Genomic DNA, 138,330 nt, shown 5'->3' with positions numbered 1-138,330 from the left:
TGCTGCCAGCCTGTGCTCTGCCCTCCTTGCCGGGGCTGCAGGAGCCCAGCCCAGCCTGGTGGAGGATTCCCAGCGCACAAGGCAAGCAGCAGCCACCAGAGTGCACCAGCGGCCCAGCGAGCGCTCTCCGAGCAGACGCGGCAGTTCCGTCCTTGAGGCCACAAGGCGAAGGGGGCCCAGCGGCTGCCGGGACACGGCCCCGCACTGTCCCCCAGCACGGTCGCAGGGACAGGACGGGGCCGGGCGGCACCGTGCGCTTGGCGCAAGCTCTGCGGGCCGCAGCAGGAGAGCTTGGCCCCGGCGCCGCTCACCTGCACGGTCGCGTCAGCGATGCTCCCACGCCCGAGTCCCGCCGCTCCCGCATCTCCAGCTCCTCAGCCTCGTTCAGGGAGTTGCCCGTGCTGTCAAAATCGCTGGCCGACGTGCCCACGTCGGACATGGACTGCTCCTCCAGGTGCAGGCTCGAAGGGAAGGCGGGCTCCCCGCCTGAGTCCGTCTCCTCCTCCTCCTCGTCCTCCTCGCCCCCTTCCTCCCCGGCCAGCTCAGGGGAAATGGCTTTATACCAGAGCTCCACTTTCTGCTGCAGGCCCCACACGTGCTGCAGTATGTCGTCAAGGTTCTCGTACGTCACCTCTGCATCCCCCTTGCAGAAATCCTCACCGCTGCTGCCCTCGGGCACGTTGTCGTAGACGCTCAGGCGGCTGCCCAAGGAGCTACAGGAGCCCGTGCGCTGCCGGTAGCCGAAGCCACGCGGGGAGGACGCATCCTCCACACTGCTGCTGCTGCCGCCACCTCCCAGCAGTGCCCCCGCCGTGTTCCCGGGTTTCCAGGCGGTCAGGGAGCCGCCGCTCAGAGGACACAGGCTCTCAATGGAGAGGGACTTGGGGAAGGTGCCCGGCTTGTGGTCCCTGGGCACGTAGACGAGGCAGTCGCCCCGGCACGCCACCCGGCACGGGCGCTCGGCCCCGGCCCATGCGTCCCCCTTGTCCATGGCCGCTTCCAGGTCCTCCAGGTAAAGGCCCCCACGCCTCGTGTCCGTGCTCGCCCGGCTCCCTCGCGAGCCCAGCAGGCGGTTAGTCCTGTACGACACGGAAAAGAAGCGCTTTTTGCCATGGAAAGAAGCGGATATTCCTCTTTTAGGGCAGGCGTCCTTGGTGGCTGTAAGGTCCCCGTTGCGCTTCACCGTGTCCCATTCCGGTGTACTTGAGACACCGCAGTTTGGGGCATCCTTCTCTTCCGATCTGGTCTTCTCTTTGTCCTTCCTTCGGAGGGACTCTATCCTCTTCAGGAAGCTGCGAGACCTTCGTTTCCTGGGTTTCTCCTTGGAGCCCTCACTTCGGTGCGAGGGTTGGTCTGTCAGGGAATGGACACTTAAGCTTTGGCTGGATTTGGCACTGGGAGCAGCGTCCCGTGTAGGGGACGGCTCCGGCGGCGTGACCACGATGCCGAGCGTGCCGGCAGTGCTGCCCGTGCTGGCGCTGCTGTGCAGGGACACGGCCTCCAGGTTGGTGCTCAGGTCCGTGAGGAGGCTCTCGCGGCTCGACGTCTGCCTCAGGGAGCCGTTCAGGACATCGGAGCCCTGCGAGAGCACGTCCACCGAGCCCACTCTCGACCACCTCTTGCTCTCCCTCTGAAAAGCCCACCGGTCGCTGATGGCACACAGATCTTCCTCCTCGGAGTCTTCATTCTAAGGGTGTCCAAAAACAGGGGAGAATCAGAGCAATGGAGCAGTCCCCCTTCCTCCTCCCCGCTGCTCCGGGACGGAGCCTCACGCCGGGGGCGCAGGGCTCGGAGCTGCTTCGCACGGAGAGCACGAGCCGCAAGCGCGAGCGTTGCAGGACGCGGCCACCCCGCTCCATGCTGGGGCCAGGCACTCTGCCCAGCCGCGGGCTCTGCTGCCGGGGAAGGTGCTACTCCTGCCTCACAGAGCGCAGCAGCCACCTCGCCGGGGGTTCGTGACGGCCTGACGTGCCCTGGTGCTGCACCCGTCCCGAGGTGCCAGCCCCGCGAGCCATCCGGCCATGTCAGAGCAGGCCCTGAGGGACTGAGCCAGCTAGACACGCAGTGACACACCAGCACCTCTGCTTCCGAGAGATCTGTTCACGTCAGAAGTGTTCTTGAGTTAGGATTCAGGCCCACGGCCTCCAAGACCTGACAGAAAAGTCCCAGGTCCAGCCAAGCCACCCTCGAGACCAACTCCGTTACGTGTGGCCTGCTCTGTCCTAGCACTGATAAGGATGGAGCAAAGGGGGACGCAGAGCAGCCGGCTCCTTCCCGAGATGATGCTTTCCATGGAAAGAGAAGAAACAACCGATACGGGAAACATCCTGCGGAGAGCTGGGCCCTCCCTGCACTCACCCAGGAGGATCCTGCCCTGACTCCTAGCGCTGACCCGTTACACACAGGCTGCACTAGCTCATCCTCCGCTCCCTTCCTGCGGGCAAACGGAAGGAGAGGAAGGGATCTGGGCATTCAGTGCAGCGCGATTCCCCAACCCAAAATAAAGGTGGTTGGAACAAGTAGGAATACACCCACATAACGATTTCCACATGCATAATACTAAACTGCTGTACATTTTACATGTATTATTCATTAAAGGAAATATGAAAAGTTTGTTATTAATATGCCAATAGATTTTTTTATGCCAAAACACAGTCCATCAGCTTCCCATTAAGGGATCTCCATAGAACAGTTTGTTTCTTCAGTAAAGCAGTATGGTCATGGGAAGGTATCCAAAACACCGGGCTACTTGCTTCAGTCGGTCCAACTAACACGGCCGTTTATCTAATGCTTCCCTGGACTTTGGATGGCCAAAGTCACAATTTCCTGAAAACGGTGATGAATAAAAATGGAGCCAAGGAAGAGCAGTGCAGCTGCGGGCTCTGTGCTGAGCTGGAGCGCACAGCCTCGGCGCATCTGCCCCAGCCAGCCCTCCTAGCAACTATCTGCTCTATCTGCGGCATTTCTATTTTAAACCCACTGCCGGGGACCTGTTGCAACAGCCGCAGCACAAGCAGGGGGGAGGCAGGCAGGGCGTCGCGGGTCCCCTTCCCTTTGCTTGTTTGTGCTCTGAGAAAGGGATCCGGACACGGGAACAATATCCCCCCGGAGCCCTTCCTGTGATTTTGGACAGCTGGGAGCCCTTGGCGCGGGGGTCCCGCTGCGCACGTGGAGCAGGCCCAGCCCGCGCAAACAGCACCGCGCCGGGCGGCGCTTCCTGCCCCTGCCAAGGAAGGGGACAAGCGGGACCGCTGGCACTGGGCACTCCGCCAGGGATGCACGGACGAAGCCAAGGGACCAGGCATAGAGCAAGACACCTGGTGCTGCAGGAACTTCCCTCCGATGCTGGGAATGTGACGGAGAAAGAGGAGCGGGAAAGAACCACCCAGGTGTCCCTGCACAAAGGGTGGCTGGAGCAGGGAGCCCCACAGCCCCAGCGCGACCCAGATCCCGGCTCGGCCTCCCACCGGCTCCCAGTGCTTCCCGCCGCATCCCGGGAGGCGGCTCCATCCCGGCTCTATCCAGGCAGGGGCAGAGGGAAGGGCTGGTGCCACCTCCAGCGAGCGCCAGCGCTGCTGGCACAGCCATTACTAAGAGGAGAGCGCTGTTCCCGAGCGGCTCCGCGGGGCCCACGTACCTGTTTACGCTGAAAGCGGACTTCCAGCTTCATGGAGGCGCATGTGTTCAGGGTCATCAGCCTCCTGCAAGGAAACAAGAGCAGCTGGGCTGGGCTCCGGCTTCCTGCTCGAGCTGCATGGCTTTTTTTTTCCAATCTAAGAGCTCTTGTTGCATATTGTCACCTGCCACCAAACAGCTGGGGACCAGGGGATCAGAAGGACACACTGTGTCTGGGGCAGCTCCGAGGTTATTCCCAATGGAGCACATGGTCCCGGGGCGGGTCGGCACCCCCGGCTTGGGGACAGGGCTACCGGAGACCTCGCAGTTCCAAGCACGGGAGCGTCACCACGAGCCTCCGCCACCGCTGCCTCCGGGCAGAGGGCTCCAAGGGCTCCGGCGCGCCGGGACACACGTGCCTGGTCATGGGCCAGCTTTGCGAGCACCTCCGTCAGGGACACCAGCTCCTCGGGCGCAGGCAGCCGGGCGCCCCGCTGAGCCCGCGCGCTCGCAGCTCTGCCAGCCCTGTTTGCTCACTTGCAGCAGCAGCATCAAAGGTGGCACCGCGGGCTGGGCAGGCGCTTTCGAGCGCCTTGGCCGCGTGTCCCGAGGGCGCCGGCTCCACTCAGCTCCCACCCTTGCTGCAGACAGTGCCACGAGCAGCAGGACTGGGGCAGCTGTGAGCTCTGCAGCTGCCCCCGGAGCAGCCGCGCGGGCTCCCATTAACCCCACGCGGCGCCGATGGGGCCCGAGGGCCCCAGCACAGCGACCCCCTCTCCCCCGCGCGCCGGGGCAAGCTCGGCCTTTGATCCTCGAGGGCCTCGCTCCGGCGGCACCACCGAACACTGGGACCATTCTGGTTTCATGTTGTGAATGCCAAGCCCTGAGAGCACGACAAGCGTCCCAGGCAAGGAGATCAAAGGCAGCGCAACTTGGTGACCCAGTGGGTTTAATGCCAAGGCTGCTCTTGGCTGCAGAGGCCCCGATGCAGATGGTCTTCACTCCGCTTGTGAGTGCATGCATGCTCAGCCCGGCTCGCGACAGCCCTGCTCCGGCAGGACACAGAGCGCAGGCTCCAGCAGCACGGCCAGAGCAGGAGTAGGATTGAGAGCAGCCTCTCCCCAGCTCCAGTTGTAACTAAGCGCTCGAGTGGGACAGGGAGACACAATCCACCTCTCCGGCTGCTATCAGGGTCCTCCGGGCCGGCAGCTAAGCCGTGGGCTGAGGGCAGATTAAGCCCCGCTTGCTTTATCTGTTGCTCAACTTCCGATCCGTTTGGTAGCGGTTTCCACCAGGAAGCCGCCAACGGAACAGCTACGGAACAAGCAGGAAGAGCCCAGCAGGAAGGATGGCAAATCCGTGGCGCGAGCCCCCCCGGCGTGCTCAGAGAACCGCGTCTCCCCACACTCGCTCCGGGCTCGCTGCACAGCAGAGAGTTCCCTAAGGGCACGTGCGTGGGATGCATCCGCGCCGAGCGCGCTCCAGGCTGCCTGCCCGGCTCCGGGCTCCGCACGGGACAGCAACGCACAGGGGAAAAGAAAACACAATCAAAGAGTCCTGAATATGCGCTTTTATGAGCACATTCTGCAGGAATCCAAGCGAGACCGCCCCAAAAGGGTGACCACAGGAAGGGGAAGGCTGCTCGGCCGGAGCTGGAGGGATGTGAGTCACCGCGTCCGTGCGGAGCCCGAGGAGGCGCCGGGAGCGCGTGGCCGCTGGCCCTTCCCTGAACCTGCTGGGCTTGCCCCTTCAAGTTCTCCAGGACAGAGCTTAAGATCCTGTTTCATTTTGTTGTTATTTACTGAAGTGAATGAATCTCCAATTACCTCAGTTTAATTAGCAGCTTCATAAATGCTACTAGAAGCACAACAGAAGTTGTGTTCCAGCATGCGGATATCAAGCCTGCTCAGCTGAAGAAAACCAGGTTCATTCTACCAAGGTTTGTCTTTGCCCCTTTTGCAGCCCGTTAAGGAGCCCCGCGGCAGACGGTCATGGTTTGCAGGCCCATTCTGTGCACGGCGGGCATAGCTAGTCACGTCCCACAGTGTCACTGCTGCGGTGCCAGAGCCTTCCAGGGCGCTGCAGGTCAGCGTATCGGGGAAGAAAACACAACTCTGAAGTAAGAACAGGCGTGTGCCCAAAACTGAGGGCTGGCGGTCGTGCTGGTGCTCCGCTCGAGAGAGCAAAGTCCCTTGGGTTTACCCGCCGTCACCTAAGAACGGCCTGGCATTCCCTGGCATTCCCGCAAGCATCGTGGCTTTGGAGAGAAAATTCCCCTGACTGACAAGAGCAGAGAGGCAGAGCTGGAAGCAAACTGGCTTTACCTGAGCAGCGGCAGCGTCAAACGCGGGCCCTGCCTGTCACATCCACCGAGCAGCCTCCCGCACTGCCTTGAGACACCCAGCAGCAAAGGGACTGAATTCATGAAATTGCGGGAAAGGGAGTGACATGGAAACTTGTCTGTGCCAGTGGAGAACAACACATGTACAGGGGATTTCATTTTCTTGGAAGAGCTATAGGTTGAATTTCCCTTTTTGGACTTTTTGTTAGCCAAATGCTGCCCGTAGTCTCCTCAAGGACCCCAGAGGCTGTACAACAGCTTTGGAAAGCGGCTCCAGATGTTTCTGTTCCCAGAACCTTGGTCCTCCACATCTCATCCAGAGCACACGCAGCCCCGAGGCCTCAGCGATGAAGGGATCGTACGAGCGGGTAGAGATGACCCTGGTCCAAGTTTCTGAAGCAAAACAGTCTTGGAACCTTTGCCAGGCAGGCAAAGACTAGAGGACATCAAAGCTCGGGCAGGAACGGCTCCCTACCCAGCGCTTCAGAACCGACTCAGCTTCCCCACCCTGCTATGACTGCAGTAGGGAAAAAACAAGATCTTGCAATGCCCCCAGGGAAGCTAAAACAGGGGATCGCCTCCCTGCCCAGCAGAGCAGCCTCCGTGTTGCAGAAGTAGATAAAAAACAGCTGAAGTTCCTCTCTCATCCTCTCTTTCGCACAGAAGCGCCCGTGGGAAGGAAAGCCAGGCTGTGCTGAGTAGGCACCGCTCAGTTTCTTGTCGCGGAGTCGGTGTAGGGTCACAGACACCGTGATTGCTCCAAAAAAACAACAACAGGGACCTGAGTCACTCACAGGGCCAGAGCGGCGCACAGCCTGCGTGGGCCACCGGAGACGGTGGCGGGACCAAGTCTCCCCTCTTGGAGATATTTTTGCTTGGTGATGACAGTAGCATTTACAGAGCTCATCGTCAAAATACCATAATACATTCTCTCCCAAAAAAAACACACGGTGGCATCTCCTGGAGCTATTTTCAACGCTGATGCTGCAGAGTAGTGTGTCTTTGTGGAAAACATATCACGTCGCTGCTGTTGCCAGGCGCTTGGGATGACTAATGTTACTCACACAAACTAAGCGCAGGCCTCTAGCCACGCACTTCATTAAAAGAGAAATCCCTACTCAGAACAGCCAACGCAATGTTTATTCCAGGAAAAGAGAACGAACCTACCAAAACAGACCTCAGCCTCGCAAGCCGAACTCGACTGCGGAGACGCTCCTGGCCCCGTCACCAAAGTCCCAGCTCCTGAACCCACGCGAGGGCTGCCTGCCAGCTCGCAGGCCGCACGCTGTGCCCTCATTGCTCGAAAACTCAGAATCCCTCACTGCACATTTGCTTCTATTTGCAGGTGGAAGCGCCAGATGACAACGTGAAGCTCTGCCCACAGATAGAATTTCAGGCACCCTGACCTGAATTTGCCTTGCAAACAACTGAGCAAAATCCCTTTTCCAGAGATGCGATTTCCAAAAACTGTTTTATTCTCAGAGGCTTTATCAAGCACCCTTGCAAATAAAGCTATACAAAATACGTCTGGGGGAGAAAAAGTCTCATTGACCTCAGGATCCCACGCGTGGGCAGGAGGGACGATTTGGAGCAGCTAGCAGTGGAAGAGCAGAGCATGGGTGGCTGGTACAGGAAAAATGTCTGTGTACCTGTACTTCTGCTCAGAGTTTACCTCCGACTAATCCATTTCTGAGTAGAGCTCTACAGGCTGGAGCTACCCCTACATAAAACTGAAATACAGCCCGAGCGAAAAATTCCTGGTGAACGCCTGTTCCCAAGGGGCTCTGTGTTCCAGCCGCTGCAGTTTCCCTCCCATCACACTCCATCCAACAAGCTAGCAACTTTTCCAGACTCAGAAGAACGAAGCATCAACCACCATCAAGCAACCCGTACGCTGCCGCTCGCCGTGGACGCGGCCCTTCCAGGCGCTGTTTCTCCAGCCCGCAGCCCGTTTCTCCCAGCCACACGTGGGCATGTCCCCAGGGAAGGTACCTGCACAGCGACTTGAGCGAGTCCTGGTCCAGGAAACTGTGGTCCTTCTTCACAGCGGCGATGTCAAGCGGGAATAACGAGTCTGAGGAGAGCAGCAAGAGGGAAATTAGCGACCGCCTCGAGCTGGCCCTTCCAGCAGGCGCCCCAGGCAGGCGCGAGGGCAGGAGGAGGCAGACGGCAAAAGGAGGAAGAGGAGGAGGGACGCAGAGGAGGAAGGCAGGAAAGCAGCAGAGAGGCGTGTGGGAGGCTGCATGAGCGAAAAGGAGCCAGTCGGGCTCGGTATCGAGTTGCCCGGGGAGGAGGAACTGCCCGTCTCCCCAGGCTGCTCAAAGGCGAATAGGCCAAAGGAGAGAAAAACCGCCCCGGCTCCGCAGGGATCGCTTGGGAAGTGAGTGGCAGCCACCGCTCTTCTCTCGCCTACAAGGATCAGACCCCTCCAAGGTGGAGCCACCATCATTTGCTGCCCAAATCCCACCGCACATCGGGGGCACAAAATCTGGAGCGTCTGCCCAGCTGCCTAACACACAAGAGAAAATCCCAAAGGAAGATGCTGCTGATGGCAGGTGTGCAGGAGGGCTGTGACTTCGGCCCACGGCACTTTTTGGAGCGTGGCCACCTCCCAGTTCCTGCCCAAGAGGTATTTTAGCACCCATCCACTGTGGTTTATCCAGCTAGTGCAACGCATCCACCTCGAGCCTTTGGGCTACTGCTGCGGTGATGAAAGTGGAGGACTTTTCAGGTGAGTTAGAGCAGAGCAGGAAAGTTCCCCTAGAGCCCCGCTCACATCGTCAGCCCAGGGGGAGTGGCGTGGGGCAGCAACACAGGACTTGGCCCATAACCACAAGTGTCCGGCTGTTGGTGAAGCTACCAAGTACGATCACCCAGGGAAAGCTGAGCCCTGCCAGCTGCAGGGAAAAACAGAGTGAAACACTCATAGGATGCGGAAATTTCTGCTTTGTGCACCTGGAAAAGGGTCTGGTTTATTCATAGCCTCCAGCATTTAGCACCTGATTCTTGTTTCTAGCTGCAGGCATCGCCCAGGCCAACACCTGGGGCCGTGGCCTTCCCTGCAGCCCCGGCCAGGAGGCTGCTCCCAAAATAGAGCGGGAAGCAGGGACGGAGCGGGGGGCTGGAGCAAGCCTGGAGGCGGGGGCCGGCTCAACAATAGCCACGTCCGTCCCGGCTTCCGTCCATTGTCCGGCCTGGGCCGAGCCACGCGGTGGCCGCCGCACCTGGGCCGTCCCCGCCGCCGTCCCCGCCGCGAGGGCTGCCCTGAGCGCGCGCACGCGCTGCGGCCGCTGCCGCATCCCTGCCCCGCAGCACCCCGCGCGCTCCGGCGAGGCTGCGCTCCCCGTTCACGGAGTGCTCCCCTCCCTGTCGAGCAGCACACGGGGAGGGCGCCATGCCCGGCGCTCACGGCAGGGAGGGAAACGCTCCTGCTCCACGCCGCCCGCCCTGGCCCCTGCACTGACACCCCCTGCAAGCACTTGCTCAACTCCCCCAGGGCCGGGCGCTTCCCAAAGCCCCTCTGCCCTTGGCCCGACCAGGAGCTTCCAGCAGCCCTGCCTGAAGGGGGAAAGGTCAGGAAGGCACAGGAGGTAACAGCTCGGCTGGTTTTCCGGGCCACGAGCGATTCTGAAGGCTTAAAGTTTTAACATATAATCATCTGATTAGTAAACGATCCTCTCCATCCTCTCCCCTCCCCAGCGCTCCAGTCTCTCCCTGCAGTCACCCTTGATATTTAGTTAAGATTCACAATACAGGACCCTGTGTGGGCCAGGAACGCCTTGGTCACCACGCTGGGGTGACGGGGAAGCCTCGGAGTGAAGGGAGCACCAGAAGATCCCCCCGCACCACGGCCAGCCCCAGCGCCCACAGCCGGAGCGCACCGTGCTCGGACAGACCCGGCCCTGCGCGCGGGAGATGCGCTGCCGCCGAGAAAGCCCCTCCAACCCACTGCCCATAGTGGTTCTCACCTTCATAGAGCTGGGCATACTGCGGGAAGCCGGCCGCTCGCAGCCACGCGCACGCTCGCCTGGCCTCGCTTTCTGCAAGAGAGCAAACACGGCGTGAGCGCAGCCGCCGCACGGGCCCCACGGCGCAGCCCAAGCGGCGGCTTCACGTGCACGGAGCGGCGGAGGGGACTGGTGGGGACGAGGCGGCGCGGGAGGCAGAGACAGCCAGTGCTCCGAGCGGCTCCTGGCCAAGGAGCAGCTGCCACAGCAGAAACCCCTCGGCACAGAGAGGAGGCAAAGCACGAGCGCCAGGTCTGCAAGAAAACACTTGCAAAAAAACAATTGCATTTTTTTTCCAAACTCACCACTAGAAGAGTGTTTTAGCAAGCAAGAGAGGGACATTGCTATATTTAATAATTAAAGCTACAGGCCATGATGCTGCACCGTGTCGTCCTTATCCACAAGCAGCCGTGCAGATTGCAGGTGACCCTCACCGTGGTGCCACGCTCACTGCCAAGAGGGAATGGGACCCACGGGGCTGGCCCGGCGCTGCGAGCCCCGCACAGCCAGCGCTGCAGCACATCCCGGGAGCCCAGCTTCTCACCCACGGACCCGCCGCCCGCATGTGCCCCGCAGCTGGCAGCGTCTCCTGGAAAACCCATCAGATTTACAGGACTTGAGGAGAAACAGCCCAGAGCTACAGGCACCAAAGGGAGCTGCCGCCCAGTAGCAGCAGCTCATTGCCTGCTCACATTGATATCCCTAATTGTGACACGTCTTTGCCCTAAATCATAGAAAACGTCACCAAAGTTTCCGATCCTTCCTCCTCACTCCCAGCAGCTCCCCTTAATGAGGATGGGGATGCAGGCACCTTCCCTGGGAGCATCCAGGACACTCCTAGCTCATCCACCCTCACCAGCAGCCCCAGCTAAGTGCTCGGTTGCATTTGCAAACATGAACCTACAGCTGAAATAGAAAAGCACAAAATAAGAAGTTCAGCTAAGGACAGGAAAAAAAGCCCAAGCTGTGGAGCCAAATACTTTAGAATCTGGGGGGAGTAAGTTTGGAAGAAGAACGTGAGCCAGGGTCCCACCCTCGCAGCTGACCCAGCTCTGCCCGAGCCCCACCAAACTGGACCCCTGGATACCCGATCCCACCAGACTCAGGATACAGGAGCTCCTGGAGCGTGTGGCATCCAGGAGACCAATTCCAGCCGCTGCTCCTCACCGCCCAGCACTGCTTCGGCTCACAGGGCTGTGAGCAGAGCTCCCAGCGCAACGCGGAGCGGCTCCAAGGACATGGCCCACAAGCAAAGCACATCCCGCACCTTTGCTCCGCTCCTGCCACTCCTGGCGCCCAGGAGCACAGAAACACCCGTGCTCCGATGTAGGTACCGTGTCCCGACGGCCCTGGAGAGCAACTTGCTCCCTCATCCGCAGGACAGGTAGGGCTGAGCGAGCGCGAGCTCCCACATCCCTGCACCGCCGAGCGCGGGCCGTGCTCCCAGCTCGTCCCCTGCCACCCAACACAGGTGCTGCCCCGACCCCGACTGCCCGTGGGATGCCCCGAGGCCCTGACCCTGCTTACCCTGCGGGGCGGACGCATCGAGCGGCTCAAAGAGTGCGGCCAGGCCGGTGCCGCGCGGTGCCGAGTCGCCCTCCGCGCGAGCCCGGGGCCGCTGCCTCCCGCTGCGCTGAGCGTGCACGAGCGCCGCGGGGCGCAGGGCTCCAGCCGCGGCACGGCAGGAAGCGCTGCGGGATGGCGCGGAGCAGCACGGCATGGAGCCGCACGGCACGGAGCGCTGCGGGATGGAGCAGAGCGGGATGGCGCGGAGCAGCACAGCATGGAGCGGAGCAGCACGGCAGGAGCTGCGTGCCTGGGAGCGCAGGGAACTCGGCTTCACACGGCGGCGCCGATGGAAACGTGAAGTCAGCGAACGCCCCTTCCTTCCCCTCCGTGGCGGCCAGCGGTGGCGGGCGGCTGGGCACGTCCCCCGCTCCTGCCCGCTCACTGCCCAGCTCCCCGGGGCCAGCGCTCCCGCCGTCCCAGGCACAGGGACCGTGGGCAGACCCCCCAGAGCCCCCAAGCCCCCTGCACTCCCCCAGCCCCAGAGCTGGCACCGAGCAGGTCCCCGTGCGTCCCTGTGCAGGGCCGGGTCAAGAGCTGACTTCCTCCTTCCCACCGCCCTTCCCGCTGGAGCGCTTTCCCAAGGAAATCCAGGAAACGATCTTTCCGAGCCCCGATAAGAACAGGCAGAAAATATCCCACTAATGCCCCGGCCCTTCCCAGCTGAAGGCAGCATTCCCGGCACTGCCGCCGGGAAGGGTGGTGGGAGCAGGAGTCCACGCACGGCACTGCCACCGTCACCGCAGCCCTTGTCCCATGTCCCACTGGGACCCGCAAGCGCCGCAGCAGAGCGAGACCCACCTGTGTGCAGCCCTCCTGTGCGCGCGGCCACGCGGCCCCGCTGCCCCATTGCTCCGTGGGGCTCAGAGGAGACGCGCTGGCCGCAGGGCGCGAGGGGCGGCACGAGCCATGGGGATGGTCCCCGCGCCCGGCTTGGGCGCGCTCGTGGCCTCTCCGGTGTCTAGCAAGGGCTCGTCTCGCGCGGCACCGTCCAGGGCTCTCTCGCGCTCATCTCGCCAACGAGCTATTTTCACAGCTTGCAGCGACTTACTATCTTAGAGATCTCTATTTTAAACGTGACGGAAATGATCACATCCAGATTGCATCTGGGGAGGAGCCGCGCACAGATGCGGCAGCCGCGCACGAACGCTCGGGCTCTGCCGCCTTCCAGCGGGAGCCGACGCGGGGGATGCAGAGCTCCCTGCGGCGGAGCCAGCGCGTCCCACACCCGCGCGCGGGCACGATGGCCCGGGGCTGCGGCACCACGAGCTGCTCCAGCACCCGGAGTGCGCCGGGCTCGTCCCTGCCTTCCCCCGGCCGCCCGGGCGGGCATCGACCAGCAGATAGAGCGGGATGAAGAGGAGCTTGTCTCTTGTAGCTTGGCTCTCGCAGATGTTGGGGCAAGCGGGGCTGGCTGCTTTCGGTTATTTTTAGCCGGGTTTCCTAAGAAGCCCTCGGTAATTCCCCCGGCCCGTGTGTGTGCGATCCCAGCTGCCGATACCGGCGCGAGCTCTGCGGGCCAGACGGGACAGAGCCCTCAGCACAGGCAGAGCCGCTGGGACAGCAGGGACATTCAGAACCACCGGCACTGCTCCTCGCTGGAGAAAGTCCTCAGTGCAAGAAGACCCTGAGCAGACCCCAGGTGGTCCCCGAAGACGGGAACCCTCATCAGACTTGGTGGTTTCTACTCAGAAAGGTGCCTAAGCACATAGCCATTTTCTGCGACAGCAAGCACACTATCCAAGTAGACAGGGGACCTCCACCTGATCAAGGTTCCTGATGGTCCAACCATTTATTTATTAGCTATCTGATGTGTTAATTACAGCCATTTTTGCTGTTCAAGGCACTGTGACGGCCAAGTGCTTCAGTTTCTGAAAACCCAGACAAGGAACAATATGAGAACAGCGACTCCGATCAACAAAATTAGCACTCCTTGCCCATCCTGTATCCCACCCTTTCTAAAATCCTGTATCCCACCCTTTCTAAAGCTGCACTGTTGTTTTCCTGTTGATCATCCCGGAGACCCCACGAGCTCTGCGTTTGGGCCCGGGGATGCCCTCCCTCCACACGCGGGCACCGGACAGGTGGCTCTGGGAAGGTGCCACAGGGGCCACCGCCGTGTCCCGCTGAGGAGGAAGGCGCTCCTTGGCGAGCACCACGCTCCGTTTTCTCCCCGTTTGGAAAAGGATTAGGCCCAGCACCACCAAAAAGACAATTCCAGCTGATTCCTGTCTCCAACATGCTCCAAATCCAGGGAGCTGCATCACGGCGCACGGCGCACGCTGCTCCCACCACCGCACGCGCACTGTGTTCGGCACGAAACGGGACACAAACCATCAAACCAAGCTACCTGTAAGTGCAGAGGACAGCAGCCAGCTTTGCTAAAAAGGCAGAGGATGGGGCTGCTCGGCTCTTTGCAGAGCCATCAGCTCTCAGCTCAGTGCTCTGCAGAGCTCTCAACTCTGCAACAGGCGTCTCCAGCCAACACACATTGACACTCTAACCAATATCACCTGCTCCGATTCCTCTCCTGTTCTCATCTCCTCCCTCTTTTAAATCCATAAAAAAAAAATTAAAAAATTACAACAGGAAGGAATTTCACCCTAATTTTATATGCTCCTTTAGAAGAGACCCTGGTGCTGGTCACCAGAGAAACCCCATGGAGAAGTGCTACGTCCTCGTCCTGCTGCAGCTTTCGGAGCTGCAGAGCTCTAAGCAATGCAAAGGGTCCTCCTGACTCCAGCGAGAGCTTCACGGAGCCCTGGGGCAGGGCAGCAGGCCCGCACAGAGGTGCTCTCTTCACAGGGAAGGAACACGGCCAAGTGGTCGGCAGAGGCTCCTGCTGAGCAGCGGGATTGGCACAGCTGGGACGCTGCCCTGCTCCTCTCCTGCTGCTGGGCCTTGGAAGAGGCTCTAGGAGAGAGCTCAGCCCTGGGGACGGGGGCAGCAGAGCCAGGGTGAGCTCCTGTCCCATGGCCTGTGCGCCCCTCTGTGCCCCAGGCAACGTCCCACAAAGGGAGAGCTCTAGGGCCGCTGGGGAGAAAACTACAGATCGAGCCATAAAACAAAACAATAAAAGTGGAAAAAAAGCATTAATTCTAACAAACAGCCAAATATCATCTCTCGCACAGACGCGGGTCTGCGTGTGCCAGGGCAGGATGGCTGCCCGGAGGGTCTGTCCCGCCTCGAGCAGCGGGGAATGAATCCCATGCACAGGTGCCCCCCCGTGCATGCAGGGCACACGGCCTCCGGAGCTGCAATTCCTGCCGCCGAGCTCCCATCCACCACGAACGTGCCAGAGGGGCCGGCTGGCTCCTTCCCGCTCCTCCTTCCTGCAGCTGAAGGCTGCGTCCATGCAGGTAACAGCGCCTGGGCTGCGAGAGGGCACTCGGGCACAGGCAGCACCCGGGCACTTCTCCAGCTGCTCCCGGGCCAGAGCACGGGGGCATCTGGCACACGAGGGGACGGAGGGTGGTGCAAGCCGGCGCGCAGCGGCCAGGGCTGCGCTACCAGCTTGGCTGACTGCCCAAACCAGCCCCAAAGCCCCAAAAGGCAGCAGTGCTCCAGAGAAGGAGCAGCGGGTTTGGAGCGGAGCCTGCAGCCAAGCCTGGCCTGGGCTTCACCACATCCCTGTTCCCTTCCCATAGCCGCACACCAGGCACAACACGGAACAACAGAAAAGTCGGACATCGCCTCACCCTGCATGCAAGAGCCACAGCAAAGCAGCTAGGTGCAAGGAAACCCTGTTTTCAAGAAATCGCCAACAAAAAAGCCCATTTCCAAGCTTGCCTCCTCGCAAGCACGTTCATCGGCTGAAGCCTTGCACAGAGCAGGGACACGAGCAGGCTCGCTGGGACAGAAGCTGCTAATCCCGGCTTTGTTCAGCGGAAATCGCGGATTAAGCGCAGGCAAAACCTCAGCACGAGCCCTGGGCGCCCTCAGCCCAGCCCTGCTGGCCCCACGCAGGTCACCATGCCCGGACCATTAACCTGCTCGACCACAAGTGCCCGGTTCCTCCTGGATCACGCACACGAGCCGAGTGCTGCGCGGGCACTGGGCTGCGCTGCCCCATGCCGGCGGCAGCAGGACAGGAGGGAGCGCAGGGAGGCGAGTGCAACGGGCACGGCGCTCACCCGAGTCAGGCTCTTCTCAAGCAGATCCGCTGCCCTGGGCAGCAGCTCCTGCAGAGCCCAGGCCAACAGGAGCAGGGAGAGGCTGTGGTTCCCAATTGCTAGTGGAAAAAAACGTGCTTTGAATCCCTCTGAAACGCCCCAAAGTGAAGCCTCCCGCAAGGCGCTGAGCTGGTGCTCTGGTGTCACCAGCGCAAATTCTGCAGGCCCTCAAGAGCCTTGGAGAGGACCTGAAGCTGCAGAAAAGGTGGTTCTGGGGCAGGAACCGGAGCAGCTGCCATTGAGGATGCACAGACCCAGATCCCCAAGTTGGCGACAGGCTCCGGGGCGCGCTCGGCTGCTCTGGGCCCTTGGACCCGCGTCCCTTCCAAGCACAGCAGAGCTGAGGGAAACACGGTTGACAAGCTCGGTCTCACTAAAAGCCCATAATCCTCTATAGCTCCCCGACTTGGTGTTTTTTAGCGTAAATAATTTACGGAATGAGCTGTGAGATCCCCTGGTTTGAACAGGACCTGGCAGAGGAGATTTTAGATCCAAAGTGCAGAAAGAGGCAGGCTGGAGAGCAGCAGGCTGGTAAATACATCTGCGACGAAGCCTCGGGAGGGGACGGGCGAGCGGCTGCCCAAGTCACCAGCGACCACGTGCAAAGTTTCCACCAGGGCAGGAGGAGTCGAGAGCCGCTTCCAAACGTGATCTCATGCTGCAGCGATTTCAGCAAGCGGCAGCCTCCGCGACAGCCGCACTGCCGTGGGGCTGCACAAAAGCTGCCGTGGCTGCGCTCTGGCCCTGCTCCTCGGATGCTGCTTGAGGGTACCCCAAAACAAGGAACCTCAGGTCAACCAAGAGTGCCCCAAGCGCCTTGCAAAAGCACTGCTAAAAACGAGCCAACGCCACATGTGTGTTGCAGATGAAGAGGCCAAACCTGGCTGATGCTGCAGGAACAAGCGGGGGATGAAGAACGGCTTTGAGCGGAGTTTTAACCATGGCCCAGGGGGCTCAAGCCAGCGCCTCCACAGCACGTGCTCCCACTGCCCTCCCCGCGCAGCCCTCCTACGGAAAAGCCTTGCCCATCGGCAGCCCCGGCTGCACCGTCGCGTCCTCGATGCCACCGCAGGACACCAGGCCCGGGCGCCCGCAGGGTGGAGAACGGGAGCTGCCCCCAGCCGGTGTTTTAGGGGCAGGCAGCAAGAACAGGGCCTTTCTACGTCTCCTTCACAAGCGACAGATGGGGGACCCTGGCCCTACTCATGCTGGGAGAGGCGCGGGGAGCTCCCCGAACGCCGCAGGAAGCGGCTCCCTGCAGAAACAAGGGATCGGGGCCCCAGCATGGGGAAAGTAAACACTAAAAACCAAAGGGCTGAAGGTTTTACCTGATGAATCCTCATGTTGATAACAGGCAAATATTCAAGTCAAACTCTCTTGTCTTGAGCCCACTGGGTCCTACCGCGGGTTCTAACACCAAGTTATTTCTCACCTCAGTTCTGAAGCACACGCTGATTCCCACTGGGAAACGTAGCAAGTCACTGGGCCCCAAAGGACACAGCACTACAAACACATCCCAGCTCTCCTGGTTTGCTCCTCTTGCCCTGGGAGCAGAGGCGAGACCTGCGCTGGATGCGGGATACCGGCCCCAGGACCGCGCCAAGGCTTCTGCATTCCCAATCATCACTGTCCAGACAAAATAGAGCCATTCAGATCACGCTATGGAGACAGGCTGCGGCAGCAAAGCGAGCCCTGCGACAAACCTGTGAGGCGCCAAATCCATCACCATTGTGGAAACCTGGAAACGGGAATGAAACCGCAGAACAAGGGCAGAACCCAGAGGACAAGGACCTGAGTTTTATAGAGGTGACCTGGGGCCAGTATGAGCTCCCAGCCCTTTCTCTCTTTTCCCTCCTTTTTCCCCACTGGAAGGGGACAGCACGGTGGCAGTGGGCCAAGCTCAATATGTCCCTCTCGCTATGGAGCCAACAGAAGCTGCTGGAGGGAGCCAGCCGAAAGGCTTTTGGAGAAGTAGTTTTAAAGGATGTCACAGTTTTGCAAAGAGACAAAGGAACATTAGAAAAAAAAAAATACAGAAGTGTCCTTGCCAGGAATGTGGAGAATGTCAGGGAATATTACAAAACAGGATGCAAAAGCTGGCCTCAAGCAGTGCTAGAGACTCATATGCTGGCCTGACAGTCAAGATGTTAAATCCTGGTGCAAGGCTAGCGATGCAGCTACCCTGGGAATTGCAGACTTGGCTCGTCCTGCTTGGTCCCATCTGTGTGTGCGCCAGAGGAGTCAGCAAGTGACCTCTGCTTGGGTCTCCTCTGCCCCCCTTTCCGCAGACATGGAGGTTTCTGCATACGGCAGCACTTTCTGAGCAGCGAAGGCAAACAGAGCTTCGTGGGACACAGCTGCGGACAACAGCTTCACTGCAGATGGAGACCTGAGAATCCAACGGAGAGAACTGGGTTCATCCACAGTTGAAGAGTTAGTCCTGAATCCCAGCCATTTGCTTTAAGCGCTAGGAAATACTTCTCAGGGATGGTTTAAACATCTTCCTTCACCATTTTTACCAGTTAACCGTGTATATAACCAAGTTTCGCGCAGACTCCCAGCCCCTCCGCAGCCACTCAGGCTGGAGGGAAGTCGTGACGCTGCAAGCACCAGGGCTGCCACAGACAGCAAGGTCAGGAGCACAGGAAGACTCGTTAGGGTCAGGCCTAAGGAGAAGCCAACGAGGCAGAAGAGAGCAGGAAGCCCTAATTCAACACACCAACCGTTTGCAACAGCAGCACAGAAAACAGAGGCCAGTTCCTGGCAAAGTACGTGCCTTTTGGCGGGAATGAACATGTTTTTTCCAGCTTCCCTTCCATGTGAAAGTCCCTCTTTAAGTTAAAGATTTGTCACACCAAGATCTGCTTGGGGTTTTTTGCCTGGCTGAGTATTGACCCGGCCAAACACAAAGGTTTTACTTATGCTCGCAGCCGGAAGGGCAAGAGCCGCAGATGAGAGGGCACAGGCGTCCACAGCAAATGCCTCTCTGAACGAGGAACTTGCACATGGGGAACAGTGACAAAGACTCCAGCCCACGCTTGGTGCCTTCCAGGGGGTTTCTTAGGAAAATTTTGCTCCAAAGACAGACATCCTGGAATCTTCCCCTAAAACCACACACAGAAAAACTCTCCAACAAAATTCCTGCAACCAATGGCTAAGGATGCAATCAGCAGTGCAGCCACCTGCTTCCCACGGCATCCCGGGACATTCCCCCTTGCAGAGCGCTTGCGCACTGCGCTTGGTGCACGGGCACAGGTCAAAGGAGGCTTTCCAGAGGCTCGCGTGGCTCTCCCTGGTTAGGAAGTGCCTGCAGGCAGGCACCAAACCCCGCTCACACCCCAGCAAGCACCTACACGTGTCCCGCCTGTGCGTGTGCCGCCTGCACACGGTGTCTCATCTGCAAGCAGCATCCCACCCGCATGAGCATCCCACCCGTGATCCACATGCCCCTGCCGCGGGCCCTGCCTGCATCCTGTGCACGGCTCCTGCAAGCACCCGCACTACCCCCACGGGCAAATTTCTACTGCGTTCCCTTTTTTGTCCCTCAGAACAATGCCATTAAAAGCTCTCACCTTCTAAAGAAGGGCTCCTTTTTCAGACTCATTAGCATGCAGCAACTCTCTGGTGACATTTCTGAGGAAAACCGTCACCACAAAGCCACCACCTCAGAAGCGCACGGTAGCATCACTTGCAGTAAATCAGTCAGCTCATATCCTTCCAAAACTATCTGCGTCTATTTTTATGAGTTGCTTATTTTTGCCTCACACACTAATGATCTCTGAAGAGCCTCAAAACCTGCAATTAACACTCAGTTCTCAGGAGCGATTAGAGAACCAAGCGTGGAGCTGCTTGGAAAGGGCTGGTTATGGGAGGTGCCAAGGCCAGAGCTGTGCCCATTTCGGAGCCGCTGCAGCCACTCGCCCGGGCACGGGCCTCCCAGCTACCCCCTTCAAAGCAAAGCGACGACAGACAGAAGGGGAATGACTCACATTAGAAAACTGGAAAAGAAATGACAAAGCCACTATTGTAACATTCAATATCCCGCGCGGCTTAGAAGCCTGGCAAAGAAACAAGAGTGCCTCAATAATCTGCAAAACACAGAATTGCACAACATCAAGATACATTTATCTGCTGTCTTCACACCATTCACAGGCACGGCTCCTGCTCCAGGAGGGACAAAAGCGCCGGTAAAACAGGTAATTTCACAGAATCATAGAATGCTTAAGGTTGGAAGGGACCTCTGGAGGTCATCTAGTCCAACCCCCCTGCACACACAGGGTCACCTAGAGCACGTGGCACAGGGCTGCATCCAAGGGGGTTTGAAGATCTCCAGGGAAGGAGACTCCACAACCTCTCTGGGCAGCCTGCTCCAATGCTCTGTCACCCTCACTGTTAAGAATTTTTTCCTTAAGTTCCTGTGGAAGTTTTGATGCTTCAGTTTCTGGCTGTTTCTTCTAGTTCTGTTCGTGGCCACCAGTGAAAAGGGGCCAGCACCATCCTCCTCACTGCCTCCCTTGAGGTACTTATAGACACTGATTAGATCAAAGTCGTTGGGCAGGTGAGCGACTCTGCCAAGGCAGCCAGAGATCGCCAAAGCCACCACTGATCACTGCATTTACTCTTAATATGGAGAATCTGGATCACAGAGACTGCAGGTCCCACAGGACAGGACTCGTCCTGCCCCAGAGCGCGCAGTCGGCAAGGGCCGTCACCGCCAGCACAGACACTCTCCGTGCACCATCTTCCTCCCTCTTTGGGGACGAACGACTGAGTTGCAGTGAACCTTATCAAACACTCATCATTGAAACTACTGACCTTACTCGAAGGGTCCCGACCAAAGGCAGAGGTGAGGCAGGGGCGCCCAGGTGTCCCGGAGGGGCTGACGATGCCACCCCCCTCAAAGCGGAGCGGCCACCTCAAGGCACGAAGGAGCCGGAGGAGCCACGAGGGGATGAGGCGCCGGGCGCAGCGAGCGGGCAGGAAGGAAGAGCGTCAAACTGCGGAGCGTTGCCAAGGGCTTGGCGCCGCTTCCGCAGCGGCAGCTCTGCAGAACTCATGAATGAACGGCCGCTTGCAGCACGGCCCGGAGCGGGCGGTCACAGAAAAGCACCTTCTCGTGGAAAAAAAAAGAAAAAGAAAACACATCGCAGCACCACCGTTCTCCTTAGGCAGGTGAAGGAGCTCCAGGGAACACGGCGAGCAAGGCCCCGTGCCCCGGCCGCTGGCGAAGGGCCCATGTCCCAGCGCGGCTTCCTGCCCGCCGCCGGCTCCGCGGAAGGGCCCGCGGCACACCCAGCTCCGCGGGAAGCTCTCCCGCAGGCCGCTGAAAAGCCACCTCATCCCGAGCGCAACGAGCCCCGGCGCCGTGTCCCGCTGCCCCGAGCTGCCGCCTGCTCCGGCCTCGCCGAGGCGCCGCTCACGGGCACGGCGGGTGGCCCAGCTCCACCATGGAGCACGAGGTACAAACGCTTCAACTCTCCAGCACAATCTGATCAAAAATCTTCTTCCTTGACCTTGCCTTTAATTCCATGCTATGTGTCCTGCAGCCACAGCAGAGACCCTTGGCCTGCGTTGGCGATGGCCCAAGGAGGACAGCGCTAGGAACAGTGCTCAGCAGCACAACCATCTCTTCTCTGGGATTTACCCACGGAGGAACCATACCCTGGCCCTGCCCAGGAGTGCTCTGAGCACCCGTGGAGAGGAGGCACCCATGGGACCGCACGGAGCTGGGCCCTGCCCCATAGCAGCCAGGGGCAGCCAGGCGGCAGCGCAATCCGGGCTCAGGGCCTCTTCCCCATCATCTCCAGGCACTCCCAGGACCGTCCTCCCGCCTGACACCCTTGGGGAGCCGCGGGAAGAAGCTCCTCAGGCGTCCAGGTGGCACTCGCGATCCCTCTTCTCTGTCCCGAGAGAGCCAGGGCTCAAAGTCACCCTGCGGAAAAGGTCAAGGACCAACCTGGAGCCTCCCCAGCTGCTGCCTGTCCCCGGGCCAAGCAAAGGGCAATTTGCAGCTCTTTACTCTCAAAGCTGAGGCTTTGCCTGCCGCCCACTTTAACTGCGATAGGAGATAAGAGCAGCCTCCTGTTTCACTGATAACTGCCCCTGTCCTGCTGGTAGTTGTTGCTCAAGCAGACGGCTGTTTTCTTAAGTCACCTTTGCTATTTAACTATCCTACAGAAAATCAAATCAAACTTTTTTGCTTTCTGCATCTAACGCTTAAAGTTGGAGACAACAGACAAGTTCTATCAGATGATACTTTCCAACTACCTAACAGGGATAACTACGGTGTGAAAGGCTGCATGCTTCAAACTTTGAGCACTATTTTCAAAATTTTAGTCAGAAAAACTTAACAGCTGCAAACCAAAAAGAGGGAAAGAGCAAATGCAGACAAAGCCAAAGCATTTTGACATAGAAACATGGGATTTTCAGCATCACATGAAGCAGCTCTGTTGCGCTGATAGTATGTGCTGAGCAAACAAGGGGCACAGACACCACGAAAGTCTTTTCTTCCTCCACGCTTTTATGACAGGTAATTCTGATTTAGGGCTCAACAACTTTCCAGCAAACACATTCACAACTCTCCCATTCAGAGAGGGATAACAAACTGTAAAAAACTCTCAAAAATGTCATTCTTTCTTCAAAGACCCAGAAGGGCAACACAGGTCACTCGGCTTCTTGGAGCCCTGCACCTTTTCCCAACACCCTGAGAAAGATAAAATATATAAAATTAGTTCTGTTCTCTAAAAGGGAGGGAGCCACAAGACATCTTTAGACAAAATCAGAATTTGATGGTTTAAATATCACATTTGGCATAAATGCCTGGAATGAGCGAAAGCTCCAGGCTCTTGCCCTGCTCTCTGCTCGTCCCGGCAGCAGCTCCAGCGGGAGGCCCGGCCTCGCTAACAGCACCTGGCAGAGACCTCCAAGATGCTGCTGCAAGCGCTGCAGTCAGGACGTTGGCAATGATGCGGGGCCTTTCCTGATGGGAATAACCCCTTCCCACAGATCGACAGCACTTCGCTTGATCAACCCTCTGCCTTGGTTCCTTCCCCTTTTGCAATGCAAATGCTACCAGCAGAGCAGACACTTGTACTTGCTGCGTCCGAGAGGAGAGGCAGCCCTCAGCACCGTCTCAAGAGTGGACGAACTTAACAGAAAAGCAGGAGCCCAATCAGAGTTCGCATCCTCCAGCGCCAAATCTGGCACACTGCCTCCCTACCCTAGGGAAGGAGGCAGCCTCCAGCGAGCCTCTAAAGTGTTTTCCAAGGATATCGACCAAACCAGCGTCACCAGTGGCAGCGTGGCAGCTGGTGCATCGCCCAGCTGGGACGGCGCTGCTCAGGGTGCCGGTGCTCGGCCCCGCCACCGCTGGCCCCAACGGATCCGGGGCCAGGAGCCAGCGCGGAACAATGGAAACCATTTACAGGCAGGAAGCTGCATCTGCTGCATGAAACGCTATCTTCAAACAAGACGTGTTTGGATAACTCCAGTTTCATAACTCGCCTCTTCCGATGTTAGGAAATCACAGTAATAAAAAGAAAACAAAATAGAGGAGAACAAACTTGGCATGTGGAACAATGGGAGAATTGCTTGAAACTCCAAGTCTCACTCGGAGGCGAGGCCAGGCCACTACACCTTCCCGAAGGGCAGCAAGGGCTCCTGCATCCAGCTCCAAGGCCTTTGCACAGGAGTAGTCACCTGATCCAGTATCCATGGGGAAAGCCTTCAATCTGCAGTGCAAACACCAACAGCAAAGCAATTCTGATGGTCTTAATGTTTGCTGGCTTGTTTGTTTTAACAGAAACCAAAGTTATCTTGGGGAAAAAAAAGGAAAATTAGAGAGGTGGTCCATGATGAGTCTTACAATCTGGGGTCTGGCAGGACTCACTGTTGTCACCACAGAGGTGTCGGGTGGGAAGGGTTGACACCCTTGTGCGCTCACCTTGGCACTGACCGTGCTTGGGCAGGGGAACACTGCTAATTCCTGCTGTTAATTACGTGCCTTTTGGCAGAGATAGGTGCCAACCTAAAAACCGTTACAGAAGCTGTAGAGATTCTTGATGGTGACTCAGCAGGTGGCTGGTTGGCAGGTAGAAGGAAGGAGAAGGAAGACCCGGTGCACATGAAGGAGCAGGTGCCCGGCGCAGTGAATGAGCGTGGCCAGGGACGGGGGGGTTAAACCTGGGCAGCACCTCACGGGCTCCGCTTGGTAACGGGATTTGCTTCCTATTTTTAAACACTGAGGCTTTAATGTAAGTCAGGGCTTGCTGTTCCCCGGCCAGCTTCTCTCAGTTGTTTGCTCTGACCCATCTGTGCAAATGTGTATTTTGGACCGCTAACACCCCCGTGCGAACGGCTGCGCACCCAGCGCCGTAGCAGATCTCCCCTGGCCGGGACGGAGCTGCTGGGAGCGCGGGGAGCTCGCGGGGAGCGGGGAGCTCGCGGGGACACCGGGCGCCTCCCGCCACCCCGGGGTTCCTGCTGCTCCCAGGGCCGGTCCCCGAACGGCCCCTCCTGCTGCTGCCACGTGGGTCACTTGGAGCAGGAGCCGTGGGCTCAGGCCCCTCGTCCCCCTCCCCAGCACTGTCCTCTCCCCACCCCTCTCCCCAATCCAAATATAAACTTGCTTACAGGAAATGCCTTAAAGAAAAGGCACCTCCCTGAGGCCCGAAGAATGCCCAGAAAATAAACTGTCTCTGGACATGGAGGAAATGGCTTAAAAAAAAAAAAATCATGCTCCAGAGCCGCTTTAACCCCTTCAGGCCCTGCTCCAAACCCAGCACCCACTGGACCCGCTCCCTGGGGACCTGCAGATCTCGGCCAGCTGGATGAGGGGATCCCCTGCCCGAGGTCCCCGTCCCTTGTGCCACCACCGCGTCTCCAGCACAATGATCCCGAATGCACAGCCAGGCCCAAGCTCTCCTGGGGACAGGGAAGCACTGGCACCTTCCTCCTGCCCCAGCCCCGCTCCCACACGGGGAGCATCCACGTGGGGAGCAGAAGCGGGACCAGCCGGGCCCCTCCTGCCGCAGCCCCCAGCCGCATCCACGGTCCCCCATGGCCCCCACCACATCCCAGGGACAGGGACTTCCTAGCGCTACTTCCTGAAGGATACGATGAGCCTTAGCGAGCCCCGAAGTTACCCTGTGAGGCACCTCAGCCCATGTCACCCAAGTGGCTCCTGAGGAGGCGTTAGGCCATGTTACCACTGGACACTATTCCAGAGCCTCGTGCGGATGGCCAGGCAGGAGCAGAGCCAGCGGGAAGGCAGGAGCCGGGTGCCAGGCCAGGCTGCAGGTGTCCCTGCAGCAACGGCACCGTCCAGAGCCCGGAGCTCAGAGCACGGCCCTTCCCGGCCCACATGCACCCCAGAGCTCTGCGCTCCCTGCGCGCAAAGCAGCCCGCGAGGAAGCACAGAAACTGCTTTCCTACTAGTGCCCCTTCAAAAGAGAGGAGAAAAAAAAGAAAAAAAAAAAAAAAGCAAGAAAGGTAAAAGAAATCTAGGAAACGCAGCTCTGAGCTGTCTCAGAGCAGAAGCGGTTCAAGGGTTTGGGCATCTCTAATAAAGCAGCACAGGGAAAGCAAGAGCGAGCGCCACTTCCCGGCCTCCCGGGAGGCTGCCCGTGGGGGAGGCCGCGGCAGAGCTGCCCCCACGGCAGCGGGCGCCGGCGGCTCCCTGCGGGACCGGCCTGCAGGGCTCCCAGCTGCGCCCATCGCGCTGGGAGGACCCGGGGCACCTGCGCAGCCCCGCGCAGCCCTGCAGGGCCCACGTCGAGTTGGGCAATGCGGGATGCCAGCCCCGTGCCCCCTCGCCGCAGCGGGACGTTCAGCCTCCCCGAGGGTGCCCCTTGCAAACGCTCAAACGCTGTGCTCGGGCCGGGGACTCTCAGCTGCACAGAGCAGCTTGATGCGGTTCAGCTGCTGCTGCAGAACATCTGCACTTTCTCCCCTTCCAAGGCAGCACTGGAGGAGCAGCGCCCGGAGCGCAGGCAGGGAAGTGGGAACCGCCACTGGGATGCCTGGGAAGGGAGGACAAAGCAGAGCGCTGCAGGTCTGGGCCCGAGCAGAGCCCCTGTCCTGCGCCGCATCCCCTGCCGCTGCTGCACAGTTTGAAGGATGGACATGGAGCCAGGACACTGCTGCTGGCTAGAATACGAACACTAATGGCACAGAGCTTCATTTCCCAGGAAATAACAGTCTGATAGGTGCCACACAGACTGTGGGGACATGGCAGGGAGGAGGGACCGCAATGCAGACCACCTGGAGACCTGTGCTTGTAGAACTGCCATCGCCTGAAGCGCCAGCACACACTCTCTGCAGCAAATACTGCTACACTGTGCAAGGGACACGCTGCACTGGAGCACGAAAACCCTCAGGAGGGGCCATGACACAGGGCTTGGAGGGAGCAGGGCACGTTCCACCCTGGCACCTCTTCCATGGGGCAGCTACTCCTGCAGCACAGCAGGAACGTTGCAATGCCCAGTAGCGAGGCTTGTAAGTTATTTATTTGGCCTCCAGTTGGATTTCTGCAACTTGCTGGCACATTACCAGTTACGTTATCAGATTGCCACAACACAGAATTCAGTAATTCCTGTAGCAGGACAAGAGCCTGGGAGGATAAGGTGACAGACACACAGCTCCTGTCCCCACCTCTGCGAGACGATCCCCGCAAGGCAGCCTGCCAGCGAGGGGGACCTGGATGTTACAGAAAGGAGACTCTGCAAATGCCCAGCAGCAGCACCCTCTGCTCCTCACCAGCACCGAAAGGGCAGACCCAGACACACTATTCTGGGAGATACAAAGCAGAGGTGATCTTAAAGCCAAGGGACACCAAGTGACACATCTGAGAGATGGACACGTCAGGGCTGAATGAAATAAAAAAGGACAGAAAACACATTGTTAAGGACACACAGAATTTAACATAGCCCATAAGCAAAACGGGCTGCCATCTGCCAGGAAAATACCCTCTGGCCGGGGAAGAAATGGGGAGGTGAGGAGGGGAGCAGAGCAAGGCAGGGACGTTATGGACCTGTTTTCCTATACGGACCACCTCAGGCATGCTAAGACCTTAAAGCTTTTCCCTAGCCGCTGCTCCCTAAATTCTTCCTCCTCACCCCATGACCCTGATGCAGTGACCAAGTGAGCACTGAGTCACCAGCGAGTGCCCTGTCCCCGCAGTCTTGTGACACGTCCGCTGACTGCAGCCCAGTTTGGTGCAACAAGGGAACCCGCCGTCACTGCTGCTCTCCTCAGAGAGAGGCCCCAAATGGGACCTTTTTCCCTGACTTTTGCAGCAGGGCCTCCTCCTCTCCTGCTCTCCCTTTCTGTTACGGTTTCTGTTCTCTCTTTTCCAACACCGTGCCTGGTGCTCCCTGTCTTGGCCAGCACGCTGGCCTGGCAGGAGGGACACGGCAGGCAGGGCGGGATGCGGCTCCTGCAAACCCCATGCTCCGGCAGCCAGGGAGAACAGGAATCCGTCACCTGCCTTGTGGGGAGACCAGCTCACAGGTGAGGAGGATCCTCTCCCACATCTGCCCCACACGCGGCACCAGCAGCTCCTGCGCAACAAGCGTGGGGAAGCTGAACGCGTCGCCGAGCCCCAGCGCTCTGCGCAAGCCAAACGCTCTCATCCCACCAGCCTTTGAACATCGGCATCAAAGGCTGCTCCAAAAGGGTGATTAAATCCAAATGAGCCAGCTCCTTCCAGGCCCCGCGCGCACGTTGCAGTCAGATGCTCCCTCCGAGATAAGGGCAGGAAATCCCCGGCAAGGCGAGCACAGCGGTTCGGCCACCCTGGGAGGAGCTCCGGGTCCGGATCCTGCCACGCATGGCGAGCCCAAGCCTTCCCCATGGCGTAGGTGGAGCCCCAGATGGTCTCCACCAGATCCAGACCCCTGGGAACCAGGGAAAGAAGGCCCAGGTGCTCAAGGTGCCTGCCTGGGAGTTTGGTTTCGTGGAGGAGATATCCTGTCTTGGAAGGTCTGCACGGAAGGCTATGACCTCATGAAAATCCCTACTCATTCCCACAAGATAACTAAATTTGGGTGAACAGGAGGAAAGGCAATGGGAGGACATGAGAGGGCAACACACTGGCCACCACCCTCCAGCTGGAGCTGCAGGGAGGTTACGGACACTCCTCCCAGCTCCAGCTCCGCTGAACACCCACCCCGTCCTGCAGCCCCTGAACTCTGCAGCCGGGTGAGCACCCGGGCGCAGCCACACGCTGCTGCTCCCACGGCCACGCGCTCCTGCTGCTTTCTCTGCACTCCGTGCAGCCATCGTGGTTGCACCGGTGAATATTTTCCAGTCAGGTTAGCTCCCAAAACCCATGCACTTCCTAGATCCAGTGCAAAGCAGGGGGGACTGGCTCTCTCGGTCCCAGCCTGAAGTTCAGCAGCTGCGCGAGATGCGGCCTCAGCGCGCGCTGACCCAGCACGGCCAAGACGCTCTGCCGGTCCCAAGTATCCCCGTGTGGAACCAGGAGCCACCAGCCTGGGTTCCCGGCTGCATCTGCAGCATGGGCACCAGGAAAGCAGGAGAAAACAGCTGCTAATCTCACTGACTACAGAGCAGGAAAAGAACTTGGGATGGTAAGGAGCCTTATTGCAGTGAGATGGGAAGTAGCCAACACCCGGGGGCACTTTCTCATTACGGAAAGATCCCCCAGGCAGTTCTGGTTATTAAAGTGCCTTCCCAGCAGCCGTTAACACTTACTCAGGCCTGGGTGACAAGTGCCCTGCTCAGATAAGGAGCCCTGAACAAACAGCTCGGTGGCCATCCCTGCACGGCCACGTGGCGAGGGGACCGTGTCAATGATTAACCGGGACAGGCCTGCGATGCCTGGAAACGGGGAAGGAGACAGGGAAGGAGAGCGGGCTGGGAGACATCTGCCCAGAGACGTGAGAGTAGCTGGGATTAGCAATCCCGGTGAGCCCATGCGGGAATGACGCGGAGCTGCAAGGAGCCAGCGCGGGTGCCGGGCAGGAAGGGAGAAGGCGGCGCAGCCGGCGCGCGCCCGGACACTGCCGGGGCGGCAGATGAGAGCACCAAGGGTGCTCACGCCAGCCTGCAAAACTGCAAAAATGCACCAGATGGATCAACTGAAAAGAGAGGATTACATGAAAAATAAAAAATAAACAGGAAAAACAAAATAATTCCTGATGAAAACAGAGAAAAGGACTCTGTCTCTTTAAGCTCCTGCTGGCTGCCCTGTGGTCTGGCCAAGTTAATGTAATTACCTGGAGGTGACTTTGAGGAGGACGTGCACAAGGAGGGTTGTTGTGGCTCAATCATTAACCGCCCCGAGCCCCTGTCTTGGCTGGAATGTGGCTGCCCTGCCTGGCGCTCCGGTGGAGCCCTGACGGAGCCAACAGCTCCAGCGCATCCTTTATCCCACCCCTAAATCCATCCCCCAAGCTGCTCCTCTCCCCTTGCACACACATCCAAAATCCCTGAACCTCAGCCCAAGCCCCGACCCATCCCGGGAGCTCTCTGATGTTTAGGAGAAGCTGCCCGATCAGCCTCGCCATGCTGCCCTGCTCTCCAGCGGATCCAGGGCCAGGAGGATGGTTTCCAGCACCCTGGATGCTCTCTCCATCTTTCCAGATCTCTTCTTCTATCACTTCCCATTGCTGCATGGTCAGCGATGTGCACGGTGCAGTTATCCTGGAGCTGCTGGGAGCGGTGGAGCAGGAGATTCCGAAACCTCCAACTTTGCAGCACTCCTGTCCTTACGAGGATGCTCTGAGACCCTCCACGACTAGTTCAGCTTTCACTCCAGGATCTGCGATTCACGCTACCAAATATGACGGACAGAGAGATGGGACAACGTAGCTATTTATTGGGTTGGAGGCAATGAAGGGGAGATTCAGCCTGGGAGCAGAGCGAGCCCCGAGGCAGCCGCTCGCTTCCTGCCCGCGCCGCCCCGCTGCTCACACGCCGCCTATATCTGGAGCATGAAACTCCCACACACGTCTGAACACAGAAGCCCTTCCAAAACCACGCGAACAGCAAGCACGAGCGGGCAACCTCCTGCACCACAACTGCTGTGCTTCACCTCTGCAGAAAAAGGCACCTTTTCCCTCTCCAAGGGGAGCTTTTGCCCTCCTTAAATTGATTTTGAGAAGCTTCAAAGCCTTTGAAATTAGTACACAAATCAAGGAAAACCCTGAAAGGCCCTTACAGCATGACCGTGTTTTGCTCTGCACTGGAACTCCCCACTCTGCCCTCTGCATCATCTTTGCTTGGGACATCTGGGGCAAAACAGCAAGGGATGCCCGACAGACGGCAGGATTTACTGAATTGTCTTTTATTAGAAAAGTGTTTCTCAAAGACAGTGAAGGGACCTCACCATAAGCTAGGGTTTATACCTGCTCTGCACTGAGATCTTATGTTTTTGTCACCTAAGAACATTACTGATGAGATTTCGGTGTTAGGATAGGATCTGATTCTCACCTCCCCCCACCCCACCAACAAAAAAAAAAAGAGAAATAATAATCCCAGCAGGTTGAGCCCCCCAAGAATCCCTCCCCATGCACATCCACATGGGAAACACCCTCCCTGTGACACTTCTGCATTGCTTATCTATGGTTCAGTTAAAATGCAAGGAAAAAAAATAATTTGTAAGAATTCAAGCATGCACAAGGAAGAGAAGGCAAACTAGAGCCAGTAACCCCATGGCATATGCTCCATGATATATCTTTTGACTGTATGGCGATCCTTAAAAAAAAGGCTTCTCTCTCCCCCTTCCCCATGCACCAAAAACTAAATCGCACTTTAAAAAATCCCAAAATCGGACACACAAAGAATTGCTGTTTAAGGTGGCCACGAACTAACAGTCGCCGCAACACCCAGCCGCCCACCTGGGCACCCCGCTGGCTGCAGGACAGGCTGCTCGCGGCGACCTGGCGGCTGCTGCCGGCACCAGCCGCCCGGCGGGGCTCCCGGGGCGGCACCGGGCCCCGTCCCAGCCGCGGCCCCGCGATGCCGCCGGGGCTGCCTGCCCCGAGCAGCGGCCCCGGCTCCGCGAGCCCCGCGGGCGAGGGGCGAGCAGGGCCGGGAAGCCCGCGCGGCCGCGGGAGCAGCGCTCGGGAGCGGGGAGGTCGGAGTCGGCAGCCCCGGAGCTGGGAAGCGGCGCGCGGGGCGCGGAGGGCAACGCGGTCCTTGCGCCGCTCCGGCTCTTCCCAAGGGCGATCCCTAAGGACCGGGCGCGCAGGAGCCGCGGGGCAGCCCCGCCGCCCGTCCCGCAAACCCCTCGCTGCCCTCCCGGCCGCCCCTGCCCCGTCCCCCCGCGCCCAAAGGAACCGCGACCCTCCGCGGGGCTGCGGCGGGATCTACCTGCGGCTGCAGCTGCTCGCGGAGAGGCGGCGGCTCCCGCAGCTCCGGGCGCGGCGGCTCCGCGGCGGCTCTGCGCGAGCGCGGCCGGCGCAGGTGGCGGCGACGCGGGGCGGCCCCCGCCATCCGGCCCCCCCCGCCGCGGCTCCCGCCCCGCGGCGCCGCCAATCGCCGCCCGCGCGGAGGCCGCGGGGCCGGGGTGGGGGCGGCCGCGCGCGCGAGGGGCTCGTTCCGCTCGGGGCCGCCCCGCGGCGGGGGCCGGGCGCTGCGCGGGGCCGCGCACGGGGCCGCGCACGGGGCTCTGCCGCCGCCGCCGTCCCGTCCTGCCGCCCTGCGGCGCGTGCAGCGGCCCCAACGCGCTGCTCCGCGGAGCGCTTCAAAGGAGCGCGCGGAGCCCCGGGACCAGGCCACGCTGCAACACCGGAACCTCCCGGCGCTGCAGGGAGACACAGGCAGGCGGCCCAGGCAAACCCGGGGCTATGGCACACAGGGCACCAGCATCACGCCGGGTGCCATATGTGTCCCGCACTGCCGCTCGGCCCCGGTCCTTTTCTCCTGGTCTTTCCCCCACGCCATTCCGCTTCTCTGCATCCTGCCACGAACAGCAGCACTAGCCCCCACTTTGCTTCCAGCGCAGGGGATATCAGGGTGGGATTTGCACCAGGGAGCAGCAGGGCTCCAGGAGCACAAGTGGCCTAACAGCTGCAACCTCCCAAATGAGCTCCCAAAAATGAGCCCCTGGACACTCTGGATGGAAGTCAGGCTGTCCCTAACTCTCCCTTCCCGTCAAACCAAGCAGGCTGGGACTCCAGCCTCAGCGAGATGTCAAAGTGACCAGAGGCTGCATTTGCTGCATCTGTCTCTACTAGAACACACTCACATTGCAGGTGCAATTCATTTGCTCAGTATTTGCTTCTCTTGATGGGACAGGATGAGATTCAGCAGCAGCACATGCAAGATCACCTCTGTAGGTCACAGGTCTCGTGGACTGAATTTAGGATCCTAATTCCATGCCATGAATGATAATACTGGTCAAAGATTACTTGTAAGAGGACAACGAAGAAAATGAAGGATGAGGTTTAGGATATGGAGCTAAGATGAAAAAAAATCAATAGTTAAGGTGGAATTGAGTTTGATTGAATGTTTGATTGAGAGTTTGTTCTGTAGGAAATAGGAGAGAGAGCCCAGGACAGATAAGGGAAGGAAGCAGGGAGATGAAAGGAAGCGGAGCAGGAGGGAAGAATGGGACAGGGGAAGCCCTGACTGCCCCCCACCAATACTGCTCTCCTTGCTCAGCTCTCTGCCTTATCTTCTCCATCAACAAGAGCTCCCCAGCTCCCTGGGAGTCATAAGCAGGGACAATTATCTGCCAAAGCTTCTGCAGACCCAGACTCTTCCAGAGAGACGTTCCTACTGCTGGGGCAGGCGCTACCAGAGGAAACCTCTCGAAAGCTACTCTGGACACAGCGCCCTGGGGTCTGGCAGCAAAGAAGCGCTGCAAGCAGGAAACAAGGATGGAAAAACAGAGCAGCTCCGCAGGCCCCTGCCTGTGTCTGCTCGTCCTGCAAGGGCCGGAGCCGCTGTGGAGCGGCCGCTCGGCGCTGCCGTGGGCGGAGGTGTGAGGATTAACGCTGAGAGGCTGCAATGTGCGATACGCTGCTCGGGTTATTATTAACCCAAGGGGAATAACGCTGGGAGTGAAAGACACGTTGGAGCAGGCTGGGGATGTGGGCAGCCCAGTGGCTGCTTCCCCTTGTCCCCCTGGCTGCTCCCCCCGGCACACGCTGGCCACAGGCAATGTGTCCCCGTGGGCAATGCGAGCACAAGGCGCCACGGGAGCCCTAAGAAGGCTAATAAAATGCACCGGTGAGCACGGAGCGGGACCAGGCAGCGGGATGTGACACCGCACCCACTGCAGGGAGGCTCTGCAGGGCTTGGCTGCGTCTCCTGCAGCATCGCAGGGGAGGCTCCCATCACACCTGCACGGGCGGGAAGGGGCCAGGAATCTCTGTCCACACAGTCCTAGCAGCCAGTGGAAAAAAGAAGCTCAGCTCAGTGGAGGATTTCAAGCATTTTCCACTCATTTCCTCCTCCAGAGGCAGCGTGGTGGGGGGGCAGAGGGACAGGAAATCTCTTCCAGACTCTGGAGGGGAGGGCAGGATGGGCGGGCAGCGCAGTGAGGCGAGTGCCCCGAGAGCCGGAGCGGGAGGGCGCGAGCTCCGCGCGCGGCCGCTCAATGGCAGCATTCACACCCGCGGGTATTAATAGCGCGGCCCATTGCCGAGCAGCGGCAGAAAGCCCGGGGCTCCCTGCGGCCAGCAGCGCTCCCCGCACAAGGAGCCCAGTGTGCGCGGTGTGCGTGGGTGTGCACAGTGTGCGCGGATGTTCATGGGTGTGCGCGGTGTGCGTGGGTGTGCACAGTGTGCACAGTGTGTGCAGTGGCGCTGTGGGTGTACACGGGTGTGCGCGGGTGTGCACAGTGTATGCCGATGCACACAGTGTGTGCGGTGGCGCTGCGGGTGTGCACGGGTGTGCGCGGGTGTGCACAGTGTATGCCGATGCACACAGTGTGTGCAGTGGCGCTGTGGGTGTACACGGGTGTGCGCGGGTGTGCACAGTGTATGCCGATGCACACAGTGTGTGCGGATGTTCATGGGTGTGCACGGGTGTGCGCGGGTGTGCACGGTGTGCGCAGTGTGTGTGGATGTTTGTGGGTGTGCGCGGGTGTGCATGGGTGTGCGCAGTGTGTGCGGTGGCGCTGCGGGTGTACACGGGTGTGCGCGGGTGTGCACAGTGTGTTCGGATGTTCATGGGTGTGCACAGTGTGCACAGTGTGTGCAGATGTTCATGGGTGTGCATGGTGTGCACGGGTGTGAGCACCACACACTGCAGTGTGTGCAGTGGCGCTGCGGGTGTACGCGGGTGTGCGCGGGTGTGCACAGTGTATGCCGATGCGCACAGTGTGTGCGGTGGCGCTGCGGGTGTGCACAAGGGTGCACAGATGTGCAGACGCACACGGTGACATCTGCGTCTGGCCGAGCTCCCAGCACAGGAACGGGAGCAGCCTGGGAAGAGGCAATGCTGGGACTGGGAGTGGGAGCGGATGGGAGCAAGGGAGGCAGAGCACGGGGTTAGCGCCCAAGTCTGCGACAGCGTGTGGTTGGAGGATGCTGCCAGTGCTGCCCGCCGAGCACACGGTGCTGCCCAGCTGCGCTCCGGAGGGTGGGAGGCGTCCGGCCCAGCAGGATGATGCCGGAGCTGCCGGCAGCCAGACCCAGCATGGGGCAGTGCGGAGGCTCCACTAATACAGAGGGAGGGATGGGTTAGGGTGGTCCGGCCTGGGAAGGGCTAGGAAAAATGGAACAAAGGCCCTTTCAACTGGCTGAATACTAGGAAAAATGTCAGGAAGGGTCGGTAGCCGGCGGAGCCACCCGCACCTCCATGCAGAGAGCCAGGGAGCCGGCTTCGTCCTGCAGTGTCTCCTGGGACAGAGAAATGACCCCCGACGTGTCACAGCAGCCAGGCCTGGGCACGACGGCCTTTCCCCCGGCTGCCTTCGGAAACCTGCCCACGCATGACCGCAGAGAGGAACAGACATTTGGGAAATCTCGAGCAACGTCCCCTCAGCACATCTCCAAGCATTCTCCAGCAGCAAGGGCCTTCCAGGCTCCTGCGTCTGCTAGGGTTAAGACCACCCTGTCATCCCCATCGGCTGGGAAGGGACAGTCATTAGACGCAGCCGAGCACGAGCCCAGGGTAGCCGAGGGGCGCACGCAGGGTTTACAGCGCCATGAGCCCCATCCCACGCTGCACTCGGAGCTGGGACACGGGCAGCAGTGGCTCCTGCCCACAGCTCCCCGCAGGCCGCTCCAGGCCAGGACAAGCCAGGTCCCCGTCCCACCACTGCTCTGCGTCCACCCCGCAGACAGAGCAAATTGTCCTGGCCGAGCACCACGGACCGCACAGAGGGAGAAGAGGGAAACCCGAATCCATGGGGAATTCACCTCCACTCCCAATCCCTGCCCCGGGAACAAAACCCACCCTGACCCCACCGAGGCGGTCGCTGGCGGCTTCTCCATTTGCCTATAGCCAAAGCAAACCAGGGAAATGATGCAATTCTCGTTGATGTGTATGAATACAAAATGACTGTAGAAATGAACAAACAAGAAGTGGGGGCACATAGCTATGAGTTAATGCAAGGATTGTCTAGATTTCATAATTTTCCACTTCTACACGTAGAAAACAGGAGAACTCCATGATATTTTTGCAGTTTAAAACACGCCAGTGTTGGACCTGGGCTGCATTCGCTGCTCTCCCTCCAGGTGCCCTGTTCATGCCTGTGTCCGGCCTCCCAGCTGAGAACGTTTCTCGGGATGTCTTTATAAATGCATAGGGGAATTTAGCTGTGGTGGGACAGATGTGTTTGTTTTCTGAAGGACACACAGATAAATGCAGGTAACCAGCTATGGGGTCCACAGGGTCTTATTCATACATAAAGATGGCCAAAAAAAAAAAAAAAAAGACATTTGGCACCAGCTGCAGCCTGGAGCCCCAGCACGGCCACACATGGGGACATGGAGCGAAGGGAAAGGGAGGCACCTCCTAGCACGGGGGCTGCCCGGGCTTTGGAGTGGGTTCTCAGGGAGAGGAGGAAGCTCCTGATGGGAGTCACCGCAAACACGGAGTGGAAGTAGGAGCGCGAGTGCAAAGAAAAAGACGATTCTGGTCAAGAGAAGGCAAATAGTTTCAATATCCTTTTTTTTTTTTTTTTTTTTTTTTTTCAAATGTGAGGAAAAATGAGGGCAAAAAGTTAACTGGCAATAGAGCATCGCAAGCTGGGCGGGATCTGCTCCGTGCTGGATCCCTCCGGCTCTGAGGAGGGAGGGCGAGAAAGACACAGAGCAACTCAGAGGCACGCGCACAACAGCATCATTCATGGGGGCTGCTGTCCATAACAAGGGTCCTGTGTCTGCCCCGAGCTCTAGGCAATTAAAACAGCAGCCGCAGATCTCGGGGAAACAGCAGGAATTTATCTGAGGAATCCGGATTATGCAGCAGCAGGGCAGGAAGCCTCCAGCCCCTGCCCCGCAAAGCAGCCGGGGAGCAGACGCACATTCCCTGTTCACGGCAGGGCCTGCTCCGTTCCCCACGCGGAGCCTCTTCCGCTAGGAGCAAGCGGCACTGACAGCACCTGGTGCTTGTATGAGAGGAACGTGGAGGGGGTGTGAAAAACGGGGTGTCCCCTCGGAATCCCAGCTGTGCCGGCCTGGGAAACAGGGAACAGCTGCGGCTCCCTGCCGGGAATGGCCGCGGCTCCCGGGAACGGAGCCCCGCAGCAGCGGCCAGGGGCAGCGGTGCCGCAGCGTGCCCAGGGCGACCTGCTGCTCCGGGGACCGCGGTGGCGCTTCGTGAGCCTGACGGCGCGGGGCTCCGTTCTGCACTAGGCTTAGGAAGCAAGTACATGGTTTGTGAAGAGAAAGGAAAAGAAACGGCAGCAAAACAACCAAGATGCCGATTAACCTTGCGAGAATCCTATTCCAAGTGTGGCTCCTGGAAGCTGCTGCGGCTCCTGCATCAGAGGGAGCTCTCGGAGGGGCCTGGCTGCCCCCCAGCCCAAGCCCTGTGCAGGCCCTCCCAAAAGAGCCTTGCAAGTCTGAATAAAAAAATTTCTTTTTTAATCCCAAAATAAAATAATGAATTTTTTGTCTATTTCCTTAATGGGATAGTGCAAAGGAAGGGATTTTAAAACAGTTTTTAAATAAAGAAGCTTTATATGCCAGAAAGTCTGAACTGCTGCAGCGAGAAGCCTTGTGCCGAGGAGGGACGCTCGGCTCTGGCAGCACTGCCAGGCGACGTGCGCTCTGGTGCTCTGCCACGCGCTGCCACGCGCTGCCGCGCACTGCCACGCACTGCCATGCACTGTCACACACTGCCACGCACTGCCTTGCAGTGCCACGCGCTGCCACGCGCTGCCACGCACTGCCACGCACTGCCTTGCAGTGTCGCGCGCTCTGGTGCGCTGGGTATCGGCGCATTCTCAGCTATAGGAAGCAGAAAAGCTTCCCAAGCCTGGGAGGGAACCCCGGCGGCCCTGGGAGCTGCCGCGGGCTGGGACCCGTGGGTTTCTGCAGCCGTTACAGACGTTTCCACGCGCAGAAGGGCTTCCCTTCGCAGGCTGGAGGCACCTCTGTGCTCTGTGAATAGTTTCCCTCTTACCATTTGTTGGAAAAACTGAAGCGTGGCCAAGGGGGGTTTCTTCCCAAGGGTCCATGGCTCAGGCTTTGGGGTGGTTCGTGGGAGCCGGTCCCTGGGCACGTGAATCCAGCCCTGGGCCGGGGGAGGGAAGCGGAAGGGTTGGGTCAGCGGCTCAGCCCGAGGAACAGAAAGGCAAAAGGGGAACAAACCAAGAGTGTTCTAAATCACTCAGTCAAGAATCTAACACAGGTCCGCTGCTCGCCTGCATCACTGCCACGATGGCTCCTATTGATTAACAAGAGCATCATTAGCCATACACGTCCATGAGCTGCTAAGGGAGCTGCTTTCCCGCAAGTGGCTCCCCGAGGCTCTGCGGTTCCCACTGGGATCACACAGGCCAGGGACATCCCCGACGGAGGTGGCGGGGCGCAGCGGCAGGGCCGGGCGCAGAGTGGGGCTGCCCGTCGTTCGCAGGGCGCCTTGCTCCCGACGAGGCCGATGGAGCCACGCAGACCCGCAGCGGAGCAGCCCGCAGCTCCCTGCGCCCCGAGCCACCGCCTGCAGCGCGCCCGTGTGCAGGGAGCCACCACGAGCCGCCCGGGAGCAAAGGCAGAGGCTGGAGACGGCCTCTCCAGGCGGATACAGCCCCAGCTCCGAAGGAAAACCAGGCACGGGGAAGGATAAACCGTCCATTTTCTCTCAAGCTCTCCTATCTGCACCTTTTCCAGTGTGTACGTTCCCACTGGGAAGTACCTCTCACTTTCCTATAGCACTACAACTAACCATATCATGTTTCATCCTGTGCTAGCCCAGGATCAACTCCCAGTGAACACAGCGTGCCCAGCAGGAAGGACATGGAGGCCGTAACGAAGGGAAATCGGGATGTTTGAGGAACAATGAGTTTCCTTCATGGAAATAACCAGCCCTTTCTCAGAGCCTTCGCCTCCCCGCCGAGCCCGACGGCAGCCACGGGCCGGCACCATCTCCCAGGAAGACTTGGGGGCACCCGGCAATGCAGGGAGCCGCTTTTGGACCGAGTGTGGCCCCGGGCAGGGCCGGGTGGCCCCAAGCTGCAGGGGGAGCAGAACCAAAGACCCCCGCACCACGTGTCGCATCAAAGCCACTGGGAGCCGCCTGCAGTTCTGCCTGCAGCTTCCTGCCCTCGCAGCCAAAACCCAGGCTAACGAGCAGGTTTGCCACCATGCACCAGGCAGCAATTCCACAGAGTTCCAAAGTCCGCGGAAACACGGTCGCTGCACCTGAATCCGGCGCTGCCTCCTCGGAGCCGGGCATCGACCCGGTGTCACTGCCCCGTTGCAGCTGCAGTTGCGGCGCTGCGCACGCATGGCCCGGCCCATACTCGGGACCCCGCTGCCGGCCCCGCGCCTGCTGCCCAGCACCAACCTCCTCCTTTCAGCCCAGCTCTTCCCTGTCCAGGCAGCAGCTGCAGAGCAGGAACCAGTCCCCTCCTGCCCCCAAGTGACACTAGTTGAGGTTGACACGAGGGGACAAATCACCGATGCTCCCGACTGTGACAGCAGGTCGGGGTGAGCTGCACCTCGGGCTGGGAGCAGGAGGGACACGCAGGAGGTGGTGGTCGGAGTAACCTGCAGCTGAGCAGGTAGCGCAAATCCCGCCCTGGCCACCGTGAGGGGCTGCGCTGCTGCGAGGGGCACCGCAGTGACACCAGATCGCCCACTGTGACTCCAGCTAATGCAGCAAATCCCAGGATCACGGCGAATCCCCTGGTGCAGAAGTGTGGGGACACGCAGGTGGCTGCTCCTCCCACGCTCAGAGCTGCTGGACCGCGGGGCACGGAGAGGCAGGAGCCCACTGGGGTCAGGGTGAAAGTCAAGGCAGCTCCTACCCGACTCTGACCCACAGCTAAGCAAGCAAGGGGCACAACAGCAACAAACCCCCATAAACAGCCTCTTAGTCTCGGGTGTGATTTTTAAGCCTTCCCTCCCCGTCCTCAGGGCTCTTTAACCCCTTTCAAGGAGCTCTGTTCCTGCTGCTAATCCTGACCGGACAGGGACCACCCAGCCCTTCACAAAGCACCTTTTGTGCCCAGAGCTCTGGGAGCACCACAGGATGCAGCCACCAGCACTTCCACAAGACTATGGCCCCTTATTTCTTTCCCATAACCCCTGCCCAAATCACATGCATTTGTGCTCAGAAAGACATCATCTCAGCTTACCTGGATCTTTTCTATCTTCTAGCCACGTGAAACACTGTAAAAAGAAAGAAGAAAAGTACATAAATCATTTTGTTGTTGTAAAGGAGGCACGTGAAGAGGGGCAGCGGCAGCGTCTGCCTCGGTGCACGTCGATGGCCCTGGCAGAGGCAGCGCAAAGGGGCGACGGTGCCACGGGGCGCGGGACAGCCCCGCAGCACGGGGTGGAACGGAGCGGAGGGCTCCCGCTCGGAGCCTCCGCGCGGCCCCGCTCTGCTCTGCGCCTCGCTGGCCGCTGGGTGCCACTTGCGAGCCGCGCTGCTCTCGTGGAGCTCGCGCCGAGCTCGCCCGCGCTTCCCATTCCTGCCGCTTCCCATTCCTGCCGCTTCCCATTCCCGCCGCGGGGTCTGGGTGCCCCGGGGCCGCGGGCAGCGCGGAGGGAGGGTCCCGTGCTGGGTCCCGCGGGGCCCTGGGACACGCGGCGAGGGCAGCGGGACAGCAGCGAGGGGCACGGGCTCCGCTCCCCTCCCGCGCCGGGTGCCACCGAGCGGCCCCGCAGGCACCAGCTCCCGCACAGGGCGCAGCGGGAGCTTGCGGCTCTATGGACGGAGCAATAACCCACAGGGCTCAGGCCGGGTGGGATGGCGCTGCCACCAGGCCAGGCTAGCGGGACACGCGGGACCCCCGCAGCAGGCCGAGCTCTGCCCACGTAGGGGCACTGCCAGTGCAAACCAGCCGTCGGGCTCCGCAGAGCACCACTGCTTGGCAAAGCCAGCGCTGGGCAGGGCATCAGCCGCGGCTGCAGGGCTGGACAGAGCCTCCGTCTGGGGAACGAGCTGGGAGCAGGATAATGCGGACGGGGCCTTCATCCCACGGGAGCAGCAGCAGCTCCTCCGCATGCTGTGAGTGGCACAAGAAGCTGCTGGAGCAGAAGGGAGAGGGACCCCAGGATGTGGACACTGGCCAGGAGTGTCCGGACAGGGCCATTCCCCAAGGTCCCCAGGGACCCCCTTGGAGAGAGGGCAGGCGGGACAGGGCCACTGCAGGGTGCCCGGCCGAGCCCAGTGCAGAGCAAGCAGGAAGGGACACTCCGACTCTGCCCGGAGCGATGGGGCCAGCACACGAGGAGGGCTCCAGGCACAGCCCAACTGCTGGACAAGGCGCCGGGAAGGAAGGACTTTGCCCAACTCCTCCGGCGCTCTCATCAGGACAGCCAGGGACGAGTCCTTGTTCCCCAGCCCCCGAACCACCCCACACCTCACCTAGCACCTCTGCACGTCTCTGCACTCGAGCTGGCACCAGCAGAAAATATTCGAAGAAGCCCTTGGTGCAAACAGACCTTCCGCGGGGCAGAGACCCAAGGGAGGCTGCTGGCCCTGGCCACGGCTCGTTACCTTCACACCGTGCAAGGGCGAGGAGATGCCCGCGTTTAACCACATTACTGAGCTCTGTGAGCAGAGGGCACTGCCCGCCCGGCCCGCAAACCCGCTGATAAGAGAGAAGAAAACAGAGAGGATGGAGGCCGGGCTGGCCAGGCCCAGCGCCAAGCGGGCCCCTCGTGGCCAGGGACCCTTCCCCGCAGCTCTGCAGCCCCATGGAGGCCAGACATGCGCCCAGGGCCCTGGGGACCATTCCAGGAATGCGGCCTTCTCGTGAGCCGGATTTTCCCACCAGTCAGCTGGGACCCCTCTTCCTGCCGGGACACTGGGGCTTCGGGACAGCATGTGGGAAGAGGTGCTTAACCCCATCCCTGCCACCGCACGGCGCCGGCCTTGCCGCGGCGCCCGGCCCTGCCCGCCTCGTGGTTGGGACCCCGTGCACAGAGGGGGGTCCTCGCGGCTCCTCAGCCCCACGCACCCTTCCTGCTTCGTTTCCCTGGAGGGGAGCGGCAAGAAGCTCTGCTGCCTGCTGCCCGCTCCCCTCTGCCCATCCAGACCCTCCGGGTCGGCCTGCACAGAGGCACGGGCATTGCCCCAGCGCCACGTTGGGAGCTGGACGGGGTCAGAACTGGGGGTCAGAGCTGGGCGCGTTTGGACAGTTAGGTTATCACAGGATCTCTGCTGCATCTGCTATGCAAAGCCCTGCAAACACCAGCCCTGCGTCCAGCAGGGCAGATACCCACGAGAGGCAGCAGGGTTTGGTGCACAGTGAGGTGCCACTGTGCTGAAGAGTCATAGCAAGAATGGACAGGAAAATGCCCCTATCCTAAGGTAACTTTTGGAAGCTTCCTTTCCCCTTCCATTTGCATCCTGACTTCAGCATCTTTTTTTCCACACAGTCATCCACGCGGGCACAGCTTGACCTCATTTAGTCTGCAGAACTTTCCTGCCGCCACCAGAGCCCTGCACATTTCTGCCTATTCGAGAAATTCTTCAACTCTTCAGATCGGGTAGCCAAGCAACACAAACACGGGCAGAGGAGGAGGAAGGAGAAAGGAAGCGCCAGCACTGAGCACAGTCCAGCTCCCAGCCCAGGGCGCCGCTCTGGGCTGCTCCCGCTCTCCCACAGGGGATGGCTCCTCTCCGGAGCTCCCTGGCACCTGTAGGCCCTGGGATCTGCCAAGTCTGACTCAGGGTTACTGTAGAGATGATGGAAGTGGAAATATGGGGAATTGCAAGCGGAAGAGAAGTAAAATGAAGAAGCGTCCCCCAGAACACGTTGTGCTGCTGCAAGCAGAGCAGCGGGGAGCTGGGAAGAGCCAAGGCGCCTGTGCGGGGGGCCCTGCAGCCGGGCGCAGGCACCTGCGGCAGCGCCTGGCGGCCGCCCCAACCCCACCACAAACCTGCACGCAGATCTGACGAGGAAGCACAACATGCAAAAACCCTTCTGAGCTGAGGAGCCCAGGGTGCTCCTCAGTGCTGAGCACCACGGAAACCCCATTCTGGGCAGAGCTCCCCCCGCTTTGCTGCTGAGCCTGAGCCTGCCCTTCCAAAAGAATCACCACTTTGCACTCCCTGGAGCAGTCGTGCTCCTGCTGCAGTGAGCGAGCTGCATCGGAGGCTCCGCTCTGCTCCGGGGCACAGCCTGGCCTCACGGGCAACGGCCCTTTGCCCCTGTGAAACACCCGCCAGACCCCCGCTGCAAGGGGGCACGGGGAAGAGGAGGAAGAAGAGGAAAGCAGCGTGGAGCAAGAGGCCGGTTTTGCTGCAGCCCCTGCGGATGGCCTTGCCCAGGCCTGGCTGCCCACACGCTGCCAAGCATTCCCCAAGCAGGAGGCTGACACAAGTGTCTGCCTGCTCAGCAGGACGAGGCGGGAGCCCCGGGCGAGGAGGAGCGCGGGACGGCCACGGCCTTCCCTCTGCCACTGGGCTTTACCCCGCGCCTCGCTGCGGCACAACCGGCCTCGCCACAGCCTCGTGGCCCGGGCGGCTTCTCAGCCCTGGGTGCGCGCGGACACGTGGGCCGGGGGCTCCAGCAGCGCCGCGCGAGCAGGGGAGACGTGTCCGGGCCCCACTGCACCACATGACAGCAGCACCCGAGCACGAGGAGGGTTAACAGGGACTGGCGAAGTCCTCTGGAGACAGCCCAGGCAAGACAGCTATTAATATTATTAATGAACTTCACAAATGTCATTTTTAGACTCAGCTATTTTGAGGATTGTATGGAAACCCTCCGGGAATAGCACACATTCCACACTCATTTCACCACAGCACATCCACTTGCGTGATACAGTCTGGCGTACAGTATCAGTCGGAAAGGGAATTCAGCGTTTTTCCAACTTGAAACTTCTGAAGTCCGTGCTGATGTTACCTCCAACGCTTAGAATCTGTCACTTGCACCTACCACTACGCTGTATCACAGCTTGCGATACAACAAATGTAACCCGCAAAACAGGGTCTGTTTTAGCGAGACAGAGTTGCATGTTATTATAAAGGCAGATGAGGAATAAAGCCAAACATAAAAACACCAGATGCAGTAAGAGCCCCTGATGCAGGAAATTAAAGCCCAGGGCCTCCGCTCTCAATTGTCCCATTGTCATTCTATTTGTGGCCACTCTGCTATTCCAGAGTGACACAAACATAAGCAGGGCCCCAGGTGCTCCGACCTGACCCTCTCACCACACTTCAGTTCTGCCAACGCGACTTTCTGAAAAACACAACTGCACAGAGCAAATCACCCACGGGCAAATCCAGCCCGTGGCACCTTCTCCGCAGAGGTGCCTGGCCCTGCGCTGCCTCCTCACCTGCTTTAAGGCAACCTCCCCGGGCCTGCAGCACTACAGGGTTCACAAATACCCTGGAATAACAGTTCTGGTGCCTCTGGGTTTATGGGACGTTTCTATCTGCTCTGCTCGTGCTGTGCTCTACTGAGGTCTCTGCGGCTGTAGCCAATGCAGGAGACGGCGGCAGGACAGGCAAGGAGGTTATTGACCGCGGCTGTTCTCACTCGAGAAGAGTTCCCTCGAGAAGAGGGAAGAGACTTGTTCTACTCATCAAAATAACTCGGGCGTCGTTTGGATTTACTCAAGCAGCAGGAGGAAACACGCCTGGGACAGAGGCAGAGCAGGGACTAAGCACTGAAGTCACTGCTGCCAACCGGCCAGACAGAGCAGGGACGGACCCCAAGTTGTCCCTGTGCTGCCCAGACCCGGGTACTGCCAGAGTAGCTGCTCCCTGAGCAGTGGGCACACGCACAGGACTGCATCTGCGCTGCCACCCGCATGCCCCGCATCGCATCCCTGGGCTCGTGCGTTCACTTGAGGCCGTGCCCACGCACTGCTGTGGTCCTCTGTGTGCCGCGGTGCCCAACAGTGCCCAGCAGTGCCCAGCAGCCCTCCCTGCACGCCGCAAGGAGCTGCCGGCTTGGGACACTTCGATAAGACGGCTGATGCATGGGGATCCATATGGGCACATGCATCTCCACGGGGGTCGTGCAAAATTAACCCTCCCACGCGTGTGACACCCTCCAAAGCAGGCGCCAGGCACAGACCCCAGCGCGGCAAAGTCGTCACCCTCACCCATCCCGGCTCCCTGCCAAGAGCACCGGTACCCGGCTCCAAACGAAGGGCGGCCGGGGGGCCAGGCGACGCCCCCGGGGACAGCTCCTCACCTTGGCTCTCCTGAAGCAGGACCACAAAGACCGCAGCATGGGCATGATGGGGAGGGGGCAGCTCCGCGCACAGCCCCGGCGCCGAGCCCGCAGCGGCCGCGGAGCGCGCAGCGGAGCCCGGGAGAGCCCGGAGGGCCGCGGAGCCCGCAGCGGAGCCCGGGGGAGCCGGGAGCGGCCGCGGAGCCCGCAGCGGAGCCCGGGGGAGCCCGGAGGGCCGCGGAGCCCGCAGCGGAGCCCGGGGGAGCCCGGAGCGGCCGCGGAGCCCGCAGCGGAGCCCGGGGGAGCCCGGAGCGGCCGCGGAGCCCGCAGCGCAGCCCGCAGCGCAGCCCGGGGGAGCCGCGCGGGCCGGGCCGGGCGGGGCGGGGGCGGTGCCGCCGATTCAAACCCTGCGCCGCGGCTCCGTTGGTCGTGGCCGGTCCCGCATCGCCGCGCGATCCCTGCAGATCCGCGTGTTTTGAAAAGAAACGGGCTGGCCCGGCCGGCCCGGGCCCCGCCGCAGGGCCGGGGATAGCGGGAGCCGCGCGGCCGAGGGGCTGCGCCTCCCGTCAAAGACACACGGAGGGCGTTGGAAACCCAAACCCCGTGGTTTCGGTTTTCAGGCCGGCCCCTGCTCCGGCCCTGGAGCGCCGTCACGGACTCGCCCTCGCAGAGCGCTCGGAATTTGCCTCCCTGCGGGATAAACCGTCCCCGGCGCTGCTAACACCCCCGTCCCCGGGTGCCCCCGCGGGAGCCCCGCACTCAGCTGAGGCCGTGGCCACCACCGCCACGACCGTGACCAGCTCTGCAAGCAGGGGGCTATTGGCAGCAACAAGCGTGGCTGGAGCTGGGAGAAACAGCAGGGGAGAAGGAACAGAGCCCTTGTGCGAGGTCCGGCTGCTCATCACACCCCTATTCACTGCTCCTTAGCTGCCTTTGCAAACGTTTGTGTGAGCCTAGGTCTGCTCCAAGACCATAGTAAAAGGAAGTGCCACTGATGTCCGTGTGAGTAATCATGTACAGCGGCCTGCAAGCGAGGAGTCTCCTTGTGGGCACATAGGAAAAACAGCACCCATGTCAGGGTCGCTTTAGAAACGAGCTACAGCAGCTCCGGTGTCACGGGGGACAGAGCCTCCACTCAGGGCAGCAGTGGGGAAGAAACTCGCTGCGTGTGGGCAGCGAGGGACGAGGAGCAGGGGCCGTGCGCGGCCAGGGCTGCATCGCATGGAGTGGCCGATGGGGCCAATGGACACACGTCCCTTAATGTCAGGTCCCCCCCCCCAGCCTCAGCAGCAAAGAGGGACAGTGCTCACAGCATATCAGGAAAGGGAAGAGGGGACACAGCACTGACAGCTGGGGACACGCAGATCCAACTGAGGAGGGGCAGAGTCCCGGGAGATACCAGCAGGACCAGAGCAGGGCCCACAGAGCTGCACTCTGGAAAGAGGCCCCACGTGTGAGACAACCCCCACGCCCCTGGCTTCGCGGGGCTCCTGGGCGCAGAGGACGGCCCCCCTGCAGCAGGCACGCGGGCTATGTCACCATCGGTGCCAGTTGCCGCCTCCGTCTCCCTGTTGCTCATTCCTCGCATTCTGGCTCCGGTCCCGGGCCTGGCACCGAGCACAGCGCCTTTGTGTCCGTTCCTGGTCCACCATGCCCAGCTCAGGCGCAGGGGCAGAGGCAACCTCGCGCGTGTCCCCTCAGCCAGGGCTCGGGTGGCAGCTCAGCCCCGGGAGGCGGCATCACCGTCTGCCGCTTGACCAGCTCCTAGGGAGACACAGGCACTTCTTGCAGTCCTGGCCCCGCGGCCGGGATCCGGCAGCAGAGCCGGGTGCGGGGCCATGGCCAGAAGAGCCAGGTTTGGCATGAGCAAAACGTGTTGAGAGAGCGGGGAGGCAGTGAGGGGACCTGCGGGCACGAGGGGAACGGCCGGCAGGAGGGGACCTGTGAGCACCAGGGGCTGGCAGGAGCCAGACCTGCTCTCCTCTGGGGTGCCTCGCTCACGAGGCACCTCCATTTGCTTCCTCTTCAACCAGGGGCAGCAGTTGGGCCATTTCCAAAGGAAGGACTCGTCGGGAAAGGAAGGATTCCTCGGGAAGAGCAGAGGCAGCTATGGGTTCGTGGCCATTCCCGTTTCCTCTTGGTCTCGTCACTTTTTCCGCTGGAGGCTCCGGCTGGCAGCTGCGCTGAGATGCAGCACAGGGCAGGGCCGCACGATATGGGATACGCGACCCTCCAGGCGGGGCAGGTGTCCATAAACACATGAATTAATTGCAATGGATGATGGAGGTATCTCTGCCCTGCTGAAAAACATGAAAATCCTTCCTGAAAGGGCAAGATCCACAGAGCTCTAAGCTGCCCGAGAAGTGATGCAGCAAGCACCTGGTTCCACAGATTGCTCTGATGGGAATTAGCCCTATTCCCCCTTCCAAATAAATAAATAAAATAATCAGTGCAAACAGAAGCAAATTGTCTCCTTCCCAGTGCCTGGGAGACAGACCATAGACTTCTGCCTATCTTTATGTCTTCTTCCTATCTAGTCATCCCAAAAGCGTTCAAGTAGTTTTAAATGGAGGATCCATCTTCTTCCTACCAGGACGTTACCTTCATAGGTCTCAAGTACTGGACCTGCTGCCAAGGGGCTGAAACACAGACATGGAGTTTCCCAAAGCCATTCTTTCCTCCAGGACAGACCCCCTTGCTGCATGTGTCCCTAACGCAGCTACTCTTTATGTCTCTCTCCTACTGAAAAGGCAATAGCAATTTCTGTTAATGCTGCATATACACACCACTATCACCTTCCCATTTCCATAAGAGCCCGCTTTAAGTTCGAGCACATTTTAAACAGGAGGTGCTGCAGGGAATGACGTCCTGGACAGACTTATCGAGAGGTTCCAAGGAGGTTGCAGGCAACCAGGAGCCAGCGGTGCCCCTGCACTGCCCGTCCCCGTGGGTGCCACCGCACAGCTGGCCCCACAAGGGCCTTCTGGGCTCCCTCAAGGCCCGAGCTGCTGCCCTGGGGACAGCACGTTCTCAGTGGCCATCCTATGGAGCCGGCATCGCGCTGAACACGCCAGCGGCCAGCGAGCTCTTCCTTGCCGGCCAGGGCTGCTCTCAGCACTGCTGTTGCTCACACGGGCGCCATTAATAGCAATTAAGGACTGGCAGCCTTGCAGGTAGCACCTCCCATGCAGGACAAGCGGTGCTGGTTCTGCTCACGCCGGGTGCTGGGAGCCCTGCACACATGAGCGGTGCACGAGGCGTTAGCGGGCGGTGATTTTCCACCTCCCGCTCTGAGCAGGCGTTTCCCAGAGGCCAGGAAGAGAACAGCTGCTTGCAGAGCGGGCGCTGGCCGTGTCGGCAGAGCAGGAACAGGGACCCTTTTATTTTAATAATGCCCGATTGGCAGCTCCCTGCTGGAAGACACAGGGAGCGCAGAAGGAGCGTGGGATGGGGTGGCCAGAGCAGCAGGGAGGGGAGACGCCTGCAGCTCCTCCTCGCTGGCCCAGGCCCCGGCTGGCACCGCGCAGAGGCCGTGCCCGGCACCGGCACCGTGCACAGGACGCCGCTCCGGGCCGCAGAGGCCGAGCTCTGCCCTGCGGCGCCCACAGCGCGGCTGGGTTCCACGCAGCCCCACGCTCCCCAGTGGGAATATCTCTGGGCCCAGCAGGGCTTTGAACTGTCTCCTGGTGTCCTGGCCACCTCCGAGCCCACAGCCAGGGCAGCCAGCAGCGGTGCCGTGAGGAAGGCCCCGCACGGAGCTGCGTGACCATCAAATAGCAACACTGAAACAGGCAGCGTGCACTCGAAGGGATACCCCGACCTTGCCGGGCACAACGGGGTCCTTGGCTTTTGTGCTCAATCAGAAATAGTTTCTGCCACTGCTCCCTTCACCTGAGCACATGGCACCTCCGGGGCTCTTCTCCAAGGACAATCGTCTTCGTCAAGGGGCTACTGCTTAAGTGGAGCCACTGGTCACGCGCTGGGACCTCCCCACAAGGGACCGTGCGGCATCAGAGGAGAATCTATAAAATGAGGACAGTAAAGGCATAGTCTTGGCCCATCCAGATCCCGTTATAAACGATTACGATCCAGCGCAATCACTGATCAAAACGAGGGGAAATATCCTGGCCGTTGTCCATGGGCACATTGAACCCCACGGCCAAGGCCGCCAGCCCTTCCCTGGCCCAGAGCCAGTCCTCAGGGATCCCCAGGGAACCCGCCACTTTCCAGAGGCTGCGGCAGAAGAGGGAGAAGCGGCACGTTACACTCGCAATATTTATCTGCAGCATTAACATTCCTCTGATATCTTCAGTTCCAAATGCTGATAACATTTTTTTCTTAACTCTAAAATGCTGAATGCTGGATTAATGCTGAACTTGTCAAAAAAAAAAAACCTACACCAAGTCTCTGGCCTCTTTTCAATTCCCAAAGAGTGTAAGAAGACATCCCACGCTGAACAGTCCCACAGAGGTCCTGGCAACAGCTAAATCTGCATTTTTCTCCCCAAAGAGATTATAAATGCATGGTATTCACAAATAAAACACTCCTTAACTTTGCATATGTGCCAAAGCCACCTAAACGGTGCAGATGACTAGTCCTCACTGAGACTCTCAAAGATCCCCAGTGTTTAGAGACCACTGAGGACCCCCAAAAGCTGGAGTCGGTGCCGCTCCGGGGGGCTGAGCAGCTTCGAGCTGGGCGGCTCTTGCTCCGCTCCCTGAGATGGCTCTGAAAATACAAGGCCGTAGGTAACGGTCCGAAACCCGAGCGCTCCAACAGCCTAAGCTTTGGATCAGCAATTTCGATGAAAGTGAGAAGTTCGGCCATGCTAGGGAGGCCGTCCTGGCTTTCCCCGAAACAAGAAGCCTCCCAGGCATCCATCTGCTCCGGGCCGTCTCCTGCCTCGGCTGCCCCCGTCTCCGCTTTCAAAGCGCAGCATAGGAGGGGGCTGACACCAGGGGCAAAAATAGCACCCACAGGGCAGGGCAAAGCAAGAATAACCGAATACAGTGCGTGCCGCCGGCTCGGGCGCCTCCCCACCCTGCACCAGGGTCACTGCAAGGTCCGGGCTTTTTTTACTCAGGGTTTCAGTGTGTCTGAGTGGCCGCGGGACGGCCTGGGCGAGGAGCAGAGGTTGGTGACACCAGGAAGTGACAGCATTGGCTGGGGACTGGTGGCATCGCCATGAGGACGTGGTCGGAGCCACCGCTCGTGCCCAGCGATCAGCGGATCCCGGGAGAGGCTGGCGGTGCCCCTGCCGCGGCGCCTTCCAGCCCATCACGTACCAAACTATCAGAGCATCATCTCCCGCATGGCACCATGGTGGGATCTGAAGGTTTAGGACCATGCTGGATAGAAAGAAACATCGTCACCGCACACTCAACGCTTAGAGAGGAGAAGTGGAGTTCTCCCTCTTCCCACCATCGCATCCGTAAAAGGCCCTAGGGAAAGCTGATGTGAGGCTTTCAGGTTCTTCTCCCTTCTGTTTAAGGTAATTGCAATGCATTTGTTCCAAAACCATCACTGTACTGAGCACAATTAGATTTGTTTGGGAAGCAGGAGTCCAAGTATTTGAGGTGAAAAACTGTATTTGCAGGTTCAGTGCAGTCTGAGATATAAAGTAACCCTCCAAGCTGCTCCCTTGCTCCGAGCGAAGGAGAGCAGCCCTAACCCGGCTTCCTGCCGGGAGCTTGTCCAGGAGCAGTGCCCACCGGGCAGAGCTCCCTCCTGGCACCAGGCGCTGTCCCGCCAGGGCCACCCACCGTGCCCAGTTCGAGCGGCGCCGTCTCGCGCAGCGCCTGTCGCAGAGGCCGTTCGGCCGCATTCAGCACCTGCAGCTGCCACCGTCGCGCTGCCCCGGGCGAGGGAGCGAGGACAAGGGGCTGCAGGAGCCCCAGGGTCTTCCCTAGGCGGGGGCTCAGCCAGCGCCTCGGGCTCCTGGACCCTCTCCACGGCCTCCGCTTTGCGGGGCTCAGTCTGCCCGTGGCATGAACACAAGAGCTTGCACGAGGGAGCATGGGGTGCCCTTGTTTAAATATATTTAAAATAACACAGCTAGCGTGAAGACTTTTTCAGTAAATTACAGACAAGTTAAAGAAATTACAGAGTGTGCTGAGCGATACCAAAGGAAAAGGAAATGGCTTTCAGGATTAAACCTGCACAGCCACAAATGATTTCAAGTCTGTTAAATTCCAGCACCTAAGACCACGCAGCAGAGAGGAGTCTGAGCAGGTTTGTGCACCAAGGAGAGCTCCAGCAAGGCCTGCTCTGACACTGCCCTTCACTGGCCTCTTGAGTGCAGAACAAGCTCAAACACAGCGAGCGTGTCCCCAGCACCGCGCTCTGACCCCGGGCTGGCGCTGGGAGCCTGCGCAGCCCCTGGGGATTTCAGGGCTAAACCCAAGAGCCGGCGGCTCCTCCTGGGCCGGGCCGAAACCTTCCCGCAGAGCCGCCCTGCTGAGGGCCAGCCCGGGCGCTTCCCGGGTGAGCAGCAGGACAGCGAGCGGCGGCCACTCGCCCTGGCACGGCCACCACCCCGCGGAGCCCCGCGCTGCCGGGAGCCGAGGCACCGCACGAGCCTCCTCGGAGAGGCCGGGCAGGCTGCAAGGAAGCTTCGGAAAACGCTCCCTGCAAACACTCCCGCACCACGGAAGCATCGTTATTTAACAGCAGGTCCTTTTCTCCCCTCAGGAAGGTCCCTGTGCCCGCGGACCCCACAGCGCCTGCCCTGTGCCCAGATCCTGTGGCAAAGGCGGATTGGGAGCTGGAAGAGGGGAAGCAAAGGAAGCAGAGGGTTAATGAGCAGGATTTCTGACTCTTTAAAGATTGAAAGGGCAACAGAACCTCCGAGTGGGCAGAGCGCCAGCCATGCGGTGGTGCCCTCGCTGGGCACCCTCCTGCAGCAAGGAAGGCCCCGCGGTGACAGTGACAGCCGTGGGAGGATCCGCAACACCAGCTGGGTCTCACATTCAAACCAGCACTCGGAAACACCCCAACCTGCCTGCCAGGGCTTGGCTGCAAGTCCCTGAAATAAAAACCACCACAAAAGCATCTTTCCTTTTCTGTTTATAAAGATGACCTGAAGCCGGTCCGGAGACGCCTCCTGCCCTGTCCTGCACGGCTGCCCAGTCCCCGTTCCCATCCCCGCAGAGGGCGGGATGCTCATAGGGGCGGCTGCTGATGTCTTTAAAGGAAGCCTGAATTGCAGGGAGGAGCAGGCTTTAGCCAAGGGCACGGTACGGATACCGGCAGCGTATCCGCACGCGGGACAGCGGCGCGGGGAAGCCTTGAGGAGCACCAGAAAGCCACTGTCCTAGCGGGCACGCGCTGGCGGAGCAGGACGTGGCGAGCAGGACGGGTGCTGACACTGCGGTCCCCGGGCTGCGCCAGGGCAGCACGTGCCCCGCGCCCCCGACACGCGACGCAGGTGGTTGAACTCACCGGGCAGCGCGGCCCTGGCCCACCTGCCCCCGGAGCCGGGTCGCGGGCAGCAGCCCCTGCCCCCGGGTCCCGCTCCAACGGGTGCCCAGGCTCCAGCTCAGGGAGCTCGTCAGGGACCAAGAGGGGAGAGGAGGGGGGCCGTTCTTGCTCTCCGCTGCTGCTGCAAGGGCTGTTCTTGCTCTCCGCACGGCCCCTGTGCCACCCGCAGCGCTCCCCGAAGCTGATAGCACCTGGGCCGTGCTCCAGGATTCCACCGGGAAAGGCGGGGAGGCAGCGCTGGGTCCATCTCTGGTGCCAGGCTCAGGGCGCCGGGGACACGAGGGGTCCCAAGTGGCTCCATTCCCACCGGGAGCAGAAGAGCAGAGTGCGAGAAGCCCATCCGGATGGCCGGGGGCCCGAGGCAGGTACCTCCCGCAGCCACTGCTCCTGGGCTCCATCGCTCGCAAGCCGTGGGCACGGCCTGACGGAGAGCTGGTGGCAAAGAGAGCTTCAGGGAGGCCTCCGGAGGGACGCAGCAGCTACAAGGAGGCAGTTAGGGGGGTGAAGTGTTCCTGGTTGGTGTTTTGTTTTTTTTTTCTCCTCTCCCCTATTTTCTTGTTCCCCATTTCCATTCCATAGGAAAGGAATGTTTTTATGCAAGGCTTGTCCATGTTTTACTCACTGCAGCACGTGAACTCTTTTCATTCATATTTAGCATTCCAGTATACGCTCACTTCATTTTCAAAGTCCATGGGTGCTTTAAAATACTTTGCATATATTAGAATAAGCAAAAGCTGTTGTAGGTTCTCTAGCAGTTTCCTGTGCGTTTTCTGCACTAGTACTTCTTGCAAATTATAATACACATACAGTTTCCCTAGGAGCACCATTCAGTCTAGCCCCACATTTTTGCTTTACGTTCCTCATTTCTCACTTAAAATAGGGAACTCCCTTCACCAGTTCAGAACAAGTCTGTGTTTCCCAGGACACGCTTTACCCCGGCAGCGTCCCGGAGCTGGGGGCACAGCCAGGGTCTGGGAAGGTCTCGCTGACGCATGTTGCGGTGGCTGCTGTGCCAGGTGCGTTGGGTGCCCGTGGGGGAGGTGGCCGCAGCCTTGGTGGGAGCCGGGTGCTGCAGGAGATGCGTTCGGCCGCGACAGGGTCCAAGGGCTCTGTTTTCTCCTCTCGCGGGGCCAGCAGGACCCGCAGCGCCTGCTCCCCTGCAGCACCACAGAGATTTGTGCAGCTGCTGCCTCCTGCATCCACCCTTGTGAAGGACGAGCCGAGGCCCCGGCTGACGCTCAGCTCCCTCCCCTCGTGGTACGGCACAAACAGCGGATTGATCAGAACAGGCGCCTCGGAAGGCCCACGGGTGTAAGCGTGCCAGGTGCAGCCGGGCTGCAGCAGGCTGAACAGACTCACCCTGTTCGGTCTCCCATGCAACGGAGGAGTTTGAGCCGTGCAGCGCGTGCATGCAGGGTGACAAGGTTCAGGGAAAACATCCAAGGCAGCAGTAACGAAGCTGCACTTCCTGCACTGATGAGCGCCTTTGTAGGTTCACAGTCTTAGGGGGATTGAGAACAAAATGCAGAACAAGCTCTAGAAAGGAGGGCTTCTTTCCTCGCGTCTCTGCAGGCCATGTCCCCTGGCACACATGCACGTGGAGCCCTACATGGTGTCAGCCGCGCGATGAAGCCCAGGGCAGAGCAGCGCAGGGCCCGGGACTGGACAGGATGGGGCTACCGCAGCTCCCTGGGCTCCCAGTGCCTCGGGCTCCTCAGGGGTTTTACCCACGATGTCTCCGCTGAGCTGCCACACTGCCGGTGTGGGGTGCTGATGCGGCACCGTGGGCTGCCCCGCGGAGAGCGCGGCCGGGCGGCTGCTCCGGGATGTGGCTCTGCTGCAGCCTCCACGGCAGCACGAGCCTCCAGCAGCCTCTGCCTCCGCTGGCAGCTCCCTGCTGCCGCCGCTCCGTGTCACCCGGGGAGTGGGCAAAGTTCAGGCTCACGGGACTGCTGTGACAACACCCACTTCTTACCGGAAACGTCCCCTGTCGTTCCTCATTTTCTGATGGTCACTGAAGCCATGGCTGTGTCCTCACGTGCAATCCCGTGCATGGAACATTAGTCTTGAAGGTTGGGGAGGAGGAGGAGCACACGGCGCTTTATCCTCACGAAGCAGCGTGACGGAGCTTGGCTCCCTGTGCTCGCCCATGGGATGCAGGCGCAAGCCCTGCTCCCTGTGGGCTCCTCCTGCTCGGCCTCCGCTCGGTACACGAGGAGGCCTTGGCCTCCGCACCTGCCCCGGGGGTAAGGGCCGGCTCCGGCCTCGGCCAGGAGCCTCCCCGTGTTCCCAGCACGCTGGGAGCAGCGTCCCCGGCCCGTTCTGGGGCAGGGGCTCTATCCTGGCTAATTCCCCACCGCGCACAGCTCAGCATGCTCCAGCGCTTTGGGGATTGGATAGAAACTCATTTTCAGCTGCATTTTACTCCACTGCTGTTTCGCAAGAAGATAAAGCTGGTTTTAGAAATAAAACATTATTCTTGTCTGGAGAAAGGTAGAAGAGGGAAGAAGGAGTCATGATTTCTGGACTTATTTTGGGGGATTTTTTTGGGGATTCCCCAACCTACCTGCTGCCCTCAGAGCTTTGCACTAGATACCTCCGCTTTGGGCAAGTGTCAAGGCTATCAGGAGAAACAGCTGATTTTGAGGTGACAAGAGGAGCCGGAAAGGCTTTGAGACACCTCCTGTTCGTAGCTAGGGGATTTTATAAAGCTTTCTCTTTCCTTGTCATCCCACCACTCCCCAGCCCCTGGGAGCACCCACGCTCGCATGCTCAGCACACCCCCTCTAAGCGGGGCTTGGTGCTGATGTCGGCCCCATCTCAGCCCTCCCAGCACAACCGCTCTGGCTCACTCATGAGCTTGCCAACTCCTAACCCAGGGGCATCCTCATGTGCTGAAGGACGCTCAGGGTTAACAGTCACCAACTCGCATCAGTTCTTTGGTCTCCACAAAGTTGAAGCTCAATCTGCATAAGACCAACACAAACAGCTTTTAACCTCTTTAGACTAAAGCTGAATTTGAAACAGTGACCTAGAGGCAAACTATCAGCTCTGGGATAGGAGATAAACACCTGCCCTGTTATATCAGAGCATCCTCTGCATCAGGAAGGTCTCCTCAGAACGGGTCTTTAATACACAAGTTTCTGCTTCCAAAGGCAAAGCAACATCGATTGCAAGCACTACTTCTGCACAAAGGTCAAGCTTTTTGACACGTTAGATACCCTCGGTAACACCTCTTTTATGTGCAAGACAAGTTGCTTCGATAACTCCGCCATTGCTCCCGAGACACGATATACTGGGCATTTACGCAAACCAGCATTAAAGCGCTGGGGACCTACAAGTATCTAGCAACTCCTGCTCTGAGTATCTTGAAATTAGGCTCAGTTTGTCACGTAACAATAACTTGGGCAAGGGTAAAATCAATTGCATCGAGCAATTGTTTCAAGAATTGCAGAAATGTATCCGGCCACTATAATTTAGAGCACAAACATATTAATCGACTAATGCAAAACTCTTAATGATTTCCTATACCCAATTTAACTGAAGTTACTTGAATGCATGCATAGTTATCACCCTGGGGAAATTGGTAAAATTTAATGATTTCCCTATTGCTGTAGTAAACTGTCCTTTAAAAAAAAAATGCCACTTGTTAAATAAAAAGCAATCTTCTTGCTAAAAATAAAATAAATATTACAGAAAAGGCAAACTACATAGAAACTCTACTGCATAAAATGTCAGACTCAAAATTTTGAGCATTTCAGAAATTGGTTGTGCCTCAACTTAGAACTTCAGAATTAATTTCCCTAATTACAAGCAATTTTTTCTCACCAACAAGACAAAATCTAGAAAGCAGCTCATCACCTCTTAAATCTCTTCCTATGGAAACAGGGCAAGGACAGGGGAGCAGAGCCCTCGTTGTCCCCAGCCCCGCGCGCGTTTCCGAGGCCTGCGAGGCCTTGCTGCCCTCTCGTGACCGTTCGCAGGTTCCTTTGGCTGCGGCCGGGAGCCTCGCGCAGTTAAAGCCGTGGTTAGTTGGGTACCTTCTGCCTCCAAGCGCCATCCCGCCGTGCCCGCGGGCTGTTTGCCGTGGCTTCACGCACGAGTGGGAGGGCTCTCCCGAGGCGCCCGCCGGTCCCTGCAGTGCAACACAGCCCGGCGGGGCAGATGTACCCGGGGCTGCCGCCGCTGAGACCACCCTAGTCAGCAATGTCCTAATTGATGCTTATTTATTAATCCACCCTCCCGTGAAGGATCTGCTCGGACCTTATCCGTGCGCCGAGTCCCCTTGGAGCAGCTCGGAGGGAGCTGCCGCCCTCCAGCCCCGTGGGTCCCCATGCTGCCCCTGCGCTCAAGGCTGAGGTTCGCCCGGCTGCCAGGCGCCCACAGCTCCTCCATCCACACGGGAGGCTGCCTGCACCCTTTCCAGGGCATTTTAATTTAGCAGCATTAAAGTTAAAACAAGGCATTTGCATTCTCATTGGTTTTCAACAGATCAAAAGGGAATTCAAGCACGTACAGCAACTGCCAGTGATAAACAGCATCAAAACCTTAGTGGGAAAGGAAGTCTGGTTTGTGTGAATGACCATCTTCAAACCCTGCTGGCAAGTTAAAACACTTCATTCAGGAAGAAACCTGCTTTTCCCCTCACCACTCCTCCCTCAGCCAGCTTCAAGTCAAAGCGGTTTGCCTCAGGAAGCACAATAACCAAATCCGCATCCATTTCCTAATATAAATTTAAAATGGTGGTGGTTATAAGGATGCATTTGGGGAGAAATATGTGGAAAAAATAATAAAAAAATACAATGGATGTGGTTTACGGTATACAACTGGTTGAACAACATGAAGCACCATTCAGGAACAAGCATTCCCTGCTCTTTCACACAATACCATGACTAAGGGAATATCACAAAATGAATTCTAGGCAGTCTGAATATCCAACAGGCTTGAGGTTCTTGACTCACCTGAACCAGAGGGTTTTTAGCTGTTCTTCAACGTGCCCGTGTCCAGCTTGCTTTGGGAAGCTGTCTGCCAAGGGGATTCGCTTGAAGCAGGGGCTCCACAGCACTAAGTCTGGCTGAGGAACAAGGGCCAGTTTTGGCTTAAGTCAATCCTCAATCAATCAATTTTGCTCTCTCAGTCTTTTTAAGCAGTAGCACTTCATCTACAAGAAGAGCTAATATATTAAATAAAAGATTGCCTTTTTCCTCTCGTGCAAAGGCCAAGCCAGTTTCAGTGAAGCTTTACCAGAACCGGTTACCTTATTGGAGTGGGGAGATAATTTTCCCCAAGAAACACTGCACGCTTCTCACCTCACTGGCGTTAAGTCACACAACGCAGGGGCAACGACCTGCAGCAGCTGCAGAGCCCAGACAGGAAAATAAATGTCCTTGACTCGGTCTTCAAGAAACAACAACGAAGTAAAACAAACACACAAAAAACTGCACATTAAGCACAACTTTATTCCTCTGCAGGCATGAATTTTCAGAAAAGTCGAGTTCCTCTTTGCATCCTGCCACCTAAAACTTTATGTCTCTAGCTATATAAATCTACTCAAAGACTTTACTGCTTTAGAAAGTGTTGTTTTTGAAACTAAAAGATTACCCTGAGCCAAAATCAAACCTTTGCCATCCAACTGGTATATTTCTATCTTATCTTTTAAATTAAAAACACCTCTCAACTGAAAACCTCAGCCTGTTTAAAAGTAAATCTAGTAAATGTAAAAATAATTCCCTCCCACAGCATAAGCCAAGAGCAGCGCATTACAGGAAGAGCCACCAGGAGGCTCAGCTATAAGTGAAAGACAACCAAGGGAAAAGCTCTGACCATTTTTGTTAATTCCTCTATCAAAATCCTACTCTTCCTTTTCAGAAGGACGTTACCCTGCAGACACAGGGTCACTTGTGCCTGCAGAAGTACAGCTCAATTCTGCACTGTGGTGGGAAACAAGGAGTTGGCTCAAAGACCCCAACTGTATCAGCATTTAGGTTTGCTACCTCCTTTTTCCCTTGACTATCTATTTTTAGCTTCATAAAGATGAGCAAATGTTTAGATGGACAACTGCAACTTGAAAATTCACATCCTGCAACAGAGATAATTTATGCAATTTCAGAAAATCCCTCTGTCCCTTTTATATTTATGCATATGAAAGGCTACAACAGATACACATCAAGGTGTAAGAAAGCAAAACCAGCTTTGCACTTCCACACTCGCTTACAACAACTGCTCCACATCAAGCAATGGTCCCTGCACAGTGTAACAATGTTTTTTCTTTCCTTCTCCTCACACACAGAAACATGAAATGTACTTTTAAAGTTACACATCTAGAAATTTCCATATGCACTGAAGTGTCTGTAGGGTTTACAGCAGAAACTCCACTTTTGTATTTAAATATAATTAGGGGTATTTACATCTTAATAAGACCCGCTTAATCAATGTCAGGCCTATTTGCATGACTGCAAGAGAAGGGGAATATGACACTGGCTTTCAGAAAAAGGTGACATTTTACCGGCAGCTTTTTCACCCACAGGTGTTCCAAAGCTCTTTTCTTGTATTGCTTACTCAAAATAACAGGTGACAAATCATTTCTGTGCAGCCCTTACAGAGCAGTTCTCCAGGTCTCAGCTTCTAGGTTTAAGCAATCTGCACACATGTACACAGTTCTCCAGCACCTGCAGTATCACAGAACAAAGTCCCCTCTCCTTTTATAAAAAGTATTAGACAAAAACTTCATAGAAAAGTTACTTATTTCCCTTTAGAGGGAAGAAAAAACAATCTGCAAAACTAAATGATTTATGCTGAAACACTGTCCATGTAAACAACCATATGGAAGTTGCACGTGAGTAGTTAAGACCAGAATTTATAGGCTATTTCATAGCAGCCACTACCTTCATCAAACTAATTTATTTCCTGTCTTCAAGCCCTGTTTTAAAAATGTCTGGGCTTAAGTCCCTGTTTGGTGTGTTGGCATCCAAAGATCTCATGCGGTGGAACCTAAAGCCACTTCACAAAAAAAACATTTTGTTTATACACTAGTTCACACTCTCCAGATGCTCAACTTTCTGGTGTAAATACGCACAGTGACACCTATGTCCTGCTGCAAAATAGTCTGGTTCCTCCAGGACTTTGCCTCCCTAGTCTAGGATCACAGGAAAAAACGTGTCACTAGGCAGTGTCAACACCCTCCCTCTCACAAGGTCCACGGATCAGGCAGCGCAACCAACACGTGCAAGGCATTTGGGTAGAACACTTCTCCTTGACACATGAAGTGGCTGAAACACAAACACACAACACCTGAAAACGAGCCACGGCAGCTCCTGCCCAGCTCCAGGTAAGCACAAAATGGACTCAATGTTTTTACTAAAATCTGATCTCGGAGCAAACATTTATGGTTCTGTGATGCGCTTAATATACGTCCCACCATCCTGTACACAAATGAAGAAAACAAAAGAAGTCAAACACATATATTACCTACCAACACATAACGACAATTAAGTTCTATTATTTCATAAGGCATATTCATCTTCGGTGAGAATCCAAGCACAAGCATGAATCCTGCTAAGTCATGTGATCCTATAACTTCATCTATCAAACTCCAAAAAGTCCCAAGGTCTCTCCCTGCTATTCTTCAGGCAGAATAGTGCCTGTGATAATTTTTTTTTTAATTTAAAACTTAACAAAAGAATGGGGCTAAATAAAAATCTCAGTGGATGGATTTCTGTGTCTTTCAAGAAGAGAGACAAACAAATGACCAGTTTTGCAGTTCTCAGGCTTTATCCCATAACCTGTCTTTTTACAGTACCTATCTATACATATATATAAATTAGAGATAAAGCCTCGATTAACTGCAACATTCAGGAAACCCTTCAGTCTGTATCAGAGTCTCTTTGGAGCTCGTGTCACTGAGGCGTAAAGGTGAGAATCATCCAGCTGATCACAAAGTAGAAGAGGAAGATGGGGTAAACGACAAGAGCTTTGCGGTTTGGAGGCTGACTGTCTGCCAGGAACGCCGTAGATGCTGGGGACAGAGGAAAAGAAAGATACTTGAAATGCAAACTGCATAAAATGAGAAATACACAATTCACCTCAGATGTTAAAATAGGATCTGCATTATAATGTTAAGTTTAAAGACAGAGTAAAATTTAATATTCCATTGCTCAGTTCCAGTGGTCTCTAATCACCAGGTAGAACTTCCTTTGTTACAACAGAAAGATAAGTGTTGGTTGACCCTAACAAGATTCAGACTTACAGATCATAGAATGACAGAATGCTTAAGGTTGGAGGGAACCTCTAGAGATCATCTAGTCCAACCCCCCTGCACACGCAGGGTCACCTAGAGCACGTGGCACAGGACTGCGTCCAAGCGGGTTTTGAAGATCTCCAGAGAAGGAGACTCCAAAACCTCTCTGGGCAGCCTGTTCCAGCGCTCTGTCACCCTCACTGTTAAGAAATTTTTCCTTAAGTTCCTGTGGAACTTTTGATGCTTCAGTTTCTGGCCGTTTCCTCTAGTTCTGTCAGCGGCCACTACTGCAAAGAGACTCATCCTCCTCACTGCCTCCCTTGAGGTACTTATAGACACTGATCAGGAAATACGATGAGGAATAACAAGAAATCAGGCAAGTGTACCTAGGAAATTAAGGCTTTCTAATGGCACTTACAGATTGTGGAATATGATCACCATTGGCTCACAGGGCGGTTAAGACTAAATTACTGTCTTTCCTCCAAGTGCAATTTGCACATTTCTCCCCAAAGAGAACCAGCAGGATCTCTGGCAAAGCAAGGATCGGCTGCACTACTTCTACAGAACCTTGTCTAGGGAAGAAACTTTCAGCGAGGGCACCCTGGGGACACCGGGGCGCGGGCGGCCGGGTCCCTCGCCATCGTGCTGCTCCGGGCTCCCGGCGGGCACTCACCCAGCGTGGACCAGGCAAACATGGCCAGCACCACAAGGAGACGCACGACGAAGCTGATGGTGCCGGCGCCGGCCAGCAGCACCAGCCTGCAGACCAGCATTGCCACCGTCAGGGGCAGGACACAGTAACCCAGGACACACAGGCTCTGAAAGAAAGATCTAGAAAGCAGTGGCAGAAACAGGGAAAAAGAGTCAGACCAAAGCACCATAAAAGTTCCATAAACTGGAGCATTTTAACCACTATAGGAACCAGCACTCACATAGTGCCTCCAAGCAGCTTGGAGTTGAGTGTAATGACAACTGCACCAAACCAGATGATGACAAAGACCTCAGCAAACTGGGGCCCTCCATCTTCTTTGCTATCTGCTGATCCACCCTGAAGCATCCTATTAAAGGCAGCAGAAACAAGAAGTCAGCGACAGCTGATCACTGGCTTTTTGCAGACTAAGAATAGATGACAGAATGGGAGTCACAAGGTGATTCCTAGGTAAGCTGCAGAACAGTCATTTTTTATCTGTTTCTGAATTTTTTGTACCATCCTCTATTCTGCATAGAAAAGTTGAGGGCACTCAGTTGAGGGCACTTCAGTTCACTTGTTTTTGTGGACTACACAGGAATATAAAGGGTAATAAAATCACAGACAACAGGCTAGGCAATGAAAACTAAGCAGAAAGAATCCAATAAACTCTCAAAGCAGCCAGTGCACTGCATGATAAGACAGGTAAACCTTAAGGAAAGCTTAGTAAACCCCCATGCAGTGAAAGAAGGAAGAAAGCAGCAGGCACCTTAAAAATACATATATTCCTAAGGCAAAGTAAATATTTACTCTTATGTTTTAAGTGCTGAACATACCCTACACCTCTTTGTTCTAGATGATGCAAGAGCTAAGTAAGCAGATACCTGAATTAACTCGAGTTTGACTATTTTACTATTGCAAAACCATCAGACGTTTTGGTTTTGCGACTCTTTTCCCGAATTTTGCAGGTGAAGCACAAAGTGCTCGGCCAGATGCAACAAGGAACAGCCTTCAGCAACGCCCCGCGCGTGCTGAAGTGGCGCCACGGCCGCTCCGCCGCTCTGCTCGGTGCTGCTGGGACCCTGTGGTGGCGGTGGCACCCCTGCCTTCCCAGCCCCAGTGGCCTCCCTTGGCCAACGGCTCTGGGGTACCCGGCACACACGCGGCAGCTCCCGGGCACTTGGGTTAAACACAAGTGCTGGCAGCAGCCCAGGCGCAAGGAAGTTGGCCAAAAGCGTTAGAAATAGCAACAACGCAGTGGGGTAACTCCCAATAACGTCTTCCTAAGAGAGGGCATCAGCAGGAGCTCACCCTGACGTCCCTACAGAAGGAACCTCTTAATGGGATTCCACTGTCAGAAATGCAATTTGCAAGAAAGCCAGGAAAAAAATCTGTTTGTGCAAGAGCCAACATGCACACACACACACACACAAAAAAAAAAAACCTACAACACATACAATCAGAAGTCTTTAATTTCTCATTTCTCTAATGTAAATGATTTAACAAACAAACAAACCCCAAACTCACTCACCGCAGGTACTTACAGTGCAAGCGAAACACAAAGCACCAGGGGGCCCCAAAGATCCCCTGCAGGTAATGGGAAGAAAAAAAAACATCTTAGAACAACGTTCAGAGCCAAAGCCCCCTTTCCCAACTCCCAACATAGCACTTTCCATACTAAACTTCCTTATATTTTTCCTACCTAGCATCTTACAGCACATTACAGCACAGTATACAATAAATATGCATAACTAAACCAAAACAACAGAGAGAACAAAAAAATGGAGATTCTAGTGAATTTTTCCTTTTCAGAACAAGCAAAATCCATAGACTCCTCCAGAAGTTTGAAAGTCTTCTGATACGTACAGTCTCTAAGGAGGGTGCTGCTCTTCTTGGGATACATGACATGCACAAATTTCTTCCCAACGGCCTTTAGATCTCTCATCTGAAACAGAGAAGAGACAGCTTTAATAGAGCACTTAATCGAGATTACAGACCACACCTACAGCAAAGCAGAAAAAAAGTAAAACAGCATCAACTTTAAATCAAGACAAGATCTAACCTTAAGAGTTTTCTATAGCATCCCCTGCAGTAAAACAATATCTATGTGTTCTACCCTCCTTAATAATAACAATGTCCTGCCCTTTAATAACACCCGATTGAGAAGAATAACTTGGTTGCTCCTCCGGGAAAAGAGGATCGCTCCAGAAATCCCAACAGAGCACCTTTCTCCCAGGCACCACTTGCTCCCCTGCACTTGCACACGGAAACTTGAGCGTTGATGCTCGCACGGGCGGTTTGTGTGCGCGCGGCTCGGCAGGACGGACGCGTTCCCGCGTTATCGACTCACGATCGTCTCCCGCACGGGCTCGTCCAGGGTGGAGAAGTCCTCGTCGGGAGAGGGGGCTCCCACGGGTACCGTGATCTCCCCCTCCACGGTGATGTCTCCAGAGAGCGACATATCGGCGAGATCTGCGAACTGAGCGTTCGCGGGGCGACTCAGAGGGAGCGGCAGAGTCGCTCGCCCTGCCCTGGGGCTCCGCGGCGGCAGCAGCTCCCCCGCGCCTCGGCCGCCCGCGCCGCCTGCCCCAACCCCGCGCCGAACCCCCCGCCTCTCACCAGCGGCTTCGCGGCGCCGCCGCTCCCGCTCTCCTCCGCCGCCGCCATCTTGGCCCCGTCGCCGCCGCCGTCGGGGCGACGTGGAGACGGGCGCTGACGTCATCGGTGCGCGCGGCTCGTGGCAAAGGCATCACGGCGGCGGAGTGTCCATGGCAACGCCCCGCCCCCGCCCCGCCCCGCGCAGCCGCCGTGCGCCATTTTCAGAAACAGCCCTTTTGTTTTTGGTCTCTTATTAAATCTGCTTAAATGCGATACACCTGTAAGATTTGGAGTGAGAATTAATAAAACGGGGCTTTTCATAACACCATTTTAAAGTAACCTTTTATCTGCTAACACACTTTGTAATGTAAAACCTTTAGAAAAGTCTCCGGCAGAACCTCCCTGGTTTTGCCTAAGAAAGACGAAATCAAATAATTTGTCTCCTTAATCCCTACGTTAAACCTAAGATAACGTAGTGCAGGAAGGGGCGCAGGCGGGGAAGGCTGCGTTGTTGCCGGGCAACGGCCGCGTAGTTGCCTGGCGACGGCCGCGTAGTTGCCTGGCAACGGCCGCGTAGTTGCCTGGCGACGGCGGCGGCGCCGCCCGGAGCGGTGCGGGGGGGCGTGGCCGCTGCGCTCCGCCCGCCCCGGCTGGGCGCGGCGCGGGGCTGAGGCGAGGGAGGGGCCGCGCCCGCGCAACCCGCGCCGCGCAGAACCGAACCGAACCGAACCGAACCGAACCGAGCGGGACCGGACCCGGCCGGGCCGGGCGGAGGCGGCCTGGGCTGAAGCGGCGCCGCGCGATGGGCGCGGCGCGGCGCTCCGCGGCGGCGACGGCGGTGGGAGGGCCCCCGGGCCGCCCGTAGCCTGGCGGGTGGCAGCGCGGGCGGCGGCGCCGCCATGGGGCACCCGCCGCTGGAGTTCAGCGACTGCTACCTGGACAGCCCCGACTTCCGTGAGCGCCTCAAGTGCTACGAGCAGGAGCTGGAGCGCACCAACAAGTTCATCAAGGAGGTCATCAAGGACGGCACCGCGCTCATCGCCGCCATCCGCGGTGAGCACCGAGCGGCCGGGGGGCAGGCGGGCCGGGGGGGGGGGCGCGCCCGGGGCGGGGGGGACCGGCCGGTGCCCCGGGATCCCGGCCCGCGAGGCCGCCCTCCGAGCGCCGCTTTGTCCGGGCCCGCCGCGGCCCCCCGCCGCCCGGGGAAACGCGGCCAGGAGCGGTCCCCAGCGCGGGGGACAACGCTGCGATTGCGTCAGATGACGGGGAGAAGAGCTAAGGAGCATCTGCCGCGCAGGGCCGGGCGCTGGTGCCGGCGCCGCGGGGGGTTCGGGTGGTGCCGGGGGCTTTAGCCCTGTTCTGGGGAGTAGCTCGGGGCTGGCGCTGCCTGGGCTGGTGACTAACGAGGAAAAGGTGCGACTCGAGCGGCGGCTGCACGGACCTCCGAGGCGGCAGTGTCCACAAAAGGGTGGCGAGCCCTGCTCTCTCCAGGGTGCCAATAAGGCAAAATCCGAAGGGATTTTAGCGAGCGCTCTTGTTAACGTGAATGTTCCCTGTCGCCATCGCGCTGCTCGGAGCCGTTTCCCCTCTGCTCCGTGTGCGTTTCCCGAACACTGCCGGTGCGCATGGAGCCGCAGCAGCCGCCCGTCCCCGCGGAGCTGCAGGGGAAGGGCGAGGAACCGGTCACGGCCTCGGTCCCCAAGCTGGGACGCGCGCGGCGGCTGCCCCCGGGAATGGGGCTTCCCCCGCTGCATCCGGAGAGCGACCGGGGGCCGGATCCCTCGGGAAGGAGGGCAGCGGGGCCGGCGCGGCGGTGGCTCCATGGAGGCTCCCGCTCCTTTCCTTTCGCTCGTGAACCCGCGTTTCTGCCCTTCCTCTGGGCATGTCCGCGGGCTCGGGTGCTGCAGGGTTTCCCTTGCCGTGTGGGGCGCGGAGGAGGGCGGTGGGGCCGCTCGTGCCGCAGGGGCTGGAGGGGCTTCGCGCGCGGCGCCGCGGGCTGTGCGACACGCAGTGCAGCGACACGCAGTGCAGCGACACACAGTGCAGCGCCCCGCGTGTCCCCCTGCGTGTCCCCCCGCACGTCCCGCGTGGGCCGCCCGGTGTGTCCCGTGTGCAGCGCCCCTGGGTCACCCCGAGCCAGAGGCACCCACCAGGCAAGGCCTCAGCCGATGGGCAGACGCGGCATCTCCCTGCGGAAACGGCCTGGCCAGGCTGGGATCAGCATGGAGGCCAAGGAAGGGGCGCTGGAGCCGGAGCGCCCCGCTGTGCCTGGGGGGAGCTCCCGGGGCCGCTCGGCCTCGGCGGTGGGAGCGTGGCTGTCCCAGCCCCGAACTGGCCGCTCCAGCAGCACCGCGGCTGCTCCGCTGGGTGGGAAGGTCGGGCTGGGGCTGGAAAACCCAGTGCTGGATTGCGGGGCTCCAGAGGAAAACTAGGGTGTTCTGGCATTGCTTCCTTTTATATTACAATCCGAGCAGGGCAACTTTTGCAACCCAAAAGTTAGCTAGGGTCAGCTAAATAGCATAGTTCTGTACTTAGTCTTTTTCTGAATCTCCCCTGCCTTTTGCCATTTACTTTGTGTGTTTAGGACGTTTCCCCGTGGTGGAGAAGTCTGCAATCCTGGAGCCCGGGTAGAAATGGTGGCAGAAGTGGGGGACAGCAGAGATTCGCAGAGTATCCATCCAAGATCCACCACAGTTAGGTTTAACGCTCTCAAGTTAGGGCATTTTGAACTATTGAAGAGTGTCGAAGGTTGCAAGTTAGGGGCTTACTGAACAGGTGCAGTAATGTAAATAGACACCAACCTTTTCTAGCTGCAGGTAAAAACGGGATAAAAATGGGCAAGTCCTGCCTTGCAGCTGCTGGCCTGTCGTGATGCAATTCAGTCCTTTTGATGGGGACTTGGATTTATGCTGAAAAGTAATCAGTCTCTAAACAGGGGTGTGTGTGTGTATATGTATTTACATATAATGCATTCTTCAAGCAATTTTGGCATTTAGTAACTTTGATAAATGCATATGTTAAAAATATGTGTGTAAACATCCTGTTTGTTTGGATGTTTAACCTTGGTCCGTATTGTTCCCAGATGCCGGTTCCCTGTTCGGAGTGTGGTGTTCTGGTGCCGTGCTGAACGCTGCTGTATGGCTGGGTGTGCGTTGCGGGATAATTACGTGATAAGTAAATGAGACATAAGATTTAAAGCAAATGAATTCAGTTCCCGAGTTGCTCCCAGACTGTGGCAGTGCCAAACACCTGCTTTCCCAGAGACACGGGTGGTTCAGCCTGGTGCAGCGGTGGGGCCTGCGGACGTGGTTGCAGCACAGCGCACCTGCGTATAAAGAAATACTTCAGTTGATGCAATCACATCATATTTGTGCAAGCTTGCAGCAAAAGAAGAGCAGTCCCCTTCTGGGGAAGGAGGATCTGCTGGGCTTCTATGGCATCTGCCATAAGCAGAGCCTAGGTTTGGACTTAAGAACCTGGAACTACCCTGAAGTGGTCTTATATTTTCCATTTACCAAACACTAATTAAAAGTAGAGCATGACTTAATAATTGCATAATCTTTAAGTATATAAAGTCATGTGTTGGATGAAACCTTGTGGTTTTGAGTTAAAGTCCACGGTGCAAGGTATGTTGGTTTTCTTTGTTGCTGACGATGTTTTTTCCAATGTCCAGGTGGTTTAAGTGGTCCAAACCTTCCAGCTAGCTTGAAAGAAGTCAGCAGACCCTGCAGGGAGGTTTCCTTTGTTTTTGTCCTTGTTAGCACGCTCGCTCCTTCCCATTGCACAGGTGCGGGGCTGGCCGCTTTGCTCCACGCGGAGGACACGGGGGTGGTGTCCCCGTGACACGAGTGGCTGTAGAGGGCTGCAGCAAGCGGGATTACAGCCTCTGCCGTGCTGGGGACTCGCCGCCTTGCCCTGTACCCCAGTGCAGACCGGGCTGCGCCTGAGTCCGTCCAGGGTAGTGCAGTGTCCTGGGTGGTGGTGCGGGCCGGCCCGCCGGCTCCCGGGTCACCAGGGACGATCCGGCGGGAGCCGCGCGGGGGCTGCGGCCGCTGCTGCGCAGGGCCCCGCTCGCCGGTTCTGCCTCCGCGAGCCCCGCGCGTCGCTGCCGCCCGGCCCCGCTCGCGTCCCGAGAGGCTCCGCGAGCCCCGCGCGTCGCTGCCGGCCCGGCCCCGCTCACATCCCGAGAGGCTCCGCGAGGCCGAGCGCTTTTCCCTCACGGCTCCGGCATGTTGCCAGCTGAAAGAAAGAAAACCCAGATGGCAAACTCCCCGCGGGGAGCCCCGCCAGAGCTCCCAGGGTTGCTGGGCTCCTGCGCGCACACTGCTGCCTTGGGAAGTGATTTGTGCTTATTGCTGCCTGAAGGGGAAAAAGCCTTCCCCAGCTATACGCAGTCATCCTATAGGATTGCGCCAAATGAGAAGTAAAACTGGCAAAAGCAAGAAAAAGGATTGTTCATTTGCAATGATCTTGGGCTTACAAATTGATGATAGCAAATAAATTAATCTGGGTCACAGATACAAGTTATTTTTGTTGTAAAGTTGGCTATATCCATCTTTTTAGTGCCAAAAGTATGCAGAATCACGAGAAGAGCCAAATCGCCATTTTAGTTCTATATGTTGTACTGCCTTCAGCAAAACCTCCTTGCAGCCCAGTGTGATTAGGGGAGGGAGAAGAACCTGGATGTTACGTTTCCTTCCCGTCCCCGCTCCCGCTCCTCTCGTGCTCCCCGGCCCGCGGAGGCCGCCAGCCCCGCAGGGCCGCGCGTCGCCGCTCGCGGTTCCCTGCCGCGCGGAGCCGCTGTGCTCAGCCCTGCGGAGCCCGATGCCTTTGGCCTCCCGCTCCCTGCGGAGCCGCCGCTCCGTGGCTGTTGGGACAGGAGGGCAGCAGCTCCCGGGACTGCCCCTTTGGAGCAGCGCCGGTCCCGCCTGACACCTCGCAGGCTACAGGAGCAGTTCCCGGGAAGCCTTGGGAGCGTGTGGAACGCTCAGGGTGCCGCTCTGCAGCAGGTGCAGCGGCTCCGGGCTGAGATGCCTTCCTGTGGGTCAGCCGGGGGCAGAGCCCTCCTTGTGTCTGCAGCCCTGGGCAGCATGAGCAAAGCATGGCCACATTTGAAGCAGGCAGCGTACTGCAGGCAGTGGATGAGCCTGGTGGGAGGCAGGTGACTGGGTAGCAGCAGCCTAGTCCTTGCAGGAATGGGGATTTGGATCACTTTTTCTCAGTGGCTCAGCATTTTGTGTGTGTTTTTTTTTTTTTTTTTTTTTTTTTTTTCCCTTCTGTTTTTCTATCTGCTGCTTGCTGTGTGCTTCTATATGTGTGATGATGCAGAAACATGTTTTTGGTGCTCTGTTTACTGAACTGAGTGCCACAGCGGTACTAACTGCACCGTCAGCAGTCGGAATTGCTGTGGGCTCTTGCACGATACCGCACACGGGGGTCTGCACTTCACTCTGTGCTCTGGGCAGCCCTGGGGGTGCCGGTGGGTCCCGCAGCCTCCCGGTGCAGCCCTGTGCCCTCCGCACGAGGGGCTCCCGGCGCTCCCGGTGCTCTGTGGTGGGAGGCCGCGGTGCCGCCAGCACCAGCTGAGTCTCGTGTGGCCCTCCCGGCCTGGGCGCCGCGCGCCAAAACCGGCCCCTCTGCCCAAGCAATGCCAGAGCCAGTAACAGTTATATCAAAGCTCATCTGGTGCCACTGCTTAAAGCGCGAAGAGACTGCTCTGCTCTCCGGGACTGGGGTCCAGCTAGTGCTAAATCGATCTGACCTAAAAATTGGTTTGTTGATTTTGTTTTTCCTGCAATTCTATCCTTGCACTTTGCTGATCTTGTGCTGGATCAGAGCGTCTACCATAGGCAGACCTCCTAAAGCAGAGCACTGGCCCTGGCTAGCTAGGGTCAAGGGCCGCTGGCCGTGGCATTCCTGCTGCTGGCCGTGGCATTCCTGCTGCTGGCCGTGGCATTCCTGCTGCTGGCCGTGGCATTCCTGCTGCTGGCCGTGGCATTCTCCGCTCTGCCAGCTCAGTGGCACCTTACCAGCTCTTCTGGCAGGATCTTTCCTTTCAGCTGCAGAGCTCCCCGCGACCCTGGGCTCGCAGTGACAGACAGAACTGACACTCTGAGCTGTCCTGCCCAAGAGCTGGCTGCCGGGCTCAGCCCAGCAGAAGGACCCGCTGCCTCTCCACTGAGGCCTCGCGCGCGCGACCCTGCTGTTGGTGCCAGCAGCCGGGCGCCGCTCGTGGCCCCGGTGCCCGTGGAGCCGGTTTGCTGCCTGGCTGTGGCGCCGGGCGCGAGCCTCCCTGCCTTTCCCAGTGCACCGCAGCTTATAGCAGCTGGAACTGGGCTGTTTCTGGGCTTAAGCAGAGGGAAAATGCCTTACTGGAAAATATATTGCTCTCCCTTGCAAGCGTAGCCGTCGTGGTTGTCCGTTCGTCGCTGCTCGTCTCCGTCCTCGCTGGGGTTCCTGCCAGGAAGGGCTCCGGGTTGGCGAGCCACTCGCCCAGGCAGGCAAGGACTTGCCTGCTGGAGCAGCACTTGGAGCCCTCGCGCTCTGGAGAACCTTCCTGTGGGAACTGGCACAAGCGGCTACTATGGGTACCCTCAAAGCTTCGCCCTAGCTGTATTTGTCTGGAAAGATAACCAAGCTATATCCGTATTAAAGAAATCAGTTGCTTTAAGGCAGTGTCATTTAGCAACGTCCTAGACTTACACCAATTGCACTGCAAATCAAGGGTGCAGAGCACGTGCTGGTCCTGCCAGGACCCCGCACAGAGCGGGAGCACAGGGCCGGCCTGGGAACTCCTGGGCCGGCGGAGCGGCTTGTGGGAGCGCCGGGGGCTCCCGCATGGGCTCCCCATGGGTCTGTCCCTGCGGATGAGCTCCGTGCCGCCGCAGCGTGCGCGGGTGTCGGTGCAGGCGGGGACACATCGCGCTGCTCTGCAGTCAGTGTCAGACACACCGTTAACGCTTTGCCTTGCGCGTCCCTGCCCTAACAGCCTGTGCACAAAGATGGCCATTACGTGTGATGCCTCTTCCGAAAAACAGGACGTGTTTTTCTGTACGGGCTCGTCCCTGCCTTTCTGGGTGGGGTGGGAATTTGAGTTCCCATCCCCTGGAGTATGCAGGAGCGGTGCTCGGCTGGCAGGAGAGCGGCTCTGCGCGCGGGCGAGCGCGGAGCCCTGGTGCTCGTTCCACCGCCATCCACGGGCTGTGCCCGGGGCGGCAGGGCAGGAGCGGCCTCCTCGTGCCCGGGGCGACGGGCAGGGCTCCCTCCTGCACGGCTCCCTCCTCCACGGCTCATCTGCCGCCTGCATAGAAGAGAAGGCCCCAAGTCACTGCAAATCTAAACCAGATGCGTCTGAAGCAGAAACCCTTTCAGAAAGAGGGGGCGGGGGAAGGCGAAGAAAACGCAGAGCAAAAACTCCACAGAAAAGCCCTTGAAAACCTGATGTGCAGACGCAGGCAGGGAAGACGGGGCTCGGGCCGGGTATCTGCGTGCTGCGTTTTCAGGGCACGTCTTGGCCCGTGTGTCGGGCCCACTGGGGCTGCGCGCGTGTATATGGGGGTGTATAGGCACACATGTGTATGTGCGTGTATATGGAGGTGTGTATATGCACACGGGTGTGTGTATGGGTGTGTATGCACACATATGTGTGCGTATGTGCACACACGTGTGCGTGCCGGCTCCGTGCTCTCCCCGCGCTCTCGGCTCCCCGCTCCTTTGCTCGCGGTGCCCTCGGGAGCAGCCCCGGCCGTGAGCGCTTCCAGCGAAAGTGTCTTTGAAGCTGCTGGTGCAGTTCAGCAGGCGGCAGTTGTTTTTCTTGCTAAGCATTAGGCAAAACTTTCAACCCTCTATTTGAGTCCTCAGTAGTTATTAAGAAGAGTTGTGGGAATGTCTCGCTTTGTTTTCGTGGTGGTGGACTTTCAAAAATTGCTTTTTACCTTCACTTACAGATTCCTTGCTCCATCGCTGACCTGCCTTTTGGAAAGGGGGTCCTGCCGAGTGCTGCGTTCTCCTTTTCTGGGCATGACCACAGAGCTATTTTGGGGGTGCTGCAGTTCATTTTTGCCACGAGTTATCAGCCGGGCAGGCACGCGTGCACGTTTGCACGTGGCCGACGGGTGGTAACAGCAGCTGAATAGCCCGAGACAGGCTTTATAAATGCAAGCAGAAAATAACTCCTAACCCCACTAAGCTGCTCTCGGTAGTCTGTTCTCTCTCCCTTTTTTTTCTTGTCTTTTTTAAATCGGATTTGTGCTCCTCCAGCCAAGGCTGACTGCTGAATTGCTGAGGCTAGCTCTTTCTAAAACAATTTTGTTAATCTCACTTAAGCCTCGCAGCGGTGGCAATGCAGAGCAACGAGCAGCACTTGGTCCTGCCGCAGCAAAGTTGGCGCTGGGGAGCGAGGGGCTGGCGGGCGCGTCCCAGCCCTCGGGCTCCCCGGCGGCCGCGCTGCTCCGGCCGCGGCGCCGCTGGCAGGTTCCCCTGCGTCACGGGCAGCTCTTCTGGCCTCCTGCCCGCGCTCCCTGGGCCGCTGTCGGAGGGAATCACTGAAATCCCTGCGCGCGGCAGCCTCCTCGAGGCCGGGCACGCGAGGGCTTGGCTTGTCCTCGAACGTGGGGCTTGTCTTGTCTTTGTGTGGAGCCGCGTCCCGCCGGGCTCGCGTGCGGATGGCTGCGCCGGGCCCTGCCCTGCGCCCGTGCTGTGCGGCCCTGCCGGCCCCTGCGGCTCCGCGTGCTCCGGTGCGCCAGGCTCAGGGCCCCTCGGCCCTCCCTGCGGGGCACCATGCGGGTGTCCCCCCGCATGCAGGGCGAGGAGCCCACGTGGGGCCGCACGAGCAGCGTCCCGGGTGCCCCCGCCGCGCTGGGCGCTGTGTGGCGGCTGCCCAGGAGCTGCGCGAGGCGGGTGCGCGGAGCTGCTGCCGCTCCCTGCTCTTCATTAGTCCCTAAACCAGTGAGCTCACCCTGTCGAACAAGCTCGCACAGGGCTCACATGGCTGCCCAGGCAAGAAGGAGAAGTTTGGGACTGGAAAATTAGATTCAGGGTAGGAAAAAGAGATTAAAGAGGGACAGAAGTGGCGGGGAGGAGGTGGCTGCCTGGCGGAGATGCTAGTGCTGAGGGCGGATGCGGTGCGGGGCCCTGGGCAGCGCTGCGGGCGGCTCCGTGCCCGCGCTGCCCTCCGTGCCCTGGCACTTCCCCCTGCCCCGAGGGCTCCGAAGGGATGAGTGTGCAACAAGCACTCAAGTTCAGCAGGATTCTCCGCAGGAGATGTGTGAAGCATGGCTAAATACAGCAGGTTATTGTCACAAGTTCACGCTAGCTATTTGCAAATGGAAAACCCATTTCAGCCTGTGAGAAGTGGTCCCTGTGAGACGCTGTGTCAGTATTCCTGACTCTTCAGAGCGTCCGGGAGCCTTTGGAGCATCCGGCAATCAGTTTGCTACGGTTCAATGCTAACCACTGTCTAGGCTGTAACGAGCCATGATTTAATTAGCCCCTGATAAGCCTCTATCACTATGGAACACGCAGAGTGCTGCTTTCCTGGCGAGACGCTCCGGGAGGCTTGGGGCTCCCCAGCGCAGGACCCGCGGGACTTCTCCTCCCCTGTGGCGGGGTCGGCGTGGTTTCACCCGCGCCGCCGTGGCGTGTTCGGGGCTGCTCTGTGCGTCAGGGCCCATCACGCCCTGTCTTAATGACACGGCTGCGCTCCTTCAGAGCACTCCATGGGCTTCAGAGTCGAGGTGTTCTGCTGGGACAATGTTTGGGGACCTCATGGGGCTCAGACACGCTGTATAAGTGTCACAGCAGCGTGTGGCCCTTGGTCGCGGAGCCAGCGCAGCCGCGGCTGTGGCAGCGGCTCCTCGGGGCCGGGCTGCTCCGTGCGCAGGGCCCCGAGCTCCGGCCCTCGTGCGCTCCCGCTCTGGGTGGAGTTTTCCGCGGGAGCCGTCCAAGGGAGACCTCCTGGTTCCGCCAGGGGTTGCAGCCCTCTTTTACTGGAGAGATTTAAGCTGGAGAAGAGCAAAACGAAGTGCAAGAACACTGCTCCTTGGTGGATGTGTGTGTTTGCATTGCCGCAGCTCAGCGATGCCTTGGGGGCTGCTTTTCCCTTATCCTTCAAGCAAGGGGCCTGTAGACCGGGCCGGGGCCCGTGGGCCCAGTGGAGGCTCCCGGCAGGGCGGGACGTGGCATCTCCTGCCTCCATTCCCATATCCCGTGGCTCTGTCTGCATAACTGAGGTCGCATGGAGCGCTCTTTCTCCAGGAACGCACCGTCCGCTGGGCCTAAGGCCTTTTGTCCCTTTATTTCTGTTGCAGCAAGCACGGGGCAATCTGCAGGATTAGGCAAAAGAATTCCTGACTCCTGGGGCTGCTTCATCCCGAAGCTATTCCTGGAGCACGGGCCCCTCCCGCGGAACTCCTTCCCGTGTGGAATAGGCCCCGCTTCCCCACGCCAGGGTAGTGGGAATGACGGGATCAGGTGTCCGTGCGTCTCCGGAGGCAGCGGCACTGCTGTCCCCGCAGGTGCGAGCGCCTGCCCTGCTGCTGCTTCCCGGCGCGTGTCTTGCGCCGCCTTCCGCCGCGTGGGGCAGCTCTTGCTGAGTGCGTCGGCCTGTTTCAGTATTGATGTATTCGGAACAAGTGCATGGGCAGCGGCGGAGGTCAGCACAGGAGCCGCCCACGCCGCACGGCTCCGGCCCTGGCAAAGCGCCTGCCCGGAGCTCCCTTTCCTGGGGCACCTGAGAGCTGCAGGGAACTGGGCGCCCGCGGTGGATACAGCCTCGCGTGGGTGCCCTCCATAGCGGTGCGAGGGTTACACACGTGTACGTATGTGAATGAGTTCGTGGCTGCCTTGCAGGGCTGTGCCAGGAGCTGTTCCCCTCGGACAGAGCTCAGTCAAGGTGATGCTGTGCAGAAAGACCGGGCTCGAGTTTTACTAAAAAAAAAGTGTGTTATTGTGACCCCAGGCAGTGAAATAGTCGGCCTCCTGTTGTGAACGCCTCTAGGAAAAGAGCCCTGCGGGTTCCTGGCGGACGGCATGGCTCATCCCGGCGCAGCGCGGAGCCAAGGGCCGTGCGCCCATGCGAGCGGGCGCAGGCAGGAACCCGGGAGCCCTGGGATAGCCCTGGCGGGAAGGGAGGCCTGTTCCTCCCGCGCCTGCTCAGCCTCTGCACGGATTTATGGAGTCACGTGCGCTGGGCCGGGATCCTGCAGAACTTTTCCAGCCCCCTTGGCTTTGGGCTGCCAGGCAGCTCGGGTGGGAGATGAAGGCAGGGGGAAGGACCTGCGAGTTTGGCAGCGCTCTAGTTATATCAAAGAGGGGAAAAAAAAGCTCGTGAGGCTCTGTTAGGATGAGGAAAAACACGGACTAAGCTTTCCCAGTGCGCAGATAAAGCCCCGTTTTTTTCCACGCAGCTGCTTTCCTCGTGCCGAGCGCCAGCTGCTCTTTGCAGTGGCCCCTTCCTGCTGGAGAGCAGGTTTCCTGCAGCAGCGGCCGCCGTGCGACCCCCTGTGTACCGGGCCCCTTCCTCCCCGTGCTCCCTGGCTGCTGCATGCGGAGCAGGGGGAGGCCCTGGGACTGCGACCCCCGGCCCTGCTGCAGCCCCTGGCCCCGCTGCTGGTGCTGCGGGGGGTGTTTCAGCTAGGGAAGATGCCAAAGTCACTGCAATTTCAATTTGCCAATAAACATCCTCATGGTAGTACTAACCCCCATAACAACATGACACCCTGCGCTTTTTTTCTTGTATCTGGGCAGAGTTTGTAGGAATGGGCGTCCAGCCGGGGCTGCACAGGGCAGCACTGCCCTCTCCGCTTGTTCCTTTCATTCCTAGCCCCCTGCTTTGCGAAATGATTTTGCTCCACAGAACGTGCTTTGCAGTGCCGGGCTCTGCTTCCCGCCCCGTTCCGGTGGCCCTGTGGGCGAGCTGGAGGGCAAGGTGGCAGCTGTGGCACCGAGGCCGCCCTCCCGCTCGCTGCTCCTGGCTCTCCCTCGCCCGGTGTCCCCATGTCCTCCCCAAGGCACGTCCTGCTGGTGCTTCCCTTCGGTCACACGGCCGCTGGGACAAAGCCGGAATTCCTGTCCTCACGACTCAACCCTTCTACGTCCCGAGCCTTTGAGGCAGCAACCGATCCGTAATGCAGCTGGGGAATCTCACGGAAAAATGGGAAAATCCCGAGGGGTTTTGTTTGCTTGTTCTAGAGGAGCACGGCTGGAGTGTTACAAGGCTGTTATACCGCTGTAGTGCAAAGATAAAGGCAGGGAAATGCTTTGCTCAAGGTCAGCGCGAGGACTGTGGCCGCGCTGGCAGGAACGCAGCCGTTGGAGGCGCGAGCTGCGTGCTCGTGCCCGCGCGCCCGCGCCGCGTCGGGGCCCTGCGCAGCCCTCCCGACCCGTGGGGCCCTGGAAGAGCCGCTGCTGTCGACTCGTGCCACCGCTTCCGCCTTCCTCCCGCGCTACCTGGTGTTAATCAGGCGCCAGCTCCGTGATTTAGGCTAGGAATAACCGGTAGAGGCCGTGCATGGCCTCCGCGCTGGGTAAGGAGCACCTGCCTTTAGCCTCCTCCTGTGAGAGAAGAGTGGCCCGTTGCTCACTCGTGGTCACTGGAAGCTTCTCTAGCGCGAATGCAAGAGCCACGTGCACCCGGGGGAGGTGCCGCAATAGCCGTGCAGCGCAGGAGAGCGCGCTCGGAAAACCCTTGCAAGTTGCTGTGCGATGTTGGGAAGAGCTTCCAGAGCCTTCTGGCTTATAGGCGGCACGTGAGGAGGGTCTGGTTCAACGTCATTCTGACTTCCAGGCAGGATCCAATTTAATGCACTCTGAAAATTGCTGGAAAGAGTGATCCAGCGTGCTGGCCCTGCCGATGCTGCGCTGCCCTCCCTGCCTTGCAAGTGAGGCCACGGCTTCAGCGACCTCTTTGCTTTGCAGTGGCCAATAACTATCAGGAAAAGCTGTATTTTTAGCACCTGCAGTGTTGACTTTTCCTGATAAAAATGCAGACATGTCCACAGTAACGTTTGTACTCACAGAACTGAAAGATGAATGTTTTGGCTGGCTTGCTTATTGCACCTTTGATTGCCGTCGCGGTGACGGCAGGACAAGGCACGTGTTCACCTGCGGACAAGTCTTCTAAAACGGTCACGAGGGAACGTTTCAGAAAGCAGGGCGGGATTCCCAGCCAGCTAATAAGGCAGAGCCTGCACTAAGGCAGTTGTGCAGCCTGCTAGCCAGGTGTTTCGAGGATCTGTTAAGCACAAAAGTGATGGCGAAATTATCACGGCTGGCTCTGAAGGACGGGAGGCAGTGGTGGCCCTGTGGCCGGTGCCCCTGGTCGTGCCAGGAGCGAGCCGGGAGCTGCGGCGCTCCAGGTGCCACATGCGATGGGAGAGGACGGCTCCAGGGCCCGTGCCCCAGGAAGCAGCTCCGGGCAGTGGCCCTGGGGCCGTCCCTCCTCGTGCTCCTGCCGTGGGAGCTCTCTCACGCGGCCCCCGGGAAGCCTGGGCTCCCGGCACCAGCCCTGCCTTTTGTAGCTGATGTGAGGTTGTCTCTCCAAAAGGAAAAAAAAAAAAATCCTTCCCCGTGTCTCAAACAAAGCAAGTCTGGTAGCACTCGACTAATTGCAGGGCTCTTTTGTCTTTTTTGTCGACATTAAGCTAATACGTGATGTGGCTTCTAGCAAGTACCCCTGCGTTAACTTCAGCTGGAAACTTGGCAATGAAAGTGTCAGGCCAGACAGCTTCTTAAACGAAAGTGTAACGTGAATTGGTCACACTCTTCTCTCTTCTGGTGAAACGTCTGTTGTGTTGGGCTTTTCCAGAGCCTTTCCTGCTCTCGCCCTACCTGCTCGTCCTGCAAAAGGCAGGAGCGGAGCGGCGCCCGCGGGCTGTGCCGTACGCAGGGCTCCAGGGCTCGGAGCGTGGTTCCCTGTTCCAGCAGCGCGTTCCCTGGCTCTGCAGCCGGGAGCTGGCTGCGCGTCCCGGCGCACATGCAGCGGGCGGCACGGGAGCGTGGGTGGGATGGAGGGTGTGCGGATCCGCCGGGCAGCGTGGGCCCTGGCCGGGAGCCAGCGGGATGTGCATGGAAGTGTCAGGGAGGCAGTCGGGCAGGCGCGCTCGGGATGGCGCCCCTTTGCGCAGGGAGAAGGGGCTGGAGGGGCGGCGAGGGCACGAGCGGCCGCACGGGGCAGAGCTTCGTGCCCAACCCTGTGTGCCCAGGGCGCCGATCTGCAGGGCCGGGAGAGGGCAGCGCTCTGGGGCCGTCCCGCCGGGTCTGCTCCGCCTGGGCGGCTGCTCCTCTCCTTGGCACTGGGTCCTGCTGCCACCTTGGCGCAGACGGAGGGAGGCGGGAAGGCAGGACTGGGGGCAGCGCGTGGGCCCTGCGGCCCTCGCAAAGGGAGCGCAGGAGACGGGCACGCGTTCGGGCAGGAGCCCAGCCCTGCCAGGCGTTGGGCCAGGCTCACTGCGGCCTAGCCGGGGTGAGGAGCCAGCGTGGGGACCGTGGAGCTGGTGCGGGGACTGAGGAGCTGCAGAGCAAAGTGAGGAGCCCGCTCAGGGACTGAGGAACTGACGGGGGACTGAGGAGCTGGCACGGGGACCGAGGAGCCGCGGGGCAAAGCGAGGAGCCCATGCGGGGACCGAGGAGCCAAGTGCGGAGCCTGTTCAGGGATCAAGGAGCTGGTGCGGGGACTGAGGAGCCCACGCAGCGCAAAGCGAGGAGCCCACGTGGGGACCGAGGAGCCGTAGAGCAAAGTGAGGAGCCGGAGTGGGGACCAAGGAGCCCATGTGGAGACTGAGGAGCCATGGAGCAAAGCGAGGAGCCCGCACAGGGACCGAGGAGCTGGCACGGGGACCGAGGAGCCGCGGGGCAAAGCGAGGAGCCCGTGCGGGGACCGAGGAGCCAAGTGAGGAGCCTGTTCAGGGACCAAGGAGCTGGCGTGGGGACCGAGGAGCCCACATGGGGACCGAGGAGCCTGCATGGGGACCGAGGAGCCGTAGAGCAAAGTGAGGAGCCTCTTGAGGGACCGAGGAGCCGCAGAGCAAGGCGAGGGGCACAAAGATTTGCCTGAGAAAGAGCTGAGTAAGAGCCCCTGGCTTTAGCCTCGCGTGTGTGAATGAAGTGAGTTATTTGGGGACTGAAAGTGCACTGTTTGCTGAGGTTTTCCATCAAACTGATGACATTGCTCTGTGCTAGAGTTCACCCATTTGTGCACTCTCTCAGGCTTTCCTAGCAGCGGGCAGTTAAATAGCTCCATTCAGGCTTTGAATCTGCGCATTGAAGAGCCACACTGTGACCCTCAGAGGGAGCTGCTGAACGAGGCCGTTGCGCCCCAGTTTGCCTCCACGCATCCGGCTCCCGGCCCTGGGAGCTCCCAGCCTTTCCTCTCGGCTGGGCTCAGGTTCTCGCTGCTGTCCCCGGTCGCTGCCGTTCGCTCCCAACTTTGGGAAGTGCTTGATGTGGTCCTGTGCGCGGGGAGCCCGGGGACAGATTGCGTAGGACCCGCCAGCCAACCCGCACAGGGCACTGCCTTTTATTTTCTTCTGAACTTCCAGCCCTTCTACTCTTCCTTTGAGGATGTTAGAGCTGCAACACCCTCTTGGAAATAATTATTTTATGGCCTCTGCCCTCTTGTTTTGAATGCGGAGGGTGGGAATTTTCCAGGGAGGCTGCTGTTTTCCAAGCGGCTCTCGTGGCCCAGAGGGCTCCGGTTAGAAGTCAAGGGGAACAAGAACAATTAAGTAACTGGTTTGGCTCCTAAGCACAGAAAGGACTTATGAGAAACATATTAAAATACCAAGAATCTCTTCTGCTCCGTGATGCTCCTGATGGCTGTGTTATCATCTCCTCCGCGCTGTCTCATTTCCCAACAGAGTGACATGAAAGCCCTTTCACGTCACCAGAATGAAGGACGTCACCAGGATGAAGGACGATGAGGAGCTTTGTCCTCTGCATCCTCATCCCCAGTGAGAGCTGCTTTGGAGACCACAGTTCTCTGTGCTAAGGAAGATGTTTAATAATTGATCGTGTTATTCTCTTTTCAGCCCAGAACTGCCTCTATCAGACAGCATTTGTGCAGCTGTACTTTCTCGCTGCTCGGTCACCTTCATGCGGATGTCTCGCTTTTTGGCCATTAATTTCCCCCAGTTTTTAGCGAGCAGGAGAACCACGTATTGACCCTGTGTGTCCGTGGCTCCTCACAAAGCAGGCGCGCGCGGGGCGGCCAGGGCAGCCCTTCCCGGCGTTCCGCGGCGCGGGCGGCGGATGCGGCCGCGCTGCTCCGCTCCATCACCGCGACCTGTTTGCGGCTCCCAGCTGGGCTCCGGTCCCGTGGATCCTGCTGAGACTTGGGCTGTGCTTGCAGCCCCAAACTAGGGAAAACGGCAAAGTAAGCTGAAGCCTAAAGCTGCTTTTTGGCTTTGTTCTGCCGTCCACCTCCTATTTCCTGTAGGCCGGGAAAGTTCCGTCTTTCTGTTCCTGTCTGACACGTTTGCTGCTGGAGGAAGACAACATGCAAAATAAGGGTGTAACTTGGCGTCGGAACATGTGGGTGCCTTGGGGCTGTCACACATGCTTTGTGTTTAATTTTTCAGTGGCGTGGAAAGGTGCCAGGGCTTGTCACAGAGCCCTGTCTTTCCCGGCCCTCTCCTGTCCCTTGCTTAGTTCGTGGCTTGATGGCACGAAGGACACAGCAGAGCAGCTCCCGTGCTGTGGCGCGGGGACAGGGTGTCCCCCCGTGCAAGCGGGCAGGGGCCAGGGTGAGCTGGTGTCCTGTCAGGGTAATAGAGCAATTGCAGCAGGGCAGCAGTGTCGGGGGAGAGAGCGGCCGCGCAGGGCACGTGCCGACCGAGGGGCTCCTGGCTGCAGAACCCTCTGCAAGGGCCAAAATAATTGGGCTGAGTCACCAACCACTGTCAAGAAGATTCTTTGCTCCAAGAGTAAAAGTTTTTCCAGCAGTGGGACAGAAGCAGGTCCAGGGACCATCTGCAAGTGCTCCCCAAGCACCGCTTGGGCCCGCGTTCAGCCCCTTCCCTGCCTTCTCTTCAGGCTTGTCTGCTGTGTCCGTGACCTGCATGAAGAGAGGCTGTTATTCCAAATCTTGATTTTTGTCTCTTGTTTTCTGACTCTTCTGGTTTTTCTCCTCTATAATCAACACAACACCACAACGCCGCCGTGTTCTGGCCTGCCAGACCATCCCCATGCCGAGATGCATGGCACTAATGTCCGCGCGATGCTCCGTGTCCTGGCTCCGAGGAATGGCCGTGTTCAGAGGGGTGTCTGTCCATGGCCCTGCACTTAGCGGGACCTTTTCCCAGTGTGATCAGCTGCCTGCAGGATACGCTGCGTCCTTTGGCTCCGCAGATGCCGTTCCAGCAGCACGGGGGGGAAACCCTGTCCACGTCCTCCACCCGTTACTAACATTGCATGGTTTTGGGAAGGGTGTGAAATTAATGATGACTCTGGAGGTTTTTTTGACCGCATCAGGGTAATTCACTCCCATTCATGTCATATTCCCTAAAGATTGCCGCTCCTTTAAAACAGCTGCAAAAAACCCGCACCTTTTTGCTCTTTCCTCTTGCAGGTTACTCATCGGCAGTCCAGAAATTCTCCCAGACTCTGCAGTCCTTTCAGTTTGACTTTATTGGGGACACACTAACAGATGATGAGATTAATATTGGTAAGTGCTCTTCTCCTTGATGTAAACTTTCAGTTACTGAGAAAACTTCTCCCTCCAGGAGTTTGCCAGTGTTGATGTTTCCTAGACAGAGTCGGGGCCAGGTTTCTCATGCTGTTTGACATGCACGATGCGTTGCATGCAGGAAACGCTGCTATTTTGCAGCATGTTTACGAAGTCGGAGCTTTCCTGGCGGGGCTGGCAGGTCTCGCCGTGGTCTTGCCGAGCTTCTCTGTGACTGCTCGTGTGCGGCAGGGCTGGGGACGCAGGTGCCCTTGCCCAGGTGGGTGCTGCTTCTGACTGATGAAAACAAAGCTGCCCCCACGCTATCCTGGAAAACACGCAGGCTGCAAACTGCTGGGAAAAACAAACCGCTGGGTGTATCATTATGGGAAAAATAAATCTCCACCTTCACGGATGTGGAAGGCTGTGGCAGATGGCTCCTTCCTGTTTCAGGGTTAGAAACCCATGCATTTTGCTTCCCTACCAGTCCAATAGATTCTGTATAGGTTAAACTTCTGCTAACTGCATCCAGAGAGTGAAAACTGATGCAGAAAACATCCTGATCCAGCACTGTTCAAGTGAATCGTGCGCTGGGCTCAGCTCTGGCTGCTGAGCTGTCATTGCAGCGGCCAGGGCAGCATTGCTGACAGCGGTTTTGTCGGCCGTCCTTGAAAGGGGAAGGAAGAAAAGCTTGTTCTTTTGCTTATTTTAGTTAAAGCAATTTAAAGCAGTCTGTGGCTTCCCCTTCAAAAACTGGTTTCCTTTATGGAAAGCTTCAAGGTGAAACCTACTGGAAATGAGTCAATCTCCTGTTCCAATGGAAACAGAGGTATTGAATTTCCAAACTCCTCTGAGTAACGGAGGGGAAGAGCCGAGCATTGTAAATGAGCCACAGATTTGATGCGAAGGTCTCGCATATGGAAGATGGAGCAAGGATGGGTCATGGTAAGTGTAAAACTTGAAAGGAGGGGAAATGAGGGTGTCCCCACTTGTGTTTTACGCGAGCATGTTTATTTTGCTCTTTTGAGCCGAGTGCCCTGATCAGCCAGTGTGGAAGTCCGGGTTGTGGTTCCTCCTGCTCCCTCCAGCCTTGCAGCATCGCCTCGGGCCTGAGCTGCTCTGGGAGTCTCTGTTATTCCTAACACAAGGGCAGGGTGTTGACGCCTCAGCAGCAGCCTCGTCTCTTGGGAGGCTGCGGCAGAGCCAGCAGGCTGCAGAGTGGCACACGAGCGTGGCCAGGAGGCGGGGATGAGACTCGGCCTCTGCAGGGCCACTCAGCATCTGGTGGGTGCAGGCAGCTGAGCGCCGTCCTGTCCCCGTGGCAAGCGCGAGCCGCCCCGCGCCCACCGCCGTCCTGGCGGGCACCTCCGTGTTCGCAGTGGCGTGGGGCAGGCAATGGTCCTGCGGGGCGCTACGCGAGAGCCGGGTGAGCGGTTCCCTTGGCGGTGGGCCCGGCTGTGCCGAGCACCCCGCTCGCTGCCGCTGTGCGCGCAGGCGCCCTGCGCCCACCCGGGTGCTCCCGGCCTGCAGGGACCCGCAGAGCCGCTTGCACGCGGGACACATCCCATGAGATCGGCACCGCTGGAGGCGTGTGCCGGCTCCATCCTGGAGAGCTGGAATGAGCACCGGGGCAGCCCCAGCGCTCCCTCCTGCCGCATCGGGACGTGTCCTCGTGTCGCGGTCCTAATTCCCTGCCTGGGGCTGTGTGTGTGTGCGGCCGTGGCGCACGTGGGGAGGGCACAGTGCTCCGGAGGACGTGCTGGGGATGCTGCGTGCTCCGCGCGCCGGCCCTCGCGCTGGGGAGAGAACTCCCAGATCCCTGACTCATCAGGATGGTTGTTTCGGTGGTGCAGCCGCGGCTGCATCACGCGGCTGCGGTTTTCCCTTCTGCGTCTGCCGGGCACGCGGGGAGCTCGCAGTGCGCGGGCAGGAGGCCGGGGACGCAGCTGGCGCGCTCGGGGGCAGCATGCGACAAGGCTGCGCGTCTGCCCCGCGCGCTGGCTCGCTCTGCGCTGCTCTGCCCAGCGTGCTCTGCACCCCTGCCGAGCTGGCTCTTCCCAGGGCCCTGGCACAGGCCGGGCTCTCTGGAATTCTCCAGCTAATTCTCAGAAATCCTTGAAATTGCTCCCGAGCGCGTTGACGACTGCTGCATGCTTTGCTCCAAGCGTGGGGCTCAAGCCCAAGCTGTGAACAGCAGGGAGCCGCCTCCCTGCAGCTCCCGCAGGCAAAACCCTGGGTGCAGGGGCCAGGACCGTGCTGCACTCGCAGCAGGACCTTGTTCAAGGAGCTCCTTCATGTTGCTGGGCTGCAAGGGCGCTCCCAGCCCGGCCCGGCCCGTGCCCGTGTGTCTCTCTGCAGTGCTGCCACCCCGGCCCGTGCCCGTGTGTCTCTCCATGGTGCTCCTGGCCCGGCCCGTGCCCGCGCTCCCCTGGTGCCCGGCAGGCGGGTGATGCCGGCACTTGGCCGCGCGCAGCCCCGTTCCGCAGACGCGGCGCTCTGCCCGCCCTGGCAGAGCTTCGGTTCCCCTGCACTGCACTCAGGTGCTCTTACTGCTCCCTTGACGAGTAGGGGTCTCTCCTCACAACAAACCTCCATCCACGTTCCAGCATCTTCTCAGTCTACATTTTGTCTAGGTTCTCAAAGCGCCTGCAAATCTCAGCTGGTTGTCCCCATGTCCCCTCTGCGCAGCTGGGCACTTCAGTGACCCTACAGCTGGATCTGCACGAAGGCTGTTTCAAATCTTTTTGCGTTTTATTTTTAAGGACATTAACAATAATTCAGACCGAAATCCGAGCTGAAGGGCAGAGCTGAACCCAAGGGTTGGGGAGTTCCAGCCCTGGCGCTGCAGAGGCCCGTGGCACTTGGGCCACCGGGCTGGGAGCCACTCCGGGCACGTCGCTGGCCTGGCGCTGGGCTGCAGAGCTCCCTGCTAACGTGAGCCTCTCTTGTCTTTATAGCTGAATCCTTCAAGGAGTTTGCAGAGCTGCTGCAGGAAGTAGAGCTTGAGAGATCCATGATGGTAAGTTGATGCTAGCTGTGCTCTGGTCACGAATGCCTGGCTGTAAAGTTTAATGCTAAATCATAGCCAAAATGTACCAAGGAGCTTTGGGACAGGGTTTGCATCATCTGGAAGCTGGGAGCTTGGCAGACCTTGCACTTTCTGTTGTCTGTGATCTGCCTTTGCTCACAGTGTGTCCTGCACATTCCGGAGGTGCCGGAGGGCAGGGGACGGGTGGTCCCTTGCGGTCCAGGGCTCTCCATGTGTCCCGACTCATTTCCCCAGGAGGATCCCAGGCTCATTTCCCCGACTGGCAGATCCACACGTGACAAACTGCTTTTACAGGGAAACAAAATGTTGGGAAATGGGAAGGCACGAGCGTTTAGCCCCGTTTTCCCCTGTGTGAGTGAGCGGCTCCCCTGCGTTCCTGTCCACAGCGTGCGGTTCCTGCTGTCTGTCTCCCATTACGTTGTGCCCTCTCTGTCTCCAAAGCACCTCGATACACAGGGAATGTTGGCTTTCCATTTCACTCTTCATTCCAGGAAAAACATGGAGGTTGGACGCATTAGGGACCTTCTACAGCATGCCAGGGATCAGCTGCTGCTTGTCTCGCTTTGCTGTGCAGCAGGACGCCCTGTGCAGTGAGATGCTCTGCGCAGCGGGACGCTCTGTGCAGTTACATCCTGGGTGCAGCGGCCCTTCTGAGGTGGCAGGAGGGATGAGGGGATCTGGAGAGTGGCTAAGGCTCTTCATGTCCCAGGTGCTAGGGATGCTCTATGGTTTCTCATAGTCTTTTCTTCTGCTCTCCGTTTGCCAGGCCAGTCTCTTTGCCAGAAATAAGCAGACCCGGGTGTCTCGGCTGCGTGTGCTGCAGCCCTGGCTCCCAGCGGCGCTGCCGCCCCGGGGAGGCTGCTCTGCCTCTGCTGAATAGCTCCAAGCCCGAAAGTCTCTCGTTATCTCAGAGCCACCAGACCTGCTGTCCTCTGTTCTCAGAAATGGCAGGCTCTGACCCTGCCCTTGTGGGAAGCCTTGGCCAGCGCCCAGCCCTGCTCTGCTGCCCATGCTCGGGATGGCCACGCTGCCCCATCCACGGGAAGCCCCAGCGCACAGGGTCGTGCGAGCCGCGGTCCTTGGGTGAGCGACCTCGGCTTGGCGAGCTTGGGAAAGCAGCTCCGCCAAGGACCCTGGCAGCTGCTTTCCAGGAGTGCGCTCACCAAGCACGTGTGTCTGCTCTGCTCACTTGGGAAGGCTGGGACTGGGACCCCGGCAGGCTCCGGGGTCACCTTTGCCCCGTCGTGCTGCCTGTGCTACCGGGGCGGGCAGGGTGGCTCTGCAGGGACCAGCTGAGCTGAAGTAAGAGGCAGTCTCCAGAGCGTGTCTAAAACAGTGTTTAAAAATAAAAATGTTCCACTTGGTGCTTCCCACAGAGGTAAACTGAGTGCCTTGCCTGTGTGGGGACCTTGGGGACACTGTGGTCTGTGTTCCTTGAGCACCCGTTCGCACCAGCACTGCCATGGACGGGGTCAGTCCCCCACGGGGCGAGCGGGAACTGCGTCCCCTGTGCAGCAGCGGGGGGATCCTTCAGGCTGCCCCTCGACCACGTGTTCCTGCATAAAGAGAAAAGAGCACAGAAAAGGAGCAGAGACTTGCAGCTAAAATGCCATTACAGTTTAGGGTTCTTGGCTTTTAGGCCTAGCCAGCCTCTGTAGAAAACTGTTGTGTCCTGTAGTTAAACTGATTCCTTCTCCATGCCGCAGGTGCAAAACGCCAGTGATCTGCTGATCAAACCTTTGGAAAATTTTCGGAAGGAGCAAATAGGGTTTACTAAGGTAAACATTATTTTTTTAATTCTGTTACTGTATGTGGATTTTCTGCTGCGTTTTTATTGTTTTTAGAAAGTGCATGTGTTGTATTGCACTTGGACTTTCAAACCTCTTTCAAACCCCAGCGTGAAAGAGTCTGTGCTATGACTTCTAGTCTGATTTTCCAATCATGAGGCACTCCAAAACCTTTTCCTTAATTCTCTGGGTTCTGTTCTGGTCTGATTCCAGCTTTTTCTCTTTCCTGAGAAAGTAATGCCTGTTTCTGCAAGTGATCAAGAAACACTCCTTACTTCCTTCTCCGTCTTCTCCCTTGCTCATTCAATGTTATGCATTTCTAACTTGAGAATAGGATACTTTTCCCACACAAACATGTGTGGGAGGGAGAAAGAATCGTAGAAGCCAGTAATCAGGACTCGATTACAGCCATAGGTTTGTGTTAGGAAATACCTAAATAAAGTCTCTCGTAAGCCTTTCAGATGGACCAAACTTCTAAAGCAACAAACTGTAAAAAGCAAGCCCTGCACATGTTGAGCAGAAAGGATTATTTTTTCCCTTTTCTGCCATCAAGAAGTCAAGGTTCCACGTTGCTCAGCAGCAGCTTGAAACGGGCCTGGCTCTGACCCAGCTCCGAAAAGGAGATGTTTTGGAGAACACTTAGAGCTTTGGATTCAGCCCAGCCCATCTGGAGTCTTCGACATTTAATGAATCCTGCATTAAAGAAGCGTTACTCGAGCACCGTTTCTCCCTTCAGAGCTCCTTGCACAGCCGTGATGCAGACTGTATCTGTGAGCACGTCCCGGCTCCGCTGCGGCGTCGCATGTGCCACGCGCTGCTGCGCTGGCTGCAGGAGGGCAGCAGCCGGCGCAGGCAGCTCCGCGCGCAGCCCGGGTGCCGGGGAGCAAAGCTCCTTCCTAACGGAGCCCTCTGTATCGGAGCACAACCAACAGATACTTAGGTAGGAGGCACGGGGACAAGGTCAAGCTTTTTTTCCTGCTCCGTGTTTATAGAACAGGGGTCCCTCGGGCTGTTTGCTTGAGCTAACCCTCGTGGGCTGGAAGGGTTAATTTTTCTGCCAACTAGCTCTCTGCTCGAGCGCCCAGCCCACCTCCTGGATGTGGATGGAAGGACCAGCCACCGTGATGGAGCTGCCCATGCCCCAGCTTCTGCACGTTTCCTAGCACGTTGGGTGTCTGTAGCCCCAAGCACTGATGTGGATTCCCTTGGAAACACAATCCTTCCTCAGAATCTGTTGGCAGGATAAGGTACTTGTAGTGGATGTTATCAGTCCAGGAACTTGCATTCCCCTTTCCAGAAGCAGCTGAAACAGGTAGTGGAGAGAAGGATTTGACTGTAGGCTTCTTGTTTTCTCTCCATTTTGAGGAACGTGAATTGCAGAGGTGTTCGGGAGCAGCTCAGTGAGCAGAGGGCTGCAATGTGGGTTAACCCCCTCCCACCGAGGAGGGTGCAGGAGAAGGAGCCGCGCTCCAGCACGTGTCCCGCTGCACATCCCAAAGCGTGCAGGAGATGGCACGGGGGTGGAACGCTTTCTCTGCAGCGCTGTTCTGAATCTTTGCAGGGGTGTGAATGTTTCCAGATGCGGCTGAGTCAGCTCCAAGCCCCTGCCCTTGCTTCTGAGGCTTTCCTCACTAACGCCTGTATTTACACTGCTGGCCCCAGTCCTACAAGCTGGGCTGAGTTCTCCCGAGTATCAACTTGGGCACAAAGACGTTCATTCATCCGCCATCTCACAGAATTCCTCCAGGAAATTTGCATCCATGCTAGCAGAAGGCATGAAACACAGTGAGGCCTTATCACAACACGCAGTTAGCAGGGGTCTGATGGCCCCGTTCCTGCCTTGGCCCCCTGATTCGCCTGACCCGAGTCCAGCTCTCCCTACATCACGGCAGGGCAAGAGCGGCCAGGGCCAGCCTGGCACGCAGGCCACAGACATGACACAGGGAATTTGTCCTCTCTGATGTCTTTCCCATATTTGCCAGTCGCCTCTGTAAGATGCTTTCTGTCCTTTCTGCAAGTTGCTGAAGCCAGATAGGAAGAGCGCTTCAATGGGGTCTTTGTGATGACTGTGGCTGGCGAGCAGCCGGATGGTCCGACGCGGCATCTGCGTGTGCCCGTTTTCCTGGCCATGAATGAGGCCCTTGGGCGTCGCGGTGCTCACAGGACCTCACAGCCCTGGTGCCCCCCGGGCCACGCTGTCCCCGAGCTCCACGTCCCCTGCGCTTTTGCTGTTGCCTGTGACTTGTCCAGCTCCCTGCAATGCTCCTGGCAGGCAAAACGTGTTTTGTTTTGTCTTTTCCTTCAGAAGAAATATAGCCGCTTGAGCTCAGCTCCTTGCTTTCTGGGTCACTCTGCCTCTTCCAGGATGGGGGTTTCATAGGATTCTAATTAGGAAGAGGAAGTTTTGTGCCGGTCAGTTTGCCCCTGCGCGGGCCTTGGCTGCTCCGTCTCGGCTCCACCTGGAGCGGAGCCGCTTTGCAAGGCTCCTCCTGTAGCCAAAGGTGCCGCTGCATCGATGCCTCCCTGCTGGTCCTGGGAGTCCTGTTCCGCTCCGGCTCACGGCCTCTGCTGCGCTCCGGAGCGAGGCTCTCCAGGGCAGCCTCCCGCGCGGGCGCGTGCTCCCCTGCGGTCCCCTTTGTGGAGGGGCCTTGGGTGGCTTCGAGCACTGGCACAGCCGGGTGGAAGGTGATGCTGTCCCTTGCGGAATATTCATGAGGAAGCCATTTGTGCTGTGTTTGCAGATTGTGCTTCGGGCTTTTTTTCCCCCCCATCTGGCTCTGTTCTGCAGCCAACAGGCTCTTAGAAACCTTGGCTCCACAAGCACGTGGGATTTGTAGTTCATCCCTCTGCTTTGCAGTTATCTGTCAGCGAGGCAGAGTGCGGGATGGCAGAGCCCTTAGCTGCCAGCAGCGCCCTTTGCACCCGCTGTGCCGGGCTGGGTGCCGATGCCCCGGGGTGCCCGGCGCCTCCTCCTGTGGCACGAGGGGCTCCGCGCTCGCAGGTGCCCGTGGTGCAGGGCTGCCTCCTTCCCCGGGAGCTGGGGGTGTGGGGCTGTGCAGGGCGCCAAAGCCTTGGCCTTTCCTGATCCTCCTTGTGAACATGACACTGGGATGAGGTTCCTGGCCCTGCTGCATTTGGCATCTAGTAACCAGAGAGGCGACTCAAACTGTGACTCTATAGACACAATAACTGCCCCTTTGTAAACACTTTTTGCTTCTCTGGACGTGGCTTTGCTCATCGCCGGTAACAGTCACAAGGGTTTTGTTTTGTTTTGACAGCTCTTCCTGGCATCGGTTCTTCAGCTTCTTAAATTAGGTTTCGCTCTCAAAGGACTCTCTTCTCTTTTGGACTCAATGACTGGGTCTCTTTATTCTGAGGCTTGAATTTGCCAACAGGGAGCATCAGCAAGTCTGATACTCCAAAGGACGACACCAGAAAAATATACTTAATTATTCACGTTCAGGAAATTTATCATTGCAGCATTTCTGCAGAGCACTAATTTCTAATTACCGGGGTAAATAGGTTTGCTGGTCTCAGTCTGCCCATCTTGAGGGTTAAACACCAGCAGCTGAGCAGAAGGGTCCTTGGGGCACCCTGCAAACGGTACTGCGTTTTCTGAAGTCCTTGTCCTTGGACAATAGCATGGGCAAAGATTATAGGAACAGCTTTTTTGTGGGATCTGAAATACCCTTTGCAGGGAGGCAGTTAGTAATAACACTAGTGCCCCCTTTGTGATCCGTGAAGAACCAGCATCCACAGCACGAGCTGGAATTCCAGGGATCAGCTGCTCCTTCCGAGGAGGCCGGAGTTGCTGTTCCCAGGTGGAGGTCTGAGCTGGGGTTGTGCTCGAGACCCTCTGCCCTTCCCTGATGGATGCTGTCCGAGATGGATAACACAGGACCTGTGTGTCTTGGCATCTGAAAACATCCAGGATTCGCATACTACCAGTGTCCGCTTGTGTGTGCGTACCCGCTGGAAAAGAACGGCTCCTTTTCCAGAGGGAACGCAGCAGCAGCTCTGCCGAGTCTCATTTCTCCAAGTACTGCAGGGCTATCGATTTTTCAAGAAGGGCATCATCTTTCTGAAAGCCTTTGTCCATTGCTACCAAGCTGTCCGTAGTGGCCTCTGTTTCCCAGTGCCCCAGAACGGAGCTCGGAAGCCGCAGGCCCTGGCAGGGGCTGCCCCTGCATCTCCTGCTCCTGCTGCTCGGAAGGGAGGATGAGCGCGCAGGAACCTCCCTGAGCCCCACTGAGAGCCCCTGCACGTCCTCTGCACCGAGCATCCTGCTGGACACACCAAGTAATCCATGGAAGTGCAACAGGGAAATGAAACTGCACAGAAGGGGAAGTAGCAGAAGAAACAGGGAAGGGCTTATTTAGGAAACACAGGCTCAAACTTTGCAGTTACTCTCGAATTCATTATCAGATTAACCAGCATCAAATTAACCAAATAGTCTACTGATCCCCTCTGGTCTGTTTTGCTTATTTTTAGTGTTTCTGGTGTGTGTTGGCTTATTTGGAAATTTCCGTGTTGTTCGGTGATGTGGGCAGCTCCCTCCAACGTGTTCCGTGAGCCCGGAGCCACCGGTGTCCCCGTCGCGCTGCAGCTTGTGGCTGTGCGCGGGCTCAGGGCTGCGCTCCCGCTGCGCGGGCAGAGGGGCTGCCACGCTTCCCAGGCACTGATCCTGGCCACAGCGAATCCTTGCGTCGGACAACTAACCTGGCGTTCCATATGAAGAGTCTGCTCAGGGCCTCGGCTCAATGGGAAATGTTTCTCTGAGAAAGCAAGCAATAGGCCAGTGTTTTCCTGCAAAGGAGTGGGAGGGCTTTTTAGGAGTTATTTCTTAGAAAATGTTAATTATACAACATTTTGGGATTTCTTAGATTTGTGTTCCACTTGCTTGAGCCTTCAAAAACTAGTTTTGGCACCCTATACACGTGCTGCAGTATGTACGCGCTCCTTCTCAGCTGTTCGAGCTGCTATTGAGGCCTCTCTGCCTGGAATTTTCCTTGCTCTGTTAATAGAACCAACTCTCGGCTATAGTTGACGGTTCAGTCACCCACTATCAGGAGCATTTGTCTACTTGGCTTGTAGCTTCTTGGCTTCTTGTAGCTTCTTGGCTTCTATAGATCATAGCTTCTTGCTCATCATAGGCCCTTGTGGTTTCACAGCCATGCTGAGGACCAGCAGAACTGGAAGGTTCTGCGCTCAGCTCCTCCCCGGGTTTTCTCCTAATGTTCCATTCTCAGATACATCTTTTTGCTCTCGTTCTAGACATTTTCCCTTTTAGATTTGCCAAGGCAGATATTTTTGTTGCTGGTTCCATCACAGTCCCGGTCTTTGCTGACCAGTCGCCGTATCGTGTCTGAGGTGTAGACTAGCTCGGGGTGAACCACAGCATCTGTGGGGCCCTCCAGGATCTTCCCCACTGTCTGCTCTGTTACAAATGTGATGCCTAGTGAAGCATTCCCCCGTGCCATAGTCACACTGAGCACTGCACAGTGTAATTTATACACATAATTTATACATACATGTAATTTATGCATATTTTGCCTGCAAGGTTTATGATCTCTGTTCTCACCACTGCTAATAAAGAGATGACGAGTTCCTTCCCACATATCACCGTTAGTGTTTTGCTTTCCTTCCAATACATTTCAGAAACAAATGATAAAAGCTTCAAAACAGAAAAATTGCCAAACTCCTTTTCTTATCCTGCACATCTTTGGCATTAAATTACTTACCTAATTATTTTTGAACTAAGAGAACAGTGCATTAGCAAATGGTGAATATTTTATTCATGTTTTAATATGTGTCAAGTTTACTTGACATTGAGGAGGCTGATAGGTAGAACAACTCCTCTTCTGTGGGGCTTGCAGCACAGTGGTGATAGGAGGAAATATTTAGAGTTCCTGTGCCATGGAGTATTGCCAGTGCTTGCTCCCTGGAAGTAACTGAATCCCCATGTAAGAAGCTGACTAGTGAAAGGAGCAAATGAAAAGCCAGCTCCTGTTTTGATGGCTCCACCACTACTTTTCCATGAGAATACTGAATTACAGAGATCTTGGCATTGCCGTGTTGTTCTTATCTTGAAGATACCAATGACTGGTTCTGTTTCAACTGGTTCGTTTACAGGAAAGGAAGAAAAAGTTTGAGAAGGATGGTGAGAAGTTTTATTCCATGTTGGATCGCCATTTGCATTTGTCCTCTAAAAAGAAGGAATCCCAACTGCAAGAGGTGTGTATGGAGTTTGAGGGGGGTCCAGAAGCAGCAATCCTGGCTGCTCTAGTTTTAAAAGCCAGGCGCACACCCATTCAGATGGGAACGCATCAAAGCAGAGCTGTCAGACCAGCTGTCAGAGCAGGTTGAAGCATCTTTGCAAGTCAAAGTTTGCTTAGCCTTTGTAACACTGAATGCCACGTCTTCCTGCTTAGTCATGTGGATCTGGAAATGCTGGTGTCAGGTCACAGGAGGTCACAGATCTGAGAAAAATGGTCGGCATTTCTTTGTGTTCTCTGTGAGACTTCAAAACCTGCAATGGACAGACTGGGCAGGCTTTTTCCAAAGTGAGGACAGAATGATCTGGGGGCTGGCAGACAGATACTTCTCAAATATTGTCAAGCTGGATGTGATTTTTTTTTCACTTCTCCCTTCTTTTTCCAGGCTGACCTCCAGGTTGACAGAGAGAGGCACAATTTCTTTGAGTCCTCCCTTGAGTACGTGTACCAGATCCAGGAAGTACAGGAAAGCAAGAAATTCAGTATTGTCGAGCCGGTAGGAGCTCCTCTTCTTTCTGTTCTTGTTGCACCCTCGGACACTCTGACCTGCTACAGGAGCAGGCAGGGGTGAGTTACCCACTCGGGTTCAGTCCTGAGGAGGATTCTTGCTCCGGTGAGGCAGAAGCTAACCTTACACATCTGGATCGCTGCCACCTGGGCAACCTTGGCGGTGCCTCGTCAAGCACCAGGAAGCCCCAGGGCTGCCCCTCGCCTATGTAAGTCAGACAGAGAAGCAGGTCGGGACTAGAAGGGCCCGTGAAGCCCCGTGCTGCCGAGTGAGCGGCTTTGCTCGGCGCAGGGCGCTGAGCGCAGCAGCAGCAGGAGCTCCCCAGCACTCTGCCCTGCTGCCACGCTCAGGGTTTTGCTGAGGCAGAGAGTGTGTTTGTGGGAGGTGGACCAGGGCTTTATGGAGCAGTAGGATCAATAAGTCATATAAGATTCATGTCACTCACCTCCAGAATTGTAGGAGAAAGTGTAGTTTTACATGTAATTTTTGAAACCCTGCTTCACCCCTATCTTTTTTTCTGCTTATAAATTTAGAAGAATTTAACCTTTCCCTTCTTTGCAGGTGTTGGCTTTTCTCCACAGCCTCTTTACGTATAACAACCTGACAGTTGAACTCACACAGGATTTCCTTCCTTATAAACAGCAGCTTCAGCTCAGCCTGCAGAATGTAAGTTCCTGCTCAGCTCAAAGCTTTTTTTTCCATGCGATTTCTATTCTCGCTTGTATTTAAGATGCCTCTGGTGGAAAGACTTTCCATGGAAGATGGATTGATCATGTCTATTGAGGGAGATGGGGGGAAGTTACCTTTTTCTTAAGTGGCACGTGCATTTTCTTTCTCCTGCAGAGGAGAGACTGCAGGTGCACTAGAATGTTCTTCAGAAACCACAGAGTCCAGCCAGAGGGGCTATTAGGATTGTGTTGTTTAACCCTGTGCATAAACTAGCATGCATATTTCTGCCAATAGCTCTTCTGTTACATTTTCATGTGGTTGAAATTTTATATGACTTTGAAAAAAGTATCCGAACTTGAAGTTAACAGCATCAGCTTACAACAGCTTTGGTAAGCTGTTCTGCTGGCTAAGTATACTCATGGGATGAGGAAACAGTCTTGTTTTGTCTTTTTTTTTTTTTTCCCTTACCCTTCGCCATCTTTCAAGGCTGCCCTTCCTTTGTGTGGAGCAGCAGATATAAATCAGTTCAAAGCCAAGTTTGCTGCTGACTCACTAACTGCTGCAAGTTGTATTCGCAGCAACGCCTTGACTTTGTACCGTGTGTTGCCGTGACTCTGATAAAAATTATTCCATGCCAGTTATTGTGACATGATTCTTAGAGGAATTGATGCCCCAAGTTTAAAGGAGAATACACCTATTATCTATATAATAATGCAAACAGGAATTCAGATGCTTCCTCCTCCACCTTACCTTGAAAGTGTTGTGTTTCAGCTATTTAAAGAACAAAGGTCTCTTCCCTGTCACGATTCCTCAATGTTTCTGTGTGCAGAATGTTAAACCTTGTCTCTTCAATGATTTTCAAGAGCCTAGTTTTCTTATAGCTTGAATTTTCATGTCATCCAGATTTTGTACACTGGGGATAATGCATTTTTGCCAGAGCACGTAAAATTTGAGGCAGAAATTTTGGCTAGGACTATTCAAAGTTCACCCTTTGCTCATGTTGAGATATGTTTTGTTTTGTTTTTTCTCTCACCAGACGAGGAATCATTTTTCCAGCACAAGGGAGGAGTTGGAAGACCTGAAGAAGAGGATGAAGGAAGCCCCTCTAACCTGCAAGCTCCCCGGGCAGCCAACCATAGAGGGTTATCTCTACACTCAAGAGAAATGTAATGGCTCTTGAGTGCGCCGAGTGGGTTGCAGAAGTCAGGCCTCAGCTGTAGGTGTGCGGAGCCCACGAGCCCTGCTCAGCTGGGGCTGCTGTTCTGCTTTCCCATGAACTAGTGCTGGCTCCAAAGGCACCGCAGCTCCCTGCATGGTGGGGCGAAGCCTTCCTGGGTTGTGTGTCAGCAAGGAGGCAGCTGCCCTGTGTTTGGATTAGACGAGATTTGTTCCTGTGTTTTAGAGATGGAGAGACCAGAGCGTGGGCAGTTTGCACAGTGAATCTGCTGTCCTGCCCAGTGTCTCTGCCTTGTATAAGGCTTCATTTTCAGCCCACCTTTGTGTATACAGTGCCTGGATGATTGCAGTGCTGCTGTTTGTACTTCTTGCTTCATCCAGTGCCAGGAGTTTCCTTCGGGATGAAGTGCTGGGTGCCAAGTCTTCCCCAGCTATTTATCTTGGTGTAGCTAGTTCACTTCTGGGTAAATGCACGTTTTGTCCAGCAAGTCAGTGCTGTTGGCTCTGGAGAGGGGCTGTGGCTGTTCAGTCCCCGTGTTCTCTCCACGTCTCCTTTCTCCCCATTTTGGGAAAGATGACTAACTGTTGGTATCTGAGAATGCCCAAGTAAATAAGTTTTATATTAGATTCCAAGAGCGGATGCCCATGGCTGGCCTGTAGAGGAAAAAAGATCAAGTGTATCTTGCCTGTGGGTCCGCTATCTCGAGTCACTACATAGAGAATGAGTTCAGCTCAGAAAAGCTCCTCAGGCCAAAATAAGTCAGAGAAGCTGTTCTTTGTCCTCCTGTCAAACTGCGGCATTTTGTGTCCTAAAAGTGGTGATTCTTGTACTGCTACTCCCAGTGCTGGGAGCTATTACAGCTGTCGTGTGGAGCTGAGCGTGGTTCTGCCCTTCAGTGTGAGAGATGCTCCTCTTCCCTGCACCCCTCACTCATTGCCACGTGCAGCACAGGCAGCCCATTCTTCTGGCTGCTTCACAGCTTGGCAAAGGAGATTGCTCTTTACATTATTTCGCTCATTACTTCCACATCTTCTGTACTGCGTGGCGCTCATGTAGCAGCTCCATCCTGCAGGGGCTCTGCACATCAAGCCGGGTTTTAACCAATGCTGAGAGTCTGCTGATGGCAAAAGGTGTGTGGTTCTGTGCCAAGTCAAACCAGGTCAAATCCAGTCTCTCACAAATAGTGTCTGTAGCTTTACATGGCCACATAGACATGATTGCTCATGTGGGGATGAAAGCCTGTCAGAGGATAAAGCCAGACAACTTTATGAGCAGTTAATTCTGGGGTTATATATGCCTATGTATGTATACATATATTTGTGTGTCTGTTTATCTTATGCTTAAACAGAAAACACACATTGCCGTAATTTTAGATGACAAATGAATGTTGTGTGTTCCTGCATGCTAATGACTGGATTTCCTGCCTTTAGTTGGGTTTCCCCTGTGAATCAGCAAGGAAAAGAATTATTCCTGACAAGTGCAACTTGAATAAAATCACCCCGAAGTTATCAGCTGTAGTATTTCATACAGTGTGATTCAGATAAGACAACAAAGAAAAGTGAAAATAAATCTTAGTGTGATATAAATATGCACTTCAGGGCGTATTGAAGATGCTGTTGTCTTTCCTGCCAGCTTTTCATTGGCGGGGGAGGCAGCAGCTCCCTTGAAGCGATGCTGGCCCCGGGGCTGCGCGGCAGCCGCGCTCCAACCGGCCTCTTGGCAGCAGCTTCTCTGGGGTGTCCACGTGGCTCCTTCCCCTCTGCAGGGCTGGGAGCAGCCAGAGCAAGGCAGGAGATGTCCCTGATTCCAGGGGACACTGCTGCTTATGGTGGCTCCCAGCTAGGTCCCCATCAGGATCAGACCCCATGTTTGGTGACGTGCAACCCCGCAGGCAGATCCAGCGCCCGCGCCGTGTGCTCTGGTCTAACTGATGCTCTACCTCTGTTGACTCCAGCTTTCCTTGCGTTTTGCAGGGGCACTGGGCATCTCCTGGGTGAAATATTACTGCCAATATGAAAAAGAGGCAAAAATGCTGCGGATGACCCCCATGGACCAGAAGCCTGGAGCTAAGCAAGTGAGTCAGCTTCGTGGAGGGATGTCTGCAAAGGTTGACCCTGCCATCAGTTTTCAACTTCACGCCTTCTCCTTGTACAAGCACATGAAGTGCAAGTATCTCGTCTGCGGCACAGGCAGGGCACTGCCCTGGAGGACAGTGTACCTGGAGCAGCTCTGGTAGTGATGAGTGTCACCAGTGACCTGGGTGCTGCGTTGGCAGCTGCGGGTGCAGAAGGGCCCCAGCAGACGCCTGGGTTTGCGTCCTGCTCTGCTGGTGCCACCATGGATGTCGTGGTCCTGTGAGAAGAGGCTTCATCTCTGCCTGTTCCCAGGAGCTTCTGTTCCGCTGGATTCACCAGCGGGGATTCAGGGGCTGCCCGTGGCCGGGCCCAGGCTGCACTGACTGGCCCATTTGGCCGAGCGCTTGTAAATTGTCCAACAAATTTCTGGCTTGAGACAAACTAACCTGCGTGTTTCTCCCTGCAAATGAGTGGTGACCCTGCAGCCCCACTTACATGTGTAGCAACTCAGAGAGTCGTTGGGAGGACTGGGGTGCCTGGAGTTACTTAAATGCTTTAATTAGTGCCCTTGCCTGTTCCTACAGTCACTGGCTTGTGATTTTGGTTTCTGCTCTTCAGAATTATTTACTTGAAATGGGAGCAGTGTTAGCAAAGGAGGAGAGGGAAGAGGTTGCAGCTCTAAAATGTGCAGTAAAGCAATGATTTGGGGACCCATTTCTTTTACCAAGTGCTTTGCTTTTTACATCAGTGATTTATCTGAGAGTTCCTATTGTTCCTCAGTTTAATGGGAGAGGGGCAGGCTACAGGGTTAGATGACAGACTGTGGCTCAGAATACAGCAAGTGAGTCCAGCTGAGTCCACCCGTCCTCATCTCTGCCATGGAGCGACATCCCCTGGGGACTCCCAAGTCATGCACGCTCTTTTCCAACTTGTGATCTCATGAGCTGTGTTCTTTGGCAGCTCCTGCACATTGCAGCAATAAAATAAAATGTATTTTTTGGAAGCCCTTGGCAGAGTCCTTGGCAGAGCAGTATCCAGAACATTGGCTGAAGAGATCTCTTGTCATCTAATTTGTAAAGATTTCTAGTAAAGCAGGAGAATGCAGGTAGGAGCTTGTGAAAATAAAAGTCAGTATCTTTCCCAAACTTTTGCAATCTGATAATGTGCACCTTCAGGCCACAAATGGCCACGTAACAACTATAAGGAGTGCTCTTAAGGAGGGAACAAAACAAAGCAGAGCAGTCGGGAAAGGATCATGGCACGGTGCAAACTGGAGCTGCCAGTCGCCTGGCTGGTCTGTAGCAGCTCCTGGAGTGGCTGTTCAGTTTCTGCAAAGCAACAGAGAACTTAAAAACATGTTATAAATTGGCTGCTGTTCACCTTTGCTGTAAAGCAAAGGGCCATTAAAACATAGGGCCAAACCTCAGCTGTGCAATGTGGGCACTTTTGTCAGCATATACCTACACTGCCCTTGATCAGTTAACATTCTGCGGTTTGACAAAGTTTGGGCCGTGAATGCTGTGGATAATTGGTAGCACTGATTAATCCCAATAGAAATTAGGAACCAGCTGTGCCATAGACCAGCACGATCCTGGCCCCTGCTCTTGGAGAATAAGTGATTTCCAAAGGTTGATTTGAAGCGGTCCTCCTGCTCTGGGGAGGCACATTGCTTGTTGCTGAGATATTTAGCACTTGTTTGCAGGGTAATCCCATGATATCTAGAACATGTTGTTACTGCAGAGAGGAAGCCTGGTTTATAAGGCCTTTCCTGCCTGCCTGGTTGCAGCTGAGCTGAGCAGTGAGAACATCTGTGCTCTCCCTGCAAACACCCTCGGATTAGCAGGGCACGCGGAGTCCGGCCTCGCCATGGGCCGTGCTGGTGGGCAGCCTGAGAGACCTGAAACCAGCTTCCTCCTTTCTTCTCTCTAATCTTGGTTTTAATCTCCTTCTTTTCTAGGGCACCTTAGACTTGACGCTGAAATCCTGTGTAAGGAGAAAGACTGATTCAATAGACAAAAGGTTTTGTTTTGACATTGAAACTAATGAAAGGTGAGTCAGAAGGATACCTGCGGGACTGTAGAAACATCATGGTGTCCTAGGATGAGCCCCAGCTCACAACATCTGCCTTTAGACATCTCCCTGGGTTAGACTTTCACCTTAGCACATGTAAATGACGTTTCGCAGTGCCCTGTTCTCTCCGTGGACTACCGATAGCCCACGGTGCCTAGGGGAAGGTGTGGGCGTTTGCACAGGGAAATCTAACTGCTGGATCTGAGCAGGGGGTGTCCCTGCGTGGGGGCAGCCGTGTTGGCTGCTGCTGGGTCAGCACCCGCTCCCCTCACTCCGCGGTGGCCTCTCTGCCCCGGGTTTTGTCCTGCCCTTCTGTCCCGGGAAAGCAGCAACAGCCTCCGAGGCCATGACGGGGCCTGCAGTGCCGCGGCGGGCGCTGGGTGGCACCCTGGGCCACGGATCTTCAGCCTTGCCTGTGTGTGCGGATAACTATTGGAAAGGCTCTCCCGCTGTGCTAGTTTTGCCTTCCAGACTAGCAGTGGGATTCTGTTCCCACTGAGTTTGGTCTTTTAGTTATTATGGGAGAGAGTAAGAGTCACCAGAGAATGAATATCCTTAAATATGTGCAAGGCAAAAGCCTTGCTATGTGCTGAAATCATGGAAAAGCGACAGGAGACAAGTTGTGGGTAATCAGACTCTATTATCAGCCCACGCAAATACTGTGTGGTCTCTCACTGCCTTGGAGACCCCACTGCTTCTGCAGTTTATCCTGTATTTTCTCCTTTCTTTCCTATACCGTTCTATGGTTCAGTGTTAGGGTATTTTTTACTGTGGACTGGCTGATTAAAATGATCTTGGATTTTTGAAGGCTATCTTCAAGCACTAGAAGTGGGATAGACTCAGAAGTGAGTTTCAGCACTAATGACATTAATTTGCAGTGTTTTGAATTACATAACCGTGCATCAGAACACGCCTTGTGCAGTGTCGTAGAGACACTTGCCTGTGTCACACTGGTGGCAGGAAGAGAAGGCTTAGCCTGCTGCTGCAACCCAGGACGCTCCAGATGTAGCAAGGGTCCCTGTGAGATGTGTGCTGACCCCGCAGCTTGGTGTCTTCATGGTTTGCACTGGCCAAGCAGCTTGAATCTCTAGCCAGGTGCTTTACTCCAAGTGAGATCAGGTGGCAACACCAGTGCAGAGAACATAACTGTGTGGGCTGCGTTAGCAGGGGCCAGCATTCACCGTAACCCCAGCCTTAGCTCTCTCGTATCAGCCCTTTCTCTTACTATATTAGGTGCCCTCACCTGCTCCTGGGGTCTCTGGTCTGCAAATAAAGCAGCAGGACCTGCTCTGGTTGGTCACGTTTAGTTGTCTCCAATGGTGCTGACAGCAGTGGGGCCTGGGATGGAGCTGGATATACAGTGGCTCCATCTGCCCTGCACAGATGCCCTGCATTGTCTGTTTGAGTGGGCTGCACACGGAGGTGTCTCGAGGGGGATGCTGTGAGGGGTTGATCCCGTTACCAGGCCACACAACGGTGCTTTCTCTCGGCTTTATCTGCCGCTCAGGAGCAGCACGCTGCTTAGGGCAATGGGAATTCCGCATGTGAGGTTGGAGAGGGCCCCGAGTGCTCGGAGCCAGCCCAGCTCCCTGCGCTGGGCGTTCAGCTGTGCAGGGGAGCCAGGTCGCCCCTTGCCTTCTGCTGAGCAGAGCAAGGCGGGGAGTGTGGGCACGATAGCTGGTTTGCCGGAGATGGCATGAAGGGTGGATTTATGGGGGTCTTTTGGCAAGAACAGAGTGTGAGTCCTCAGCCTTGCTTAGGGTTAAAACAGCCTCCAGAAAGGTGGAACCTGGGAACACTTTGCTCTCTGCCTGTTTGAAAATAACCTTTGCTTCATTTTCCTGTCTCGCCCTGGATGAACTCTGCGTAGATCCGGTACCATCACCCTGCAGGCACTTTCTGAAGCGAATCGAAGGCTGTGGATGGAAGCGATGGATGGAAAAGAGCCGGTGAGTACCCAGGGACATGTTACACATTCATGTTGTGCTGTCAGACACTGTCCTCTGCTGGTGGCTTTTGACAAAGGTGAATAATAATAATAACAACAATAATACCACCGCAGGTAGGCTCGTTTTTGCAGTTTTCCCCTTCACTGCTACTGCTTACCAGAGTTCAGGGCATTGCTTCAGCTAGCAAGCATCGGAAAGCTGCGCTTCAGGCCTGTCCGTCTTTGGGCTTTGGTCGGTTGCGCGTCATCCTGATGACGACTGCAGCCAGTCTAAGGGCCGTGGTGGGAGTGGGTTGGAGCAGCCCCGCGCAGCCTCTGCGGAGCAGCCGGAGATGCCGCGGGCTGCGCGGAGCTGCTCTGCGCCGGGGGACACGGGGCCCTCGCGGCCACATTGCGGCACCGAACGCAGGGAGTGAACCAGCAGTGCCCAGTGCTCGCTTAGGTAGCATCTGCGCTTGCATCAGCCGTTGTCATCCATAAAGGACTTGGATTTTTCAGTCAAGAGTGGCACCCCCCATTTATTATTAATAAAAGAACAAGAAGCCTTTGTAGCATTGGGTGAAGAAGGGGTTTTTTTGATGTTTTGTGTGCCTAGCTGTCCCACTTCCAGCTGCCATTTTTACCAGGCACCTCTAAAACTATCAGAGGTTCTCATTTAGCTTTTGGAAGAGCCCTTTGCTGGAAACAGGTACTCCAATTAAACTTAGGAAGCCAGCAGCCTCATTTGCAGTGCAGACAGTGATATCTTGTTGATATTAGAAGCTGGACGTTGCTTTACTGGCTGTGTGTGACTAGTGTTGGGTGATTTGTGAGGTGCTGCATTTTCTTTGGAAAGTAACTATCAAATCACATTACATTATGTTTTCGTTTCTTTCTCCTCCATTCCCTTCCCTTTTTTTCAGATCTATCACAGTCCCATCACGAAGCAGGAGGAAAGTGAGTCCTTTAAGTTTTTGCTGCTCTAGTCTATCACTGCTGTAGTCGGTCTGTACCCCCGTCCTCGGCCCCGCTGTGTGGGCGCGCGTTCCCTCTGCGGGGCTGGCAGGGAGCTGCAGACACCGCTGAAACCTTGAGCATGTCCTGGGTCGCTGTCTGGGCCGCAAAAGGCAGCTGGGCGCCTTGTGGGGTCACCCAGAGCAACCTGGCAAGGACGAGCTGCCTGAGCAGGCGTGAGAGACCATATCCTAAAACCTCCCTCCTCAGCATCTAGGAAAAAGCGAGTCATGGCTTTTAAACCAGAGACCCTCGAGACTGACGTCCTTGCAGGTCCTTCTTGAACAAGGGCTGGTGGTGACAAGGTGACTTGTTTCTTTTTTTATTGCAGTCTCTGATACTGAGGCCAGATAAGAAGGAGCTGTGGAAGTTACTGATTGTTATGTGCAGCTCCTAGGCAGCAAAAACAGGCAAATGCAACGTTAAATTCTCAGCTAAACACCAAAATAGCAAAGGGGAAAACAGATCAGGTGATTCTGAGGAGATTTTGCATATCAAACATTAAAATAAAGGAGAGGTGGCATTTGGTTCCCAAGAGCTCTACGTTGCACCCCGCGGCACCCCTGCCAGCTCCCGCGGGTGGATGGACACCCCACGCTGCCCCTTCGCGCCCCGCGTGGCAGGGTCTGAGCAGCCCCAGCTGCGCCCGGTGCCGCGGCACCGCCACGCCAGCCAGTCTAATTAGCTCCCGTTAATTAGCACAGAGGCACCATTACCAGTGCACAAGCCTCCAGACTGGGTTATCTGACTGTGTGTGTATTCTGTGCCTGGAAAGAATGTGACTAAACATTTCTCAAAAGCAAATGTGCTCTATTTTTAATAGATTACACCTGGAAAGACTTCAAGTCACATTATATAAGTCAATATCAAGTATCAAGTGGATACTCAACATTGTCTTTACTTATTCCTGTTTTAAAGCCAAGTTACGTTTGAGCTTTTGGTCACTGTTGTTCTGAGGAGAGAGAATCTTTATAAATGACTGGCAGGCCACCGTGAATAAAATGATTGCAGAGATCTATTCCTTTCTGAAATAAAAATATATTTAGCATTGTCATTTAGGAGAAGTTCAGTAGTAAGTAACAGGAAATTACTTCATGGTGCAAGTTACATCTGTAAATTACAGGGCAATGCTTTACTATCCCAGATCCTACAATAGTTTGTTCCAGAAAAGTGGAAGAATCATGAGGAAAAAGTAGTATGAGTGAGGAAGTTGCAGTACTTATTAAAAAAACAAAAAAAAACAAGCCCTGACTTTCTACCTACTTCATGATGCCTCTAAGACAAGCACAGCAATAGTCTGCAGTTAATTAGCTGGAACAAAAACCTGTGTTCTGCTTGGTTTGTACAGCATACACAGCTGTATTTTTTTACTTTTTAAATCTTGTCAAGTAGATAAATAGAAATTATATGAACCTGTGATGTGGAAGATCTTTATGTGCAGATTTTGCAGTGCTCTGTAAATGATTAATTAATTTCTTATCAGACACAAGTTCCCATGTGACTAAACTCTGATTTCCATTTTTTTTAATATAAAAGATGGAAGGGGGCAGGGAGCCTATAAGTAAAATTCAAGAAAAAACAGTGAGCATATGGAGCTAATAATTCCTTATCATGTGCGTAGAGGCGCGCGCGTGTGCTGGGAGACGCGTGTGCTGGGAGACGCGTGCCCGCCGTGCCCGGAGTGGTGCCACTGCGGCCCTTGGCACTGCGCGGGGTCGTGTGCCAGGAGCAGCATCCGCGGCTGCCCCCTGCTAACGCTGCCTGCCTTGTTTGGAACAGTGGAGCTCAACGAGGTCGGCTTCAAGTTTGTGAGGAAGTGCATCAACGTGGTGGAAACGAAAGGTAGGTCCAGCGTGGCACTCCACATCACTGGCCTCCTGGCACTCGTTCCTCCAGACGGCCCTGAATTACCTTGTAATTCCCTTAATATAGCAGTGTTAAGTAAAAGTCGAAGTCTCGTTTCATTGCCCACGGAATGTGTGTCTAAGGAACAGAAGCCACAAGCTGTGTAGAATATTCGCCCTGTCAGACCCAGGCTGAAATTCTCCCTTGTATCCTGTTCTCATTCATCAGTGTTTCAGCCTTGCCTTAGGGAGACCTTGTTATTAGGCAGGTGAACAGTTTTGGAAATACTTTATGTGTTGGAGGAAGAGGGAGAGATTAACTTAAATAAAAAATTATTCAGACCCATGTAGTGAAAAACACCAGATAAAGCAGGGGTGTGGGGGGCACTTCACCATCCTGACTTCTCCATGAGGAGTCCAGCTGGTGCCAGCTGTGTCATCCGTATGGGCCATAGGACAAAGCAGTGCAGCTCTGTGACATCTGAATGTCTCAGCTGGCTGCAGGGAAGAGCAACTGCTTTAATCTCCAGAGCCTTTCAGAGGGCAGAGCCACCCAGTGCTGTTGAAATAGAGGGGGGCAGACTAATGAGATCCTTCACACGGGGAGACTGAGCTGGGCAAATAAAGCAGTTTTTCCTAACATTTGTCAATATTTTCAAAGAATCTGTTTTATTGTATTTGCCTTCTGTTATAATTTGAAAAAAAATCATTTTAAAGCAGTAACCTTTGCAGATTCAGTGTATTGAAGTAGATATTGCCTGCCAGCTCTGACACGTATTCCACATGCTGGCCATAACTGCCCAACAGTGACACAGTTTAGCAGAAAGTGCATTTGAACGTTGTGATTGTGAACAGTCAGCCCTTATTGTTAGCTGTTTTGTGGTTTAAACTAGAATAAAACTTCTGTCTTAATAATTGCATTTGGACTACTGAATGGTTACCACCAATTGCCATTTGTTAGCAGAATAAGAATAACTTACAGATGTTATTTGAAGAATAAACCTACCCAGTAGTTTTATTCAGAGGTAGCATGATGTGTTGAGGGACAAAATTTTAGGCGGTTTGGATTCTGAATAAATCAGTGCTTTATAATTAGGAACACTTGCAGTAAGTGCTTTGACACATGTGGAATTTTTCATTTTCTATTGCTCCACTAGATGGAGCTTTTGAACTTCCAATGAACTTGAGAAAACCCATTGCTAATGCTTGTTTTGGCTTTGTTATGCACAGGGATCACTACAGAGGGTGTCTACAGAACTGTTGGCAGCAATATTCAGGTGCAGAAGTTGCTGAATGCCTTTTTTGGTAAGAATTGTCTTATTTTTATGTTTTTGAAGAAGGACGAGGAGGATGAGATTTCAAAATAAGGTGAATGTGTTGGGCCCAGAATTTCCCCAGGCTGCTGTTGATCTCTAGCCATCCACCTGAGGGACATCGGCCCTTCTTTTCTGAGTTTCTTCTGCAACCGCTCTTTTTTATTTCTCTTTAAGCCACGTTTGTTGCTTGTATTTTAAGTCAGGTGAGATGTTTTGGCAGAAAGGAAAGCAAAGACACTAGAGCACAGCAGACAAGCCTTTTCCCATCGTGTGCTAAAAATACATAGGCATTTTTGTTGTGCTGGGGACATGCTCCTGGCACAGGCCCATAGTATGGGCCATCTGCCAAGGAGAGAGGAGTCCTTACCCGCTCACAGGCCCTTGTTTTGTGCTCTCACAGCAAGCCCTGAGCTCCCAGAACTTTGAGGCGGCGTGTGGAGACCTGGAGACAGGCTGAGCTCTGGTGCCGAGGGGGCAGGAGTTCCTAGGCAAGGAAAGGCAGGAGGAGATGTCCCATGGATGACAGCATTGCTTGCTAATTCTGCCTTACGTGTTTGTCATCACTGCCAAATAGTTGAGCCAGATTTATTGCTTATGTTGCTCTCTCAACTCCCTGTCCTCTGTAGAAGCTCATTTTTATTTAGACAGTGCAAATGAGAACCTACTAGGAAGGCTAACACCGAGTGCTGTGCGTTCTGCAGAGCTGGCACATGGGCGGACGTGTCTCTTGGTGTGCTCTCACCAAGAACTTGCCTGGCTAAGGATGTTCACAGGAAGATACTTTTTCCCACAGGTCTTTTCCTCTTATACCAGCTCATGCAAAGAGGTTCAGGAGAACCCTTTCCCTCTTTGGATTATCCTGGAGAATTTACTAGGAATCTGCCCTTAGCAAACATGTGCCCTGGCCCCAGTTCCTCAAAAGGCGCAGGTACCTTGCTGTTAAGTTGAATTTACAGAATCCCAGAATGGTTGAGGTTGGAAGGGACCTCTAGAGATCATCTAGTCCAACGCCCTGCTCCAGCAGGGATACCCAGAGCACAGGGCACAGAGTGGCATCCAGGCAGGTTTGGAAGGTCTCCAGAGAAGGAGCCTCCACAGCCTCTCTGGGCAGCCTGTTCCAGGGCTCTGTCACCCTAACACAAAAGAAGTTCTTGAATTTGGTCTTCATAAATGTCAGAGTAAACGAAAAGCCTGTGAAAGTATTTGCAAAATCCCAAACAGGCAGATAGTTGTGAAGGCTTAAGAGGACTGGAAGTGGCAAAAAGTAAACTAACCCATATATCTGTTTCCAAGATGCATCCATAACATTTGTAGGTGTGTATCCCTCCAGTGTTGGCTCCTCAACTTACACTAGAAGAATAAAGAAATTGAAAATGTGCCCTTAGGCAGGATTCTAGCACTGTCTATCCCAGCGTTCCCCAAGACTATAGTTAGTGTCGTTTCCATTTATAGGACGCGTCTGTTGCCGACCTCTCAGGGTGCGTGCAGGAGAGCGCAGCCTCCATGGCCTGTGGGACGTTGGTGGGGAGGGAGGCAGCGCTCAGCGGTGCCCATGCAGGACAGGAGGCCGTGCTCGGTGGTACCCGTGCGGGACAGGGTCCATGAGCAGCTCCCCGTGAGCCTGTGCACGGGGCCCCACGGGCAGGCCCGCAGCGTGGGGCAGCAGGCCTGTTCCTTCCTGTGGATTCCCGCACGGCCTGGGTGCCAGCCAGCCTCCCTCGGCTCCTGGTGCAGACATCTGATATTGATGGACCATTCAAAAGCTGTTACTGCTTTTACTATTGTTGTTGTTTATTATAACGGTCCATTTGCGCTGCCGTGTAGCCCCTCCAGCTTCCCATGGAGCCTCAGCTGCAGACAGCTATCCAGTTACGCTTGCCTGGTGACTAATTACTTAGCCTGAGTTTTTATTGCTTCTTGGTTCTCACCCTCCTGTGAGTAGCTCTGTTTTTCTCTTCTGAACCCAGCAGTGGGTGGCTTGCCATTTATTAAAACACACTGGTGTGGTTGACCACTTGCCACCCCACCATGTACAAATGCCCTGTGGTGGAAAGTCCAACAGGACTGAGTAGACGTATCTGATGCAGAACTCCTCAAACCTTAGTCACAGGCTAGATTTTTGCCTCTAGTCCTATTTCTATTTAAAATAAACCATACAATTTGTTTCTTTAGTCTAACTTGCCCCACAAACCACGTCCTTTACTTCCTTGTACCACAAAAATGATGTGGTTATTCAGTGAGCACAGTATTATTCCATATTGCTTTGCCTTTTCCCCTATGCTCCTGCCTTGCCTTGCACTGAGAAGAAACAGGTCCAGCCTAACTTTAAGGGGAGTAACCAGGGAGAAGGAACTGGAACTGGACCATTTAAAAATTATTTTGCACATCAGGAAGCTTATCTTGCCTCTGTTGGAATGTGTGGTTTCTACCACTTCCCCTGGGAGCAGTCTTAAATATGTGGGGGAAAAGCAAACTGTAGAGAATAAGCCTGCACTAACTTCACCGCTGCTTAGATGTTATGGTTAGCCTCCTCCTTTGCCCCTCGGTAGCGCTGCTGTCCCCATCCCAAATCCTGGCCCTTGGAAAGCATTGGTGCTGTCACTGTTACCCTGCTTCCCGGCCATGCGGGATGGTCAGATACTTTCTGGTGCTGCTGTCACTTCTTTTGCCAGGGGAGGGTGACCTGTTCACTGAGTCTGCTACATATAGCAAGCTCCGAGCAGAACTATTTTCATGACATTTATATTCTTCCTCGAGATCCAAAATGCCCAGGAGATGTAGACCTGCAAAGCAGCGACTGGGACATCAAGACGATCACCAGCTCGCTGAAGTTCTATCTCAGGTAACGCACCGGCCTGTCCCTGCTCAGGGAGTGGGAGTGCTGGGGAGGACCCGGTCAGCTGGCACATTCACCATGGGGACGGGATGCTTCCCTGTGCGGGGTGGTGGGTTTGTGTCTCGGGCGCGGGGATCTGGCTGTTGTAGGAAGCCGACGGCTCGTGGGGTCTGCCTGGGAGGAGACGGTGCTGGGAAGCGCCGCAGCTGGAGGACCCGCGGCGCTGGCGCTGTTTCTCCTCCGGGAGGGCCCGCGTAGAGGCTCCTCCGGAACTCACTGCTCCCTGTGTCTTGCAGGAACCTGTCTGAGCCCGTCATGACGTACAGACTCCACAAGGAGCTGGTCTCGGCTGCCAGTAAGTCGCACACGGCTGGCCCCGCGCGCTGCCCTCCTGCCCGCGCGCTGCATGAGCCCTGCTTGCCCCTGCCCAGTGCTGGTGTGCCCTGAGCTCTAACATGGCGGGACGTGTCTTCCCTGGCACCCTTCCCCTCTCCCTGCACAGATGTCAGGCCAGCTGCATCCCCTAAGGCAGCCCAGGCCGCTCTGTGCCCTGCGGCTCCCGGAGCTCACCCGGGAGCCGTGGGTTAGGAAAACGGTGTGGTGTCCTCCAGGGAGGACTTGGAAAGGCCAAGGGGCGCCTGGCACCACAGCCCGGAGCCCCAGCATGTGGAGCGGGTCTGGCCAGCGCCACTGTACGTGGAACGAGTGCTCGTGGAGCCCCTGCACCAGGCGCAAGGGACCCTCCCTTCTGGTTCCTTAATTTTGAAAGGAAGGGGATGATCTTCCTTCCTTCCTCCCTTTGATGTTCCAGTGCGCTCCCCTGTAACAGGGTTTTGCACTCTGGGAGATTGCAGACACCCAGGGGATGTTAACTAACATAAAAGCAAATCAGCCCAAGAATCCTAGCAGAATGATCTCATAGCAGCAGTGTATTTATCCTGTGAGGGAATGCAATGCAATTCACTGAGCGGAGAGTTAGATGCTCCTTTAAGTTGTGAAATTTGCCTTGCAATGTTGAATCCCAAGTTTCTGTTGATACATGAAGTGCGTTTTTATGCTGCAGCTCTTGGGCTGGAGCCAGTGCCAGCGCAAAGGGGCAGAGCAGCGCGGCTGTCCCAGGAGGGCCTGGGCAGTGCCACCCCGAGCCCTCCTCGGCGCTCCTGTTGTTATGGCTCCTTGTGGAGAAGCCATAATAATGTACAACTGGCTGCATCCTCAGACTGCGCTGAGAGCCAGCAAGCCGAAGCGGAGACTAGGGCAGTGCAGGGAGCCGATAATCTCGCTCAGCCTGAGAGTGCTGATGTTTGGAAAACTGATAGTGCACGCTGCCATGAACTGTTTTGGATTAGAACATCCTTCATACCCCCACGTCTCCTTGAAGTGGACGGGGAGGAAAGAGCTCAGCCTCTCCTTCAGCTGGAGCCTTGGAAAATTGGTAGCACTTGTTCTTTCTTGTGAAGGAAAATTTTCCACCACCCCACGATTGTGCTCAAAACCAAGATTTATTAGTTTCAGGACTGATTAAACCAATGATGACTGAGTATGTGTAAAAAACCCTAATCCCTTCCTTATCCTCCCTCAGAAAGTTGCACCTTTAAGCTTCCCACCTACCAGGATCCCACACTATTCTTTTCACACTGAGTATTTTATTGTTTCTTGATTATTTATGCTTCTTCGGGTGACCTCTTTGGGTCAGGGACTCCATTTTTTCAGGCAGTACATTTAGGTGTACTGCTCAGGACTGCGGCTATCTGGGCTGATCAGAGACCAACAGACAGGCCAGGAGAATGAGCCGGCCCGCGGCCCCGCGCAGGTAGAGGTGCCTGCGCCAGCAGCCAGAGCAGGAATCCAGCCCTGAGCCCCTTCCAAGCGCCTTTTCTCCTCCTTTCCACTTCATTTTGTTTTGCACTTTGCTTACCCTGTTGCTATGTAGTGTTATGTTCCTTCTGCTTCCAGTCTTGGGGTTTGGCAAGCCAACCTTATGTTCTTGGGAGAAGCACCCAGATTTCCTTCATTTTTACTGTTCCTTTCGCTATTTACTTTAAAAGTGATAGTCACAAACTTTTCCTTGTGTTATTCTTTCCAGAGTCCGAGAACCTGGATTACAGGCTGGGAGCCATTCATGCCCTGGTCTATAAACTACCTGACAAAAACAGAGAGATGTTGGAGCTCCTCATACGACACCTAGTCAAGTAAGCAGAGAATTTTCTGTAATGCCAAACTAAAAGCAATAACAGGGTCAGCAAAACAAGCCTATCTTTTTTTTGTATGTGTAGTAGGTTTGTAAAACTCTGTCCAAGACCATCCTCCTAGGAATTTATATTTAGACTGCACAAATGGGGTGGTTGTCCTTGCTATCCACTGCATTAACTGATGTTTCTCTTTCTATCTGCCAGTTTCATCCCCTTTCTGGCAAATACAAAGCAGGAAATAATTTTGAAATGTAAATAGAGCCTGGTGGAGCCGAGCTATAAACACATTGCCCCTCAGTGCAGTTAACAGGAACATTAGGTCTGGGGTTTGGAAGTAGCTGTGAGACCTGCACGCTTGGCCTGGACTTGAAGCGCATTTTGGTTTCACCTCCAGCACTGTGGATTCAGTGCTGAGTCCCTGCAGCAGCAGGAGGGAGTGAAGATTCAGGTAGGAGAGGACTCCCACGGCACTGCAAAGCTGTGTGTGCGCTGGCTTGTGCATGCGAGTCGCTGACAAAAGCAGGTACTGGGTGACCATGGCACCAGCAGGGCTTTGGCAGTGGTGTTTTCTTGCCTTCTTGTCACACCGGTTGTGAAGGCTCCATGTGGAGAATCTGCTCTGGCCACCCCATTGCGGGTAGGTGCTGGAGGGAGAGGCTTGTGGGCATCAGCTGTCCTGAGGATCCCACCTCATATCCATTCCTAGCTCTACACGTTAAGAATTTGTAAAATTTTTTTCTGTCAAGTGGCAGAATTGAGAGTGTCTGCCTTAATCTGATGTAGCTAACACTGTTCTTGTAGTTATGATGTTTGTTCCTTAAGGTGTTTGAAGTGTTAAATTCTGTCCAGAGCCCCCTTTAGGCTAACAGAACCCACTTTAACAGGAGAGCTACAGGGCAAGCCTAGAAATCATTAGATTTCAGCACCAAAGTCTCTCTGCTCTGGTCCCAGAGCTCAGATGTGGTTCCACTTTTGAGAACATGTAGCATCCATGGAATTACCTGGTGCTTCACTGGCTGATTGGTGCTGCTCTGCAGGCCTGTGCATTACTCCAAAACTTGAAGTCTGTTGAATAAAGACTTCTCTGTTCACTGAAAACTGTGGTTCTTTCAGGAAGAAGATGGCGCAGAGATTTTTTGAAATCCTTCAGAAATATTCTCCTTACAATGGGCTCTTCTCCTTTAAAAGAGGAAAAATTAAAGCCCAAAGTCAATCTGGAGTAAATAAGATATTCCAAATTAAATGATTCCTTCTGTGTATGATGCACAGATGGCTTTTGTTTGTGGTGTTAGGAGAGGAGTTAGATGTTTGAAGGGACAGGACAACAGCACTGTCAGCACATTGCACTCTCAGGCTGTTGTCCCAGTCAGAGGGGGTATATGTCATAGCCACAAACATGTTTTATCTCTCGTAGGCCTAGCAAGCAAATTCTGCTGGACTAAATAAAGAAAATTGAATTAGTGATGCTCATTGGCTCTTTTAAATTGCTTAGAACAAGATGCAACTTAAAATAAAACAAACAAAAAAATCTGTTCCTTCTTTCCTTCTTCTCCGCAGCATATGTGAGCACAGCCGAGAGAATCTGATGTCACCGTCTAACATGGGGGTAATATTTGGACCTACCCTCATGCGAGCACAGGAGGACACTGTAGCCGCAATGATGAACATCAAGTTCCAAAACATCGTAGTGGAGATCCTCATCGAGCATTTTGCAAAGGTATAGATGGCACAGGTGGCAAATGTATAGATACAGGAGCTCATCCCCAGGGCTCATAGCTGCTCTGTCGTGACTGTGCAAAATGTTGCTCTGGCAACAGTTTAAGTTTTTTCTGGATTTTTTGGTAATATACTGTAAGGTACTGGAATGCATCAGAAGCTATGAAAGTATCAACAGATACGTTTTCCTCACTGTTTCTGTGAGTTCCAGAGGAAAGGGGTTTTCCAGAGTCTTAAGGGTTTTCTTTTTTTGTTCGTTTCTTTCTTTTAAAGAAAAGAAGAAAGACTTTTATTGGAAAACTTATTTTATGCCCGAGTATTATGCTGAGTTTATGCTTTCCTTTGCTGAAGAGAGGAAATCAAACTGCAAAGTAACTGTTCTCATCCGGTGTGGTACAAGATAAGGCATCGTAGAACTCTTACTATCAGCGAAAACAAAACGAAGCAGCTAAGTGTCGACAGACGGATGGGACTGCTTCAGGGGTGCACGATGTGGTGAAGCAGAGGGTGACAGTGGGGAAGGATGATCAGAGCCCTGGAACATCTGCCCTGTGAGGAGAAGCTGAGGGAGCTGGGCCTGTTCAGCCTGGAGAAGAGAAGGCTGAGAGGGGATCTGATCAGTGTCTATAAGAAGTACCTCAAGGGAGGCAGTGAGGAGGATGGTGCTGGTCTCTTTTCAGTGGTGGCCACTGACAGAACTAGAGGTAATGGCCACAAACTGAAGCACCAAAAGTTCCACATGAACTTAAGGAAAAATTTTTTAACAGTGAGGGTGACAGAGCACTGGAACAGGCTGCCCAGAGAGGTTGTGGAATCTCCTTCTCTGGAGATCTTCAAACCCGCTTGGACGCAGTCCTGTGCCACGTGCTCTAGGTGACCCTGCGTGTGCAGGGGGGTTGGACTAGATGACCTCTAGAGGTCCCTTCCAACCTTAAGCATTCTATGATTATATGATTCTATGAAGGCCTGAGTGGGCCTGCTGGAGGGGTGGCCGCTGGCAGACAGGGCACACTGGCCCAGGGCTGCCCTTGTTTTGTGCTCTGCCCCGCAGCGCTGGCACCACACTTTGGACTCTAGCAGGATTTTTCTTTCAGGGCATCTGTGTGGAATAATGTTGTTTGTTGGAATAATATTGAGCTGGGCCCAGGTCGGCAGTGGTCGGTGCTGAACATGCATTTATTGAGGCGCAGGCAGCAGCGTTGGTGTTGTGGACTGCAGTGAGAGGAGCCGCGCGGACGCGGCCGGGCGGCGCGAGAAGGAGGCCGTGTTGCCGAGCGCTGCAGCCCCGAGGCAGGAGCAGGGAGCTCAAGAGGCCTTGGGGAGGGCGCGAGCAGCGCACGGGTGCGTGCGGGTTCCCTGTGAGCCCCTGCAAACGCTTCTGTCCTCCCCGCGAAGCAGCTCGCTGCGTGCCCGGGAACGGGCTCCAGAACAGGGTCTCTCTCTGCCCGTGTTGCAAAGCTGACAGTTCAGGCTGTGGCCAGCAGAGAGAAGCCAGAGTAAACAGATAATTTACACTGCCACCACTGAGATCTTTAATTAAGTGAGACATCTCTTTGCTTGCTTTTAATTTCTTCAGTAATAAGGTTAAGTTAGGAAAATTTATTGGATTGAGCTTGTAAGTTCAGCTTCAGAGTTTAAAATGTCTTCAGCTCACACATAAGTAAACATTTGAAATTAATCTGAAGGAAGAGAAAGATAAATAATATCTGGTGCAATATGAAGAATCCAAGGACAAAGTAACTGTTCATGAAGTCTCTGGATAATTACTGATTCCACAACTTATATTTCAGTGCTGTGGTTAAATTAAATAAATCTATCCCTCTGGAAATACCTTCTTCACTGTGCAAACCTTCCAAATAGAAGATTTGGTCAATAACTTTGTACCTTCAAATTACTTAACTTGGCTTTTCATTTAAAAGGTAGGTGAAAGCGGGGGCTGCACCCACAGCTTTAAACCAGAGGTTGGTGGTGCGTTTAGCAGGGTTCAACTGTCCTTGAAAGGCGTGTTAAGTAAGCAGCATTGGGTGGTAGCGCCATGAGAGTTAATAGGGAACTTTACACCTTTTCTTTCTCTTTGAAAAACAGTATTGGACTCCTGTCAGTGTGCAGGAATGAGGATGATTTTATTTTTTTAAAAAATGCCCTGCTGCAGATAAGTTGTTGCTATTTTAATAATCCATTAGCTGATGGTTTTAACTCATGGGCTGTTAATGTCACAGCACACTCCTCTGAACGCAGGCACAAGGAACACGCTGGGCTCCTGTATTCTAGGATGGAGAAAACGTGCTTGCCCTGCAAAGGACAAAGTCTCGGCTGCCGTGAAGCACCAGCAGCCAGTCTGGGTCACAGGATCCTGCAAAGAAAAAGGCTGAAAGGATCAGATCCATTTGGAGCTGGTCCTGAACCTTTTCCTTAAACTCCCCCGGAGGAAGCGCAGACACAGCAGCAGGTTGTGATGTTCCCTGTCTCTTCAAGGGGTAAAGTCTCAGGGGTAAGGGCTGAGGAGCAGCGCAGAGCCCCTCCAGCACGCTGCCATGTTAGAAATGCAGAAACAGCACCCAAGGGAGACGTCAGAGCCCGGCACTGCTGGGCCGGGAGGGGTGTCCTGGGGAGCCAGGCTGAGGGAAGGACCAGCACGTTTCTCGCTTCCCTACATCCTGCATCTTTACGATCAGTTGAAGAAGTTGTGCTTGCCTCTCTCCCAGCTTGGTTTCCTAGAATTTAGCTAGGACAAGAACAAACTTGCTTTTTTTTTTTTTTTTAATTACAAAAATAACATCTAAATGTTTGTTAGTTTTAAAGTATGTCATGGTGACTCTATGGAATTGCTCTCACAACAAACCATGTCCCAGCGGAGCAGCGATGCGTCAAGACAGTGGTCTGCCCAGCATGACCCTTCTTCCCAGGGCTGAGTCGTGTCTGTGGTTTCTGCGGATTCCCCCATGGCAGTACCAGCTCAGCCCTTCTCTCGGGCTGGAATTGCAGCCTCGGCTCTCGCAGCCATCCCGCGTGGTCCATAAGAACTTCCTTCTTAAAGCTCATATGCCACCAGTTCGTACGCAGAGGAGGAATACAAAAACATTTGAATTGGGGCCTTAATGTGGTATTTCACGTCTTCATAAAACTTACCAAACGTTTAATTCTTTTTCAGATGTTAAAGAAGCACTGTAGAACATCTAAATTAAACCAAACCAAAGTGGGCCATGTGGACAATGTCAAAAGGAAATAGATCTCTAACCAGCTGTTGTTTTTATGCCATTGTTTTATCCAAGATAATTTTATAATACATATACTCGAGGCGAAGGCAAGACCTAAAGGGTTTTTTTTAAGATCAAGTCCAAAACAATGTGGTGTTTTGTTTTGCTGTTTTCTTTAGATTGAATTGCCTCACTTGTGTGCAAAACTTGGTGTTCCCAGAAACCCTGAGCTCTGGAGCATGCTGTGGCTGCTCAGAGATAGTTTGCCCTTGCAGATGTTGTCTGTATTTGCAATTCGGTTGCGTTAAGTGGTTTAACCCTGGGGTGTTGCAGCGGATGTGCAGCGGCACAGGGCAGGCCAGTTGCCCTCGCAAGGTCTGTGTGCAGACGCGCAGCCCCCGTGTCACTGCGAACCTAAACAGAACAACCGCTGTGGCTGCAGCCGCTCGGCTCGGCACCTTGCGAGGCCACTGGGCTGGGACAGCTCCACTCCGGCCTGGCGCGCTCCGGGGAGCGGGGCTCGGCCCGGCGTTGCGGTGCCGCACGCGGCCTTCCCGGCACCGTGGGCTCAGACGCTCCGCTCGCCAGGCCCACAGGCACATGAGCAGGGAGATGTGGAGCATTTCCCTTACAGCCTGGGCAGAGCCCGCGCCGGGGGGCTGGGAGTCCCGTCTCTGCCCTTCCACTCACGAGGGAAGGCCTTGGTCCCCGAGGGGCAGCCAAGGCCCTTTGGGGGTGGGTGGTGACCCAAGCAGGGCTGCCCAAGCGCCCTCACTGCTGCCCTGGGCACAGGACAGCCCCAGAGGGCCCTGAGCCGGGGTGAGCGCGGCGGGAGGCCGCTCATCCCAGCAGCTGCGCCCGGAGCAGCAGCATTCCCGGCAGCGCATGGCACGAGGGGCTGCGATGCAAAGGGACGGGGGAGCCGGGCAATCCCGGGGCTCTGCGGAAGCTTCTCGGGTGCCCCCCAGGCTCCTCCTCGGCTGAGGAGCTCAACAGCACGTAAAGGTGCTGCCTGCGGCAAAACTGCTCCTTCCCCCTGCGGTGTCCGTTGTGCCTTGCGGTGTGGCCAGAGGGACCGGCGGGACAGGCCGCAAGCTTGCGAGCAGCACAAAGTTGCTAAATAGGGATCAAGCGCTCACTGCTTCTTCCAGTGCAGGAAGCTGAGGGGGAATCAGCAGAGAGGCATGTTCAGGAAAACTCGTGGAGCTGGTTCCTGACCGCGTGCTGCACTCCTTTCCCGGGGCAGAAAACCTCTCGGGTTCGAGCACAGTTGGACCTGCTATGGGAGGAGAGCGCTTGGAGGGTCCCTTCCTCAGGCCCAGGCACTGCCTCTGGCTCCAGAGGGTCCCAGAGGACGAGGCTGGGAAGGGCGGCCAGGGCAGTGCCAGCCGTGGTGGCCCCATCCGCCCCTCCTGCTCATGGAGCAGCCGCAGCCTGCAGGGAGCTTTGGCTGCGCTCGGGCCGCGGCCTCTGTGCGCTCTGGTGGCGAAGGGGAAGGTGGCGGCGAAGGGGAAGGTGGCGGCGCTGCGGATGGGGCATCGGCGTGAGCAGGGGACGAGGAGGCTGCCTCTCATGTCCGGCTGCCCGGGAGCGTGACCCCCTTCTGCCCAGCCTGCCTTCCTCGCAGAGCTCTCCGCATTTCACCTTCGAGCATCTTCTGTTGCAAAGATGTCCTTCTAGTGAAACCAAATTAGTGAGAAAAATCTTTGAAATATGTTTTTTGGGCTGGTAACGCAGAGGGATCAGCTGAAAGCCTCTGTTTCTCTGCAGATCTACTCCGGGCCCCCGGAAGACAGTGCTGCCCCACCGGTCCCTCCTCCGAGGGTGACTGCCCGGAGGCACAAGCCCATCACCATCTCCAAGCGGCCTCTGCGGGAAAGGCCCGTCTTCTTCGGGGCTTCTGTGGGAGAAAGCGAAGGTGAGTTCAATGCTCACTGACACCTCTCCTTCTCTCACCCCACCTGTTTTTATTAGCACCTCTGAGGAGCAATGGAAAGCATGAATAGCATTTCCAAGGGCATGTACACGTCAGACAGCGAGGTCCCTTGTCCCTAGTGAGAAAGGAAAGCCCAAAGAAACACTCACGCATAGGCTGCATCATGACACAGCTCAAACTGCACAGGGTTTTTTTTTTTTTTGTCACTTGCAACATTCACATGTAGCTGAGCTAAAATATCTGCTTCTTGCATATGAAAAGCCCAGAGAAAAGGTTTTTACAACTTCCAAAGCATTGGTGCAAAGCAGTGCAAGCAGAGCAGAGGGGCAGAGGCGGGATGGTGCCGCGGGGCGTCAGTGCTGCCTGTGCTGTCCAGCAGAAGCACGTCAATCCCAAGGGAACTTGCGAGGTGACTGAACCATCAGTGATTTCACATTCCAAGCACTGCTTTTCAGCACCTAGTGATAGTATTTCCTAGACCAAGTACAAATCCGTTGTTAAATCCATTCAATCGTAAAGAAATGTTGAGGCCCCTATTGCCCTTTGAAGGACACATCAGTATAAAATGATGTTTCTCTCTGCACCTGGTTTGCTCTAATTGTTGCTGCAAGCTGTGCCCTAGCATGTCATCACCAAAAGAAATTAGAAGTCTTTTTCTCTGTTAAATTTTTTTAGGGCTTTAGTGATTTTTTAGGCTTAATCCTGCAAGTGTACCTCTTGGCATCAGCGCAACGTAAGTGAACAAATAGCTCTTTAAAATCACCAGCTTGGCCATGCAGTTAAAGATGACCTTGCATTTCAATGTTTCTCTGAATTGGGAGCAGAAATGTTAGCGTTTGGCGGCACTGAGTCTGCAGGGTGCAGTCAATTGCCTGGCAGTGATTGTGCATTTGGGTCACGAGCACGGCGAGAAGGATGGCACAAGTGCTTTTGGGAGGAGCAGAAACGCGGGGCCTTAAGCTGCAGCGTGAGAATCATGAGCAACAGGCCTGCAGATATAGATATATATAAATAACTGTCCTTTCCCTACTTGCTGCCTGTTACTAGGCTACATTCAGTGTTGTTTCAGCCTCGTTTTTCCCTCAGCACTGATGCAAGCCGCTTGCTGTTTGTATTTGCTCCGTGCTAGGAGCCGTTCGTGCCAAGGAGCCAGTTCTGCCCATTGCTGCAGCTGCTTTTTGCACCACAGCCTGAAGGCTCTCGGGCCCGCGCGAGCCCGGGCACCTCTGTCCCTGCTTCACCTGCAGCCTCGTCCCCTCTCTGTCGCTTCCACAGGGGACGTGCGGATGCAGGCCCTGAACGGTGCCGCTGTGGGCGCCGAGGCGCCGCGGCCGCTGCTGCGGAGCCGCGTGCTGGCGCCACGGGCCGGGGAGGCAGAGGCCACACGGCCGCCCGAGAGCCAGCCGGAGCCGCGCGGTGACGGCGCCGCGGGCCAGCCGCCGGGCCGGCGCCAGGAGGCAGCGGGCAGGCCAGCGGGCAGGGCCAACGGCCTCGCGCCCAGCCCCGTGCCCAAGAGCGCCACGCTGCTCGCCAAGCGGCCCGCACCACGGCCCGCCCGCGACGGTGAGTGTGCCCTGCGCGCCCACGGCGATGAGTGTGCTCCGTGTGCTCTGCATGCCGGTGACGGTGAGTGTGCCCCGCGCGCCCACGGCGATGAGTGTGCCCCGCATGCCCATGGCGATGAGTGTACTCTGTGTGCTGCGCGTGCCTGCAGCGGTGAGTGTGCTCCGTGTGCCCATGTGCTCCGTGTGCCCTGTGTGCCACGGCAGTGAGTGTGCTCTGTGTGCTCCATGTGCCCACAGCAGTGAGTGTGCTCTGTGTGTCCCGCATGCCTATGTGCTCCTTGTGCCCCACGTGCTCCGTGTGCCCTGCGTGCCCGTGGCAGTGAGTGTGCTCCATGTGCTCATGTGCCCTGTGCGCCCACAATGGTGAGTGTGCCCCATGTGCTCTGTGTGCCCCGTGTCCCACGCTGTCCATGTGCCCTGCATGCTCCATGCCCCATGCGCCCACAACGGTGAGTGTGCCCTGTGTGCTCTGTGCCCCACACGCTCCACATGCCCCATGCGCTCCCTGTGCTCCGTGTGCCCCGCACACCCCAGGTGCTGAGCTCAGCCCACTCCATGCATCGCCCCAGCCGCAGTTCGGGCTGGAGCCATTTGTGCTCAGCCCAGACCCGCAGGGGATTGGAGCTTCCCGCGTCCAACTCTTCCTGTGGCACTGACTGCAAAACGGCAAAAGCCGCTCTCGCATTCAAATGTCTGGTCAGTCTGTCTGCCGAGTCCTGGGCGCCCTCAGACACGGCGTCTGCCTTGCTAAGGCTCTCAGGGGAGCTTTATTTCAGTTTCAATTGTTTGTCCATTTTATTAAAAATAAGTAATAATTTTCACTTTAATAACTTGGAGTTGTCATCTCCCTTTTCCATGGAGGATGCACATGTGTATTTGTGTGTTCACAGAAATCCTCATTTGCAAGGGCAGGAAACTGTTTGCTAGGTAGGATGCATTGCTGTAACATCATGTGTTTGCTGCTGAGTTTTATAATGTACTCAGGACAATGGTTATAAAGAAGATGTATTATTTTCTGGAATTTGCCAGCTTTTTCTGTGCTCTTTCCAGTGCTTTTTACATGTTTTCATACTTCAACAGGCTTTATTGTCCTGTACTTAGAAAATAAATATTGGGCAGCATTTTTCACAAATGTCTCTTGGGTACATTAAAGAAAAAGAATAAAAGTCCTGGCTAAGTAGCGTGGGTATAAAATTCCTAAAATTCTGACTAATACTGCTAGCTTAATTTACATTTTTCACATAAATACTAAGTAGAAATTTTCTTTTGGAATAGTAAGAAAGCTTTTAAAGCTGGCTTATACATCAGCTGCTTTTAGCACTTAAAATTTTATGTTTATACACTATAACATACTGACTACATGTCCTGGAGACATATTGTAATGAAATTGGCTCTACTCTTGAACATATAAATAAGTGAACAGAGAATTAGTAGTAAAGTTACACTGCATCTATACTGATACTTGCAAATTAGTGCTAAAACACTGCATTGAACTCTAGCATCCGCAGTTTGGGAATAATTTTGGAAAATTGGACAACACAAGAAAATCCATAAGGTGAAGGATTAGAAACAGGATTTCACTGGGAAATTCAAAGACCAGCTTTTCAAAGAAAAAATTAAATCCCAAATTTACAAATCCAACGATTAAGGAAATTGAGCTCAGGACAGCTCCTTAAGCTAATAGACCAAAGTGGATCAGTGAGCAAAGGATTGCCACGGTCTTGTGGAAGTCACTGCAAAAATTAATTACCTTCCATCTAAAATATTTTTGACTTATTTTTATCAGAAACGGAACTCTCTAGCAGTGGACGTGCCTAAGTCAAAAGGGAAATATCACAAGCCTTAAGATCTTTCGGATTATATAAAGGGTCATACTAGAAGATGACAATAATTGCTCTCATATGGAAACACTCTGGAGTATTGAGTAGTGGAGGAAAAGTGAGGTCATTAGAAATGTCAGAGCTTGAATGATCAAAGTCACCAAGAATTAAGAGAATAATGAGGTCAGCTGGGTCTGGGGGAGGAAAGGCAGCCAAACATGTTCTCCTGAGAGAAGAGCCCAGAGCCAGGAGAGGATGGGGAAAAAGTGAAGTCCTGCTCTCTGCAATACAAGCTTAGAGCAGCAGGGGCTCAGGCACTGCAGCCATCTCCACTTTGTGCCATTTCCTTTGCTTTTGAAGAGTGCACAGGTTTTGATTAAGAAAACATGTAGATCCCGCACAATAATATATTTAAAACCGATAAATATAGTAAGCTTTTCATCGATAGGGTCCAATATCACCTCTTCTGTGTTGGGAAGGGCTGTGCTGGGACAGGGAGAGTGAGAACTGCCTTCTCCCTCTTTCCCTTTCCCAAACTTCTGGCTTGTGGCCGCTGCCGGGAAGAGGCTCCCGCGGCAGCAGCCTTCGGAGTCGGCCAGCGTGGAGACTCCGGAGTGAGCAGTCCGTAACGACCCTCCCGACACGGCGTGTGCAATGTTCCCCCCGCAGGCGAGTGTGACGGCGTTCCCAGGCCACGCTGCGACAAGCCCGCGATAACGCGCCCGCCCGTGAGGCCCCCGGACCCGCCGTGCCGGACGCCCGTCGCCCCGAGGCCGGAGCAGAAGCCCGATGTGCTGGCGGGGGGCGCGGAGGAGCCGCTACCGTCCGTGTGAGTGACGGCGCCGCGCGGGACCGGGCGCTGCTGGCGCGGGTGGCCCTGGGGATGAGCGTTCTGGAGGGTGCAGCGTGAGGGAGGCTGCGGAGCCCCTCGCTGCTGGGTTCTGAGCAGGTTTCTCAAGTCAAGTGCTCCTCAAAAGAGGCCTGATGCAGCTTTGATGGGATTTTTTTCAGTTCTTGAACACATGAAACATTCTGCTGGCTGCAGAGGGAGTAAAAAAGGTGACCGCAGGGAGCAGGTCATCAGGCACAGAGCCTGGGCCGGGCTTGGGAGGCTGGAGCGTGGGTCTTGTCACTGAGCTCTTGCTCAGCGCATCGCCCCACGTAGGATTCCCGTTCCATGTCATTCCCGCTGGGCTGCGGACGGCTCTAGCTGCCGATTGCCTGATAGGGTCACCACAAACTCTGAGCGATCCTGCCCGAGCCAGCGGTCAAGAGCTGTCACTGCTCTGAATTAGGCAAGCGAAGAGTGAAACAGAACTGAGAGCAAGAGGAGCGTGCCAGCCGCATCAGCCAGAACGCACGTGGTTAGGAAGCGATGGGCAGCTGTTCTCAGTGTCTTCTGATGGTACTGCTCTCTTTCTCAGCATACATAAGGTCTAGCTACCAAATTGCCTTGTCTTCAGACAGCTGAAATGATTTCCTCATTCTGTTTACAGTGTGGCCTCCAGGACGAAGTTCTTTGAGACGGCTTCCCGAAGAACCAGCAAGTAAGAAGGCTGAAACTCAGATACGTAAATAAGAGCAGGGCCTCTGTGTAGGGCGATGCTCCCTCCCAAGCAGAACTAATCAGTACAGGAGCCCCACGCTCTCCTTTCTTGTCTGTACCATTCTTGGGTAGGAGACAGGGCTCAGGCAAAACCCTGGAGCTAAACAAAGAGCACAAGGTACAAAATATAAATCCAGATACAGTTTTTGTAATTTGAGTATGATCTGCTAGGTAATGAACAGATCTGTGGGTTCATCTGATGGGTGTGTGGATCCAAGTTAGTGTGGTGCACAGTGCGCTGCTCTCTCAGCCTTTGTGAAGGGCAGAGATGAAAAGATCATAGGGAAGATGCGAAAGTCTGGTTAGATCCTTGCGAGTGCAAGGCAGTCTCCACACACAAAAACAGACCTACACATAATGTATTTGCAGAACACAGCTCCACACAAATAATTTTGGTGTAATACGTGAAACGTTGGCATCAATGTCAGCCCTTCAGGCTAGGCTGGGATGACATGCACTGTGGTGTGTCATTTATGATAGTGTCTGTGGTGTTTCCTTTATGCTGGTGTCTGCTCAGAGCACAGAATCACAGAACGGTTGGGGTTGGAGGGGACCTTGGAGATCATCTAGTCCAACCCTCCTGCCCAAGCAGGGCCACCTAGAGCAAATAAGCTTCAATGTCCTGCTCCCCAGGACCGCTGACCTCTGCCCAAAGTGCAAGCAGGTCTTTGCATGCGCGTCTTTGAACAACTGGTCAATACTGAGTATCTGCTGGTGCCAACAGTTATTTCTTCCCCTGACATACTGAAAAAATACCACTGACCTGACTGCTTACCCCTTCCTCTATTTAGATTCACAGGGCTGGGTTTAGGCTTGCTGTTTGCATTAATCTTTTTTATCTCTTCTGCCACCTTTTGCATAGTTCTTCATCACCACAAGGCAGGCTCCCAGGTGATGACAGCTGAGGTTAAAGGTATGTGTTTAAGACCATAATCAGCTAAAGCACACATTTGGCATCAGGAGTGGCAGCAGCGTGGCAGCGCTGTGCACCTCAAAAGGCTCTTCCTGGAGGAGGGCCTTGCAGGGGGGAGGTAGAGACCCGAAGGGGCCCGTCCTCTCCGTGCAGGGTGCTGAATCCGGCCCCTTCTGCGGCCGCCCCCCTTCCTGCTGCTCTGACCATGCGCGGGAGCGCTGAGAACGCGGGAGCTGAAATCCGGGTTTGCTCCGGCCGTGGTTTTGCTGTCACTGAGGAACTCGCTCCCTTTCTTGCTGCCTTCCTTGTTTTCTTCTTTCAGACTTTTTAACCACCGAAGCCCGGCTGGACCCAGGAGACTTTCTGTGCTCATGAAAAGGACATCTCGCAGCTAAGATTCTTCCAGACCATATGACCCTGGAGAGCAGCTATCTTACCGGACGATGATTTCAGAGCATGCTGTCATTAGCAGCTCAAGAAATTAGAAGAGAGGGAGATAAAAATGGAGAGAAGACCCTACCTACTTGTTTGTTTTGAACTGTTCACAGCCCTTCCATCGTTCTTGTCTACACAGGCCATGTGTAAAGGATGCTCATTTGCCCTCGCAGGTGACCAGCAGGATTGGCACTGCTGGGTGAAAGCCAACAGAGGACATCCATGGGCATGGAAGGGACTGCAGAGGCCGAGAGCAGCCTTTACCTGCTCACTCTGTGAAATCTGCCGCGGCAGGGGGACTCTTGGGCTGACACTTCAGTCAAAATGCAGGGAACTGATTCCCAGTGGATGGGAAGATGCAGAGATACAGTGGACCAAAGTTTGGGTTGGCCCTCCTCACCATGAGAGCTCCTTTCAATATGTTACGTTTTCCTTGCTAAGTAAGTGGTAGTGTGTTTTATTCAGTGTTTAAGAGAGTAGTATACATTACTGAAAACCCTGCTTGTGCTAAGGCAGGCAGGGGTGGACCTGGGGGGATGGGGAATGGGATCATCATGTTTGGCTTTATGGGAATTCTCTTCATCTCATTGCTCCTCGGGACTGAGCTCCCCCGTGGGCCAGGAACGCGGCTGTCCGAGGGGTGCGTGTGGCCTGCGGGCTGGAGTCCCGCTTCCTCCGCAGCGCCCTGCTCCACGCTGCTCCTCGTGCTCCGGGGACGTCCCCGCAGCCTCCTTCTTAGTGGCCCTGGCAGCTGTGGAGGCTTCTCCGATGGCTGCTGGAGCCAGGAGCTCCGTTCCTGTGCACTCGTGTTTACCTGCCTGCAGGGAACGAGCTGCTTCCCTGCTTTGCCACCAGCCGCGGCCGCCTCCCTGGTTTTAGCATTTTCCTGGGTGCCGGGAGCCTTCGTAGCTGGCTCTGCGGGCGCACAGCGCCTGCGGCGTCACAGGCACCAGCCCCTCCTGTCCCGCTCATGCCGCCAGCTGCACCATTGCTGCCCTGGGTGCCTGGGGGACAGAGGTGGCGCGGGGCAGAAAGGGAGCGCCCTGGGGTTTGCAGCCTGGCCCTGGGAGCAGGGGAGGGAAGCAGCTCCTTCCAGGCCCATTGGGGGGCTCAAGCCGGGCGCTGCAGCGGGGCCGCGGGGGCTGCACCGGGGCAGCTGGGCCGGTCTGGACAGTGACAAACGTGGGCGCTGGGGTGGCGATGCCGGGCCCTGCACGACCCGCGGCGCCTGGCCTCAGGCTCTGCCCTGGACGGGCTCAGGGAGGCGACGTTTCCCTCCTGCAGCTCCTGGCGGGGCTCACCCAGAACAACCTCTCGGGAGGGACCCGACCACTCCTGGGAAGTCTGGGGAAGGGGTGGCCGATAGGGAACCCCAAAGGCACCGCACTGCCATCCCGCTGCGCCTGGGCTCCCGTGCGCCGCAGGGTTTGCATGGCCATCGGGGCTGCTCCTGGGACTGGTAGTGCTCCAGATCCAGCTCCACATCCAGCTCCCGATCCGGCTCCAGCTCCGGGTCTGGCTCCGTGCGCACGGGTGCTCATCCAGTCGGCCCCTCCGGGCTCCAGAGACCTGGGCCTCTTTGCGTCGCTCCAGGAGCGGCTGCCTTCTTGCTGCAGCCGTGTCCCCGGCTGCTTCCTCGCAGAGGACACGTCCCCCTGGCTGATCCCGACGAGCCAGTGGCCCCCGCAGCCCACGGGCGCCGTCCGGCCGGAGCTGCAGCACTGGGGCCGGGCCGAGCAGGCGGGAAGGCGGCGCCAGGGCTGTGGCCGTGACCGTGGTGGTGACCGTGACCGTGGCCATGGACACGGCCCTGCCCTTGGCCGCGGTAGCGCAATGACCAGGCCCCATCCCTGGGGCTCGGGGTCGCTGGGGCCACTGCTCCAAACCTGCTCTGTCCCCAGGGAGGTGGGAGCTCCCACGCAGCAGATGCAGCCAGGTGCTCAGTGGCACCGTGGCTGGCGCTGCACGAGTGTTTGCATTGAGTCTGAGCAAGAAAAATGTTTTTCCACAGTAAGTGCAACCTGGCAGCTCTTCAGCAGAGGAAAACATGCCAAGCCCAGCGCTGCAGGGCTGCTGCTGGGCCCGGCAAGGGGGAGGCCGGGGCACACACAACACAGGAGAGGTTTGGGCTGGGGCAGCATCTGTGCCGCTAAACCACGGCTGCTGCAGGAAAATATCTTGTGAGTGGCTGCAAAAACCAGGATGCCTTGGAGCAATAAACTCTGCGGTGCTTTTGTTTGCCTCACGCTCTCAGGGTGGCTGGAGGAAGCCGCCAGCCGCAGCACTTTGGGACGGGGACGAGCTGGGAGCGGGTCACAGCCTCCGGTCAGTGTGACCCAGCGGGAGCCACCGGTGCCACTCTGCGGCCTGGGAGCTCCATGCCTTTACCCACAGCTCGGAGCTCTGGGAAGCAGCGCCAGCAGTGGGCGAGACGCCACTGGGCCCAGGCCCCGTGCCCTGGTAGGGACATTGGTCACACCAGGAGCCTCACGGTGTCGAGGAAGGAGCCTTGGGCACCCCCTGGGCCAGCTTGGAGCTGCTTCTGGTCAGGAGCACGAGGCCTGTGCAGAGCTCTCAATGCATGGGCTGGCGCACACACACACACACACAGAGTCATGCACATACATGTGTGCATGGGCACACACATATGTGCACAGGGACTCACACTCATGCATAGGCGTGCACATGGGGGCTGTGCATACATGTGCACATGCAAACACATTACATGCACACATGTGCACGGGGACACACACAGGCGCATGCCTGCGTGCTGGCGGCTCCCTGTGTCCGCGCGCTGCCAGCCGGGTCCCCGCGGCTGTTCCTGGCGGGTGCAGCCGGCCGGCCGGGTTAGGGCAGCACATCCCAGCGCTGCCTGCGTGCAGGAGCCGGGCTCGGGGCAGCCGGCACAGCTGTGTCCGTGCTGCAGAGCCACGAGCCCTGGCCCACATGAGAGGCCCAGCCGCATCCTCAGCGCTCAGTGAAACGGAAGGTCGCACTGCTTTTAAAAATCGTCTGCTGGCTGCACTCAGGACAGTCCTAGCAAACAGTGCTAGTCCTAGTGACGCAGCGGATGCTCGGTCGGGCGCCCGCAGTACCCGGCTGCCAGGGTAGGTCCAAGCCAGCCCTTCGAGGACAGGCCGAATATTTGTCACTAGTCCCACCCGGGCAAATGCCACGAGGCCGGAGCATAGCTGAGACACAGGGAGAGCAGTGCGGAGCCGCAGGGCCCGGGTGTCCCGGGGACATCGGTGGCCATCTGCGCCCCAGAGGCGTCAGCAGATACCTGGCATGCCAGCATAGCCCGTGACCAGCAGCATTTTCCATATAGAAATATCTACTAAGGATTAATTTTGAAAATGACATCTTTATTTTTAGCTGTGACTCAAAGGTCTGGGGCCAGCTTCCCTGCGGATGACTAAACATGATCCTGCACATGCACAGCAGGCTGTACCGCAAAGCACATTTTTCCCTGTGCGCTGCAAGGTACTGGCACATGCACTGCTGCTGTGCAACCACACACGAGGCATTTCCAGCTAACGGGGAAGGAGGAGGATTTTCTTTTTTTCCCCAAGCTCTTTGGTTTGTCTCATTTAAGAGTGACCAAGTCCAGCTTTGTGCAGCATGCACATCTGGGCTTCGCACTGCGCTGACAGCAGCGTCCTCCGCATGCCGTGCAGAGCGCAATGGGGCTGCAGCAGAACAGGGGTACAACTGCCCGCAAAGACACCGACCAAGCACAACGAGAGGAGGACACTGGCCTTTATTAGCTCCTTGCTTTGAGAAATACATTAATCAAATGTAATTCAATTTTAAAAGACTCCAAGAGGCATATCTGAAAAGATTAGTCAATTGATGTGTAAATGAATGAACAGTTCAGACAGGTGATTAATAGCAAAATCTGACTGTGAAAAGTAGCCTATGAATAACCCAACATACAGCCTTGTCCGCTGAAAAATGACCCAATTATTCCTGGCATCTCCAATAGCTAATATTTGTCACACTGGATAACATTGTCCATGCATGTAACTGAAAGGAAAGCCAAATACACGCACACAGCAGCGCTCCAACAAACACGTTTCTGCCTTTTATTGTACTTAGAGCAACGACAGATTCGAGTTTACAAAAAGAGCTGAACACCAAGCAGGAAGGTCCGTCCCAATCGGCTGCCTGCCCAAGCGGGACCCAAGCGGGGACTAAAATAGCCAAAAGCTAAAGACTCCCCGGGGCAGCACGGCCGGGGCACCTCGTCCCGGGGCCGGTGAGGCTGTCGGCAAGGACGAGCCGAGGTGCATGTGGATGTCTGAGTCTTGGCGCTCTCCTGGGCCTGCCCGGCCCCTGTCCTTGGCAGGGCAGAAGGATGCCCCTTGCTCGCCAGTCTCGGTAACATTGCAGGCCTCCCTCATGTTCCTTATTCCCTGCGCTGAGGGCCAGATCACAGTTCCAAAAGAAAAACAGAAAGTCTGTGCCGCAATCCGGCTCACGTCAAGCTCTAGCAGCAGAATTTGGCCTCACATGCTGTTAATGTGGGTAGACGCCCAGGGCTGTAGTGTGGCGGGGGTGTGGGGACGGGCAGCTTGGCCGGGCAGGGCCCCTCACTGCTGCACGGAGGAGGGCGAAGGCTGCGCCCCTGCCGCAGGCTCCTGCGCCGCGGGCGGCGGGACCGGCTGCCTGTGCCAGCTGTGCCGGTTCTGCCGCCTGTGCCAGCTGTGGCAGCGCAGCCACCGCCTGGCACCGCGCATGGTGCTGCCGTCACCGAGGCCAGGCCACAGGCAGCAGCACCGAGAGTTTTGGCTTCTTACAGAGAAAAAATATCCGCATAGAGAAGGCTTTTATTACAGAGACACAGGAACAAATAAGAGCAGCTTTGACTTGCCACAGAACGTGAAATGCCCGGCCCAGAGAGCAGCTGGCTCTGGATGGGCTGTGGTTCCACGTGTGTGGGGACAGTCGTGAATCGTGAGTGCGGGGCCCGGCCGTTCAACAGAGCACGAGCAACCGCAGGCTCCCTGAGCCTGGCGACACCTCCTTGGTGCCGTTCCCTCCCGTCGCATCATCCTGTTGCATGGCCCCATTGCATCACCCCATCTGCCCATGCGCCTCCCGCCACCCCATCCTGCTCCTCCCTGTGCAGGTGCCCATCCTGCTCCTCCCTGTGCAGGTGGCCTTGGCACCAAGCAGCATTCCCACTCCCGCTTCCCGCTCCTCCCCAGTACAGTCGTTCCACAGCTCCGGAGCGCTGCCCACCCCCGGGAGCTGCGGAGCAGCCATGGGCACAGGTGCCTGGGATGCAAGTGCTGCCCCATCTCAGAACCTGTTAGGAGCAAGACAGACCAGTACCAACTCCCATGTCGCTGCCCATGTGCCCACTGCCCATGCAAGGAGCGGTCTCAGAAGCTTGGCTGGATTTGAACAAAACCCACGTTTAACGCAAGGGCTGCCATTAACACTGCCTCATACTGAGCCATCTCCTGAAGAGTACTTAGGAGCACCAAGTCTTTTCTCAGAGCCTTGTGTCAAACCGGTTTCTTCAGCAATATAAAATGGGATGGATCTTAACACACACCTTGAACAGACAGATGTTACTGCAACGTCTACAGAGGGGCACAGAGCGCGGGGTGGCGGTGATGAGCATCCTCCTCCTCCTCCATGGCTCCGGCCTGACAGGCTCTCGCTCTTCCCAGTCAAAGTCCAAAGCTGCCTGTGACTTCCATGGGAGTGAAAACAAAACGGTGACGAGCACACCGGGGCTCCCGCCGCCTCGCCAGGCCCCGCACCAGGGGCCTGCCTGGGAGGTTTTTATTACACAGATCCCCAGCGGCCGCAGCTGGGAGCAGGCGGGTGCTGCAGGCTGGCCAGCCCCGAGGAGCTGCTGCATTCGCCCCCTCAACGGCACCGCGCGGTGCTGCCCACATGGCGAACGCGGCCTCGTCCTGCAGCCGCTGCCCCTCATGCCCCCGTGCAAAACAGCCCCGGGCCCCGCACGCAGCAGTTCCTTGCAGGCTCTCGGCCCCTGCGGAGCCCAGCAGGGTCCTGCGGCTCCTCCGGGCAGGGCCACCCTCTGCTTGGAGGCTACGATCAACGGCTGCCTCCAGCCCTGGAGCCAAGGACAACATCTACATCCTCACGTAGATGCCGAGAGGCTGTTTGCTTTATTAAAGCAAAAGTGAGCATGGAAATGCAAAGGGAAACACAATGTACAAAGGAACATGGCAGGGTCTGGACTTTGGTGTTTCTTATGTCTTTTTTTCCAGTTTCTGCAGAAGCCAAATACCGAGAATCCACTGGCCGGACAGAGACGATAACTAACCCTCCGCAGGCTCCAGGGCAGCTCTGGGCATTCGAGCCACTCTCTGGCAGCTGCAGAGGAGCACATGAGCAACATGCACATGAGCTGCATTCGCCAGGCCGTGACACACAGGCATGCATCCTCCTCCTCGGGCCTATGCTCTCGCTGCAGGTTAGTGCTTGCAGCCTTCTTACTACATTTTATTTCTTCCCGGGCTCCCAGCAGAGGGAAGCTCCCCTCTCACCAACGGCTGTTGCCTTGAGCCGGTGCAGCGCGCAGTGCTCTCTCCAGCAGCTCTTCACAGTGACCATAAACCTCGTCCTGCTGACGACCAACTGGGCGCACTACCAGCCCACATCCACCACGCTCGCTGGCAGCAGCCAGGAAGGCCTCAGGAAGGGACGGACACACGTGGCACTGGCAGGTCTCCTAGCTGGTTCATTCGCAGACATCAACAGGCAGGACGCGTGCAGCCCTGTGCAGCAGTGACTCGGCTGGCGTTCAGGAAAGCTGCCCGCCGACTCCACTGACACGGAGGGACGGCAGGAGGAAGCGCAGGGGCCGATCCACACAGGGCAGGAGGGCAACACTCACGGCGCCAAGGACGGATCTTCCTTCCATTTTCACGGCCCCCTTTCTCCCAAAGCACCACTGACGCCGTCAGGAAAGCCGACAGCTCACGCTCTCGCTGTGCCCTTACCCAGCCGGACTGTGACGGCCACGTCCCCGGAGTGGGGCACTGCGCTCTGCTCGCGCGGGCTCTGCAGAGCCCCAGTGTGGCCAGTACCTGCTGGGCGGTGGCAGCCAGCAGGGCCTTGCAGGGCATCGGGCACACGGCACTGGCCAGGATTGCGCCTTGGCATCTCCACAGATGGCAGCGGGGCCTGCGGCCTCACGGGCGGCTCAGCGGGGCCGCGAGACCCAGTGGGACCGGGGGACTCCACCAAGCAAACACGTCCTCACAGCCGCCAACACCTCCCCTGCACGCGGGGTGCCAGGCAGGGCCGCAGCAGCGCGCGGCCATGTCCCTGTGTCCCACAGCTGCTGCTGGGGGCGAGGGCGCCCGAGGAGGCCTCAACACATCTCCGGATGCCAGGCGCTGCCAGACCGCTTGACACACGCATCTTCGGGCTGCAACCGTGACTGGGGCCGCCCCACGGTCACTCGGTCCTGACAGGCCCGTCCAGCTGCCTGGCACCACATGCTTGGCGGCGGCAAAGCTCTGCGGGGCAGTGGGATGCGGTGACGGGACGCGGGGCCCTCGGGCAGGCCGGGGCAGCTGATGCTCAAGACCCTGCAGGCACTTGTGGAGGGGGTTCCGGCTGCACGTGGGGGAGCCGTGCAGCACCGGGATGGGGCGCTGAGCTCTGCAGCGGCACCCTGCCCGCACGGCCGCTCACGGCACTGCTCGCCGCGGGCGCCGGAGCCCACGCGGTGACCAAGGTGGTGAGTTCAGCCCAGGCCCTGGCCCGGACCTGTGCCTGCTTCAGCGCCGCACACCAGGACTCAGCTGCTGTCCAGCACCATGATGCAGATAAAGGACCTAGAGGAGGCCAGAAAAGTCACCCACGCCCGAGCCCAGAGGTCCGGCCTGCTTCTTGCCTTGAATTGTCTCACAGAAAGAAGAAAGGAGAAACAAAATGAAACGAAAAGACAGCTGGTGGCATTTCTCCCGATCCGTCATTCCCAGTGGCTGTGGGCCACTAAAAGTCACCATAGGAAACAAACTCGAGCGTGTAAACAGGGTCTCCTGGCAGCGCGGCGGGGCGGCCAGAGCAGCCCCGCGCGGGCAGAGCTGTGGCGGCTCGGTCAGTCTGGAGGCACCGCGGGAAGCGGAGGCATCGCGGCGGCCGCGGCCGCTCCGGCACGGCCCCTGGCCGGGCTCCCAAGGCACTGCAGTGCAGTAGTGCAGAGTTAGAGGCAGGAGATGGCTGCGATGGGGGCGGCAGAACAGGAGCTCCCTCCGGCGCGTCACTGCGCGTGGAAGTAGATGGGCTTGACTTTGCCAGACAGGATCTTGGGAACCTGCACGGAGATGATCTCGGCCATCATTTCAGGGTAGTCCACGCTGACCATATGTGCCTTAATCAAAAGGTCAAATGTAAACTGATGCAGATCCTTGGCAATCTAGGAAAAAAGGGAGCACTAATAAGTGGAAACTCTCTGTTAAGCAATTGCTCTGCAGAGGTACTGAGGAGACACGGGCTGACACAGGCTACCAGGGCTGGACAGGCTCTCACAAAGTGACACTGTGCAAAAAGGGCACGTCCACTCCTACAAAAACGTGCCTTCATGTGTATGAAGAGGCTGCTGAGTTTGCTTATTCAGAACCACCTTTTCCTTTTAACTGTGCAGTTGTGGAGCCAATCCCCAGCACACAGGAAGTCATGCTTCACCAGTACAATTTTAAGTCACAACAGAGAATATTCTTCTATTGACGTGATACAGAAAACGTGCAGAACTGCTGAGACTGGAAGGGATCCTCAGAGCTCATCCACTCCAGGCCTCCTGCTCGAGCAGGGCAGTCCAGGCCCTTGTCCAGACGGGTCATCTCCAAGGGCGCAGACTGCACAGCCTCTCCGGGCCACCTGGCCCAGTGCCCCCAGGAAGGAAGTTTTTCCCTGTGTTCATTAGGACATTGAGACTTTGGGCTACCTGGCTAAGCCTGACAACAGACAAGAATTATCTATAAGGGAGCTTTTATGTTACAGAAAGGAAAGCCATGAGTGGAAGCCCAGGAGGGTCCCTACCCAGGGACGCAGCCAACGTCCAGCCCTGCGCAGAGGCAGTCACTGTCTTTTCCTGCTGTGCTGCAACGCTGGCAATCGTGTGCCAAACTGCAAGCGGCGGCGCCTCCGCTCCTCGTCCCGCAGCCACGCGAGGGGCAGCAGCAAGGAGCACCCCAGCTTAATGGGATCCACACTGCAGAATCAACCTCATCTGCCTTGGTGCTTCTCCCTGCGCACACAGGCCCTTGCGGTGGCACCGGGCAATGCTCCTGTCGCCTGCTCTGCTAGTCCCCAGCAGTGATGTGACGTGGGTGACAGGACTGTCACTGCTGCATGCTCCTGCACACTTGTTTCCTTTGCTCTTTCAGTAACAAGAGCATCCGAATGTGACCAGGACAAAACCCGCCTCCAGGCTTCACCCAGGACATGGACACCATGACAGAAGAAAGCCACTAAAGAAATAACTACAGGTAGGAATGTCATAAACACTGTTTTACATGTCCAGGAGTTACAGGGCTACCTCCTGATGCCACCAAGACTCTCCCATTCTCCCCCAGGCCCCACTCTGAAGGATCGCGGCGGACACGGCTGCGTGCGCTCTTACCGGATGCACGGAGTCCAGGACCTTGGTGAGCTGGTAAAACCGCCGAGAGCAGGAGGTAGGGTTCTTCCTCTTGCATGCGATGATGCGGTCGAGTTCCTTTATATAATTCATTCGAAGCTCATCAAAGAGCTTCTGGTTCTTCAGGCCATCCACGGGAACTTAACGGAGCAAGGAGAGGGAACAGTCACCATTGCGAGAGAGCGGAGGAACGAGAGAAGAAAGGGGTACAAGAAAGCTGGGGAACGGGCAGGTGAAGCCGAAGGAGGATGCGGAGTCACGCACAGGCACAGGGAAAGCAGCGATGCCTCCGGGTGATGGAGCGGGATAGGGATCACAGCACTTACTAATACTGAAGAAGAGCAGCGCCTTCATGCAGAGAAACTCCTGGGGCGTGATCTGAAGCCACCCGAACTCCTGAGAGAGGTGCCGCATCCTGACGCACTGGCTGTACATCCTGGACTTGTGCATGCGGTACCTGGCGGGTGGACACAGCGCTGCCGCGGAGGCTGCTGCGCTGCCGGCGACGCTCCTGCCCGGCCCAGCGACACGCACCGCCGCGCGGCCCAGGGGAACGCGGTCAACACCCTGCGAATCCCGCTGCCCGCAAAGGGGCGGCTGCCCGGGATTTGCTGGGATTTGCATTTGATCCACTCCTTTCCTGAAAATCACTGCCATGCCTCGCTAACCCGGGCTGTCCCAAGGGGATGCGAGATGTGACCGCAGTGCCCAAGCAGGTGTATGGTTGCTACTTCACTGCTTCTTTATTCCAAACCTTGCTACCCTAGTGTCAAGAAAACCTCCCCAAGGCTGAGCCCATGTCAAATCAGAGCGCAACCATCAGGAACTGATCTCTTCTGTTTGAAACAGCAAAGCAGTGTCCTGGCAATCACCCTCATACTGATCTGTAAAGGAACAGGGTTTTCTCTCCAAGGCCGTGACCGAGAAGAGCATTTTGGGATTACCCAGGAAGAACAAAAACATTTCCTACAGACCCTGTCTTTGTGTCAGCAACAACAGGAGATCACTGCAGCGATCACGGCACAGGGAGCCCCGGAGCACCTGGGAAGCTCCACACACACGTCAGGACACCCATGTTCTCCACCTCCCCTGCCCTCGTCCTTCTGCAGAGGCTGCAGCCCCATCAGAGCAGGCCCTGACACCCCCTGCAGCTCCGGGGGACGGAGCGGAGGGAGCCGAGTGCCCGGGCACAGCCCTCTGCTTCCCGGGATTTCCCATTTTGGCTTCTCCAGCCGTGCAGCTGGGTCAGGACCGTGGTGTGTCTGCTCCTTAACTTCCAGCTGCAGAAGCGTCGTCCCGTGTCCCCCCAAGATAAAGCACCTCTCCCCCGCTCTTTCCCTTCGCTCACATGTTGTCTGCTCACGGCCACAGCCCTGTGGAGCTGAGAACAGGAAACCCTGGAAAAGGAGGCAGCTCCAGGTGAACTGCTCCTCCGGAGCCGGCACGGGGAGTCTACACGACAGCGGCTCGGAGGGAAGGGCAGGAAGGGCAGGAGCTCTGCAGCTCCTGGGCTGCTCCTGGCCCTGCTGCCGGGCTGCTCTGCGGACCCAGCAGCACCCCTGGAGCTGGCCGGGTGAGCCCACAGCAGGTTGTTCCGCGCAGCCCGCGCGGCCGCCCGCAGCACCTTCCTCGCCGCCCCATTCCTCGCCCAGGACCCATGGGAGCCAAACACCATGCTGCCCCTGGGGAGCACTTACTCGTTGAAGACCAAATCTGGAGCGAAGTAGAGCATCCTGGAATTGACGTTGGTGAAAGATCTCCACCCCATGGCAAAAACCATAAGACCCATCCAAGAGTACTGGATTATGGACATCTGGTCGTCCACGTGCAGGTTACGGAACCCTGTAACAGAGACACAGCAAGGCTACAAACCCGCAGCGGGTCCAGCAGACACCAGGCGTGTGCCCAGGTGACACTGGCCCTGCAGCTGCACCACACCGTGCCCTGCACCCGCCGCTGGCACCGCTGCGGCGGCCCCGCACCGTTGGCACCCGGTGCTGCTGCATGGGGAGGAAGTCAGAGCACCCCAGAGCCCAAAGCTGCTCTGCACGTAGCGGAGGAGACAGAGAGCAGGCGACGAACACCCAAGTCCTTGAGGGGAAAGGGATGCCGCGCTGCAGGTCTCCTCCTCCTGACGGCTCGAGGAATTTCCCAAACGGCACTTGAGGATTTTGCAAGTCCCAGGGAGATGAACAAGCCTGGCTCTGGGACCCAACAGTCACAGAGGGCACAGCAGGACATAGTTCAGCGACTTCCAAAAGCCACAGCGAAACAGAGCAATTAAAGGTCCTAAGCATTTCCAGCACCAAGTTATTATTTAACGTCACTCATTTCCTACAGGTACTAATTACAAATCGGGAGTGAGGGCTGTGCCTCATCCTATACACTCGTAAAGCAAACTCTGAAGTCCCTGCTGCACAACATTTACATTTACAGTGTGAAATGGGCTGGGAAAAGCAAGAGAAACAAAGAGCTGAGGATAATCTGTTGCGTTGTGCAAACAACACAGCTGCAGGGGAGTGGGAGCCCCGGCGCAGTGCGAGCCCCTCCGCAGCTCCCTGCGCCAGGACAAAACCAGAGCCTTGGGAAGCAATTACCTCCCGTGGGTGAAATTCCAGCACTCGGTGAAATCTGCTGAGAAACTTCTGTTTTTGTCAACAGCTCAGGGCTTCACCAAAAGAAGGCAAATGGATTTTAATATATATAAAATGCTGAGAGTCATCACCATAAATACCCCAAAGCCTTGTCACAAAATGAGCATCTTTGGATTGTCTATCCTATACATAATACATATCACATTTATCTGTTGAATAATTAAATATCTCTGCCAAATTGCAAGCTAAAGAAAAGTATCAGTTCAGTTCAAACCAGTGTTTCCAGCTGACAGTTCACAGCTAAATCAGAGGCATGTTTATAATCCACACACAAACACACTCACAGTGTCCTGTGCCCTTGAGGAAAAATTTCCGGATATTTGTAAGCAGCCAAATATAATCTGATTTACAAGAAAATTATGCGCTACATCAATCAAATTCAAAACAATTCTAACTCCTTCAGCGGATAATCATCAGTGTCTCCCTCTCACTTGGGAAGCTGTCAGCTCTGAACAAGCACAAGCCGCATTTTACTGCTGACTAAAATTACTCGAAGTTTGTACATTCTCCTTTCAGCTTTCATGTTACTGGACTGAAAAAATAAAAGCTCTGTGCAATGTCCCACTGAAGGTGTATTGGCAATTTTCCATTCTAAGGACTCCTGGCTGCCTACCGAGCACGCATTAACCTTCAGGCAGCCAGAGTGAAACCTGTTCACAGAACATCACTACTGATTGGCACTGGGACAGATCAAAACCCCATAAATTAGTCCCACTCATTTCTAGGGCTCATCCTCGTTAGAATTTCATATTTAATTGCAGTACTATATGCAATAAAAATCCTTTACTACTTATCTAGTGAATCCAGCCAAAGAAGAATTCACTATCAGCTTTTCGACATATTTGTTGAAAGTTGCAGATAACCTTTTGCATGAGAATTGCACTTGCTCATTAGCTTGTAATTATGTTCATTAAAAAAATGTGAGCAAGCTTGACTAGTGTTTTAAGAAGTATTTGAAGGCAACAGTCTATGATTAAAGGACTTCTGAGCTCATTTTTCTGCTCATCTAACCAGGTTCCAGAATCGCAGAGGCTGACACTTCTAAGAGAGATCATTGATTTCACTTTTCAGTCCAAAATACCTTTAAGAAAAGGGTTTGAAAAGCAAGTGCCTATTACTCCCTGGAAATCTATCCCCCTCTGCAAGTACCTTAGAGATTCTATGAGCAAAATCAATGTAAAATAAAATAGATAAAAATCTAATGTCATAATATCTAGTTAAGCTTTTAGTATTGGCATAGTTTGAAGAGACCCAAATGATAACTCCTACATAGATAAGCCATAGCAAATTTAAAATTAATAAATGTTCCAATGATTTGAAAAAGCTGAAAGTATAACCATTTTCTTGCAAATAATTTTAAAGTAGCACAGTTTATAAACAGGTTCTTTATCTTCTCTCTTGGTGTGCAGCCTGCTTTGTCAGAATGACATATTCCTAGGAGGTCAGCAATTTAAAATCTCATGTGTTACCACAAAGTAACATTTCTAATATAAATGAATACTCCTTTTGTATTCTGGAAATTCTGTTGTCCCGACATGGAAAAAGAGTCTCAGTTAATTGTATCCTTTCAGTTAAAGTGTGACTTACATATGCTATAAGGTAGCAAATTCCAAGCAGAAAGCCAAGTAAACAAAATATCCTTAAAGCCCTAATTTACATGCAAAGGAGGCAGAGATTTTGCAGCACCTCTAATTACGGGAACACCTCCATTAATGAGACCTTAGTCACAGCGCACGTCTTGCACTGCCCCTTCACTGGGTGGCTGTGCAGCACAGAGACACCCAAGGTGTTTTTCCCCATATACACACAATCCTTTTATTTTTACAGACTTTGCCTAGCAGCTTCGGGAATGGACTGTAGAATTCTCATTTGCTGCCTTTTAGGCAATTTTTATAAAAGTGTGTTTGAAAGCTGATCTTTTGACAGCACATCTAAGTTAATGTCTCAGCTGAATTTCTCTAATTGGCACACTGTAACTCCCAGCACCTGCACTGAATCAGATGTATGTTATGGATTTAAATTAAACAGGTTTTTCAATTCCGTCCTGCATTAGCTCTCTGGAAAAGCCGTGGCTACTGATCTTTCCAGGAGACCATGACTTGGATCTAACTGGGCCATGGGTTCCCATGGGCATTTTCTCCCCACGACAAATGCCAGCCCTGCTCCTCGCCAGCCCTGCGTGACTCCCTGGTAAGATCTTTGGCTGTCCTACACTTGAAAAAGCCTCTGTTCTTTCTATAGATCATGGGAGAATCTTTTAGGACTAACCAAAAAAATTCAAAGCAATGAAATTCAGTTATTTGAGCTTGTTTCAGACACGGACCACCCCTCACAGCAGCCAAGTTTCTCTTCATGGGTCTCTTCAGGCACTGCCGGTGACAACTGGTTATTCCTGCCTTGGAAAATACCATGACAGTAGCTGACTGCAGGTTCGTTATTACTGCTGTTAAACACCTGGCCCTCTGCACGTGCATAACGGCTCCCGCTTCGGAGGACAAGTCCAGGGGCTGGGGACAGATGGCACCACCTCCACACAGCCCAGGGAAACCTGGCTGGCACAAGCATTCCTCCTCTCTGGCCACTGTATTTTGTCTTTCCAGAGGGCGAGCGACTACTCAAACATAAAAGAGCAGCGTCACTTTTCCCTGGATGACCTCACTGTCATGAGGCCCGGTCGGGCCTCCGGCCGCGCGTGACCGCTGCAAGTGTCGCCACACGGTAGGGCCGTGTCTGCCGAGCGCGTCACGCAGCACCAGGCCTTTGGAGGCAGGGGGTCGGGTTTAGTACAGAAGAGCAAAACAAGGTTGTAAGGAACAGAAACGTTTTTCAAAGCACTTTCAGGTTCCCATTAACACTACTCAGCTCCGTAACCTCGGCCCTCCACGGTGCGGCGGGTCTGGTGGCGTCGCAAAGTGCTCTCGGAAGAAATCCCCGTGTCCGACATAGGTGAGCCAGCGCAGAAGGTGCCTGGTTTCACAAGCTGCCCAAAGCTCTTTTTACTCAAGAACTTAAGGAACAGGGC

The 138,330-nt window shown here is 56.1% G+C and overlaps 4 protein-coding genes across 4 annotated transcripts in view; 1 reads left to right on the top strand and 3 right to left on the bottom strand.

Moving 5' to 3' along the window:
• STARD8 (StAR related lipid transfer domain containing 8) overlaps positions 1–29,020 on the bottom strand; it is a 33,767-nt gene extending 4,747 nt beyond the window's left edge. Inside the window, exons 1-5 of the mRNA XM_010216878.2 lie at positions 28,940–29,020; positions 9,925–9,996; positions 7,949–8,030; positions 3,638–3,701; positions 312–1,687 (exon numbers count right to left, since the gene is read on the bottom strand). Coding sequence (XP_010215180.2) covers positions 312–1,687; positions 3,638–3,701; positions 7,949–8,030; positions 9,925–9,996; positions 28,940–28,994 — 1,649 coding nt within the window. The 5' untranslated portion in view covers positions 28,995–29,020. The remainder of the gene's footprint in view (positions 1–311; positions 1,688–3,637; positions 3,702–7,948; positions 8,031–9,924; positions 9,997–28,939) is intronic.
• Positions 29,021–59,657: 30,637 nt separating this feature from the next.
• YIPF6 (Yip1 domain family member 6) lies at positions 59,658–63,323 on the bottom strand. The gene is made up of 6 exons (XM_010216880.2): positions 63,184–63,323; positions 62,700–62,778; positions 62,378–62,420; positions 61,078–61,203; positions 60,819–60,976; positions 59,658–59,923 (listed from the first exon to the last, which is right to left on the bottom strand). Exons 1-6 carry the CDS (start codon positions 63,292–63,294, stop codon positions 59,805–59,807), a joined length of 636 nt encoding a protein of 211 aa, XP_010215182.2. The 5' UTR covers positions 63,295–63,323; the 3' UTR covers positions 59,658–59,804.
• A 1,000-nt stretch (positions 63,324–64,323) lies between these two features.
• OPHN1 (oligophrenin 1) lies at positions 64,324–123,034 on the top strand. The gene is made up of 24 exons (XM_088526843.1): positions 64,324–64,484; positions 80,995–81,090; positions 84,048–84,109; positions 85,846–85,917; positions 92,059–92,160; positions 92,587–92,697; positions 93,271–93,375; positions 94,415–94,544; positions 96,529–96,629; positions 98,588–98,679; positions 100,571–100,649; positions 101,551–101,584; positions 103,421–103,483; positions 104,716–104,790; positions 107,559–107,643; positions 107,934–107,992; positions 109,724–109,829; positions 111,387–111,546; positions 116,513–116,660; positions 117,954–118,241; positions 120,733–120,892; positions 121,560–121,610; positions 122,532–122,582; positions 122,905–123,034. The coding sequence occupies exons 1-23, from the start codon at positions 64,331–64,333 to the stop codon at positions 122,572–122,574; spliced, it is 2,376 nt and encodes a 791-aa protein (XP_088382969.1). The 5' UTR covers positions 64,324–64,330; the 3' UTR covers positions 122,575–122,582; positions 122,905–123,034.
• An 8,233-nt stretch (positions 123,035–131,267) lies between these two features.
• AR (androgen receptor) lies at positions 131,268–134,493 on the bottom strand. The gene is made up of 4 exons (XM_088526845.1): positions 134,352–134,493; positions 132,981–133,111; positions 132,637–132,794; positions 131,268–131,430 (listed from the first exon to the last, which is right to left on the bottom strand). Exons 1-4 carry the CDS (start codon positions 134,465–134,467, stop codon positions 131,275–131,277), a joined length of 561 nt encoding a protein of 186 aa, XP_088382971.1. The 5' UTR covers positions 134,468–134,493; the 3' UTR covers positions 131,268–131,274.
• Between the last annotated feature and the right edge of the window lie 3,837 nt (positions 134,494–138,330).

The sequence above is a fragment of the Tinamus guttatus genome, unplaced genomic scaffold (genome assembly GCF_059628265.1).
Source record: "Tinamus guttatus ecotype Peru unplaced genomic scaffold, ASM5962826v1 Tinamus_guttatus_pri_ptg000256l, whole genome shotgun sequence".
Taxonomy (NCBI): Eukaryota; Metazoa; Chordata; class Aves; order Tinamiformes; family Tinamidae; genus Tinamus; species Tinamus guttatus.
The sequence above is the reverse complement of the archived record's forward strand: the minus strand, read 5'-3'. Positions and strand labels throughout refer to the sequence as shown.

What these genes read in the sequence shown, in the direction of transcription:
- YIPF6 (XM_010216880.2), bottom strand. Translation starts at nt 63,294, where the DNA reads ATGTCGCTCTCTGGAGACATCACCGTGGAGGGGGAGATCACGGTACCC. An exon ending in AAGCTGCTTGGAGGCACTAT is followed by an intron (nt 60,977 to 61,077) that starts GTGAGTGCTGGT and finishes ACTGCTTTCTAG; the next exon opens with ATCTTTCTTTCAGAGCCTGT. An exon ending in GTTTGCCTGGTCCACGCTGG is followed by an intron (nt 59,924 to 60,818) that starts GTGAGTGCCCGC and finishes CTCTGTCCCCAG; the next exon opens with CATCTACGGCGTTCCTGGCA.
- OPHN1 (XM_088526843.1), top strand. Translation starts at nt 64,331, where the DNA reads ATGGGGCACCCGCCGCTGGAGTTCAGCGACTGCTACCTGGACAGCCCC. An exon ending in AGAAGCCTGGAGCTAAGCAA is followed by an intron (nt 96,630 to 98,587) that starts GTGAGTCAGCTT and finishes CTTCTTTTCTAG; the next exon opens with GGCACCTTAGACTTGACGCT. An exon ending in GCTTCCCGAAGAACCAGCAA is followed by an intron (nt 121,611 to 122,531) that starts GTAAGAAGGCTG and finishes CCTTTTGCATAG; the next exon opens with TTCTTCATCACCACAAGGCA.
- AR (XM_088526845.1), bottom strand. Translation starts at nt 134,467, where the DNA reads ATGTCCATAATCCAGTACTCTTGGATGGGTCTTATGGTTTTTGCCATG. An exon ending in GCTGCTCTTCTTCAGTATTA is followed by an intron (nt 132,795 to 132,980) that starts GTAAGTGCTGTG and finishes TGCTCCGTTAAG; the next exon opens with TTCCCGTGGATGGCCTGAAG. An exon ending in TCCTGGACTCCGTGCATCCG is followed by an intron (nt 131,431 to 132,636) that starts GTAAGAGCGCAC and finishes CTTTTTTCCTAG; the next exon opens with ATTGCCAAGGATCTGCATCA.